This window comes from Loxodonta africana, chromosome 8, assembly GCF_030014295.1.
Source record: "Loxodonta africana isolate mLoxAfr1 chromosome 8, mLoxAfr1.hap2, whole genome shotgun sequence".
NCBI lineage: Eukaryota > Metazoa > Chordata > Mammalia > Proboscidea > Elephantidae > Loxodonta > Loxodonta africana.
This window is the reverse complement of record NC_087349.1, coordinates 83563726-83685621: the sequence shown is the minus strand read 5'-3', so window position 1 is coordinate 83685621 and position 121896 is coordinate 83563726. Positions and strand designations below refer to the sequence as shown.

General features: G+C 37.0%; 1 protein-coding gene across 3 annotated transcripts; it reads left to right on the top strand.

Annotated features, from left to right (window-relative positions):
* Window positions 1-5383: 5383 nt before the first annotated feature.
* HYCC1 (hyccin PI4KA lipid kinase complex subunit 1) lies at window positions 5384-81485 on the top strand. 3 transcript variants are annotated; one of them, XM_064290067.1, is made up of 12 exons: window positions 5384-5593; window positions 34973-35051; window positions 46231-46332; window positions 46951-47130; window positions 48843-48923; window positions 49569-49684; window positions 50068-50163; window positions 53482-53598; window positions 56717-56804; window positions 57329-57488; window positions 75567-75862; window positions 76646-76752. In XM_064290067.1, exons 2-11 carry the CDS (start codon window positions 35001-35003, stop codon window positions 75833-75835), a joined length of 1260 nt encoding a protein of 419 aa, XP_064146137.1. In that variant the 5' UTR covers window positions 5384-5593; window positions 34973-35000; the 3' UTR covers window positions 75836-75862; window positions 76646-76752. The 3 variants fall into 3 exon arrangements, with proteins under 3 accessions (XP_064146137.1, XP_064146136.1, XP_064146138.1); XM_064290066.1 differs by lacking the exon at window positions 75567-75862 and having other exon boundaries at window positions 5386-5593; window positions 76646-81485; XM_064290068.1 differs by lacking the exons at window positions 75567-75862; window positions 76646-76752 and adding an exon at window positions 60699-66455 and having other exon boundaries at window positions 5386-5593.
* The last annotated feature ends 40411 nt before the right edge of the window (window positions 81486-121896 follow it).

Sequence of the window (121896 nt, the reverse complement as noted above, 5' to 3'; positions counted from 1 at the left end):
TCTTTATCGATGTGTAGTATTCCATTGTGTGAATATACCACAATTTATTTAACCATTCATCCGTTGATGGACACCTTGGTTGCTTCCAGCTTTTTGCTATTGTAAACAGAGCTGCAATAAACATGGGTGTGCATATATCTGTTCGTGTAAAGGCTCCTATTTCTCTAGGGTATATTCCGAGGAGTGGGATTTCTGGGTTGTATGGTAGTTCTATTACTAACTTTTTAAGATAACGCCAGAAAGATTTACAAAGTGGTTGTACCATTTTACATTCCCACCAGCAGTGTATGAATTCCAATCTCTCTGCAGCCTCTCCAACATTTATTATTTTTTGTTTTTTGGATTAATGCCAGCCTTGTTGGAGTGAGATGGAATCTCATCATAGTTTTAATTTGCATTTCTCTAATGGCTAATGATCGAGAGCATTTTCTCATGTATCTGTTAGCTGCCTGAATATCTTCTTTAGTGACGTGCGTGTTCATATCCTTTGCCCACTTCTTGATTGGGTTGTTTGCTAAATTTTTTTTTAAGTTCCTGAAATTTAGTATCAAAGGGAAAATACTCATGTTTCATAATATTCAGTTAGCCTTTTTATAAATTTATTTACAAGAAGATTAATGAATTTCAATGGTTAATATAGAATTGTGCCTATCGGCGATCAGAGACTAGCAAAAATGAGTAGAAAGTTCTAAAATATGCTGACTTTAATAAAGTAGGTTAAAAGCATCTCCCTTTTGGACCAGAATGTTCTCTTAGACATTTTCCTGATGATTTGCTACTAAAATATAAATGGTTGTGCATAATAGTTAACTTCAGACTGTTACTGTTGGGAATTATTTATATATGCACAAAATGTGATGGAAAGGAAAGTGGATTGCAAACATGAATTTGTGCTTTGGTTTTACTCTTAAAGACTCAAGGAAGACTTAACTCAAATTGACTCTATATCATCTTACACTGTAAAACAGGAAGTGAAGTCAGGCGGTAAGCTACTTCCTGTGTTCTTCTAAGAAGAAAACAAATTATGGATAAATATACACAGGTGGCTTTTAGTTTCTCTCCACTCAATCCATCCTATGCATGGTCCTGATTTAGCATTAGTAAAATGTTATAATATCACTCCCCTGTTTTCAACCCTGGGTGCACATTAGCATCACTTAAGGAGCTTTAAAATAAATCCTGTGTCCAGGCTCCATCCAAGTTTTCTGATTTATTTGGTGTGGATTGTGGTTCAGGCACTGCTATCTTTGAAAGGTATCCTACTGAGCCCACAGGGCTGAGAGCCTCCAGGCAAAAGGAGATAACATGAACATTTGAGCCCTCTGTAATTTATCACCTATCTAGCTTGCCAGGCTCATCTTCTCATTTCCGCCTTGCCCAAATGGTCTCCCATGCCCTCTGAACATTGCTATGCTTCTGCTCTTCTGTTCTTTTTCCAGGCATTGCAGGAGTTTCCTTCTCACAAATTTTCTCTGATTCAAATTCCTTCCCATTTCTCAAGACGCAGCTCAGTTTTTACCTCCTTCATGAAGTCTTCCTTGACCACCCCTGACTGGAGGGCTTGCTCCCTCCTCTGAACTCACACAGCAGCTAAAAAAAAACACAGCAGCTAGTGCCTAGAAAATAATTTGGATGATGAATCCATTATACACTGCCTGGTGTCATTTCTTCTGTCGTTGCACTAAACGATTTCTTTCATCTTTGCTTAACCTTTCACCTGTTTGTTATCCAGCTGTAAGCTTGTAGCGTTTATTTGTTCTTTACAATCTGAGTGTCTTGCACAGTGTAGGGAGTCTATAAGTATTTGCCCCTCCCTTCCATAGGTGCGGTTCAGGCCTTCAGCTCTCCTGAAACCTTGCCCTGGTCCTTATAGGCCTTCATGCCACAGATTCCCTGCCCCTTTAAATCAGGCTAACACATTGGTAACCCATAGGGCCAATGACCAGTAAAACTGAGTGTGTATTTATTACCAGTAAAACTTGCTCATTCTTGCTTCTTTTTTCAATTGATGATCTAGCTGACCCCTTGGCTTTCTAGCCCTCTCTGGCCCCACTGTCCTCCCCCCCAGGACTTGATGGCAGAATTTAGCTTCTTGGGTTTTGAATGGTTGTGTTGTCTAAGATGTCCTGTCCCTATTCCTTTGAGTAAACATTCCTCTTGGCCAGGCTCTAAATTACCCTGCCAGTCCCTCACCCGTGTCCTGGTTTGATCTGTCAAGATTCCCTTGAAAGAGAACTGATACCTTCTGCAAAGCTTTTAGAATTCTCACCCTTTAAAAGAAAGCTCATCACGTTGTCCGCATGATTAGGAGCTTCTGTTGATCCCTTATTGCCTATGTCGTCGTTGTTGTTAGGTACTGTCAAGTCAGCTCTGACTTTGGGCCCCATGCACAACAGAAGGAAACACTGCCCCGTCCTGTGCCATTTTCACAATCATTGTTATGCTTGAGCCCATTGCTGCAGCCACTGTGTTAATCCATCTCATTGAGGGTCTTCCTCTCTTTTGCTGACCCTCTGCTTTACCATACATGATGTCCCTCTCCAGGGACTGGTCCCTCTTGATAACATGTTCAAAGTAAATGAGAGGATGTCTCACTATTCTCGATTCTAAGGAGTATTCTGGTTGTACTTCTTCCAAGACAGATTTCTTCATTTTTCTAACAGTCCACGGTATACTCAGTATTCTTTGCCAACACTATAATTCAAATGCATCACATCATCTTCAGTCTTCCTTAGTCATTGTCCAGCTTTTGCATGCATATGAAGCAACTGAAAACGCCATGGCTTGGGTCAGGTGAACCTTAGTCCTCAAGGTGACATCTTTGCTTTTTAACACGTTAAAGAGGTCTCTTGCCGCAGATTTGCCCAGTTCAATACGTCGCTTAATTTCTTGACTGCTGCATCCATGGGTGTTGATTGTGGATTCAAGTAATATGAAATCCTTGACAACTTCAATCTTTCCTCCAAATATCATGATGTTGCTTATTGGTCCAGTTGTGAGGAACTTTTGTTTTCTTTATGTTAAGGTGTAATCCATACTGAAGGCTGTAGTCTTCGATCTTGATCAGTAAGTGCTTCAAGTCCTCTTCACTTTCAGCAAGCAATGTTGTGTCAATTGCATACCGCAGGTTGTTAATGAGTCTTCCTCCAATCCTGATGCCATGTTCATTTTCATATAGTCAAGCTTCTCAGATTATTTGCTCAACATACGGATTGAATAAGTATGGTGAAAGGATACAACCCTGACTGATGTGCACCTTTCCTGATTTTAACCACGCAGTATCCCTTTCTTCTGTTCGAACAACTGCCTCTTCGTCTATGTGTAGGTTCCTCATGAGCACAACTAAGTGTTCTGGAATCCCCATTCTTTGCAATGTTATCTATAATTTGTTATGATCCACACAGTCAAATGCCTTTGCATAGTCAATAAAACACAGGTAAACATCTTTGTGGTATTCTCTGTTCTCAGCCAAGATCCATCTGACATCAGCAATGATATCCTTGGTTCCATATCCTCTCCTGAATCTGGCTTGGATTTCCCGCAGTTCTCTGTTGATATATTGCTGCAACTGTTTTTGAATTATCTTCAGCATAATTTTACTTGCATGTGGTATTAATAATATTGTTTGATAATTTCTGCCTTCTGTTAGATCACCTTTCTTTGGAATGGGCATGAATATGAATCTATTTCTGTTGGTTGGTGGGGTAGATATCTTCTAAACTTGTTTTCATAGACAAGAGAGCGCTTCCAGTGTTGTAACATTTCAGTTGGTATTCTGTCAATTCCTGGAGCCTTGTTTTTTGCCAATGTCTTCAGTGCAGCTTGGACTTCTTCCGTCAGTACCATCAGTTCTTGATTACGAGCTATCTCCTGAAATGGTTGCTGAAAAAAGGTATTTGCAATGAAGAAGTTGTTGGTCTTGCAAAATTCTATCATGCGATCTCCGACATTGCTTCTATCACCAGGGCTAAATTTTCCAACTACTGATCCTTTTTTGTTTCCAACTTTCACGTTCCAATCACCAGTAATTATCAATGCATCTTGATTGCATGCTTGATCAATTTCAGACTACAGAAATTGGTAAAGATCTTCAATTTCTTCATCTTTGGCCTTAGTGGTTGGCAGGTAAATTTGAATAATAGTCACATTAACTGGTTTTCCTTGTAGGCATATGGATATTATCCTATCACTGACTGAGTTGTACTTCAGGATAGATCTTGAAATGTTCTTTCTGATGATGACTATGACGCCATTCCTCTCCAATTTGTCATTCCCAACATAGAAGACCATATGATTATGTGATTACATATGGCCAATACCAGTCCATTTCAGCTCACTAATGCCTAGGATGTCAATGTTTATGCATTCCATTTCATTTAAGATGATTTCCAATTTTCCTAGATTCATACTTCATACATTCCACATTCCGATTATTGATGGATGTTTGCAGCTGTGTCTTCTCATTTTCAGTAGTGCTACATCAGCAAATAGAGGTCCTGAAAGCTTGACTCTATCCATACTATTAAGGTCAGCTCTTCTTTGAGGAGGCAGCTGTTCCCCAGTCCTACTTTGAATGCCTTCCAACCTGAGGGGACATTATATCCGACAATGTTCCACTGCTACCCACAATCACTGGCTAATTTTTTTTTCAGAAGTAAACAGCCAGGTACTTCTTCCTAGTGTGTCTTAGTATGGAAGCTCAGCTGAAATATGTCCACCATGGGTGACCTTGCTGGTATTTGAAAACCAGTGACATAGCTTCCAGCACCACAGCAAGCCCCTACAGTATGACACGCTGACAGACATGTGGGGCGAATGGAATTAGTGGGGAATAAATCTTCCTGTCTAAGAAATTGGAGCCCTGGTGGCTTAGTGGTTAAGTTCTAAGGCTGCAGGTCGGCAGTTTGAATCAACCAACGGCTCTTCGGAAACTCTATAGAGCAGTTCTACTCTGTTCTACAGGGTCGCTGTGAGTCGGAATCAACCCGATGGCAACGGGTTTGGAGTTTTTTTTTGGTCTAAAAAATTAAAACATTTGTTTCTCTTTTGTGATTATAGTTTACATCACTGCGTAAGGTTGTTAACTTCTGAGACAGCCACAAACCCTAACAGCTCAGACTAAAAGACCTTCACTGACCCCTGTCGCCAAGCGGCCACCACAACCCAACAATCAATCATCTCCCCATCGGCGCCCCGACAATACCCACTGCTCAGACCACGCCCCAATCGACCCCCTACCACTCATGGCTCCGCCCCGGCTCTGGCAGCTGAAGATTCTCATTGGTGGAGAAGTTGCTCTGGTCCCACCCTAGCGGGCTGCGATAGGCCGAACTGTCGTGGGGCGGTGGTGGTTGGCTGCCTGGGGATGGGTCCCTGCTAGTGCCTGTCAGAGTGGCTGGCGGCAGTGGCGGCGCTCGGGGCTGGGCTGTCAGTCAGTGAGCGGAGGGGGAAGATGGCTCGCCCGGACCCGTTCTGCTAGAAGGAAGGGGGGCAGGTGGTGCTGCTGCTCGGGAGAAAGCAGAGCAGCAGCGTCGCCGTTGCTGCGAGCCGGACAAGTCGAGGTTCTGTAGGTGGAAGTTGGGGAGCCGCTCTGGTGAGTCCAGCTGAGCAACCCACGCCGGGCAGCCCGGGCGGGGCGACCGATAACTTTTTTGTCAGGGAGGAGCTGGGGCGAGGCGGCGGCGGCGGCGGGGAGGGGACTGGGACTTTGTCCCCGGGGCGAAGGCTTCGTTGGGGGTAACGGCTCCGGCGCGAGGCGCCGCGAGGCGGCGCTGGGGCGGCCGGGCTGGGTGGGCGGGTGGGCTGCGGCCGGCGCTCCTCGGCCCGAAGTTGGGCGCCGCCGGCCCGCCGCCTGGGCGGAGGCAGCTTTGTCACCCGGGTGCGCGGACTTGGGTCTTTCTCCTTCCCAGCGAGGAGCGGTCCAGCCTCCGGGCGTGACCCGGGAGCCGCTGCCTTGGCCCCTCTGTGGCCGCCCCTCTGCGGGTTGGGTGTAGGTGTGGGAGCCCCCCACCTCGCCGCTGCCGATGCTCCGCCTCCTCCCAGCTAGGCTACCGCTATCCGTCCAATCTGGTGGCCAAAGTGGTCCCTGCCGACCCCCCTCCTTTTTGGAAGCAGCGTTCGCCTCTGTCGTTGGTCCCGTGCAGGGCAGAGAGATTCAGAAAGCAGCCACAGTTCCTTCCTAGGTTATTATACTGGAGATCTCCCTTGCACCCGTTGCCACCTTCTTTTCCTGAGTTATTCCTCTCCCGGGGCTGATTCTAGCATCCTCGCGAATCGTCGGGGTTTTATCGGAAAAGGGTTGCATTAAAAGACCTCAAGTTGAGAGTTTAAAGCACGCTTCAGCCAAACTGGATATCAGTCCTTGAGCGTGCACATGTCCGCTTCGTACCCTAAGAGTTGACACATTCCTGAATGATTTTTAATTTTGCCCTAGCGGATTCATACTGCACGGAATCTGTTCTCTGATAAATAGACTATCACACGCCTGGCAGCAGCTCCGCTCTTCAGGTAGGGGGAGTTTGTTCCGGTGACAGCCACTACTTATCTCAGAGACTACACAGGCAGTAGGGCCAAGCTGCCCTTCTGCAAATTATTTGTCCTTTGGGTCTTTTTTTTGGGGGGGTCGCACAGTGGCTTTTGGAGCAGGTATGCCGCCTCTTTGATTCGTGTAACATTTTAGAATTTAAAGTTTTCAGCTTTTAAATTCTTATCTGAATAAAGTCATAAGGATTGGTGGTAACCTTGAGTCAATGTGATAGTCCTGCGAGGCTTATTTTCCATAAGAACATTCTACCGTTAACATCCAAGTACCCTTACTCCATTTCTAAGCATTTTTTTTTCCCTTTAACGTAACACATTTTAAGGTATTCACATCAGTCCAAAGCACCATGTTTTTGAAGTGTAGGGAAAGGCAAGAAAGAAAGAAAACAAAAACAAAAACCTCTTTTAAGATCTGCTTGGAACCCCGGTGGCTCAGTGGGTAAGAGCTTGGCTGCTAACCAAAAGTCAGCAGCTCAAATCCACCAGCTGCTCCTTGGAAACCCGGTGAGGGAAATTCTACTCTGTCCTTTAGGGTCACTATGAGTTGAAATCGACTCAACCGCAATGGGTGTGGTTTTTGGTTTTTTGACCTATAATAGCTCCAAAAGTCGATTATTCAAGTATTCCTTTAAATAGAGTGGCAAGGGAGAAAACCATCACAAAAACAAATCCTGATTTTGGCTCATTTTATCCTTATTTGATTTACTAAAAATACTAGCATAGCTGGATTATGAACATTCTTGGTTTTAGCATTAACAGCACCTAGCTATAGACACATAGACACGGGATGAGGCATTGGTTAGGTCCATGTGTTATCCCTGCTGTGCTTCCTTTCTTTGTTGTATTTCTGTTTTCCTGAGATCTGCTTTTGGTTGCATTTTTTACAGTAGTATAGTTTTGACAACTAGAGTTTAAATGTATCTTATAGCCTACTGTTTCACGCAGGATCATGTTACCTATTAATTATTTCATAATGAATCTTAAGAAATCTTTAAAAATCTTTATATTCAAGACCTGCAAATAAAGTAACAATTACAGTACAGTGTGATAAGTGTGAATAGAGAGATAAACATTGTGTAGTAAGGGAGTGCAGATTAAGAGATGTCTAGGAGCCCTGGTGGTGCAGTGGTTAAGAGCTCAGGGTGCTAATCAAAAGGTCAGCAGTTCAAATCCACCAGCTGTTCCTTAGAAACCTTATGGGGTAGTTCTACCCTGTTCTGTAGGGTCAGTATGAGTCAAAATTGACTCAACAGCAATGGATAAACCAGCTTAGAAGTGGGTGGAGTCAGGAGTACACAGCAGAATTTTGAAGGATGATACAGTTTTGCGGCAGGAGGATATAATAGATGAGAAGGCAAGGAAGCATGGGAAACCAGGGAAGTTTAGAGAGCTACTGGCATTGACTATGAGTTGAATGCAGGTTTTAGATAGGCAAATGGTAGGAAATAAGGATGGAGGAGAGTGAGGGTGGTAGAGGGCCAGGGATTGAAATTGAAGGCGATGCGTGAGGAGCCATTTACTGGATTTATATTTTGTATCCTCACTCTGGCAGAATGAGGTAGAATTCAGTAGGTCCTGGTTATTCACGGAAAGAAAGGAGGAATCAGGACTCTGAGAATTCGACTTGGTTCCATTGATTGGAAATGAGGAAAATATAAATAAAGGAAAGATGACAAGTTCTATTTTGGATTTTTTGCATTTAAGAAATCTGTAGAACATTCAGGTGAAGCTGTAGACAAGTGTTTGAATCTATGGATGTGGAATTTATAAAGGAAACCAGGATTAGGGAGAAGACTGGTGGTCGAACTGCAGCTGTGTTGGTTTGGTTATTGCTGAAACGACTCAGGAAAACCCTTTAGAGTGATAAAAGCAACAGCCAGAGAATTGAGTCTGAGAAATAACAGAAATAGGTAGAATAGTCTGAAAGAGATAGAAGAGTAGTAGTTGGAAAGGTAGGAGGAACGTCAGGAGAGGTGCCAAGGGTGGAGAGACTTTGAAGATGGAGGGGAAGTGTTAACAGTTTTGATTGCTGAACATAGGTGTCAAGTAAGGGGAGGGCTTCAGTGACCAATAGATTTGTCAGGAGTCTATAGGTGAGTTTAACAAGTACAGTGTTACTGAGTAGTGGTTCAGAAACCAGGTTTAAGAAGATTGGAAAAAAACACTGGTAGTGATTAAGTAGAGATGTTTGAGTGAGGCTTTTCAAGAAAACTGAGGTGAAGAAGAAGGGAGAGAACGATAGCTATAGAGCAGTGGTTCTCAGCCTTGACTGCGCGTTTACAATCATCTGGAGAGCTTTTAAGAATCCTGAATCCCAGGAGCAACCAGTCTGGGAAGTGGGTTCCAGTCATCAGTATTTATTTCAACAGCTTTATTGAAGAATAATTGGCAGGTAACAAGGTATACATATTTAAAGTGTACAATTTAGTATGCTTTGACATGTGTTTACATTTATAAAGCTATCACCACTATAAAGATGATGAACGTATCCATCACTCCAAAAGTTTCCTTGTGCCCCTTGGTAATCCCTCTCTTCCATCCCCAGGCAACCACTGGTATACTTTCTGTTACTACAGGTTAATTACATCAGTATTTTTAAAAATTCCCTAGGTAATTCCAATGTGCAGGCATGATTAAAAACAACTACAGAGGAATATAGGTTTAAGGAATGTTATGTTTGTTTGTTTACATGCCTAAGGAAAGTAAGGGGGTAAGAGATTCAGGAAAGATAGGATAATTATTGGAACTGAATCCCTGAGGAGATATAAAGGGATGGAATTCAGAGCTTTAGACCAGTAAGGAAGGAAGACAATTTTGTAAACAACATCTCTAACGGAAAATTCTTGTTGGTTCCTATCAAGTTGTCCCTGACTCAAGGCGACCCCATGCATAACAGGACCAGACCACTGTGATCTATAGGTTTTCATTGGCGATTTTTCCAAAGTAGTTTGCCAAGCCTTTCTTCCTGGTCTACTTTAGTCTGCCAGCTCCACTGAAACCTGTTCAGTATCGTAGTAACATGAAAGCCTCCACTGACAAATGGATGGTGGCTGTGCTTGAGGTGCATTGGCTTGGAACCAAGCCCGGGTCTCCCACATGGAAGGTGAGAATTCTACCACTGAAATATCACTGCCCCTCTGTGACGAAAATGGATGCCCCTCAGTTGGAAATGGGAAACCCCATAAAAGGAGCCTGAGACTCTTGTACCACCTTGGAATGCTTTGTATTTTTGGAGCGGAGCAGATGGAATCAACAGTTTGACTATTTGCTTATTGTTGAAGCAAAGTATTGCCAGAATCTTCTTGGCCCTCTCAGAGTTAGGCTGCATATCTACACTGATGAAGAGCACAGTTGAAAAATCTCCTGTTTAGACCATCTTTGCGCACAAGAAATCCTGCTTGGTTGCCCTTTGGATATATGCCTTATAAATAAAGTGGAGCAGAAAATCATTCCTCCGGCTCCCAAATAAGGCAGGGAAGAGCTGTGATTAGAAGTTGTCTAAGGCTCACATTTTTTATCCCGAGAAGGGTAATGACTCTGCTCTCCCCACCCCTCTTTTTTTTTAAGTTTCTGCCTCAGGGTTTGAATATAGGTAAAACCTGGGCCATATTGGTTCTAAGGTCTAGTACTTGTTCCTCACCCTTGACTCTCACCTGGCAGGGGACTGAAAGCAGAATGGCTAGTATCTGAATATTATTTTGCATTTTACTGGATCATAAAGCAAGGTAGAGTGAAAGTTTAGTTTGACTGTCTCCTAGAGTTCTGAAAATGTTTTTCATTGTAACTGCAGAATTAAAGTATGATTTGACCCAGAGAAGGAAGCCATCTCTAATTTTGGTACAACCTAAAAGAGTGGAGGAATATCAATGTAGAATGATTTTGGACATTATTGTTAACATTCTGTATTTTCTTAATTACTAATGTAATATATAATCATTTGAGGAAATTTGGATAATTCAGGAAAACGAAAACAAATAACATTTATGATGACTCCACTAAGAGACAATCAGTATTCACACTTAGTTACGTATCATCAAGTCGATTCTGGCTCATAGTGACCCTATAGCACCCCATAGAATTTCCAAGGAGTGGCTGGTAGATTTGAACTGCTAACCTTTTGGTTAGCAGCTGAGCTTTTAACCACTGTGCCACCAGGGCTCCAAGATATCCTTATAAAAAAAATCATTATAGGTCCTTTTTAATGAGTATTTATGTCCTTTTTTAAAAAAAACAAAAACAAAAGAAAACCATATTGTATTCACTGTTTTGTCACTAGCTTTTTTTTCTCTAAATTTTATTTATTTTTGTTGTTGCTGAGAATATACATAGCAAAACATATACCAATTCAACAGTTTCTACATGTACCATTTAGTGACACTGAGTACATTCTTCAAGTTGTGTAACATTTCTTACTCTCCTTTTCTAAGTTGTTCTTCACTGATTAACATAAACTCATTGTCTCTTAAGGTTCCTATCTAATCTTTCAAGTTGCTGTTGTCACTTTGATCCCATATAGATAGTTCTTAAGAGAGCATAATGCTCAAGGCAGACCTTTTTTACTAGTTAAACTATTGTTTGGTTTTAAGATGACTTCAGGGGATATTTTTGTTTAAGGTTTAAAGATTATCTCAGGGTAATAGCTTCAGGGGTTCACCTACCCTCCATGGCTCTACAAAGTCTGGAGTCCTTGAGAATTTGAAATTCTCTTCTGCATTTTTCCGCTTTTGATCAGGATTCTTCTATGGAATCTATGATAAAAATGTCCAGTAATGGTGCCCAGACACCATCCAGTTCTTCTGGTCTTGCGGAAAAGGAAGCAGTTGTTCGTGGAGGCAATTAGCCACACATTCTATATTCTCCTCCTAATCCTAACTCTCCTTATTCTTCTGTTGCCCCCGGTGAAAAGAGATCAATTGTTGTGCCTTGGATGGCCACTTGCAAGCTTTTAAGACCGCAGGCACTACACAAAGGAACTAGGAGATAGAACAGGAGCACTAAACATGTTATTAGGCTAGTTAACTGAGGTGTTCCATGAAACCATGACCCTAAACCTCCAAACCAAGGAATCAAATCCTATGAGGTATTTGGTTATACATCAGCAGCCTCAGCAGCTACTCTTTGTGTGTGTGTGTGTGTGTGATTGTTGTAAATATCACACTTTTGCCAATTCAACTTTTTACAGGGGTACAACTTATTGACAACAATTACAATAATAGGCTGTGCAGCCCTACCCTTAATCAATTCTATTTTTCTATCATCATTAACACCCCTTTTCTCCTTTCCTCCTGCCCCTGGTAACCACTAATAAATTTTCGTCTCTATACTTTTACCTTTCTTGTCTTTTTATATAAGTGAGGTCATACAATATTTGTCCTTTTTTGATTGGCTTATTTCACTCAGCATAATGTCTTCAAGCTCCATCCATACTGTAGCATATATCAAGATTCTTCATTTCTCCTACTGGCTAAGTATATAGGTACCATGTTTTGTTTACCCATTCATCTGTTGATGGGCGTTTAGGTTGTTTCTACCTTTTGGCTATTGTGAATAGTACTGCAATGAACACTGGTGTACAAATCTCTTTTTGAGTCTCTGCTTTTAAGTTTTTTGGGTATATACCTAGAAATGGAATTGCTGAGTCATATGGTAGTTCTATTTTTTGAGTAAGTCACTAGCTTTTTTTCATTTAATATGTTATGAATGCTTTCCTGAGTCAATAAAGTATTACTCACAACATAGCTTGCCGTTTTAAATGCCTGCCTCATATTCCGGCATATAGATTTACCATAGTTTACCTATCCAGTACTTCAATTGTTGAAAATTTAGGCCTTTACAATAATTTTTAATGGATTCTATAGCAATGAGCTTTTTGATAGATGTGGGTTCTGTATATTTTAAAAGTTAATCTTTTTTTTTTAATCGTACTTTAGATGAAGGTTTACAGAGCAGACTAGTTTCTCATTAAACAGTTAATATGCATATTGTTTTGTGACATTGATTGCCAACCCCACGATGTGTCAATGCTCTCCCCTGCTTGACCTTGGGTTCCCCATTGTTAGCTTTCCTGTCCCCTCCTGCCTTCTCGTTCTTACCCCTGGGTTGGTGTGCCCATTTAGTCTCCTTTTGTTTCATGGGCCTGCCTAATCTTTGGCTGAAGGGTGAACCTCAGGTGTGACTTCAGTACTGAGTTAAAAGCATGTCGGGGGGCCATTCTCTTGAGGTTTCTCCAGTCTCTGTCAGACCAGCAAGTCTGGTCTTGTTTTGTGAGTTAGTATTTTGTTTTACGTTTATCTCCAGTTCTGTCTGGGACCCTCTATTGTGATCCCTGTCAGAACAATCGGTGATCGTAGCCAGGTGGCATCTAGTTGTGCTGGACTCATTCTGGTAGAGGGTATGGTAGTCGTGGTCCATTAGTCCTTTGGACTAACCTTTCCCTTGTGTCTTTGGTTTTCTTCATTTTTCCTTGCTTCAGATAGGGTGAGACCAGTGGAGTGTCTTAGATGGCTGCTCACAAGCTTTTAAGATCCCACATGCTACTCACCAAGTTAGAATGTAGAACATTTTCTTTATAAACTGTGTTATGCCAGTTGAGCTAGATGTTCCCCGAGACCATGGTCCCCAGCCCTCAGCCCAGTAATTTTGTCTCTCAGGTAGCTCGGATGTGTCTGTGAAGCTTCCGGAAACCCTGGTGGCTTAGTGGTTAAGAGTTTGGCTGTTAACCAAAAGGTTGGCAGTTCAGATCTACCAGGCGCTCCTTTGAAGCACTATGGGGCAGTTCTACTCTGTCCTATGGGGTCACTATGCGTCGGAATTGACTCGACGGCAACGGGTTTGATTTGTTTTTTGGTGAAGCTTCCATGACCTTGCCTTGGTCAAGTTGTGCTGGCTTCCTCAGCATTGTGTACTGTCTCACCCTTCAGCAAAGTTACCACTTGTCTATTGTATATTTTGTGTTTTTCCCTTCCCCCGTAACCATAAAAGATTGTTTCTTTTTGTGTGTAAACCTTTTCATGAGTTTTTATAACAGTGGCAGTCTCATATGGTATTTTTCCTTTCGTGATTGACTTATTTTACTCACGATAATGCCCTCCAGATTCATCCATGTTGTGAGATGTTTTGCAGAGTCATCATTGTTCTTTATTGTTGCATAGTATTCCATTGTGTATGTACCATAGTTTGTTTATCCACTCATCTGTTGATGGGCACTTTGGTCGTTTCCATCTTTTTGCTATTGTGAATAATGTTGCAGTAAGCATGGGTGTGCATATGTCTACTTGTGTGACAGCTCTTATTTCTCTAGGATATATTCCTAGGAGTGGGATTACTAAATCATATGGTATTTCAATTTCTAGCTTATTAAGGAAGCGCTGCATCATTTTTGAAAATGGCGGTACTATTTTGCATTCCCACTAGCAGTGAGTGCATAAGAGTTCCAGTCTCACTGAAGCCTCTCCAACATTTGTTTTCTGTTTTTTTGATTTGTGCCAGTAATATTGGGATAAGATGATATGTCATTATAGTTTTGATTTGCATTTCTCTAATGGCTAGTGATCGTGAGCGTTTCCTCACATGTCTGTTAGCTGCCTGAATGTCTTCTTTGGTGCAGTGTCTGTTCATATCCTTTGTCCATTTTTTAATTGAATTATTTGTCTTTTTGTTGTAAAGGTGTTGGATTTTCCTACAGATTTTAGAGATTAGACTTTTGTTGGATTTGTCATAGCCAATTTTTTTTTCCCAGTCTGTAGATTCTCTTTTTACTCTTTTGGAGAAGTTTTTTTGATGAGCATAAATGTTTAATTTTTAGGAGATCCCAGTTATCCAGCTTATCTTCTGGTGTTTGTGTGTTGTTTGTTATGGTTTGTTTCCTGTTCATGGTATTAGGGCCTCTAGTGTTGACCCTGTTTTTTCTTCTATGATCTTTACAGTATTTGGTTTTATGTTTAGGTCTTTGATCCATTTTGAATTGGTTTTTGTATATGGTGTGAGCAATGGGTCATGTTTCAATTTCTTACAGATGGACATCAGTTTTGCCAGCATCATTTTTTAAAAAGACTGTCTTTTCCCCATTTAATGGAGTTTGGGCCTTTGTGAAAGATCAGGTGACCATAGGTGGTTGGATTTACATCTGGGTTCTCAATTCTGTTTCATCGGTCAATGTGCCTGTTGTTATACCATTACCAGGCTGTTTTCACTACTGTAGCTGAGTAGTAGGTACTGAGGTCAGATAGTGCAAGTCCTCCTACTTTATTCTTTTTCTTCAGTAGCGCTTTACTTATCTGGGGCCTCTTCTCTTTCCATATAAAGTTAATGATTAATTTTTCCATCCTGTTAAAGAATGCTGTTGGTATTTGGATTGGGATTGTGTTGTATTCGTAGAGTGCTTTGGGTAGAATTGACATTTTCACAATGTTGAGTCTACCTATCCATGAGCATGGTATGTTTTCCCATTATGTAGGTCTCTTTTGGCTTCTTGCAGTAGTATTTTGTAGTTTTCTTTGTATAGGTCTTTTACATACCTGGTTAGATTTATTCCTAGGTATTTTATTTCTTTTAGGGGCTTAAAAGTTAATCTTTAGCACGCCATCTCCTCACTCTCGGCGTGGTTAGGTTCCAAAAGCCAGATTGTTATGCAGAATTGGTGTTATGTGAAATGGAGTATGATCATACAGATCACAAAATGAAGGATGAGTATATAATTACATAACTGTCAAATTACATCATGACGTAACTGCCAAACCACTGAGAATCATGGCCAAGCCTAGTTGTCACATAACCTTAACCATCACGGCCAGTGTTACTCTCACTTTGCAGCTCAGCGTTTGTTACTGCCAGATGTATATCACTAATATGCAGAATAGTTGAATAGCAGATTCTTTACTAATGTTGTAAATGCAAAAAGTCAGGTAATGAGACAGTCGATAAGTGAGGAGAAGGCGTATTTAAAAATTTCTTTTGTTATTGTGAATAAATTCTTTTTTATAATATTTTAAAGAGGTTTGTATCTTCCTGCTGGAATGGAAAAGTTGGTGATTTTTGTGTGCTTGTTTTCTAACAAATCTGTTCCATTGCCTTCAAGTCGATTCCGACTCATAGTGACTGTATAGGACAGAGTGGAACTGCCCCATAGGGTTTCCAAGGAGTGGCTGGTGGGTTCGAACTGCAGACCTTTTAGTTAGCAGACAAATGCTTAACCACCGTGCCACCAGGGCTCCAAGGCAGGTATAGCATTTGTAAATAGTGATAATTTTGTCTTCTCGTGAACATTTTTTTTTTTTCTTGTTACAATGACCACGGCTTCTAGAATAATGATAGTGTGACTAATGAGCATCCTTGGCTCATTTCTCATTTTAGTAAGAATGACTTTAGAGTCTTACAGTTGTGTACTTTTTTTTTTCCTTCATGTTAAGGAAATAATCTTTTTTTTTTTTTTTTAACTGAGATTAAATCAGAAATAGATAATAAATTTAAATTTGATCATATGTCCTCTTGTGTACATTGAGGTGATCATATATTTTTTCTTCTTTTACATATTGGTTTGCAAATTATATTAGACTTTCTAGTAGATTTCCTAAATCAGTTGCTCTCTTAGGTATAAAGGCAACTTGATAATGTCATATCTCTTTAAAATAGTGCTGGATTTGATTTACTCTGTGAGATTGATGTCTAATGTTCCTTTTGCATTAACTTTTTCAGACTTTGGTTTCTGAATATGCTAGCTTTGTAAATATAACAAGAGAGAACTTTTACATCTTTTTCTGTGTTCTGGCAATCTGCTCCTTGAAGGTTTGAAATAGTTGAGCTGTAAAAATGGCTAACCCTTTTTGGATTGGATATAATGTATTGAAATCTTAATATGTGCTACTTTCTAAGTATTGTGCATAATTAATTTTATTTTAATCCCTACACAACTTTATGAGATAAGTAATGCTATCCCTGTTATACAGATAAAGAAACTGAAACGTAAAGAGTTTTAAGATACTTTTTCAAGGTCAATAGCTAATTAGTGGTAGAGAGAGTTTACATTCAATTCCTATCTGATGCCATAGCCCATGGTTTTTTTTTTTTTTTTTTTTTTTTAATGTGCTTTAAGTGAAGGTTTACAAATCAAGTTGGTCTCACACAAAAACTTACACTCATCTTGCTATGTACTCCTAGCTGCTGTCCCCCTAATGAGACAACACCCTCCTCCTCACCACCCTGTATTCCCCTTGTCCATTCAACCAGCTCTGGTCCCCCTCTGCCTTCTCATCTCGCCTCCAGACAGGAGCTGCCCACATAGTCTCACATGTCTGCTTGAGCCAAGAGCTCACTGTTCACCAGTATCATTTTCTGACTTATAGTCCAGTCCAATCCCTGTCTGAAGAGTTGGCTTTGGGAATGGTTCCAGTCTTGGGCTAACAGAGGATCTGGGTCCATGACCTCCGGGGTCCCTCTAGTCTCAGTCAGACCATCAAATCTGGTCTTTTTATGAGAATTTGAGACCTGCATCCCACTATTCTCCTGCTCCATCAGGGAATCTCTGTTGTGTTCCCCTATCAGGGCAGTCATCTGTGGTAGCTGGGCACCATCTAACCATTTAGTTCTTCCAGTCTTAGGCTGATGTAGTCTCTGGTATGTGGCCCTTTCTGTCTTTTGGGCTCATCTTTACCTTGTGTCTTTGATGATCTTTATTTTCCTTTGCTTCAGTTGGCCTGAGACCAATCGATGCATCTTAGATGGCCACTTGCTAGTGCTGAAGACCCCAGATGCCACTCACCAAAGTGATAGCCCATGTTTTTTAATCAGTACCCTAAATTTTTCTAAATCAGAATTCTTCCCTCATTCCCCATTATTGAGAAGACTTATGGACTGCCTTATAGGCTTGGAAATTTAAGAAACTAATGTAAGCCTTAAAAAAAAAAAAAATTTTTTTTAAGCCTTAAAAAAAGAAGCACTTAAATTGAAGAATTATGAGTTTCTATTTTTATCTTTTTGAGGTCTTCCCCCCCGTTTAAAGATAAATGAACATTTTATTAATTCTGCTAGGATATTGGTCATTTTGAGTGTCTCATTTAGTGTTTTCCATCTTTGTACAATTAATTTGAATTTTGGGTAACCCTGTCATAATTCCTACTGGTCTGTTCCATGTTGATGCCCTATCTTCTGTTATTTTAATAAATACAGCCCAGTATCGTTTTGATAGAAGATCCAGGTTATGATGAGGTGGGAGATTGTAAATTGATATTTATATAATATACTCAATATAATTCACATTTTAATTTTTGGGTGTTCAAGATCTCTTTGCATTCTTGAATCCTGTTTGTACCTTGTAAAAAATGTTAGGTGCGGTACCTGTAAGAGATCAAAAAGTTTTGGAAATGGTACTCTTCTATTCTAGTTTAAATACTTGTCATTGTTGAGCCTTGCAACAGGGTAGCCTTTTAGTAATAAATGCTAAATGATATTTGTTTGGCGTGTGTTTTCTTTAACAAAGAGTCATTTGATTAGCTGACAACCATTAGTTGCTTTCTCATATAAATGCATAGGGATTCATCCAGTCATTTGCCCTTGACTTAATGAAAACATTGTGTATGAGTTCTTAAACTATACTGTGAAGATTATTTTAGGTTTCCTCTATTGAAGATTTGCATTTACTCTTTTATAGAGTGACTTATAAGGCTGGAAATTTAAGAGACTGGTGTAAGCCTTAGAAGTGCTTAAATTGGGCAAGCAATTTTGAGTTTCTATTTTCATCTTTTTGAGCCACTCCTTTTTTCCCCTTTAAATGTAAATGAACATTTTATTAATTCTGTTAGGATATTGATTCTAATCAACATACTCATACTGTGCTCCCTACCTTCCCCACTGGGGACATTAAAAGTTGCCATCATGATCTCTTTAAACTTGCCACTCACTTTTTGATCTAAAATTCAAGGTTCCTGCTGAGGCTAATCAATAGATACTACTATGGTGGATGGAATGACAACATAGACCCTAATGCAGTGAGTGCTTTAGTTGTTTAGCAGAGAGAGGAACTACTATGAGGAATCATGAACCTTAACATGGGTCCTGATAAGGGAATGGAGGGGAAGGTGGAAATATTTTAGAAATTGGTGGGGAGGGAAGCATCAACAAAGTGGGGAAGGTAGAAATGTGCAAACTGAATAGTGTTAGAGAAGTGTAGAAAATTGGAAGGATGGTTACATGAGCAAGGAAGGCACTTGTGGCAAGGTTAAAGAGAAAGATGAACTTTGGGAAAGAGGCAACAAATGTGTCCATTTATAACAAATTGGTCAAGGAGAATGTATGATGAGAACCAAATTCTTAATGTAAAGGGGGTTAAGGAATATATTGGTGGTGAGCAGTTGGAGGTGGTGGCAGGTGTAGGCTACTGAATCAGGAAGTTAATGATTGAAGAGTAACTGGAAGTAACTGGAGGGAAATGGAGTCTAATGAAGCCGTATGTCCCCCTTCCCCTTTGCAAGAGCTCTAAGATTCTGAAATGCATTCTCATTTGTCCAGTTCACAAACAGATATTTTGTTGATAATTAAAGCTAATGCTTACTGAGTGTTGTGTGCCAGTGCTTTATTTGTAGTATTTTTAATCCCTAAAATATTTCTGTACGGTAGATGTTATTACTCACCTTTCAGGACTGAGGAAACTAAGACTTAGAAAGTTTAAGTAATTTGCTGGAAAAGTGGCTGATACGAGTATTCAGACTCCAGAGTCCACACTTTTCATTATACCATGTTGCTTCCTCTATTTATCAAACTGCGTTAAATACTGTGTATGTGTGTGTTGGGGTTTGGGGGGTGGGGCTGAAGAGCAGCGTATATGATCCCTCTCATGGGAAGGAATGGAAGAGAAACATTAATCATGCTTGCTATAATTTGTTTGAGCTGTATTTCTATTTGAAATGTTTTATTAAAGAATTCCTTTTGATAAGCTTCTCTACCATACTTAAAATTATCTGTTTTTCAAAAAATTACTCTTATTTAGAGGTGAGATATTCTTTTTACCTATGATAATGATAATTTCAGGGGAAAGGAAGAGAAGGCCAAGAAAGAAGATGTAAAGAAAAATAAGAGTAAAACTTGTTCTTTTCACTATGAGAATTTCAAATATATCATGGAATTTTAGGTAGCACCTTAGAAAGGCCAGCCTCTTCATGGAAATCATATTGAGCTGGTCACAAACTAGTTGTCATTGCAGATACTCTTCATCTCACCAGACTGTAAAGCTCCAAAGAGTATATTCTAATGTGATTTATTGAATTTGGATTCCATCAATCAGGAATTGGTTATTGGTCAAATGGTCCAAACAGATGTTTAGTTTCCTGTAATAAACTATTTCTTCAGAAACAATGCATAATTGAACAAGAAATGCTTAAAGTACTTTAGGGATTAATCATCCTTAAATGATTTTTAAGTACTTTGAGAAACTAAGATAGAAATTTTTGCTGTGCTAATTTTAGTCTCATATTCCATTAAAGAGCAAGGTCTAGGTTACATTTTGTTATACCAATATAAGAGAATTTTTTTTAAGTATTATTATTTTATTTTATGTATTTAAAAAAATTTTTTATTGCACTTTAGATGAAGGTTTACAGAGGAAACTAGTTTCTCATTAAACAATTAATACACGTATTATTTTGTGACATTGGTTGCCAGTGCCACAACATGCCAACACGCTCCCCTTCTGGACCTTGGGTTCCCCATTATCAGCTTTCCTGTTCCCTCCTACCTTCATGATATGAGACAATATTATTGAAAACTTTATTTAAAAAATAATTTTATAATTCAGCCTTTCCTGAGTCAAATTGACTCGTACCCCGGTTATTATAATCAACGTGGTCATACTGAGCTAGTTATTTTTGCTTTGGTTACTATAATTTTTTTTTTTAAATAGTTTTTATTGTGCTTTAAGTGAAAGTTTACAAATCTAGTCAGTCTCTCACACAATAACCCATATACACCTTGCTACACACTCCCAATTACTCTCCCCCTAATGAGACAGCCCGCTCTCTCCCACCACTCTTTGCTTTCGTGTCCATTTCACCAGCTTCTAACCCCCTCCACCCTCTCATCTCCCCTCCAGGCGGGAAATGCCAACATTGGCTACTATAATTTTTAAACCAAGACAACAACTGTATTAATAACATCCACTGAGTTTCTGATTGAGAAGAGTCAAGTAGAATTTTGTAGTACTTTGATCTGTTGTTCTTATTTTCATGGCCCTGTTAGTACACGTTACTGCCGTTAACTGTGTTGACATGCATTTTCGCATTGTATCCCCCCTTCCTTTTGCCCGCCATTTTCTAACTGAGCCTCTGTTGGCAGCTTTCGTTAATGCTGAATCGTTTAATTCCCATTTACTAAAGGGCAATGATTCACCCGAAGACAGCCACCTACAAGTTAATTGGAACCTGGTTCTCTTAGCGTTTCTGTTCCTTTGTTCCCAACATTGTCACAGGGAAAACTGCCACTTAGAATGAAAAAAGCTTTAAGGAATTAACGTAGAGCTGTGCTTGTGGAAAGTGTATTTTAGTATGCTGTTATGTTAGGGAAAGAGCAAGGAAAGAGGTGATAGCAAAATGATTGAAAAATGATGGTGTTTACATTGGGCTTTCTTTTACATTACTCCACACTTCCCTCATGGCATTTGTTTTTATTATTTCATTTTATTTGCTTATACCTTGATTTGCCTTGATTTGTTTCAAAAGGGATCAAGGGACACTAACTTCAGCTGTATTCTAGGTTTACTTGACTCTCTCCCCAAATACACTGTGAATCCCCCAAGGCAGAGACTATGTCATATTCATCTTTGTAAACCTAGTGTTGAGGACATGGTAAACATTTAATTGTTTATGAATGAATGATATTTAAGCACCTCCAGTACAAGAAACTCAAAGGGTCGCTATGAGTCAGAATTGACTTTATGGCACTGGGTTTGTTTTTTTTTTTTTAGTACAAGAAAGAAAACCCTGGTGGCGTAGAAACTCAAAGGGTTGCTATGAGTCAGAATTGACTTTATGGCACTGGGTTTGGTTTTTTTTTTTTTTAGTACAAGAAAGAAAACCCTGGTGGCGTAGTGGTTAAGTGCTATGGCTGCTAACCTAAAGGTCGGCAGTTCAAATCCACCAGGCACTCCTTGGAAACTCTGTGGGGCAGTTCTGCTTGGTCCTGTAGGGTCACTATGAGTCAGAATTGACTGGATGGCAATGGGTTGGGTTATTAGTACAAGAAAAGAAGAGTCAGCTTAGTCGCTGCAATCCTAGTTTGTTGCAGCTTTGATGTCTCGTATGTTTAAACAAAACCAAACCCACTGCTGTCGAGTCAATTCCGACTCATAGAGACCCTGTAGGACAGAGTAGAACTGCTCCATAGAAACGTTCTTTTTTCTCCTTATCCTTCTTCCTGGAATGTGGGCCAATGGGCCACCTTAAACTGTGGAGAAACCTTAAGGATGGAAGCCATTGTGCCAGGATGTTGTCGTTAGCTGCTGCAGAGTTGACTCTGGCTCATGAGACCTTATGTACAACAGAACGTAACGTTGTCTGGACCTGCATCATCCTCACAGTCACCAGCACGTTTGAATCCATTATTGAGCTATCGTGTCAGTCCATCTTACCAAGGGTCTCCCATGCCCTCGTTGACCTTCTCCTTTACCAAACACGATGTCTTCTTCTAGTGATTAAATCCCTCCTGATGATGCGTCCAGAGCAAGCCAGTAAGAGGACAATGTTCTGTTGTGATCTATAAGGTTTATATTGTCTAATTTTTGGAAGTAGATGGCCAGGCCTTTCTTCTTAGTCTTTCTTAGTCTAGAAGCTCTGCCAACAAGCTAACACTTATAATTATTTCTCTAGAAAATGTGGGGTGCCGCCTTGATTCATTGTTCCCCTCATTTATCCCCCCTCCTTTCCTTGCCATTTAGATTACAGGCTCCTTAAGGACGCAGGCTGTATTTTACTGTTCTTTTGACAATAGTGCACAGTAATAGAAATCCTTTGCATTATGCTCGGTAGGCACCCAAATGCTTGTTGAGTTACTGAAGTTGCAGTTTGTATTTATAGTAATGTTGACCTTTTTTGCACATATAAAAATATTGGCCTTCCATTCTATGTCTGTTTTTACCTGGTTGCCTTTGTTTCCACTCTGGCCCTGACCCTAGCCTACAGTCTGGATTAATTGTATGAGCAGGACAGGGGATAAATAACAAATTTGTCAACATGAGGTCCTGGTTTAGTGAATATGTAAAAAGCATACTACTTACCATGTAATTGTACAATGATTATGTCAATGAAACCAGCTAAGGTGATTTCTGTAGTTTGAAACTTTTTATACTGATCTCTTAAAATCTGTCAACATAAACTTTACAAGTTGTGTCTTAGTTATCAGGGCTAATGTATTTTGATTTCTTGAGTGTTAATACTTGAGCCTTGGTGGTGCAATGGTTAAGTGCTCAGCTGCTAACTGAAAGGTTGCTGGAGAAAGACCTGATGATCTACTTCCGTAAAGATTACAGCCTAGAAAATCCTGTAGGTCAGTTCTCCTCTGTCATGTGGGTTCACTATGAGCCTAAAATCAACTCGATGGTACCTAACAACAACAACATAATTACATTTTGTAAAAGATGTATACAAACTATTTTGGGAAATCTTACTTCACCCAATAATTGCTCTTGGAGATTTATACCTAATACTAAATTTAAAATCATTCAATTTGTGTTATTTTTATATGTAATGAAATGGACTGTTTAGGATTCTTTAAAAATTCTAATAGATTTTCTAAGCCAAGGTTATCCACATCAATCAATCAGTCTTTAAATCAATCAGCCAAATGATGCTGTTGTGGTTCCCCACTGCGGTGCTGTAGTTCTTGCCTGACAGTTTGCCGTTACCAACCTGTATACTTCGTCAGCATCGGCCTCGAGATACTTCCTGGATAGTCAGCAGACTTTCCGGCGTAATCCTTGTATATTTTTATTACTTTAGATATTGATTATCCTTTCCTCCTTGATAGTTCTGCTATCTATTTTAGAAAATTTTATTTCATTGACCTGTCTGGACCCTTCTTCAGCAGAGACCCTCATTCCTTTCCCATACTAAACATGTTAAGAATGGATTTTTACCATGAATATTTACTAGCCTTGGGGCCCCTATTTAACCTATCTACTTTGGGGAAAGTCATTTATTCTTATTGCACTTATAAGTAATCTTATTGAATGATTACTTATACATGGATGGCTTTACAACATATTTTTAGCTCTGATTCCTTACTTTTCCCCTAGTTCAAAGTTCTTTGCCTTTAGGATGACTTTTATTGCATGCCATGATGTCACATACCATGGAGAACTAATTAATAAGATAAATGTTATGTTAGAAACTCAGAATGGAATTCATGGCCCCAACTAGCAAAGATTCATAGGCTTGTTCATTTATTCATTCATCAAACAAATATTTGTGTATCTGTTAAGTGTTAGCCAATTTAACAGGGCTAAATGTAACTTGTAACTTAGATTTTAAACACTGATTAAATATAAAATAGGAGTGACCTGGTTTGCAAGCAGTTTGTATGAGAAAGATTTTGGGGTTTATCTGACTCTGAGCCTAATATGAGCTCTTTCTGTGAGACTCGATTGTTAAAGAAAGTTATAAATTTGAAAAAAAAAAATTTTTTTTTTTTTTAGATTTTAGGATTCATTAATTACAATTTTGTGTTCTGATATTCAGCTTGTTAGATTTCTTGTGAGATATTATATTTATACTAAATACTAGATATGTTTACCATTTCTACCCATGCAAAGTATCTTTTGAATAAGCCTCTATCTGTATGAGTCTACACCCTTGGGTTTCAACTGTTGGGCCAAGGGGAGACATCTATCCCAAGGACAGGCAATCTTCAGGCTATTCAGTGAGTTGTGGTCAGCCTTAAAATAAAGAACTGGCACAATCAGAGGTTTATTTAGAGACTTTAAAGCTGAGAAATTGAAAAGTACAGGTTTGATGCAGAGAGGATATGTGCCTGGAGCGGAAAGGTCATGACCGTTAGGATTAAAATGGCCGTAATAGACCATCAGCTTGATGAGTAAGTTAGGAAACCATTTGTCAAAGAAAGAATTGAACAAATGTACTGAGAGAGGCAAAGAAGTCAGAAGAGTCTGACTGCCTTTAGAAGAGAAGGTTCTAAGTTCTAGTTTTTAATTTTTGCATCCAATTTCTTATATTTCTGTTGTGCTACAATTCTTTTGGTGTGTGTGTGTGCTTTGGGTGAAAGTCTACAGAGCAAATAAGTTTCTCATAAAACAATTGACACACAAATTATTTTGAAACATTGATTGCCAATCCCTCCCCCCCTTTTCATATGTCGGCACTATCCCCTTCTTGATCTCAGGTTCCCCATTTCTATTTGTCCAGTTTTCCTGTCCCTACCTTCTTGTCCTTACTTTTGGGCTGGTATGTCCATTTAGTCTCGTATACATGGTTGAACTATGTGTTATTGTTTGTTTTATAGGCCTGTCTAATCTTTGGCTGAAGGATGAATTCAGGAATGACTTCAGTACTGAGATAAAAAGGTGTACAGGGGGCCATATTTTTGCGGTTTTGGGCTACAGTTCTTGCCCTTGGATTTTTTCAAGATTCTTTGCAAATATTCCCCATTTTTCAAGCTAGCATTTGGGTAGCCCTAACTACAATAATGTCCAGTGTATTGACAAATTAGATTTCTTTTAGGTAAGAGCAACCAGGATGGTGACATGGAAAGGAACCGCATCACTGAGATAAGCACTTCTTGTTTAGATTAACATAGCACATGCCTTAGCAATTCAACATTATTTTAAGCATTCTATTTCATGCTGTGGTTTGTGATGGGTTTTGTGACCTGTGATTTCCTGATGGAGTGAAAATTTGTTTCTTGGTGGTTTTGTTATACATTTACCATTTTTATTGTGTCCATTTCCCCACCTCCCCACCTTTTTGTAGAAGGGAAGACTTTGTAAGCCTCAATATTCATATTAATTTAAAGGCATTTTACATAGACTTATGCCCTGGATTCTGCCATCAAATTAATAGAGATCATCCTTTTGGAAAAGTTATCAGCACTGTAAAAGCAACCTATATTCACCCTGTGCTTTGGGTTAGTGTGAGTTTCAAAATAAGGGTTTTGTTGTCTTTACTTACATTTCTTTCTATAATATTAAAGTGATACATTGTGAAAATGTATAACAATGTAATAACATTTTAAATAAACTTTCTTTTGAATAATTTATTTTCTATATATGGATGTAACATTAGGAATCTTCTAGTTTATCACCTAATTTTCAGGAGAGCTTTGCTTAAACAATCTTAGGTGAAAATCTATCACGGTCTTAAGGAACTTTGGAAATTGCATGTTTTCTCTCAGTAGCCTATTTTATTTTGAAGTTCCCAATAATAAGGGTTATTAATTATTCTATTAAATCTAAATCCCTTACTATATTAACTTCTTAAAATGTTTTTATTATCTTCGTTGCCTCAAAATTTGCAAAAATCTTGTACTATAAAGCAGAAAATCAAGATGAAACTTCATTTTTCTTAACTAAAAATTTTTTTAAAAAATCATGACACTTCAGGAAAATTCTGAGGATCAGGCATCAGGATACGTATGAAATAAGACTGTTTATACCTAACGTGTAAAAATAACATTTATACAGTATAATGGGAACTGTGGTGGTTATTGCAATATGTTGGCTCCACTGATTAACCTATTGCTGTCGAGTCTCTTCCGACTCATAGTGACCCTATAGGACAGAGTAGAACTGCTCCATAGGGTTTCTAAGGAGTGGCTGGTGGATTCGAACTGCTGACCTTCTGGTTAGCAGCCAAGTTCTTAACCATTGATTAAGCATAGCATTTATGATAAATCAAAATCAAACCAAACCCATTGCCATCAAGTTGATTCTAACTTATAGCGATCCTATAGGACAGAGTAGAACCACCCCATAGAGTTTCAGGAGCGGCTGGTGGATTCAGACTGTCAACCTTTTTGGTTAGCAGCCATAGCTCTTAACTACTGTGCCACCAGGGCTTAGTCGGTGAGCTTTATTTTGTTCTCCGGGCCACTGATTTCTCCAGACTTTGAATTCTAACCAACCATTTCAAAATGTCTGCCATTATTAACAATAGGGATCAGGCAAAAAAGTATACATCAGCAGAAAGTAATAACGTTTATGAGACAATTCAAAGATTATGTCCAATTTACTATAGGTTTTACAACAAGTTTGCAGAGAAAGATTTAATTCCTTGAAGGTAGGGACTATGTCTTAATCAAGCTAATATTCTCCGATAGCAGTTAGCACAGTGGTCTTGCACAAAAAAAGTGTAGCCTAAAATGTTTGGTGAAAACAGTATTTTGGTTGTCTATTTCTACTTAACAAACCATCCTCAAACTTAGTGGCTTTGAACAACAACACCTGTTTATTATTTCTGACAAATGTGAGGTTGACTGAATTTAGCTGGGCAGATCTTCTGTTCCAAGTTCTCAGCTGATGTTGCAGTCATTTGGAGGCTCACTTGGCTGGAAAGTCCAAATAGCTCAGTCACGTGGCTGGCACTTGGTGCTGGCTCTCAGTTGGCAGCTCAGCAGGTACCTCAGTCCTTTCCCAGCAGCCTTCCATGGTGGTTTGGGCTTCTTACAGTATGGTCGCTGGATTCCAAAAAAAAAAAAAGATTCCAAGAGGGAAAGAATTCCACATCACGCAAGTGGAAGCTTCAGGCTTCTTAAGGCCTGGGTCAGAAGTGTCACAATATTGTGCTCCCTGTATTGTTTTGGCCAAAGTGAGTCAGAGGGCCAATCCAAATATCAGAATGGATGATGACAAATAGTTCTTTCTAACTTCTGTTGTTAAAGTTCAAATCAGATGTCCTTTCCCTGGACAAAATATTCTTCTGAAGTCCTGGAAGATTTGCGAAAAATAAACCAAAAAACCAAACCCGTTGCCGACGAGTCGATTTTGACTCATAGCGACCCTATAGGACAGAGTAGAACTGCCTCACAGCGCTTCCAAGGAGTGCCTGGTAGATTTGAATTGCTGACCTTTTGGTTAGCAGCCGTAGCACTTAAACACTACGCCACCAGTGTTTCCTTGAGAAAAAATAGGAAGATGGAAATGGGAAATGAAAAGAGGGACTGCTAGCTTTCCTTCTAATTATCCTACCTTTTCCAACAAAAACACATTGGGCTGGTGGCTATACCGCATTGATATCCCAACATGATTTTATTTGTGCTTCTGGTAGGCAAAAGTTGCCTTAGTCCAAAAAAAAAAAAAAAAAAGAAAAGAAATTGCCTGAATATTCGTCTCTGCTCTGTTCTTGATCACCAGATGCTTGCTTGGTGATTTACAGGGAAAGTAGGCCTAAGTTATGAGTCCTTGGAAAGACTTTCCACACCTCTCTTACTGGCCCTAATAATTATATTTCTTCTCTCCTTGAGTGGGAGCTTATTCACTTCAGGACAGTGAGGCAATCAGCAGGGATGCCCAGCTCCTTCATGGGACTCTCCAGGTGATTGGTATCTTTCTAAGCAGCAAAATCTCTAAGATTACATTAATTTTATTCTGTAACGTTTCCTCCTGCTCTGTTTTCCTGAAATTTACCTCATAACCTTGGTAATCTTCAGGTGTCATTCAATTTAACTCCTGCAGTGACTCCATTGTATAGGACAAAAGTTTCAAACTTTTTAATGTATCATGATCCATTTATAGAATCTTGTTTGTTTTATAGATTTATAGAAATTTGATTTTCATAATGACATTGTCATGGATTGAATTGTGTCCCCATAAAATATGTGTATCAATTTGGCTAGGCCATAATTTCCAGAATTGTATGATTGTCTGCCATTTTGTCATCTGATGTGATTTTCCCATGTGTTGTAAGTCCTGCCTCTACAATGGTAATGAGGTGGGATAGGTGACAGTTATATTGATGAAGCAGGACTCAATTTACAAGATTGGACTGTGTTTTGAGCCAATCTTTTTTGAGAAAGAAAAGAGAGAAGCAAGCAGAGAGACAGGGGGACCTCATACCACCAAAAAAGCAGCGCCAAGAGTAGAGTATGTCCTTTGGACCCAGGGTTCTTGCTTGGAGAAGCTCCTAGTCCAGTGGAAGATTGATGACGAGAACCTTCCTCCAGAGCCGATAGAGAAAGCCTCCCCCGGGCGCTGATGCCCTGAATTTGGACTTGTAGCCTACTTGACTGTGAGAGAATAAACTTCGGTTCATTAAAGCCATCCACCTGTGGTATTTCTGTTACAGCAGCACTAGATGACTAAGACAACACATAAAGCAAATGGTTATAAAAATTTTGTAGTAGTTTCTAGCCAATACTTCCTGACGGAGGGGATGAAGTAAAATAGTAAAAATAAGTAAGTTATTAGAGTCCTACAATGAAAGTTATAAATACATTTTTCTCTTTATGCTTTTCCTTAACTGGATGATAATCAAACAATTACATTAATTTATGTGTCTCCGATTATAGCATTTTAATGGTATGCTTTCTAGCAACCTCCGTGATGAAATATGTAAATAATTATTAGGGTTTAAGATAATAATATAATGTGAGGATTGAAAAATAGGATGCTAGATTTAGAGAAGTTTTATTGTATACTGAAAATATAAAAATTTAATTTCATACACAGACTAATTCTGCTTTTGAAATACTACATGGAATAGTAGCTAGCTTTCTAATATAATTTGAAATATCCTGCTCCAGAACAGAAAAAATAGGAAGCTAGTTACACAGTAGGAATCCTATTTTAGTCTGTTACCTTTGTCTTTGAGAAGAATAAAGATCTTTTTTTTTTTAAACGTGAGGATACATTTTGAATATTACTTGAGCTATCTAATTAATATTATAAAACCTGCGGAGTTACATGATAATCACAACTTGATGTCAATGTTAATAGATCATGGATTAGATATAAAAAGTGGGGGTGGGTTGGCAACTACAGAGAGCTTCTTGCTGGTGCTGGTAGAAAGAGTTTTTAAATCACTGTTTCCATTTTGTGGTGGCTTTGCTCCTTGCCCTAACTAGTCTTTAGTGATACTTTTAGTCATAATTGCTACTCATCATAGAATTCAGCGCTCAGAAAACTTTTACGTTATAATATGTGGTAAGGACAAACAAGTTTCTTTCAATTGGCAAACTGTTGCTTTTCATCGTCTATGTCTTTAAATACTTATCCTACATTTTATGGAATCCCATTTCTCCTCTCTCCCATCTAATGTATCAGTATCTCAGGTCCCCTTTTAATGGTTATACATTTTCTATTCTTCTTAAGATACTTTTGCTTTTATGAAGTTGGAAACAAAGCAAAACAATTTGTCACCTGAAAGAATTTTGTAAACTTTACCATATGTAGATTTATTTTGAGGGGACGATGGTGGTTCAGTGGCAAAATGTCCACCTTCTCTGTGGAAGAACCGGGTTTGATTCTCTGCCAGTGCACCTCAAGTGTACCATCACTCACCTGTCAGTGAGGAGTTGTGTGTTGCTATAATGCTGAAAAGGATTCACTGGAGCCTTCGAGGAGAAGCCAGACTAGGAAGAAAAGTGGGGTGATCTACTCCCAGAAAATTAAAAAAAAAAGCCAATTAAAACCCTATGGATTACAACAACCTGGTCACCTTGTGCATGGTGTCACCATGAGCCAGAGCCGACTCCACAGTAGCTAAGGACAACAACAGATTTTTTAAAACTGGCTTGACTTGGTAAATTAAAACTACATGGATGACGTTTGAATTTTCCAATTCTAATGTTTTTACAGCATAGTTTAATATTTCCATGAGATTATAAACATAATTTAAAATATTTCTGCATTGTGCTGAAGATTTTTGGCTCACTGTAAAGACAACTAAAATGTTCAAGTATGTTGCTGTTTTTAAAGAAAAAGCAAGTAATGACAAGGACAACATGCTTTAAATTTTCATTCACATTTGTAAATCACTACTATCATTATTTTCCTTTTTCAAGTTATAGAAGAAATAGTATGTCTCTTTCATAATTTGGTTTCTTTGTCACCTTAGTGCAAAGAGTAAGGTATAATGGAAAATAACGTGCCCTGTAGGCCTCTGAGAAGACTTTATGTAACCAAATATTATAAAAGTATTCAAATAGCAGTTTCCTGTGCCCTTGTATATTTTCTTTAAACTAGAATGGTATAAATATCAGAAGATATGAGTACCTTTGAAGTGATCTCAATCCCATTGTTGGAAAGTGCTTTCAGATTATACTTGTGACAGATAATGTACTATATTATTCTGTATGTGATAAAATAACTTACTTTTAAAAATTAAAAATGCCTGTATTAATGAATTTTTACTGCATACTGGCTGCACACAATGACTGTTATCTTTTTACTGATTTGCAAATGAATCTCTAGTGTCTGACCTTAGAGTTAAAACATTACCCATATGTTCAGCTAGCTGTTACGAAAGTGCAAACAAGACCACAGTGAGATACAACTACACATTTATTAGAATGCCAAAAATAAAAAATAGTGACAATACCAAATGCGAGCAAAGATGCACGGGAACTGAATCTCCTATACGTTGTTGGTGGAAATGTGAAATGGCACAGACTGGAAGATAGGACAGCAGAAAATAATGTCTTAAAAAAAACTAAACATGTAACTATCATATGACCGAACAATCACAGTTGCTTTGTACTATTTTTTCAACTTCCTATAAATCTATTTCAGCTGTCATGAACTCACAGAAAAATACTTCATGGTTGTGTGTAGACTTTGGCTGTAGTAATTGTTTTTTTCATTCTTGAATAATTTGGTCTAGACTCTGGCAGACAACAGAAGAATTAAGGGAAAGAAGTAGATAATTATTATCCTGATTTGAAGATAATCTAAATTTCACTCTCATTCTTTCCCGATTCTCTAATTCTTATCATACTTACCTCCCATGTTGGCAAGATAAGTGAAGAAACCATAAAAATATTAGTTTTTCTTATTTCAATTCAGGTATCGCCTGGCTGAATATCCTTTTGGGGAGATTGGAAAGATATGATGGTGTGGTGAAGTGAAATCTGAAGACTATTTTAGAAATATCTGCTATGTTGGAAACAGGATAACCTGATACAGAATAGCAAATAAGAAAAAATACAATTAGGATTTAAGTAGAACTGAGCTCAATTAATTTTCATTAGTGATTATTGACTTTTCCTTTAATTTTTCTCATTTCCTTGAATTTTTGTAGAAGTCTTACCTCCCCACTTCTTTGTAGCTTGATGTAGCATGGTTCTATTTGTGTAACTTCCTATACTAATTTATTAGCTGAAGAGTGGATAAATAAAAAAGAAAACTTATGTGCGTTTATATTTACTTTGCTTCTCAAGTGTGTATAATATAACAAGATAAAAATAAGTAGATCTAGGCAGAAAGAAAGTCAGTGTAAGATTGTAAAATAGAGCAATGAATAAAATTAATCCAGGCCTGCTCTTTTGTATACAGAATTAGGGCAGAAACTTTGGCTGTTAGAAACAAAACAAAGGGAATCAGTTATGAGATTCACTGTATCTGTAATAATGAAAGCTAACCAGTTGCTGAATTAGGAGAGTTTTTCCTGGTACTGAAAACTGGCGATGTGAACTTTCTTCTTTGTTGAATTTTAAAGAGAATAAGATGAAACCCGGTTGGCGTAGTGGTTAAGTGCTACGGCTGCTAGCCAAAGGGTCGGCAGTTCGAATCCTCCAGGCGCTCTTTGGAAACTCTGTGGGGCAGTTCTACTCTGTCCTATAGGGTTGCTATGAGTCGGAATCGACTCGACGGCACTGGGTTTTTGGGTTTGGGAACATGTGACATAGCAGTGTTTTCAGTAACATTTTGGACATGATGCCAAAGCCCAGTTCATCCGAATGGACAGTTCTATAAAATCAAGAATCTGGTAAAAAACACATGGTTTTCTGAAAGTCTGACTTGCTCCAAGAGTAAAATTTAGAATAAAAAAAAAAGGGCTATTTTTTATTCTGTCGTAGGGTAAATATGTGACAAAGTTTAGTAAAGCAAAAAGAAAATTTTTTTCAGCATACATTCAAAAAATATTCAAAAAGGCAAAAGTGGGAAGTAGGCAACCATGCTGCCAGGGTCATGTCTGCCCAAATCCAAGGAAATACCACAGAACAGACTAAAGTGGGAAAACGGACGAACATGCTGCTAGCGTCATGTCTGTCCAAGTCCAAAGAATATTACAGAATAGGCAAACATGGGAAAATGGACAAGCATGCTGCCACAGCCACGTCTGCCTGAGCCCAAGGAACATTACAGAATCATCAGTATATAGTAACATAAACAGGCAAAACCACTGAAACCTTCACCTTTTCACAGATTGGCTAGAAACTGTGATCCTACGTTTTGAATTGTCTTTCTTAACAATCATTGGTGCAGGTTTCAGTAATGACAGTCAAGGGGGTCTTCATTGGTCCAATGAATTTTCTATTCACTACATGTTAACAGAAAAAGGTAAGAGTGGAAAGTGTTTTGTGTTCTGTTTGATTGGTTTATGTGAGAGGTTCCTTAAAGATATTTTCCAAGATTATATTAGCTATTGTCTTTACACCTCAGGGCCCAGTTGATGTGTCCTTGTGAGTCCAGCTTCAGCTGGGTCATGTGCTCTATGCTCAAGGACAGGGAATAATGATTCCAATATCATTTCCTAAATCAACTCTAAAACATAAGATGCTTATCTCTGAAGTGATTCATCCTGAATGAATTTGTGAATATATATACGAATGAATATATCTATATATGTGCATGTCTATATTTATCTGTCTAGTTTTTTTCTTAACCATGTTTTTCATGAGAATTAAACTGCAGAATGTTTAGAATGTATTCTGTGGTAAGAACCTCTGTTGCTCATTAAGGCATATCTGTGTACCTTGATAGACTGCTGAACAGAGATTATAGAGTTGGTATCCCTTATAATAATATTGTGTTGTAATAATACTTTATAGTCAGGTGCTGTAATAAGTGCTTTTATTTTTATTTTTTTATTTAATCCTCACAATAGCCTTTGGAAGGTAGGTACTGTAGTTATTCCTATTTCAGAGAAGAAAGTAAGGCAAATAACTTACCCAAGGTTATACTACAAGTAAGTAGTAGAATCAGGATTCAGTTTCTGGCTATTCTGCCTCAGTTTTTACTACATTACAACACTAATGATAATTAAGAAGCCTAATGCAAGATTTGCACCTGAATTAGGAGGCAAAGAAATTCAGACCAAGGTAAGGCTCCTCACTCAGGAAACAATTTCTAAGTCCACTCACATACAGATGATGGATGAAGAAAACTTTGTTGTACTTTGCTAAAAATTCTGCTTGAGATAAACCTATTTTGCGTTTATTTTAGGTTGCTTATTTTCTTATTTTCACTTAAGTAAATCCCAATCTTCTGTATAACTGCTGTTGAATGTGGTTATTATCTTGGTTAGTGTCATGGATTGAATTGTGTCCCCCAGAAATATGTACCAACTTGGTTTGGCCATGATTCCCAGTATTGTGTGGTTGTCCTCCATTTTGCGATTGTAATTTTACATTAAAGAGGATTAGGGTGGGATTGTAACACCCTTACCCAGGTCATAGCCCCGATCCAATGTAAAGGGAGTTTCCCTGGGGTGTGGCCTGCACTACTTTTTATCTCTCAAGAGAGGGGGTACCTCATACCACCAAGAAAGCAGTAATGGGAGCAAAGCACATCCTTTGGATCCCGGGTCCCTGCGTGGAGAAGCTCCTAGTCCAGGGGAAGATTGATGAAAAGGCCAACAGAAAGAAAAAGCCTTCCCCTGGAGCTGACGCCCCCAATTTGGACTTTTAGCCTACTTTACTGTGAGGAAATAAACTTCTCTTTGTTAAAGCTGTCCAGTTGTGGGTTTTTCTATTATAGCAGCACTAGATGACTAAGACAGATAATGTTACTTTTACTTTGTTTTATGAGAATATTAAGCTCTTATGGAACTAAGTGGCTTGATTGTTACTGTCATAAAGAACTAAAATATAAGCAAATTAAATTACCTTAATGCCTTGCACAAAGTCAACTTTGCATGCGTGTCTTTTTATATTTTCACAGTTTCGAAGTATTGTCTATAATTTTCTTCAGCTTCATGATCTTTTGGGAATGACTTAACTGAAACTAGGGGGAAAAGTCCCATAGGTTTTGCAGCTGGCATTCCGGAAAACTGAATGAAAACTGTAGAGCCAATTTCATCATGTTGTTATGTTTATACTTTTGTTAGAATTCTTGCGTTTTAAGGCTTGTTTATGCACGTTTGGTTTTGAAATAAACCTAGTAATTTATGTTTGAAACTGCTTTAATTTCACAAATAAGAAGTAGCTTGATATAATTACCTTTATTCATAGTAATCTGACAGCAAAGAAAACATGCAAACTTTTGACTTTTTATGTTAATTTTCAGGTTGAAGGTTTAGAACAGATGTGGAAAGATGTTCACTTCAGAAAAAGGAGTTGTGGAGGAATGGTTGTCAGAGTTTAAGGTAATATTTACCATTCTAATACAGTATTTATAGTCCAGGGAAGTTTCATCTGGGGTTTAAATTCCAGTGGCTTTTTAAAAAATAAACAGTTTTATTGAGATGTAATTCATATACCGTTCAGTGCATTCATTTTTAGTGTACATTTCAAGGCCTTTTAGTGTACATTTCAAGGCCTTTTAGTGTACATTTCAAGGCCTTTTAGTGTGTTCACAGAATTGTGCAACCATTACCACAATCCAGTTTAGAATATTTCCACCACTCCTAAAAGAAACCCTGCACCCATTAGCAGTCACCCCCATTTTAGCCCAACCACCCCAGGCCTAAAAAAAAACCCCAAATCAAACCCGTTGCCATCAAGTTGATTCTGACTCACAGTGACCCTATAGGACAGAGTAGAACTGCCGGTAGGGTTTCCAAGGAACGGTTGATGGATTCAAACTGCCAACCTTTTGGCTAGCAGGCAAGCTCTTAACCACTGCCCCACCAGGCCTAGGCAGCTACTAATAATACTTTCTAACTCTATAGATTTTTCATGTTCTGGGCAATTTATGTACATATGAATATGTGGTCTTTTGTGACTGGCTTTTTTTTCTTTCACTTAACATGATGTTTTCAAGGTTTTCCCATGTTGTAGCAAGTATCAACACTTCATTCCTTTTTATTGCCAAATAATATTCTATTGTATGCATATAGCACATTTTATTTATTCATCATCCATTCACTTTTTTGCTATTATGAATAACTGCGGTGAACATTTATGTACAAGTATTTATGTGGTCCTGTGTTTTAATTTCTCTTGGGTATATATTTAGGAGTGGAATTTCTGGGTGGTATGGGAACTCTGGGGCCCTGGCGGTGCAGCGGTTAAGAGCTCAGCTGCTGACCAAAAGGTCAGCAGTTGGAATCCACCAGCCGCTCCTCGGAAACTCTGTGGAGCAGTTTAACTCTGTCCTATGGGGTCACTATGAGTCAGAATCGGCTCGACGGCAACAACTTTTTTGAGTTTTGAATGGAAACTCTATGTTTAACATTTTAAATCATTTTCCAATGTGGCTGTACTATTTTACATTTCCATCAGCAGTGTATTAGAGTTCCAGTTTCTCACCAACGCTCGTTATTGTCAGTCTTTTTGATTATCGCCATCCTAGAGTGTGTGAGGAAACCCTGGTGGCGTAGTGGTTAAGTGCTATGGCTGCTAACCAAAGGGTCAGCAGTTCCAATCCACCAGGTGCTCCTTGGAAACTCTATAGGGCAGTTCTACTCTGTCCTATAGGGTCGCTGTGAGTCGGAATCGACTCGACGGCACTGGGTTTGGCTTTTTTTGGGAGTGTGTGTGAAGTGGTATTTTGTTGTAGTTTTGATTAGTGTTTTTCTAATGACTAATGAGTTGAACGTCTGTTCATGTGCTTATTGAAATTTATCTTCTTTGGAGTCTTATTTTTTTTCTTTAATAACATTTGATTGTGTTTTCAGTAAAGGTTTACACGGCAATTTAGGTTCCCATTCAATAATTTCTACACAAATCGTTCAGTGACATTGGTTACATTCTTCACAATGCGTGAACATTCTCATTATTTCTGTTCTGGTTGCTCTGTGTCCATTCATCTAGTTTCCCTGGCCCCTTAGATTCTCATCTTTGTTTTAAAGTAACTGTTGAAAATTTGATCTCATATAGGTGTTTTTTTTAAAGGAGCACAGTACTTATGGGTGATATTCATAATTTTTTAAACCAATTTATTATTTAGCTACAAGGTGACCTCGGGTTAGTCTTTGCTCAAGGTTTGAAGAATATCTCAGAGCAGTAGCCTTGGGAAGTCTTTCAGTTTCAACCAGTCCAGTATGTCTAGTGTTTTTTTTTTAGGAATTTGAGGTTCTGCACCACATTTTTCTTCCATTCTGTCAGAGTCTATCTGTGTGACCCTGATTAGAACAGTCAATAGTGGTAGCCAGGTACTGCCTAGTTCTGGTGTCAGGGTAAATAAGGCTGTGGTTCATGTAGACTATTTGTCTTGTAGACAAGTTTCTTCTTTGAGTCTTTTGTTTCCTTCTTTCTCTTTTGCTCTGGATGAGTAGAGACCGATAGTTGTCTTAGATGGCTGCTTGCAAGATTTTAAGACCTCAGACACTACTCAACATACTAGGATGTAAAATATAACTGTATTAACTATATTATGCCAATTGACTGAGATGTCGCACGAAACTGGTCCTAATCCTTCAAACCCAGAAATCCAATTTCACAAGATGTTTGGTTATGTCTAAGAAGTATCCGCTAAGTGTGCCCCCTATGTGCTTTATTATATATGAATGTAAGTACATACAATCACACAGATATGCATACACCTATGTATACACACATATATACATACCTATCCACATATATGCTTACCTATATTTTTATATACATATATAACATCAACAACGAAAACCCCAAACAACAACCAAAAAAACAGCCAAAATATATACCCGCATATATTTTTTGGTTGTTTTCTGCTGTTGTTTCAAAATTATATATGCCACAGCAATTAACAGGTCTTTTTTTCTTGTGTTCTTTTTAGTGACATCATTTACCTTCATCTAGCTGTGTACACTTTACCTTCATTTGGTGTTACCTTTCCTATCACCAAAAATAACAAGTGAATCCCTGTGTCCTCCCCCACCCCCAATACCTGGTAACCACTAATGAAGGTTAAAAAAAAAATTTTTTTTTAGCTTCTGTATATTCACTTGTTCAGGTCATTTCATGTAAGTGTGAATGTACAATATTTGTTTTTTTGTCATTGACTTATTTTGCTCAATAATAATGTTCTCCAGTTTTGTCATGTTCAAGATGTTTTGGGCACTAATTTTTCTTTATTGTTCATGAGGATTCCGTTGTATAGATGTACCACATTTTACTTATCCGTTCATTAGCTGATAGGCACTTAGCTTATTTTCATCTTTTTGCTGTTGTAAGTAGTTCTGTGACAAACACAGGTGGAGCTGCTGGGTCATATGGCAGCTCTACCTCTAGTTTTTTAAGGAACCACCAGACTGTTTTCCACAATGGCTGTGCCATTTTATATTCTCACCAGCTATGGGTAAGGGTTCCAATTTCTCCAAATCACCTCCAAAACTTGTTATTTTCCTTTTTTTTAAATCTTGACCATCTTAGTAGGCATGAAATGGTATCTCATTGTGGTTTTGATTTGCATTTCTCTGATGGCTATTGACGTTAAGCATCTTTCATATGTCTGTTGGCCATTTGAATATTTTAGTTTCATTAGTTAAAAAAATTTTATTGTGATATACGTAACAAAATATTTGCCATTTTAACCTTTTTTCTATGTTCGATTTAGTGACTTTAATCACATTCACCACGTTGTACAACCATCACCACTATCTATTTCCAAAACTTTTTCAGCACCCTGAGCAGAATCTCAGTACCCTTTAAGCAGTAACTCCCCATTCCCCCTCCCAGCCCTGGTAACCACTAATAAACTTTTGTCTCTATACATTTACCTGTTCTAGATATTTTATCTAAACAGGATCAAATAATATTTATCCTCTTGTGTTTCACCTAGCATGAGGTTTTCAAGGTTTATCCATGTCATAGCACATATCATAACTTAATTTCTCTTTATGGATGAATAATATTTCATTGTATGGATATACCACATTTTGTTTATTTATCTGTTGATGGGAATTTGTGTTATTATTGTGAATGCAGCAGTGAACATTTATGTGAGTATCTGTTTGAGTCCCTGCTCTCAATTCTTTTAAGTATATACCTAGGAGATGATTGTTGGATTATATGATAATTTTATGTTTAACTTTTTGAGGAACCGCCCAACTGTTTTCCATAGCAGCTGTGCCATTTTACATTCCCACCAGCAATGTATGAGGGTTCCAATTTCTCTATATCATTGCCAACACTTGTTAGTTTCATTGTTAGTGTTTCATTGTGGTTTTGTTTTGCTCCTCCCTGTTGATGAATGACTGTGACTTTGAACATCTTTTCATGGAATTATTTGGCCATATGTCTATCTTTGGAGAAATGCCTATTTGTTTCCTTTGTCCATTTTTTAATTGGATTGTTTGTCTTTTGTTGTTATGGGATTGATTATATATATTAAAATTTTATCAAATTATATATATATAAAAAAAAAAACCCAAACCCTTTGCAGTTGAGTTGATTCTGACTCATAACCTCCCTATAGGACAGAGTAGAACTGCCCTATAGAGTTCCCCAGGAGCACCTGGTGGATTTGAATTGCTGACCTTTTGGTTAGCAGCTGTTGCACTTAAGTACTATACCACTAGGGTTTCCTATCAGATTGTATGGTTACCACATATTTTCTCCCATTCTGTAAGTTGACTCTTTATTTTTTAATAAAGTCTTTTGATGCATAAAAGTTTTAAATTTTGATAGAGTTCATTTTATCTATTTTTTCTTTTGTTGCTTGTGCTTTTGATGTCATATCTAAGAATCAGTTGTCAAAAACAGGATCTTGAAGGCTTACCCCTATGTTTTGTTCTAAGAGTTTTATGGTTTAATTTTTATATTTAGATCATTGATCCATTTTGAGTTAATTTTCATATATGGTGTGCGGTATGACTCCAGCTTCATTCTTTTGCATGTGGAGATCCAGTTGTGCCAGCAGCATTTATTGAAGAGACTAATGTATACATATATCTGAAAAGTTAAGTATCTGTGGAAGCAGAAGTATGTTTCCACAAATCTTTTTTTTTCTTATTCAAAAATTTATACACAAATTGTTTTGTGATTTTGGTTGCAATCCCTGCAGTGTGTCAGTACACTCCCGCTTTCCCTTTTTACCTCAGGTTCCCCATGTCTATTCGTCCAGTTTTTTTGTGACTTCCTCCCTTCTTGTCTTTGCTTTTGGGCAGGTGTTGCCCGTTTGGTCTTGTATACACGTTCCTCACGTGTGTTATTGTTTGTTTTATAGGCCTGTCTAATCTTTGGCTGAAAGGTGGAATTTGAGAGTGCCTTCAGTTCTGAGTTAGTAAGGTGTCTGGGGATAATACTCTTGTGGGTTCCTCCAGTCTCCATCAGGCCAGCAAGTCTGGTCTTTTTTTGTGAATTTGAATTTTGTTATACATTTTTATCCCAGTCTGTCTGGGACCCTCTATTGCGATCTCTGTCAGAGTGGTAAGTGGTGGTAGCCGGGCACCATCTAGTTCTGGGCTCAGGGTGATGGAGACTGTGGTTCATGTGGTCCATTAGTCCTTTGGACTAATATTTTCCTTGTGCCTCTGGTTTTCTTCATTCTCCTTTGCTCCAGATGGGATGAGAACAATAGATATATCTTAGATGGCTGTTCATAAGCTTTTAAGACCCTAGTTGCTACTTACCAAAATAGAATGTACAACATTTTCTTTATAAACTACGTTATGCCAGTTGACCTAGATATCCCCGCCGAGCCCTACAAATCTTAATAAGAAGTTATTTACAAATAGTAATCTTTTCCAGGAAATTTATTCCTTTTTTCTCCCAAGTGGTTCAAAGGATTTATTTGCTTTCTTTTCTTCCTTTTGCCACAGCACTACAAAGACTGGTTCAAATCTCCAAATGATGATGTTACTCTCCGATTACCATCAGATTCAGTGTTAAAAGGTTTCTTCCAGTTTGGGGGGCAGTGGGACTGCGCATGATTGACAATGAAGAGAGGATGGGAAAGTATTAGCCCAACTTCTACATGGGGATCTTTCTATAGTTGGCTATCCCAGTGGCTACATAAGGGGTGAATTACCTTCGGTTAGTTGCTAAAGAAAATAAAACTTCCATTTTCTTGTCTCATGAACTCTTTTCTGTGAGAGCTAAAATTGTGTCCCTTAAACCAGCTTATTACTTTTTTTTCCGTGTCACCTGGGTCTTATTTTTACACATAATTGTATGAACGTCATGATCATAAACCACAAGAATGAAGGGTTTGGACTGCAACTGTCATTTTGATTTTGTCTAGCCCAGTCAACTCAAGACCTTCAGGGACAGACCTGTAGTCTGACTGAGTCAGGTTTATTGACTATTTGTAGTGAGGGGAGACTGTACAATAGGTATTTTGGGGCATCTCACCAAAGAGAACAAAAGATAGAATTATTATATGGTTTGGAGAAAGGGTGAAATTCAGGTGAAATTTAAATGAAGCAGTTTTTTGATTGGCTCACAGCAAAGCAGGGCCATATGTAAAAGGGTGCACATCTGGTCTGGATGGATTCCCTAAGTCATTATGAAGTAGAATGTCATCAAAGCACACTATTTACAGTGCCATTTACATATAATAACAGTTCGATTAAATCTTGTACATGCATTTTTTGGAGCCTTATGTTATCTTTGTGAGTGAGTGTTAAGGGATTTTTAAACTTTTTCTTCTTCAAGACTGTTTAACATGGCTCCTAACATCATGGTTTTTTTTTTTGGCAGGGTTGATGGAAATTGTCAGGTTTAACAGTTGAGTACCACTTCAGTTAGGGCATTCTTATGTTTAATGGTAAAGTCAAATTTGCAAAAGCAAATATAGCAGTTATCTATGCTTTAAGATGGAAGTTGTGGGAAGAGGGCGTGTTAAAGTATGGCACATAGGGAGGGAATCAACCATTAAGCCAAATAATTGAAAATCATGACTGAGACCATTCCCCTCCCATCTGATCTTTCATTCCCGTCTCCTCCTACCATGGATAGGTTGACTCCTTAGAAAGTAGGGTGAGTAGCAGTGTGAAGGTATTGGCAGCAGTGTGCTCCTGTGGCTGAGCAAGTGGGTCGTGGGGGCAAAGGTTGCAGAACTGGCATGTAGAAGAGTCAGCCAGAGTGACTGGTAGACTGGGTACACTGAGCAAATAAGTTAATTGAGCAAATAACTAATCTCTTGAGGATAACGGGAGTTGGTTTCTCCCTGTCTGAGAAGGGAATTACAAACAAAATGGGAAAGGCAAGAAAGAACCTGAGGTATTAGATTAGAATGGGAAGAATCAGTATGAACTCATGGGTTTTTAATATATATATACATATATGATATGTTTATATTTATGCATGTGTGTCCATACATGTATGCATACACATCTTTCCTATCTTTATTCCCTGAGAGGGCCTAGAAGCAATAACACCCTAGTAGCAGTGAGTACACCAAGCACCCAGACCTTGTTTTCTGGAAAGCAAGGTATGACTAAAAGGAGAATATTATCTAAGTATACTCTTTTATCAATATAACATACATTATCTGGGTAATAATATTTTATTAACATTTTTATGAATTTAAGTGTAAGGAAACTTTTCCATTGGGAAGGAGGAGGGGAGTGAAATCATGAGGCCCATGAAAAGTAACTTAATTTAGTCCCCCTACCAGCTTAAACTCACCGAATTATCAATCAATTTGATATAACAAATGTTTTAAGTTATCTTTAGGTCTATACTATAGCCAGTTAAAGTGAAGGTATTTTCTATACCTTGGTTAACTTGGTAGATACTCCTGAAAATTATTTTGAGTGTTATTCTGAATTGTGTATTGTATTGTGTGTTGAATTCAGCTCCGTTTGTGTTTGATAAAGAGATTAAAGTTATCGGCAAAATTACCTGCATGCAGAAGTAATAGAAGGCAGAAAACTTTTCGAGAATAAATCTGTGAAGTAATTTTTAAATTAGAGTAATTTGTTTTTTGAAGTGCTCTGTGGTGTTAAATCACAATATGAAATAAGAAAGGAGGTTTTGGGATATATACGTATTTTTGGAAAAGCCTGTGCTTGGTTGTTTAATTTCATAACCATGGTGCTAATAGGGCCAAGGTTGTGGATTAAGTGGTGGAAAGTACACTTAGCTGGAAGTCAGAAACTCTTTGATCTAATTCTTCCCCTATGTTGTTTGATGACACTGGACAAATCAAATAATCCCTCTGGGTCTCATATCCTCATCAGAAAAAATTGAAGTAGGTGGTCTGAAGATTCTTTTAGCTTTACACTGTTACATGGTTACAGAACCCCTAACGTCACAGCCTCACTCAGCAGTCTCTTAAATGCACAGATGCAGCAGTTTGCTTTCTGCAAAAAATTTTTCCCCCTTTTGGAAATTCTATTCAGTATTTGCCTTAGCTGTGGGTTGTAATTTGTATTCTCTCTATATACCAACAAAGTAATTAGAAATGAACTTAATTATTTTAAGATTTCATGAATAATTCAATCGCTAGCTTTTCAAAGATTTATTTGTAAAATACTGTCTTTCAAACTATTTTGTGTTTTTCTTAATACCATGCATAGTTTTTTTCTAGCAGATTTCCAGATTCCTAATTTTTTTGATTTTCTAGTAGTTACTGAAACTCAATATGTGAATCAAAAATCCAGTCTTATGTGTAATATTATCAGACAGGGTTGTTTTGTTTATTGGTTCTCTGCCCATCTGTCCATCTTCATTAGTTCTCTCCTACCCAGCCCATATCACCCCCTTACATTTTTTTAAAAAACTGTCTGCCAAATGATACTTTAATATGAAGCATCTGTCTTTTTCTTCAAATTTTGCCAAGAGCAACTTCCCAACATGATTTTCCATTATTACCTTTTCATCTTCAGTTCTTTCTGCCTTCTGAAACATGAGAAAGCTTAATAGGTATTGAGGAAGGCCAGTATCTTTGAACTAGTACCGTGGCAAGAAAATTTAAATGTTTGCTGTAACAATATTTAAATTTGTTGGCCCTCTTAGATCTTAAATTTTTCAAAGCACTGTTCATAAACTCAGCAGTTATATCTTTTCCCTTTCTGCAGAGAAAAGTAACTTTTCCCACATTCATAAAATGAAATAATGACAGAATTGCAAATTAAATGTATTAGTTCACTGCACTAATTTTTAAGATGCCCTTCCTCTCATTTGGCAGTAGTAGCCTGAATTCAGGGTATTTTCCAGAGCTTGTCTTTTCAGCTAAGAGTTATCCTTTTGCCTTTGGCTGTTCCCAGGAAATTTTACTTACTAAGGGTTAATTGATATATAAACTGAAAATTTTAATTCGTGTTTTTATTGAATGTTTAAATTTTATGCTAGTTAGTGTTTACAATTTTATAATAATCTTACTATTCACTAATAATTTTTAAGATTTATATTCCAATTGACTTATCATTCTTAAATTTTATAGTTAGTCATCTATATACAGATATGAAATGTTTTATGTATATAATTTAGGTTCATTTCCATTCAGGGAATTAGAAATCTGTTGTTTATTTGACTATTACTTCCTTTTGTATAAATTTCCCCAGTATTAGGTTACCCTTGATCAAATGACGGAAATGGAACGTTGCCTAGTGATCTTTTGTTACGTGCTTTTGAAATATAGAAGACGGCCCTAATCTCTTCTTTATGTAAGCAGCCGCTGTGAACCTATCCTCCCACCCTGTTTCTGGAGATGGGTGGACTGCTCCCAAATAGTAGTTCATGTTTACTTTCCATTGTGGTAACAAAAGTCTCTTATGAAATATAAAAAAGAGTCTATTCACTTATATATCCTAAGGTGAAATATGACCTATTTTTAAAGAATCTACTGAACTGTAAACAGTGACAGTTTTCGTTTCTTATTCTGTCATTTATAATACGTTCCCTCAACAAAGGTTTGAGTGTGGGGCATTGGGCTAAGTGCTGTAGATGGAAAGATGATGATAAGACAGTTCTTACCCTCAAGGAGCCCACGGTAAAGTAAAAATGAACCAAATATGCTTATTATGAAAATTTAAGTTGTTTCATTTCCTATGTCTATTTATACATATATACAAATAAATAATACACTAACCATAGAAGAAAAAGATCATGAAATACTAGGATATGGAACATGTAAGAAATACTGTGTATCTTGAAATGACTGTTGGAAATACCTTCAGATATGGTATCTACTGCAGAATTAGTTTTATTTGTTTATTTTTTATTAAGAGAAGTAATTTGGGTGAGAAGGAATAATGACTTGGGAGATAAATGTTGTCAAGCAAGGGGTATGCTTCAGAAGGCTAGGCTATTATCATATTTATGATGAAATGTTTGTTTCAAATTTCTCTACTTACCCAAAACCACCTGACTTACTACTGGGGTTTTCTCTTCCCTTGCTCTCTGTTCCTGGTGTCCTTTCTGGACAGGCGGTGCTGGCAGCCTATGATTAACCAAAAAAGAAAACCCGTTGCTGTCAAGTCAATTCTGACTCGTGGTGACCCCATGTGTTACAGAATAGAACTGAGCTCTATAGGGTTTTCTTGGCTATAATCTTTAGAGAAGCAGATCGCCAGGCCATTCTTCTAAAGCACCACTGGGTGGGTTCGAACTGCCAACGTTTTAGTTAGTGGTCAAATGCAAACCTCACGTGCCACCTGTGGACCATGTCTTAAATGGCCTTCCTGAAAAGTTGGAGATTCAAACCCACCAGCAACTCTGTAGGAGAAAAGACCTGAAGATCTGCCCTTGTAAAGATTATAGCCTAGGAAGCTCTGTGGGGCAGTTCTGCTCTGTCCTATAGGGTCACTGTGAGTTGGAATCAACTCGACGGCACACAACAACAGGAACACTAGTTTATTGGTAGTGTGGATATCTTTTTCTCCAGTTCTGAGGAGTCTGTTTTCCTCCGATTCTGTAAAATTGAACAGCCTTACCAAGCTTAACAGTCAGAGTATGTAATTCAGGGGTTATTCTGACCGGATGATAAGGTTTGAAACATTATCAGATCCTGATATAACATGCTTATTAAGAAGAAGGATCAATATAGCTAATGAGATTTGTAACTTATATAACTACAAAAATTAGATCTCTGGCTTTAATTAAACATGGTTTAGTATATTTTATTTCTAACCCAAAATTTTGATCAAAGGTAAAACGTTGATGTTAATTTATGTTCCTCTTCATGATAAGAGAATAAAAAGTGTTTGTTTTGTTTTTGCAATTATTTTTATTGAGATAATTCACATAACATAAAACTTGCTATTTTAAAGTGTACAATTACAAATAAGTGGGTTTTGGTATATTCACAATGTTGTGCAACCATTACCATCATCTCGTTCTATCTAGGACATTTCCATCACCCCAAAAAGAAACCCCAGACTTGATAGCAGTCACTCCCAATTTCCCTCTCCCCCCAACCCCTGGCAACAACTTATCTGCCTTCTCTTGATATAGATGAGCCTATTCTGGAGATTTCATATAAATAAAAAGTTTCATTTTTAATTTGTTTAGACACTACCAGAAACATCTCTGTCAAATTATGCTACAAATTTGAAAGATAAGAGTGCTTTGGTTTCATCTCTATATAAAGTTATCCAGGAGCCACAAAGTGAGGTAAGTTCTCTTACAGTTTATTATGCTGGTAGAACTCACTTAGGAGTCCCTGGGGAGTGCCAATAGTGAAGTGCTCAACTGCTAGCCAAAAGGTTGGTGGTTTGAACCCACCCAGAGCTGCCTCGGAAGACAGGCCTGGTGATCTGCTTCCAAAAGGTCGCAACCTTGAAAACCCTATGGAGCAGTTCTACCCTGCCACCTCAGGTTGTCATGAGTCGGAATTGACTCGATAGCAAGTAACAACAACAAAGTATTCACTTGATTGATAAAAATAAATAAAATTTTTATTGTCATATATATACACACATATATAAGAGTAAGAAAATGTATATATTTAAAGAACAATAATAAATGAATTCCAGTGTACCATCACCCAGCCCAAGAAATAGAATAATGACCATATTTCAAAAGCCCTTTCTGAACATATTTATTTTACTGTTTGGCCCTCCACTAGAGTTCAGAAGGTTCACTAAATAGCAAAGAATCGTTTTGCTTCAAAAAATATAAACATTTATATATTTAAGTAATTATCAATTAGGGGAAACCTTTTATATTTCATATAACATTGTCAGTCAAATATAGTCCGGTCTTTGAATGAACATTTTGGGTTTCTTCCAGTTGCTAGAACCTGTCTGTCACCAACTCTTTGAATTCTACCGCAGTGGAGAGGAAGAGTTGCTTCGATTCACACTGCAGTTTCTCCCAGAACTGACTTGGTGCTACCTTGCAGTCTCAGCCAGCCGAAATCTGCATAGCAGTGGATGCGTTGAAGCCCTTCTTCTAGGGGTTTACAATTTGGTTTGTATTTAATGTAGTTAACAAAGTGTTTTTCATCAAAAGCAAATACATCATCTTGGGTAGGAAATAGTCACTCCTAAAACATTTTTTTTTTCCTTTCTTTTTCCTGCACCAGAAATAAACATCACTAACTGTTTTAAGATTAACAACTATTTTTCATTTTTGTGAAAGCTGATTGTTTTTATACATCAAATGAGTCATGGCTCTTCTCTCAAAAATAACTTTATTGAGGTTGGGGTTATATACTTCTACACTTTCTACAGGGTTGCTCTGAGTTAGAATCAACTCAACGGCAATGGGTCATTATATTATAAACATCTATCATTAACATTATTTCACAAAAGGGAGATTATTTAAATGCCAATAAGGGGGAAAGGTAGAAGGGAAGGACAATAATTTGTAAATTAAAAACAGGATCAATTTAGCTTTCCTTGTTTCTCATTTCACTATGGTCCAGTGAAAACTTTATTATGGGCTAAACAAGTATAAGGACCAACATTTCAGAAACACTGGTTTATGAAGTAACTTGATGCAGCAGTTTTCACCTGTAGAACTTAAACATACACTACAAAGCCCAGGTTCTACTCTGAAGAAGTGTCTTAGATGGTAGGACCCAGAAATGTATATGTCTGTTTTTTTTTTAAGCTCTGTAAATGTTCTAATACAACCACCCAAGTAAGAATCACTATCGATGTTTTCCTGAAACGACTGATGGAAAAGCTAGGAAAGTACATGTGCTGTTGGTTTCTGTCCTAACTGTGTAATTCCAATGGGTTGCCCTCTGATATAACAGTTTTTATATTCTTAGTGGAAAATTGCTAATATTTCAATTTTGCTTAACCTGTAGACTAGGTAATCTTTTAACAAAGATCTGAATTCAAGGCTGGTTTTAAAAACAAAGAGATACAGATGATTTACAAACTAGCTGTAGGATTTGGCCAAGGAAGGTTTTAGCAGAAGCATATTAGATTAATTCCATGCCACAAGAAAAACTAATCCTGTATGAATGTTCAGTGGTTTTAAGACAATGAGGAAAGAAAGAGAGATAAATAACTCAAAACATAACTTTTTAGATTGATTGAAGGCTGAGAGTGAGACCATTCACTTCTTTTACTGAGGTGTCTGAAAATATCCATGTCACATTTTAAGTTTTTAAAATTTAAAATCTATTGTCTGGGAATTAACTGTTTCTGATCTTCACAAAAAGTTTTGCAGAAAAGGTCTAATGTTGGTAATAGCTCCATAAAATCTGGGCTGCTTCTAGATTTTACAGCACTGATTTGCCATACACTTTGCAGTGTAAATAATGTTTGTGTATTAAGTAGCATGACATTCTAGATACTTAAGATTTGTATTTTTTTAGATGGAAAAGAAATTTAAGGTTGTCTTCTTGACATGTTTTATAACTATGTTAATTGACTTAGAAAATCTGACTTATCATATGAAGAAAATCAATAATTATTCAGGCACTATATCTGTATCTTAGCCATTCAGAAAGCCATATGTTACTAATACTGTATTTTAAAAGTGGAAGGGTGCACATTTCAAATACTGGTGTTCATGAATGCTTGATAATGGATTATCATGGTTTAAGATTTCAGTTGACTTTAAAGATCCTTTTTTTTTTTCATTTAGACTAGCAATTTAAATTTAACTTTTAAATTTGTGGGTAAAAAATGAATATTTTAAGATATTTTTTCTCACTTTTATAGGAAATAGTTGACAAAGAGGGACATAGCAGAGTATTAAGTTTTACGATTCCATCTTTATCCAAACCATCTGTATATCATGAAGTAAGTGACATTTTATCAAAGTAAATTTGGTGGTTCTAAGTTTTGAAGTTGCTGAAAGTTAGCCTCTAACTATTGAGGCAAAAAATTTTATTAGAAATTTAAAAAGTATAAAACATCACCCACAGTATTTACTGTTCTCAAAGTGAAATAAGAAGTCAAAATCATTAGACTTTAAAATCTGATAGTAAGAGATTATTTAAAGTATTATATTTAAAATATTTCTCCCTGTGATGCATAAAACTATATTTCTTTCTTTTTTGGGGGGAGGGTGGGCAATTACATATTGCTGTGGCAGAATTTTTTGAAGTTGAATTATTTTTTATTTCTCATTTGTGGTTTGACTTTTAGTTTATTTTAAAAATCTTTCTGTAGAAAATTTGGTAGGCAGTCTCAATATTTATTTTCAAGATATATGATGTTCATATATCTTACAGGAAATCCTGGTGGTGTAGTGGTTAAGTGCCACAGCTGCTAACCAAAGGGTCAGTAGTTTGAATCCTCCAGGCGCTCCTTGGAAACTCTATGGGGCAGTTCTACTCTGTCCTATAGGGTCGCTATGGTAACCATTCTTAGTAATGTGTATATTCCGAATATCACGTTTTCAACAGGATGGCTATTTTCTTTATTCAAATGTCTTTTCTTTAGCCTTCCACCATTGGTTCTATGGCTCTGACTGAAAGTGCACTATCCCAGCATGGTTTGTCAAGAGTCGTGTACAGTGGACCTCATCCTCAAAGGGAGATGCTAACAGCCCAGAACAGGTATACTGTGGAGACATTATTTATTATCCAACCATACTGATTTTTTAAAAAAATTATTTCAGCATGTTTATAAATAACATTTAGTGAGTTGTATATAATGATTTATTTGGATATTGACTCATTTTATACAAGAGAAAAACATTATTATCCAGACTTGTCACTTGTTACTTTGCTTCAGATGGCATCTGGAACATTGTATTTTTAAGATAATTTTTGTATGCCTGTTACTTGAGAACTCCTCATTTTTCTTTTAGTTTTGTATTGTTTTTGGTGTGATTATATTGTAGAGGCCTGTTCTGTAGTATATCTTTCTTCAGCAACTTCTCAATTATGGCTGACTTAGAATTCTAAAGATTTATGAATTTTTTTTGGTTTATCTTTAGGTTTGAAGTGTTGACATTCCTTTTGTTGTGTTACAATGCTGCTTTAACCTATATGCCCAGTGTGTCTCTTCAATCACTGTGTCAAATTTATTCAAGGTAAATTAAAATTCAAATGTTTCTAATATTAAAATATATGAATTTAGAATTGCTAATTTGTTACATACCTAAGTTATTTTTGTTTTGAGTCATTTGTTTAAAACATCAAATAGGTTAATGTAACACTCAGGCTACCCCAACACAAAGAAATCTATAAATGATACTCACAAAAACATGTTGAAGAGTTCAAAGGGGAATAATACTTAAAAGGAATATTTCTGTATCAGAAAAGCATCATGCTAGATATCTAAGGATGGATCTATTATGACCTTTCAATTTTGGGCATGTGGTTGGCTTCATTGTGTTTTTTGTTTTGTTTTAACTCTGCCCTGATTTTGTACCAAGAAATAGATACTGGTTTTTAAACTCTCCTTGTTATATAAAATTGAGCCAAGGAATTAGTTAAATAAATTGTGATAGTTGTTGGGTATGCTATGTCAATATTTTTTTAAAAATCCTGATTTAGAAGAATATTAAATGATAGTATGTATGGTATGATTCCAAAAACCAAAAAGAGGAAAACAAAAAACAAACCTGCTGCCATGAAGTCAATTCTGACTCATAGTGTCCATGTAGGAGAGAGTAGAACTGCCACGAAGGGTTTCCACGGAGTGGCTGGCGGATTCTAATTGCCAACCTTTTGGTTAGGAGCCGAACTTTTTACTGCTGTACCACCAGGGTGCCAGTGTAATTCCAGCACTAGTTAAATATGACCAGAATAGGCACAAAGATTACCTGTAACTGGTGGAATTATGGTTTATTTTAATTTTTCTTCTTTGTGACTTTGTGATTCTCTAAATATCTATGATGAAGATGTTACCTTTCTTAAAATAGAAAAAGAGAGAGAGAGAAAATGCTTTGGGTAATTCAAATAAATAAGAGAAAATAAAAAATTCAGGAACTTGTAGAATCATTTGAATTTGGGGGAGTGATTTAAATAATGCAACCTTGGGATTTTAAGGAGCCCTGGTTGCTCAGTGGTTAAGCACTTGGTTGCTAACCACCAGCAGCTCTGCAAGAGAAAGACGTATCGATCCACTTCTGTTAAGATTTAAGGCCTTGGAAACCCTACAGGGCAGTTCTACTCTTTCTACAGTTGCTCTGAGTTGGAATCAACTCAACGGCAATGGGTCATTATATTATAAACATCTACCATAAACATTATTTCACAAAAGGGAGATTATTTAAATGCCAATAAGGGGGAAAGGTAGAAGGGAAGGACAATAATTTGTAAATTAAAAACAGGATCAATTTAGCTTTCCTTGTTTCTCATTTCACTATGGTCCAGTGAAAACTTTATTATGGGCTAAACAAGTATAAAAAAAAAAAAAACAAGTATAAGGACCAACATTTCAGAAACACTGGTTTATGAAGTAACTTGATGCAGCGGTTTTCACCTATAGAACTTAAACATACACTACAAAGCCCAGGTTCTACTCTGAAGAAGTGTCTTCGATGGTAGGACCCAGAAATGTATATATCTGTTTTTTTTTAAAGCTCTGTAGATGCTCTAATACAACCACCCAAGTAAGAATGACTATTGATGTTTTCCTGAAACGACTGATGGAAAAGCTAGGAAAGTACATGTGCTGTTGGTTTCTGTCCTAACTGTGTAATTCCAGTGGGTTGCCCTCTGATATAACAGTTTTTATATTCTTGGTGGAAAATTGCTAATATTTCAATTTTGCTTAACCTGTAGACTAGGTAATCTTTTAACAAAGATCTGAATTCAAGGCTGGTTTTAAAAACAAAGAGATACAGATGATTTACAAACTAGCTGTAGGATTTGGCCAAGGAAGGTTTTAGCAGAAGCATGTTAGATTAATTCCATGCCACAAGAAAAACTAATCCTGTATGAATGCTCAGTGGTTGTAAGACAATGAGGAAGGAGTGATAAATAACTCAAAAGACTTAAACTATTTAAATAATGCTAGCTCTTTAGCCACAGAATATGATATAAAAGAGGAAATCCATCAAATTTGTCATTCCTGTCTTTTCCTCAGTTGTTTAGGTTTTTATTTTAAGGTTCTTGTTACTATATTCACAATGGTTTGAAATTTAGCTATTCATTTCTTTTAACTTCTGGCTCCCTTAATCGTTTAACAAATATTCTAACTAGGATGCTTTGTACATTTTTAAGATAAAAAGACGATAATTAGAAAACACTTTTGTCTAAGCCTAAACCTAAAGCCTAGTTCATACCTATGGAAAGAAAACTGGTTACAGAACTGTGATGATAAGTAACTTATAAATGGTTATGACAGTTAAAGTACAAGACCTTCTTGATTATCTTAATACTAGTACAGGTTTTTCTGAAGAATTAGGTATAAATTGATCACACTGTGTTATGACTAATTGAGTCCTTTTGGCCAAGTGACAGTTGTTTTAGATTGCTGCTCAGTTGAACTGTTGATGATGATTACAGCTGATTGTGAAGACTGCCAAAATGATAACTGGGTCATCTAGGAGGGAGAACACAGAAATGCAGTCAGAAAAAATACCATAGAATATCTGAGCTAAATTCAGTGACAAATGTGCCCCATTCTTTTTCTAACTTTCCGATTGTAATGAATTGTGGAAGTAATTAAGACAACCTTGAACACTCCCCACATCTCCAAAGAAAGGCTTGGGATCTACTAACAAAAAATCAGCTGCTAAAAATCCTATGGCGCACAGTTCTCCTTTGACACACCTGGAGTCACCATGAGTTAGAATCAACTCAGTAGCAACTGGACTGACTGGATAGTTATTAAAAGTAGAAACTTATTCTTTATTTTAAAAGCATATTGGTCATAGAAAATTTAGAAAATACATATGAATATAAAGAAGAAAATACGAGTTGTCTATATTCCCACAGCTCAGAGATAACTCCATGACTTTGTACATGTTCTTTTTTCAGTGGCACATACCGTACCCCTTTGTTCATCACAAAACAGAATTATGCTGCATGTGTTGTTTTGCACAGCTCTTTTGCTGTCATTTAAGTAGACTTTCAAAACATCATGTGTAATTGTTTTATAATATTGTATGAGTGATTTATGTAAGCAGTCTTCTGTTGGACTTTTAGGTGGCTACCTATTCACTATAGCATATACGCTTTAGCTTTGGTGCTCCTTAACTATAAATTCCTCACTATACTCAGTACTTCTTTGCATTTCATCTTATTTATACTTTCTTTGAATTAATTATATTCTTTGTTTCCTAGATGTTAGGTTTGTTATGAGAGCATACCTAGTACATTGTTGGCTTTAAATGTTAAAAAAAAAATTGCCCAAATTTTTACCAATTTTACAAATATATTTATTTTGGTCTTTCTAGAATCTGTGTTTGTGGATATCCTCGACAACAAGTAAGAAAATATAAAGGTTTAAGTAGCAGGATACCGGTTTCTTCAGAATTCATGGTGCAGATGTTAACAGGGGTTTATTTTGCCTTGTAAGTTTATCTTATATACAAAATAGGCCTTCGATCTCTTTGGACAATTACAGCCTGTTAATTTATTGTTACTATATTGTAATGTCAGTACATAAGCATAGTCAGCATATTTTCATGTGAAAGGGTATGAATCAAGATCTGGATGATAATTTTATTGTTTAAAAGATGTTTTAAACTTCTGAAGGATTTGTATCTAACTAAAACACTTCCTCATCTTTCTTTAATTCAAAGACAATAAAAATTAGTAAAACCTAAATGTAGCTACAGTCCCTTTTGTTCATTACTGTCTCTTTTGCTGTAATTTCCAAATAGCCTTTTTGCCCAGTGAATATCTTGACTCTTTCAAGGAATAGTTTCCATACATTTAGCTTTAAAAATATTTTAGAGCATCTTTGACCAGAAATAGTTTACTGTTAATTTCTAGTATTGGTGCTCAGTCATACCAAATGGCTTAAACCTGTCGCCGTCAAGTAGATTCCAACTCATAGCAACCCTACAGGACAGGGTAGAACTGCCTCATAGAGTTTCTAAGGAGAGCCTGGTGAATTCGAACTGCCAACCTTTTGGTTAGCAGCCATAGCTCTTAACCACTATGCCGCCAGGGTTTCTGACCAAATGGCTTAGGTAATACTATTTTTCTTTGAACTTTATCTTTCACTTTATAATTCCTTTATTGCACATAACTTACCATACTTTGCATTATATTTACCCGATACTTTAATTTTCACTAATAGACTATAAGCTTCTTGGCTAAAGGTAAAGTTTATGGGGTGCAGGCCAAATCAGCCTGCTGCTTTTTTTGGTAAATAAACAAAGTCATGCTCATTTATTTACGTATTGACTATGGCTGCTTTCATACTATGATGACAAAGTTCAGTAGTTGTGACAAAGCTTGAAATATTATCTAGCCCTATAAGAAACAGTTTGCTGACCCTTGGGGCAGACCTTTAATATTTCCCAATAGCTCGTGGATGCTCTGACCTGTTTTATTTTCTCTCCTTTTTTTTGTGTGTTTCAGTTTGAGTAGTTTCCATTAGTCTCTCTTCAAGTTCACTGATTCTTTTCTTGCCTATATCAAATCTACCAATGAGCTCATTGAAGGCATCCTTCATCTCTGTTACTGTGTTTTATTTCTAGCCTTTTCATTTGACTCTTTCTTGTAGTTCCCATCTCTCTGGGAAAATCTCCATCTGTTCATGCATGTTGTCCATCTTTTCTGCTAAAAAAAACCCAGTGCTGTTGAGTCGATTCTGACTCATAGCAACCCTATAGGACAGAGTAGAACTGCCCCATAGAATTTCCAAGGAGCGCCTGGCGGGTTTGAACTGCCGACCCTTTGGTTAGCAGCCGTAGCACTTAACCACTACGCCATCAGGGTTTCCTCTTTTCTACTAGAGCCTTTAATATATTAATCACAGTTATTTTAATTTCCCTGATAGGTCCAACATCTGAATCATCTCTGAATTTGGTTCTGTTAATTGCTTTGTCTCTTGGCAGTGGGTTAAAAGCAGTGTTTTATCCCCCCTGCTTTTTGTGTGTGTTATAATTTTTAATTGATCATGATTTTGTTAATAAGTAGGACAATAGAGACTGAGGGCAGATATTTATGCCTGGAAATGGGCATGCCATTTTTTTTTTCTAGGCTGCTCAGGGTTGAGTTTTGTTGTTGCTGTGGTTACCTTCAGGCCACTGCCTGCTTCAAATTCCTCTGGTGTTACCTGGTACTTAAGGTGGAAACTGAATTGCTGGAGGGTTTTTCCTCAATATTCCCGATCAGTCCTAAGTGTTCATCTGCCCTTGTCTGCCTGCATCTTAGAAAGGGCCTCTCCCTGTGTTTTTGCCCCTCCTCCAACAGTAGACTGCTGTTGCTTGTTTCTAGCTGTGTACTAGCCTGGTAGAGGGATGGGGATAGGAATTGTTCCCTGTTGTCCTAGTCCAGCCTCAGTCTCAGGCAGGCCCTATGTTCTTGCACCTCAGGGGTAGGAATTTCTCAGTGATTCTGATCCTCCCCCCAGTGGTAGGAGACATCTAGTGGTCACAGTACCAAATGATTTCCTGATCTTCCTTCCCAAAGGTTTAAAAGTGTTGTTATATATGGGAGAAGAGTCTGGCTGGGTCTTTGTGTCTTTTCTGCATGGGTGGCCACACTTCTCCTTCAGACCTACACCGCCAAGGGAAGCTTTCTCTGGCCTCCTATCCTGCTCCAGGTTTTTCTTGTGAGCGCCTAAGGTGATTAGGGAGACAAAGCTGTGAGTGGGTTCGAGTTCCCCATGTAAAGGGTCCCAGAGATTCTGTATTCTCATGCTAGCCCACACTTGGCTTTTAGTAATTTGTTAAAGGTTTTAGCTGAATTCTTGTTATTCATTTGCATTGCAGCTAGTCTGTCCTTGGAGGCATCTGTCTACCCTTGTGGTTGCAAGTTCTTTGGTTGCTCTGTGACCTCAGCTCTTTGACAGGTTAATAAAAAGTTATGACTTTGTAGATTATCTGCCTTTTTCTTGTTTTTAAGGGTGGTAGCAATTCTTTTTCCATCTTTCTAGACATCACTTGTACTTTGTAATTAGCATTTCTTAATTTTGTTGACAGATGTTCAAGCCAATATATCTCTGTTCATTTGTCCTTTAGCTAATTCTTATGAAGATATTGGCCCTTTCTTTGAAAATTATGTATGTAGGCAAAGTAACTACTTAGAATACTGCAAGCCACACTAGTTGTAGATTCTCCTTAAAAACTGTGGGAGTTACAGAGTAATTTGACCGTAAAGCATTCTGAATATTATTCTAAGGTATATAATTTGTTATGCTCTGACTTGCTTTGAAAGTATAAATGCTTTGACATTGTTTTAGCTTTTTTGATTTCAGTTCTATAAATAGATGTTCTTTAGAGAAGAAATGTACCTCTATAAAATTTTCTTTGGTATTAATGGGCCCTCAGGTACAATTGAAAGGAATTCAAAGATTTAAAAATACAATTGTAAGAGTGAAATGCTAAGCAATGTGCTAATATAATCTGTTATTTTCCTCAGTAAAGGTAGTTCCTCATAATATTTTGTTCAATTATATAGGATTAATTAAAAATAATTATTCTTTCTTTTTACTTAATTCATTTAATTTTACAGTTACAATGGCGAATGGGATCTAGCTCAAAAAGCATTGGATGATATTATATACAGGGCCCAGCTGGAGTTATATCCAGAGCCATTGCTGGTAAGTACCATACCTCATTTACATAAATTTTATAACTTAAAATTTCTCAATTTAGAACTATAAATTGAGAAATAGCCATTCATAATGCATTAATATATCATTAATTCTCAGTGATTCATGCTCCCATAATACCAGCAAAATTTTATACTTGAAAAAGTATATATAATAAAATTTGAAAATTTCATTAGACTAACTTCCTAGATATCTGATAATCTTTTTTAACTTATAGGAGTATTCTCCTTAACATAGTTTAGCTGCATTTATTAATTAGCATTAGGCATTTGGAAATCTAATTTAATATTTTGAACATTTTAACTTCATTACTCACATGCTATTTTTAGCCTAAGTTTCCTTCTGAAATCTTCCTCCTTGCTCTAGTGGATTTATGCATCATCTTAGGAAACATCTTGGAGAGAGTATTTTTACTTTTTGTAAACGTGTTAAAACTTTAGCACTGTGTTTTCTCTAAGGGTATAATAATACATTGGTTAATATCAATCTTCAACTGTTCTTTTTCTTCTTAGGTTGCTAATGCAATAAAGTCTTCCTTGCCCCATGGCGCCATGAAGTCTAGTAAGGAGGGCACAAGGTGTATTCAAGTTGAAATTACACCAACTTCCTCTAGAATATCGAGAAATGCAGTAACCAGCATGTCTATAAGAGGTCATAGATGGAAAAGACATGGTAAGAAATATAAAGCTCTTCAAGTTAGAGCATTGTTGATTCTATCGTATTTTTCTCTGTACTTATAGCTTTAGTAAATAGCACTGTGGTGGCCTGAAAGAGAGAGCCGTTGAGCCACCCTTAACTCCTAATTTACTGTCTAGGAGTAACAGGCAATAAGGAAAATGGAGCTTCCTATGTTACATATATAAATGAAAATTTATTTTAAAATTATGTTGACTTTTAAGTCTTATTTCAATAGAGTAGGAAAGATGCATTTTTAGATTATTCATACATTTTGGATTTTAATCGTAGGTATTTGGAAAATTTTTTCTTAATGTTTCTTATTTTTCAACTACCTCTTCAGCTGGTAAACGTGCATATTGAGATAGAAGAAACCAGTAGGGACTTACAGCATTTTGTTCTGATCTGAACTTACTGGAAAAGAATACCATACTACTGACGCAACTTTAAGCATTTCTATTTTCTTGAAGTTAATTTTGTTCCAAGATTGTTGTTTGTTTTAATTTTTTTCTTTTGACTGCTTCATTTTATTATTTTAAAATTTTACTGAACATTAATTTTGTTCACCAAAGCTTTCTCAATACTTTCCCATTTCCCGCCATTCTCTCTTTATTATTCTTTATTTCATTCCTTGTTCTTTTTGTAACTTCCACCCACCTGGAAGTTACTGTAGTGGCATGAATCAGTGCAAGAAAAGGATTACTATCACCTTCCTCAGAAGGTAACCATTGGATGAGAAACAAAAAGCTACTTTGTCCCAAGCAGACATGTATATCCTGAGTAAAAGAAAATCTGTTCCCTGTTTTCTTCTTTCGGTAAAACTGAAATGAAATGGTAGCTCCTTTTGGGATATTTGATTTCAGTAGCCTCTGTGATCTCTGTAGAGAAGATGGAAAAGTGAGAAGAATGAAGTTATTTATGGTGAAATAAGAAGTTGATGATGAGGATAGTTGCCATTGTCCTCACTCAGGGAATCTAGAATATAAAAAAATATAGTATGTTAAAAAAGAATGATAATGAAATTATCTAGCTTAACTAATGGTCATTTTCAATCTTTTTCTTTTTTAAAGTTAGTGCAACAATTCTTGAAAGTAGGGAAGCATGAAAGAGGTGGTAACATTCAGCATTAGCAAGGCAAATTATGCTACTATTTAAAACATACTTCAGTATCTTTAGTGAAAATTATGCTACTCAGTGGGACTAGTTTATAGATAGAAAGTCATTTAATTAGATATGGTAGTGCCCTAACGTTTGATTTTTCTGTCTTGGAATCAATTGATGAAAATAGGCAGTAAGCCAGATCATAAACTGATCATTATGGCAATAATTATTCCTACCGAGTTCCAAAAAAGTGGGGAGGTTATAGGAAATTTTACGGGAAAATGCAAGAATGAATTTTAATTCCTTTTCCACTTTCCCTTCTTGCTATTTATGTAGGCATATTGGGGATTAGGGAAATAAATGTAGGTCCTACAGTTAAAAATATGAATTTTTAAAACTTACTTGAATTCACGCATGTGGATGTGTATAAGAGACAGGGTGTGCATGCGTGTCCATGCATGCATTTAATAGAATGAAAGTATGTACCCTGCAATAAAATGGATGCCATTTCCCAGAAATATTTTATAGGAAAAAAATCTCCCCTAAAAGATAAAAGAACTCTCGAATATATTCTTACAGACCTTCAGGTTCCATTTTGGCCACCTCCTGAAGGGTTGGCACTCTGCCTTAGGGCTACAGCCTCATTAAAGTAACCTTCTTTAAAGACTGTCGAATAAGCAAGATAAGCACGTGCTTAGGGCATCAACAAAAAAAGGGCACCAGTTGTCCAAAGCAAAGATCCATTGATGCCAAGCAGACAGGACACAAGTAAAAGTGAGCACCGCAGCGGAAGGGAACTGGCAGGGCAATAAGTGAAACTGATACCAGCTCCAAAGTGTGAGAATGTGCCAGCTGAAAATAAAGTTCATGCAGGGTCATGAGGTTGCCCACACACAAGGTTGTTTAAGCTATGAGGCCCCTACCACTTCAACACCTTCATTGACATCTGTCTCCTATGGTCCCCTCTTGTGTAATTGAAACTCCTTATCTCGGCGAGTCTCATTTTCTTTCAAATAAACAAGAGGTGGGGATGGGCTGTGGAGTATAACTCTTGCTGTATTCATCCAATATGTGACTGGATCCAACATGAGCAGTTACAGGGCAAGGATGGATTATATGAATAGGTAACAGGTGTCTGATCCATTTTGAGAGAGCCATCTTGTACTTCCACGTCTGCTGATACAGCGGTTCCAGCCAGGAGGGCCAGCAGTGCTCATTGCCACAATATAAACACAAGGGAATGTGCTTGCACATGTCCTGGAAAACAACCAATGGGAACTCCAGTCCCAGATGACACACAAGAGTGAGGGAATTTGGATAAGTTGACCATTGCAATGAATTCAGTCAAGTTACTTTTTGATTGTATGGCATTTACATACAGAGTTATGTCCCAAGTTTTGTAAAGAATAGTATTTAAAACTTTAAAATATGTTTGGCATACACGCAAATGCAATCTAGCATACACTTAATATAATACTAACAGATGATAATATAATACTAACATAGCAAACATTAAAAAGTACCGGGATTATTAATATTTATGTGACATGACAAGTTTTAATTTATGCATCAAGTGAGTTTCATTTTTTATTGTCTGTTGCAGGAGACACAGTGTTTGATATTACTCTATATATGCTAATAAACGAGGTACTAGGCACATTAAGAGGATGCAAAATTAAATACTTATTGTGCAAAATATGCTTCCCTTTTGCATCAGTGTGTTTCTAAATTCATCTTCCAAGAAAGCAACAGAGGGCATTTATCAGAACATTACATTTATATTTTATCGGAATAGTTACGTATCTCTGTGTAAGGAAATTGAACAATTCCTAGAGGAAAGAAATGAATATTTAGTAAATAAAAATTATATAAATGTATTTTATTTTCCATTTCCTTTCAGACTGGCTTTCTTTTAAGAAATTGATTGATATCATTATGACTAGCAAAACAAACTCGCACATTGTGAAGTTGTGCAATTGTTATATCAATTATGTACTTATCTCCCAATATGGGAGTTGAACAATTCCACAAATATATAAAATGTATATTTTACAGATTTTGTATATGATAACAATTGTATTTTCCTTTTCATTTCGGACCAATCAGGTACAACCTCACATTCAGTTCTCTCTCGTCAACCACATATAAACATGCCAATGTTACTGTAATCATGTGACTCGTGACGTACCTGGTCCTGTTCTGTACAGAGCAAACCAAAACGTGTTTTCAGATTGAGCAAACTTTTGTATTTGTATCTTGCTCTTTGCTATTGCTCTTGCCCCCATTGGGTATCAGCAGTAGTCCAATGAACTATGAAGATTCAGCATCAAAAGATGGAAAGTGAGTGTGCAAGTTTTTAAGTATTATTTCAAGACGAAAACACTTGAGGAGATTTGTGAAGGGCCTGCCAACAAACATCATACGATAAATGAATGAAATTATTTCCGAGCACCTTGTAAGTACGATATCTTTTGACTATCTCAGACCTGAAGAACAAAATCACATGTTCCAAATCAATTTTTTTACTTGCTAATTTTCAAATATAAATTTTTGTTAATATCCAGATTCTAATGTAAACTTTATCTTATAAATTTTATGTGTTTTCAATTATTAAATGTATTTGCTATGGTAGAACCAAATTTAAAAAGTGACATAATTTTATATCCACATAAAATGAAACTGCAGCAACTAAGTGGAGTGCAAAAACACACCCTTGCAGAAGATAAAAAGAAAAGGATTTGTGAATCCCTAAAGGCGGTTTTAAAATTAACTTCCTTTTTAAAACGTAATGAATCAGAAGAGATTTCTTCCACTGAATGCTTGAGTTTAATGGGTGCAGGTGCTGTACTAGTACTGCTAGTGCTGAAAATACTAATAGTGATAGGAATATAACAGCGTTTGTCCCAAATTCTCCATCCACCCCTTGCTGTAGTAAAAAAAAATTAGTAGTGTAGAAAGTGAAAGTATTTTAGTATCCAAAATTGTTGCATCAGCAGACCCCATAAATAACAGAAATACAGATCCTGCTTGTGGAATAATTTCTAATGATGTAAATTATTGGATCAAAAGAGGGCCAACTGATTGTCAACCATAGTGGGCCACTTAAAAATTCATTTAGAAAATTCCTGGATGATAGACAACAAGGCTTAGTAGCCAGAATATATTTTATGGTGCAAAACTAATGGTAAAAATTATAAGAGGAAGTGGCTACTGACTTCCCCATTAGTTAGCTCTGTATATTGTCTTGTTTGCAAACTGTTCAGTCCTAAATCATTCAATTCTCGATTTGCTATGAATGGACTTAGTGATTGGTGCAACTTGAATATGATTGATAAACATGAAAATAGTTCAATTCACAGAGATTGTATGTTGTCATATTTAAACTGAAGACATGGTTTTGCCTTAACTCATGAACTGGGAACACAATTAATGAAGAATGTCAGTATTGGAAAGCCGTTTTGCAACGTGTTATTGCTGTCATTATAACAACCGCTGAACGTGGACTATCTTTTTGAGGAAGAAATGAAGTGTTTGGGACCCCACAAAATGGAAATTTTGGGGATTTACTTGAACTTATTGCTCAGTTTGATCCATTATTAGCAGGTCACATCTCAAAGTATGGTAACACAGGAAAGGGCAACCCATTGTTTATGTCTAAAACAACGTGTGAAGAATTAATAAACTTAATAAGTGATAAACTTTAATCAACTATTTTCAGTGAAATAAATATAGCTTGATATTTCAGTTTGTCTGTAATTCCACTCCTGGTCTTTCTCATACAGATCAGCTAATTATTGTTTTAATTTGCACGTCTCCAACAGATGGAAAACCCATCGAGAGATTTATCACATTTACTGGCTTAAAAAAATCAACCAGTGAAGAAATTGCAAATCAAGCACTTCCCTATTTATGTGAAGTTTGAAAAATTGATTTTCCTAAGTACAGAGCCCAGTCCTATGACAGTGCTGCCAATATGTCAGTAAAGTAATGCAATAGAAAATTTTAGAACGTAATGAATATGCTATTTTCATAATACATACTATGCATTCGCTTAATCTTGTAGAATGTAGTGCAGTCTATTGTCATGCAGAAGCAGTTGATTTTTTTTTTTTTCCTACGGTTCAGTTACTCTACACATTTTTTGCCTCCTGTGCTTACTGATGGACAGTTTTTAAAACATATTTAGGCAACAATGGAGTATTAAAATGTCTTTCCAATACACATTGGAAAATGCATGCTGTAGCAATGAGTGCAATCCTGGAATCGTACACTCAGATTCTAGATGCCTTAAAAAATATTGCTGAAGGCCAGACACAAAAAGGAGATACCAAAAGAGAAGCTGAAAACATGGCGAACAAAATGCACACACTACAGTGTGTATTTATATTGGTTATATATGGAATAATATATTGCTGCATTTCCATTGGACAAGTCAAGCTCTCCAATTAGAAGTAAATTTAAAGACATGCATAGATCTCTACCAGTCATCAACAGGGTATTTAGATAATTTAAGAGAATGTTTTGAAATTTTTGAAAACAGAGCAAAACAAATACTGCCAAATACTGATTATCAAGCAGTTCATCATCGCAGAAACATTAGAAAAAAAAAAGTAAATGACGGAAGTGCTCCAGAAGTATCACTGAGTGCCAGAGATTAATTTCATGTAATCACATAGAGCACCATCATTGACACACTTGACTCTTAAATGAAAAGGAGGGTGAAATTATATGAAGGTCTTTCATTCTCTTCTTATATAGATTTTCCTTCTTAAACAATGTGGATATATCTGACGAAGAATGCGTGAAGGCATCTAAGAAATTAGCGTAGTCTTATTCCAATGACTTAAACACAAACCTTTATGGAAAAGTGGGAAGTTTCATTTCTACATGAGAACTAAATTTACAGATTCAGGAAAGACAAATTTTACTCATATAGGCATGTATGATTCCATAATAGAAGATATAATACAATGTATATTTCCTAGTGTTGAAATTACTTTTCACGTATTCCTAACTTTAATAATCACAACTGCACACAGAAAGAAACCCTGGTGGCGTAGTGGTTAAGTGCTATAGCTGCTAACCAAAGGGTCAGCAGTTCAAATCCGCCAGGCACTCTTTGGAAACTCTATAGGGCAGTTCTACTCTGTCCTATAGGGTCGCTATGAGTTGGAATCGACTCGACGGCGCTGGGTGTGGTTTTTTTGGTTTTGCACCACAGACAGCTCATTTTTGTCCCTAAAGAGATTCAGAAACCCTCAGTGTAGATCAATGATTCAAGAAAGACTAGATTCATTATCCTTATTATGTATGGAAGTACATATTGTTCAGCAGTTTAGTTGGAATGAAATCATTGAAGAACTTGTAAGAGCAAGGAATAGAAAGAAATGTTTTTAATTATTACATGTTAGAGATGAAATACCTAAAAATGAACTAATTTGTTGTAGTATTTATTTTCTGAAAAGTTAAACTGTCTTTTATGACATCTTTTCATTTGTTCCTTCATAAATATAGCATTTATTATGAAAGAAGCATCAAAATTGAAGTATGAACTGTTTGAGGTAAAATTAGTGAAAGTCAATTTTTCGTTGTGGGTGAGCGACAGAGTTTTACATTGATTGTTGCAACGATTAAATTCAATGACTCATTTTCTTTGTTGTAAAATATGTAGAATATTTCCTTTGTAGAAAATGTGGTATATAGTAAAAATCTTAGTACCCTACATCCACTAAAAATTTTATAATCCAGTTAATTTCATTCCATTAAAATGGTGTACACTAATTTTGTCTTCAATCGCTAATATTATAGTTGCATTTAAAAAGAAGTTACATCATGGTTAGCTAAGACACACACATACATATATATGTATGTGTGTATATATGTATATACACACACATATAACTCACGTATCCCATTCAAATGCATGAGAAAGCAGAGGAGGGGACACTACAGATTATCAGTGTTTAGGGCCTTCACATGCCTTAATCTAGTCCTGCCTACCCCTTTACTTATTCATCCTTCACAACTCAACACTAGGAAACTCCTGTTTATGGTAACAAAAAAGTCACAGATGAGGATATTCAGGAGAACAAACTATAAAAAGCAAGCCAGGTACATGGAGCAGATACAGAATTCAGCTTAGTCTTGTATACCACTTTTCCATAGTGTGAATTCCTTTAATCCAAAGGGACTCCAAAATATCCCTAGTCTAAGGCCCTTCTTATTTGCTTCTACAAGTAGACTGCATTCTCCCTTTTTAGGGTAGCCTTGGTTTTCCTTCCTAGGGCAGCATTTTTCATTAAGTTACCATGCTCTGATGAGTTAAACACTTTTCTATTTTCCGTCTTCATAGTTTTGCTTCCTACTTGGACACCTTATTGTTCTGGGCTCTCTAGCTGACACTGGCTCCTTGTGGAAAAGATAGGTATTTTTGCTGTAGTTCTTAAATATATAGACCTCAACCTACACATGTATTATATTCCAGAAATTGATTTATGCATTTTTGCAGAAACAAGGTTAAGAGATTATAGATTTCCAGGATAGCCCACAAAAGCCTTTTTATCCCATGTTTCTGAAGCATAGTGCTGTTGACTGTGTGAGAACATATTTAGAGTTTCTAAATCTGATGGAAATCTAAATGTGATTCCCATCCTACCCTGTCACCACACTAACCCTCACCAGAGGAATTCCTTCACAAACCCCTAAATGTATCCTGTAGCGGGAACAAGGAATATGCAACTCTAAGCCAGTAAAGGTGGTATTGTGTGGTTTAAAGTCAAGAAAGGTGTGTGTCAGGGTCATATCTTTTCACCATACCTGTTCAATCTGTATACTGAGCAAATAATCTGAGAAGCTGGAGTATATGAAGAAGAACGGGGGATTAGGGATGGAGGGAGACTCATTAATAACCTGTGTTGTGCAGATGATATAACCTTGCTAAAAGTGAAGAGGGCTTGAGACACTGATGAAGATCAAAGACCACAGCATTCAGAATGGATTACACCTCAACATAAAGGAAACAAAAATCCTCACAACTGGACCAATAAGCAATATCATAATAAATGGAGAAAAGAATGAAGTTGTCAAGGATTTCATTTTACTTGGATCCACAATCAACACCCATGGAAGCAGCAGTCAAGAAATCAAAAGATGCATCGCAGTGGGCAAATTGGCTGCAAGAGATCTCTTTAAAGGGTTAAAAAGCAAAGCTGTCACCTTGAGGACTAAGGTACGCCTGACCCAAGCTGTGGTGTTTTCAGTTGCCTCCTATGCACGCAAAAGCTGGACAATGAATAAGAAAGACCGAAGAAGAATCAATGCCTTTGAATTCTGGTGTTAGCGAAGAATATTGCATATACCATGGACTGCCAAAAGAAAGAACAAATCTGTCTTAGAAGAAGTGCAACCAGAGTGCTCCTTAGAAGCAAGGACGGCAAGACTACGTCTCACATACTTTGGAGATGTTATCAGGAGGGATCAATCTCTGGAGAAGGACATAATGCTTGGTAAAGTAGAGGGTCAGCGAAAAAGAGGAAGACCCTCAATGAGATGGATTGACACAGTGGCTGCAACGGAGGGCTCAAGCATAGCAATGATTGTGAGGATGGCATAGAACTGGGCAGTGTTTTGTTTTGTTGTACATAGGATCACTATGAGTCAGAACTGAGTTGATGGCATCCAATAATGACGAGAACAACAAAGCCAGTAACAAAGCCAGTAATGATGAGGTTTGAGATGGAGGGACAAGGAATATAAACTTTAAGGAATATATATATAAATATATTTAATATATATTTATTTAATACATGCTCTTTTCTTTCTTACTACCAGTACTGAGAAAGAAGAAAGCAATCTCCCCTCCCACCCCACCCCGCTTTTTTTTTTTTTCCCTATCCTGGAATCTCTTCCCTCTTCTTCTCTTATTTTGTTTGCCTTTATTTATCTCCTTTTTCCATTCCATCTGGGGAGAAGAAGGAAAGGAATAAACAAGATTCTCCCATGGAAGCAGCCAAGCACAACTTTTTTTTTTCTCCTTTATATCCCTTTATTGTTAGGGAATATAATTAAATCATGTAAATGTATTGGTATGTTTTCATGTCTGAGTCACCAAAAAATGATTATACATGCAAGAAAATAAATTAGATTGGAGCAATTAATCACATTTATTCTTTTCTATTATTAAAGACAGAAAAATCTCCTTAGAGCCAAAATGAATTCACAATTTAGTCTTTTTTTTTTTAAATTAATTTTGGACAGTTTTAATTACTTATATTTTAGAATATTTTTTTCTGAGCTTTATACTAGAATGTATTTCAGGATTCCCTGAAGCTTTGGGGACCCGTCATTCTTTTCTTAAAGTTAAGAGTTATCTATAGCTTGTATTTTCATGAAAAGTGTTTTTATAGAAGGTAAAAAGTTTCTTTAGCCTTAATATTCCTGCATGTTTCAGAGGACATATTCTTTGCCATGGTCTTATTGTTGTTGAATAACAACCCAAATTTCTAGAATTGTATTTTGACCGGTTCCATTGTCTGCTTGTCCCTGTAATTTTAGTTTTGACCAGACAGTACATTCTTATATTAACTAAATAGAGTGGTTTTTAAATTTAAAGAAAGGTTGGTTTCAGCTGAAGGAGCACTGGTGGCACAGTGTTTAAAGCAATTGACTGAAGTAGAAAGGTTGGCAGTTCAAAACCACCAGCAGCTACACGGGAGAAAGATGTGGCAGTCTCCTTGCGTAGAGATTTACAGTCTTGGGAACCTGATGGGGTCGCTATGGCTTGGAATCAGTGTGACGGGCAGTGGGTTTTGGTTGGTTTCAACTGAGGTGTTATTTTAGAGGAATCTGTTTGGCTAACAGTGTGTTTTCTTGTTTTTCTCCCACTTTTCAGTTGAGTATACTGATGTGACTTTACTTAGTGTGTTTTCAAACTTTTTAACCTTTGGATTTAATTCTCTGAGAAAAATGTAATGACTTTATAATTCCATGTCAATATATATCTGGAAGTAAAATTATAATGAAGAATTGCTGCTTTGGCTTTTAAGAGTCATAGTTACAAAATTAATAGCTCTATTGATATATTACTAATTATTTTAAGTGTATTGTGTTTCTTTTAGTCTGTTAATAGTGAATAACTCAAGGCAAAGGGATAGTCTCCAAATCTAAATTTTCAAGCCAGCTACAGATCGAGGATTATCTAGAAGCTATAATTTGAAAGGAAAATGTATAGTGGAATAAACTTCAAAAAGCATTAAATAAATTAACAGAAGAATGAATGGATTAGGGCCATAACAAGAGTTGAAATGAAAATTCCAGTAAGAAAAAAAATAAGATAAAATTTAGTGAAGTAACCTGTAGTAATTATTTTTAAAATTGATAACAAAAAATGAAATTTTATTTTATTACATATTTACCTCCTTTAAAATATAAACATAATAGCTAAAGGGAAAACAGAAAGTATTTCTTTACAATTATGCCTTAAGTGTATACTTGTTCCTAAATGCTGCTTCCAAAGCCATCTTTATTGGCTACCATTTCAACTCAAATAGCTCTTGTTTTTAAATCCCCAAAACGATTCTTCACCACTTCAAGGTTCCATTATACAACTTATACTTTTTTTTTATTTCTTCTTTCTTTTCCATTCCCTTCTTTCTTCCAGAGCAAATTTAATTGCTTTTTTTTTTGTCTGTTCTACACCACCACCATTATGATTCACCTTTCTACCATTAGAAAAAAATTATCCCTACTTGGAACAATGTAAGCAACTTTCCTCTTTTTAAAACAGCTTTTGAAATACCACTGCTTCATTCTATAAAAGTCTCCTGATTCAGCTATGGTTGCAAATAATGAGTGCTTATAATTTTTGCCAACTAGTTATCTAATAAAAAAGCCTACCTAGTGAAATCCCAATTCTTCATCACTACCCACCATTCTGCCCACATATGCATTTGTGAAATAATGAGACAAGTAAGTGAAAAGCATTTGGTACACTTTAAAGCACTACGTAAGGGTGATTGTAGATTAATTAAGAACTGCTTAATTTGTTTTATTAGCTGCACAATAATTATATTCTTGATAAGTTTTTATTAGCTAGCTTGTTATTTTAAATAGTCCTGTGATTAGTCATTCCATAAAACTATAAATTTTTTAAATTTATAGCTGGGGTTTTGAAATTTGTAGTTGGGATTTTCTCATTGTGAGATAAACTTGTTTAATTGAGTATAGTATCAAATGCAAAAGTATACATATGTTTTATAATAGTAGCAGTCAGTATAATGATTTCTTTGTAATTTTGTAGCCCCGAAGTACAGTACTCTAACTTTATTATCTGGCATTTATATCACTATTATAGTCAAGAATTAAAAAAAAAAAATGCCTATTATCTCATTTTATCCTGCTTACATGAAAATAGAAATTAGATTGAACTTGTTTTTCTCACTATGAACAGCTACAACTGTTTGTAATAGGCAGATATTAATAATAAAAGTAATATTTATAAACTAGATACTTTTAATTTTGCCCTACCTTTGGTGCTGATACATGTTAAATGGTTTATTTTGATAACATTGTGCTTCATTATTTCGGTTTAGTAGATCTAAAAGGATAAAGCTTTAAGTTGTGAAAAGAGGTCTCTCTTTTTTTCCACACATATTGTTTTGTGACATTGGTTACCAACCGTATAACATGTCAACACTCTCCCTTCTTGACCTTGAGTTCCCAATCACCAGCTTTTCTATCCTCTCCTGTCTTCTGGTCCTTGCCCCAGGGCTGGTGTTTTAGTTCTATATATTTTTCAGCCTTTGAACTTGGTGATACAAAATAAGCACCCTGTGGGTTTTAGAATATCTAATTATATGGAATATTTAAGTGAAAAATCAAACTAAATACAACATATATAAAAATTGAATTCAAAGAAAGTGCAATTTCATATTGTTTCGGCAGTTTTATTACATTCTCACCATGTAAAACAACTAAGTTTCTATTTTGTGAATGGCACAGGTAGTTATACAAATTCAGATTATTATAACAAAAGTCAAGGAGACCTGTGATTATTAAAAAATGAAACAAAACAGAACAGTGTTTCGGTACTGATTTGCTAGATGAGAAAAGAAATAATAAAAAATACAATTCATGTTTGAAAATAAGTTATTTAAAAATCGCAATTGGTTTAGAAAATATTTCTACCATGTGATAACATATTGATGAAACAGAATAGTACTAACTTTTTAACCCTATTGAGCAAATCAGAATACTTTTAGTAGGTATATTACAGTTAAATATATTTAAAATAATTGTGTTTATAAATATTTTAAAACACTTAAGGTTACCTTTTTACATGCTGCAAAGGTAAACTATCCAAAGTCTTGAAATGGAACATTTATTTTGTGAATCTGATTTTATGGCTTTATGAACAGAGGCTTTAGCTGAGGAGAAAGTTGCTAATTGTTACAGAAAATTTTTTAAAAATACAGAAATGGTCATTTATATTCAAAAGTAGCAAACTTTAAAGAATTGGCTACTAGAATCATTTTTATATCCGTGATTAGAAGTTCATAATGCTTAAGTTTTTAAGAGTACTCTACGCTTATTAAGAAAATTTGGAAAATAAAAAAAATTATCTGGCAGTTTTTTAAAAAGGCTTAAATGTTTTTAGTATCATTTTAAGAAGCTGTATTATTTTCAGATCTAAAATGCTATTTGAGGAACAAATTTTCCTTTCCCAATATAGATGATAAAGCATTTCTACAAAAATAAGCATATCCCTCTGACCAAAATTAGCTTTGCATGAATTTTAAATGGCATTCTTGATATGGAAAATATATTCATGGAGGACAAAATAAAATTTAGGAAATATTAGTTGACTCAAAGGACATATTAACCAAAAAGCTAAAATACGCTGCTCTGTGTTTGACACATGTGAACATTAGATTTAAGAGAGGAAAGATTTGAGTATTTGCACTGGGTTTTTTTGGGGGGTTTGGCTTAGTCAGTAGCTGAGGAAAAAGAAACCTTGTTCTATTTCTAGGTAAAATAAAAGTCAAAACATTTTCTACTCAGAGAAGCAATATATTTCAGTATTGGTTTTATGAAACAAAATTGTTTGTAAATTTTTGTATTTTTCATTTTTATTAAGGAGGTCTTACACAACTCCTGCTTGTAGTTATAAGGACGTTATTCCGTATGCATTATTTATGATTGAGCACTCTCCCTTTTTATGATCATTTGTTGCATGTCGCACACCCAAGAAGAATTAGGTTTCTATAGATAGCTTTGTAATAGGTGTTACTTCCCTGTTGTTGGTCTGTCTGTCTGGTCATGAAGATCTTTAATATAATCATGAAGGATTCAACTGGTCCAGCAGCATCTATATGTTGCAGTTCTCAAAGGCATTCTTGTAACTTGGAACTTAATAAAGATAGCAAAAGAGATTATTGACTGTGACTGAATCTACCTTGACAGGGAAATTATATAATGATTCACACACACACAACAAAAGCTGATGACTAGACTGCTGATCTTTTTTACTTAAGGAAAGTGGTAATAATTTCTAACCGGTGTGTCTGTATAAATCTTTCTGAATCAGACTGTGTCGTTCTTCCGTGTACTCTTTTCTTACCTGGTCTATTCTGCCTCTGGCTTCAGTATGCTGATTTCTAAGTCTTCATTTATGTCCTTGCTCAGCGTGAAGCCCTTTCACTACCTCGTCCTTATTCTGGTTCTAGGGCACCTGCCTAGTAAATTGCTGACCAAGGCTATGGGTTGCTACAGTTTTAGTCACTCAAACCCAGGATGCAGCTCATGCTCAATATTTTGTTACACAAGTGTGACTTCTGTTGATTAAAAATGCTAATAAACTACATAAATAGTTTAGCTGCATATCCATCTGTGGCTGCCCAGTGTAATAAGAACGAATTCCGAACTACATACTATGACATATGTGACTCTAGTGATTACCCTCTGCCCGCTGCTTTGACTTCACTTTAGATCACTCTCACCCTGGTCCACTAGAGACTCCGTTCTAACCATTCAACATACTGAGCTCGTTTTTGCCTTAGGGACTTGGTACTAGTTATTTGGGGTATTTGAAGTGAGATTTGAATGACGAAAAAGTGCGAGTTTAAACACTCTTCCTGCAGATGGTTGTGTTGCTAGCACTTTTTCATCATTCACATGTCGGCTCAAATGTCCCTTTCTCAAAGAAGTCTTCCCAGACCACTCACAGAAAGTAGCCTTTCTCCTCTACTGCCCAGCTTATGCTCTCCCATTACTCTTATTTTCTTTATTGCATTTTCCACTAAAATTCTCTTATGTTTTACTTGTTTAATTCCCATATTATAGCATAAACTCTGTGAGAGCAGTCTTTGTCTGATTGGCTGTTGCATCACCAGCACCTAAAACAATGCTTGACACGTAGTAGGTGCTCAATAAATAGAAATTGAATGAATGAACAAATGATAAAGAAATTTATAATATAGGGTGAGCAATTTGTTCGTTCCTTGTTTGTTTTGTTGAAAAACTGTGTAACAAGATGGTAGTAAATTGAATAGGGGGGTATTCACTTAGAATCCTGCTGTTTAAACAGTTTTCATTTTGTAGGGTTTCCATATGTGTATGTACTGGTGGTACAGTTGTTAGGAGCTCAACTGCTAACCAAGAGTTCAGCAGTTGTAATCTACCAGCTGCTCCTTGGAAACCCTATGGGGCAGTTCTACTCTGTCCTATAGGGTTGCTATGAGTTGCAATCAACTCGAAGGCAATGGTTTTTTTTTTTTTTTTTTTTGGTTTGGGTATGCCAGTGACTTTTCCAGGTACTAGGTATACAGCAGTGACCAGACAAAAATCCATGCCCTCATGGATCTTAGATTTTTAGTAAACAAGATAAGTAAATAATTGTATGTTAGAGAGTGATAAGTGTTAGGAAACGAAGTAGGGAAGAGGGATACGAAATATGGGAGATACTGAAATTTTTGATAGAACGGGCAGGAAAGGGCTCATTGGGAAGGAGATTTTGGAAAAAGACCTGAAGGAAGTAAAGAGGTGAGACATGCAGCTACCTGGAAAAAGAGCATTCCAGACCTAGGGAACAGCAAGGAGACCAGAAAGATAGTGGGGCAGGGAGACTGGGTCACAGAGTTAGACAGGGGATGAAGTGAGAGAGACAATGGGGAGTAACATTATGTAACAAATATTTGGGTTATAAAATTATCTTTATTCTGTAGTTTTTCCTGAGACTTATGTTTCTGTTCTTTTTAGCTCAGTATAGAATTTCATGCTTTTCCTTTTAGAAATTTAATTTAATTAACTTTTTTTAAAGACATTACCATTTTTGAGTGATAACATAAAAAATTTTTTTTTTTTTTTACATACATCAGTTAATTAGTCAAAGCCTGTGGGAAAACACATCATCTTATTTTTCTACTTGTCATGTAATTTCATGGTTTAAAAAAAAATGTAATATCATTCCTTTTTGGGAGGCAGATTTTTACCACTATCTTAATAAATGTGATTAGCAATCCACTTGCCCAGTGGTGCCTTATACATCATTATTCTTGTCCTTTTCTTGCGAAGTTTTTTAAAGACAAAAAAAGTTGGAAATTTTTTTGCAAAAAAAAAATATATATTTTTGCAAAATTCTTAATCTTTACCATTGAAGCACCGGTTTTAAATTTTAAAATTTCATTTGCATCAAAAAAATAAAATAAAAAACCAAAATCTTGAAGAGTTATGGCTTACTTAGGGTTTCTTAGAGACTTTTATTTGATCTAGCTCTCTGTTCAGTGAGAATAAATTACTTGCTTTCTATGAAATGACCAGGAATCTAAACAAATAAATTTAATTAGGGATGTTAGAGGATGTTTAAATGAATTACAGAGTTAGAATTTCTAGTATGACAATGGAAATTTAAAGTCAAAAGACTCTGGTTTGACACCCCCTCCCCGAATAGTTGTGTAGCTCTTTCTGAACTTCAGTTTCCTTGTCTGTAAATGGGAATCACATTGCCTACTTCAGAGGCTCACCAACACATTGTTTGGAGAATGTAATTGAATAATATATGTAAATGTTCTCAAAAACACTGTTTAGTGCCATTCAATGTAAGTAGTATTGTTCTTTTTCTCATTAGGCCACTTAAGCTTATCTTTTTTGGTTTGCTAAATTTTAATACTCATTGGCTTTGTTATATCTGGATAATTTACATAGTTTTATAACTTTTTTTGACTGAAGATTCCTTTAATAGAGCTTTTGTGAAACTGCTTCTGCAATGACCAATCTTGGCTGTCACCCAACAATGCCATGGTGATTTACTCTCAGTTGCAATGTCCTCTGGCATGTACCTCTGAGATTTTATTTGCCCTCAGTTTGAAGACAGCTGTTAGCAATTGGGAATAGGCTTGGCTGGAACTTTTTACCTCATTAAAACATTATTAGGGAGCATACAGAAGTAACAGTGTACTGCTTGCTTGCTACCTCACTAACATGCTTTGGCATGTCTAGGAATTAGAAATTTCATTTAGAGAACCTTTAGTCAAAAGTTTTTGAAGCGCTAAGTTAAGGGAAAATAATTATAAGAGCACATTGGCCTGCCAGCCCAGGGCAACATGGAGCTCTGAGGAGAGGACCCCCCCCCCAGAAGCACATATTGCTGGTGGGTATGGAGTATCCACGGCACCCATAAGAACTTTTAAGTTTTTCAATTTTTAAAGAGTCAGAATATAGCGGTGGTTCCCAAACTTTGGTGCACATTAGTCACCTGGTAGCTTTTAAAAACCCTGGTGCCCCCAGTCATGCCTCACACTAATTAAATCAGAATGGAGTTGGGGGCATTGGTAGTTTTTAAAGACCCCCAGGTGTTACAGATATGCAGCAAAGTTCGGGATCCACAGGAATAGGGTATGCATGGCTCAGGCTTCCATTCTTGTACCACCTGGTATTGTTTCACAGGTTTTAGCACCATTAGTGAGAGCTTGGTAATGCCATCACTAAAAACATTTGAAAATAGTAGGTTGTGTCCCTCCAGCAGATTTGTGGCTTACATATTTTTTTTAAAGAGTACGTGCTGCTTTACAGTCTTGTGTTGTTTTGAACATTAAGTTTCATTACTGGCCCATTCTAGAAATATTCATGTTTTTTTCTCCCTTTACCACAGGTATTTTCTTGGTGGCCTTAAATAAAATCATGCCTTTGTCTGTGACTTAAGATACTGAATAACATGTCTAAGGCAATTAACTCGTTGTGGAGTTTCATTCCTTTGTTTCAGTTACAGTGGCCGTTTTCAGAAAAGATTGACAGTCAGTTTGTTTTTTCCAAATTTGCTTTGTAAGAGTGTTTTTAAAAATCCATTTTAGTTTTTCTCCAGTGTTGTAATGAACTGCGGGCTTATACCTATGCAATTATAAGAGTCTGAAGGGACAGACTGCTTAATTATGTGACAGCCACATTAGTACTTACTAATACATGAGCTGACTGGTGTGTGAGACAAAAACTATACTAGTGGCATTGCTAACCATGATATCACAAATGAATAAGCATTTTTCAAAATATCGTGGTTTATTGAGTCAGCCTCAATGTAATCTAATAAAAAACAGAAATGTAAGTGTACAAAGGGGAATTCCTAAATGGAGGGGTTCCTAATGTTGACAAGAGCTAGAGTTTTTTGGCTGTACATCCTTGAGCATTCCCCTAAGGCTTGTTTCCATTTCATACTCCATGTCAAATATGTGTGTGAAAAAATGCAGAACATGAAGTGATGCTCTGTGAATTTTTTCTTTGTCATTTAAAGTTGAAGAACATAACCCTGTTGTCTCCAGTGCTGTCAGAGTATTGTAAATTATGGACATTTTTACAGTGCAAATATTTGGTTTAATTCATAACGTTCAGTTGTCCAATTTTATTTTGAGTCTTTTGTCTTTCTCGTTTTTGCATTTTTATTTTGTTTTGTTTTCAGCCATCATTTTGTCTTATCATCTTCAATTCTAGAGCAACCTGACAACAATAATGATACTACTGAATTGGGCAACCTTGTCATTCCTGAGATTAGTGTCACAAGTGTGGCCGGAGAGAGAACCGGGAATGGGGAAAAAGGCAGAACACTAGGAGAGATTGATGCTCAGCATATGCAGGGTGTGCAGGAAACAGCCACAGACCCTAGAACTGAGAGCAGAGGCTTGCCAGAGATCAGGAGGCAAAAGTCTGTAAGAAAAATCATGGAGGACGGAATAAACTCACCTGGCAGAGTGCAGTTTTAGCAGAGCACTTTATAGCTGCACTCCAAGGTATCTCACGGCAAAGGGCCACTGCTGCATGTTTAAGCAACAGTTACACAGTCACAAAAAGTTTGCATGTCACCTAATAATCAAAATGCATGAATTATGCACCACAATTTCTCAATGGCTCTTAATGCTCTTTGGAATCGTCATACCTATATTGTCTCTGAATAAATTCCAGAATTTTTCTGCTTATGTTTTGAGATCTAAAATGATTTTTTTCATCTTTATATTTTTTATCTTTGATATGAAGGATAATATATGTATAGAATTTTAACAGGTTAGCGCCTGAGATATTTATAGTCTAGATTTTTTTTTTAAACTTAGTAAAAGAATCTAGAGTGTAGAATTTTTTTAAGTCTTTAAAATATCCTAATAACTCTTTTAAAAAAAAAAAGTCCTTTGGTAAGAGCTTTGATTTTATATTGCTTTGCTACTGAGGGGGAGACTATACCCCTAGCTGACTGTGTGATATTTTTTCTAATTGTTTCTGATCTTTTGCATGAATAATAGGAGAATTCTTTCTAAAAGCACAGTGCAGTGTGATTTATGGCATGCTTTTTGTTTAATGCATTCTGAATTACTGTCATTTAATTACAATGGACTATTTTAAGATTTTTTAGAGTAGATGTTTTGATTTATCCTTTGATTTTGTTCTACCATAATCTGTTTCCTTATGAAATTATGCTTAAGTTTAATTTATTTAAAGTACAATTGATTTGATGTTAGTCATTAAAAAAAGAATTGTTTAAATACTTAATGTTAACTAATCTTTGTTATTTCTTTGTTTAGGAAATACAGATTTAACAGGTCAAGAAGAACTGATGGACATATCTGAAGTTGACGAGGGATTTTATTCCAGGGCTGCGTCTAGTACCAGCCAGTCGGGTTTATCAAACAGTAGTCAAAATTCTAGTAACAAGACAAGTGTAGGGAAGAACCAGAGACGGTCAGGAGGAAGCAAAACTGGAGGAAAAGAAAAAGAAACTACAGGGGAATCTTGCAAAGATCACTTTGCTCGAAAACAAACTCAGAGAGCCCAAAGTGAGAATCTTGAGCTTCTCTCTTTGAAGAGACTTACTTTAACAACCAGCCAATCCCTGCCTAAGCCTAGTAGCCATGGTTTGGCCAAGACTGCCACTACTGTGTTTAGTAAATCCTTTGAACAAGTCAGTGGTGTCACAGTCCCACATAACCCATCACATGCTGTTGGTTGTGGGACTGGGACAGATGCCAATAGATTCTCTGCCTGTAGTCTCCAAGAAGATAAGCTTATTTACATTTCTGAAAGAACTGAACTTCCTATGAAGCATCCATCAGGTCAGCAGAGACCTCCTAGTATTAGCATTACTCTGTCAACAGATTAATTTCTAATGTGTTTTTCTCACTAACTGGTGAATCTGGAAATACCACTTTGCTTCTGTATGAAAGTGCCCTAGGTCTTTCATCCCTGTTCCTGAGAGGAGCCCTGATGTCTTAAATTTTGAAGGCTACCTTGAGTTTTGAAGGGAATAATATCTAGGTTGCAGTTTGTTGAAAAATGATTTTGTTATTTCATAGTTATGTTTTTTTCCCCTTGGTCTGAGTCTTTCTTTGTTTCCTATTTTTTATTGTTGTCCTGAGATTGCCAATGTGACCATAAATTTTGGCAGGTTATCTGATCAGGTTGGCTATATCGTATGTGAGGCTATGAGGTTTTTTGTTGTTGTTGTTTTTAATAACTCCTGTTTTGGTTGCTGTATGTTTGGCCTTCAGAGTGAAACGGAACCTCCAAATTTGGAACTGTTTCATAAAGGATGAGGCAGATGTGGAACTCCAGGTATTCCACAGCTGGCTATTTAGAAAGCCAGTCTGAAAAACAGGCATATGAAAAACAAAAATGATGTGTATGGAAAGTACCTGATAAAAATGTTTGCAACAAGATCATCTTTAAGATTATAACAGCTTGTTCAAAGAGCTGAAAAATGTCTGGAATATTATATAATTTGAGGAAATGAATATTATATGATTCCAGAAGACAGATGTGGGGATTCTGTTGTTATCTTTGGGACATTTTTGTACCAAAAGTCAGACTGTGGTTGGGGGTATTGTTTTGAAGTATTTCACCTGGATTTATCAGATGAAAATCCCTTATAATTCCTAAACTATAATAGGCTATAAAGCTGATTTACCCTGCTCCTTGACTTTGGGAATCCTGGTTACTTTGGATTCCTGTAATTCAGAGCACAGGTAATTGAAGACTTCCTTGAAGTCATTGTAAATATTGCAACACAGCTCTCAAGACACCGATACCAACCATATAAGATTGAATCATTTGCCTGCAAATGAAAGATATTAGATAATTTTTTCATCTATGAAATATCATGAAAGAAAATTAAGAATAGTGAAATAGGGACAGAGGCCATTTATATATTAACTAACTTAAGGTTGTTTTATGTTTGTGTTCTTAAATTTAAAATTTCAAAGTATGAAAAAAAGAATCAGGTATGTTTCTTGTTTTGTGACAGGCCTATTTTAAATGTTCTTATTATGATATAGAAGGAATAATAAATGTAGTTACCTTCCCACAACTGAAAAGTAAAAATAGGCTTGTATGAAGCTATAGAGAGCATGTGACCTCTAGACTGATGTAAAAGTTTGGTGTTTGCTAGTGGTGGTCATTTCAGCTATGGTTGAGGTTCCCCGTAAATCAAGGCTGCTGAAGTAATAATTCAGAGTCAAAGAGAGAAATAAGTGCTGAGGACGAGGGTAAGTTGGCTGGGCAGGAAGGCGTAGGGAGCTGTTCACTTCTTCCTTAGACTTTTAGTACACAGTGGTGTCCTTATCCACAGACTCTAGCTGTGGGCACACAAAGGAAAATGCTAGTGTTTTCCTCTTCTACCTACTTATGATGAGCTCAGATACATGAAAAGTGTGTGTGTCTTGAAGAATGCCGAAGCGTTTACGCTGTGGATGCAGTTTTGACCATGACTGTTTTGGCTACAAGTTTAAATCTAATTCTTCAAAAAGCATGAACTAGTTTTCATTCATTAGTCCTAAATGCAATATGGTCTTTGACTTAAGTAAATTTGATATTTTTAGTTCCAGTAATAGAATAGAATAAGATCTATTGGCCTAAATTGTAGCCAAAAGAATGTAAGGCAAGCAGAAAGTGAAAGTTGATACTGTATTCACTTAATAAGAACTCTGTGTACAATTTTAAGTGTTTGTAAAATGTCACTGTGAATTTCCTGTTGTCTTTTTGTAATTCTTTGACAAAAGATTTTCTCTAGGCATAGTTACTAACAGTATTGATAGTATTAAGAACTAATTTAAAAGATTGGCATTTTAAGCAGGTCGAGTTGCTTAGGAAATGTTTTTGAATAAGTTTGACTAACTTATTCTCAGATGGCACACATGAGAGTTCAGATTTTAATGTTTGACCACAGTAATGGAACCTCATTTTACTATTATTCTAGATCCTTGCTACTCAGGGTGGTCTGAGGACCAGTAAGTAGCATTGGCATCACTTGGCAGCTTGTTACAACTGTACCACCCAGACCTATGGAATCAGAATCTGCAGTTTAACAAGATCTCCAGGTGATTGTTTTGCACAGTAGAGTTTGAGAAGCACTGGTCAAGAGACTTTCAGAGTACAAACAGATCACTTGTCTAATATTTTGGATTCTTGGTGGTCTCACTTCCTTAGATCATGGAAATATGTTGGTTAGGTACTAGATCATTATAATCTTTGTTGTTTTTGACAGCTAATTAACTTTTAATAACATTGACACGTGACTTCTAATTCTGAATTTTTAATAATTCTCATTTAATTTTTGCAATAAAAATATAACATCTTATATTTTTCTTGTTATCCATAAATGGAATCAGATCTGTAGATGCTTGCAATTTTAAGCATGAAAGGGCTACCGCCTGTTTATGCAATGCGCAACCAATTTGCATGTGTATTCTTTTTTTTTAATCTCTGAAGGCTTACTCAGTGGGATGGTTTTGAATTTTTGCTCCAAGTAACTTGCACCAATTGATTTTCTGGAGTGTTAAGTTATGTTAACAATGAAATAATTTATAGAAACTTTGATAATATTTCAAATAAGGATTATAAATTTGAAAATTTTATAGTAATTGTAAATATTGAATAATATTAACTATGGTAACAAATTGTTATTACTCCTACTGCCCTTTCCTGACTCACCTTCCCAAATTTGAAAATTTTGGAAGGCTTTCGTAGGTCAATTTCCTGTGAAGATGCTTGTATGACAGTTTGGTCACAGACCTCATATATATCCAGTATAGCTTTTTTCAGGAGAAAAATTCCACATAAAATTGTGGTCTTAAATCCTGTAGCTCAGAGGATCTGAGTAGAAGTTGTAGCTCCATTCCCCATTTTAAACCTCTAGGGATTCTGGAAATTACCTATCCTCTCACTCTGGAAACAGTAAACTGCTTGGGGTGTGTTGTAGTGAAGCTAGGTCCTAGCACTAGTGTTTTAGAATCCAAGTGGGGAGAGACACAGCTATGTAGACTTTTCAAGGGACTGTCTCAGAGTATGCAGGGCAAGGGTGTCTTCCCTTCTTTCCCCAAAGCCACAGGAAAGCACCCTGGAGTTCCTTGCTCACCTCCCTGGAACTTTTTAAGGCAGCTCAATAGACTCGAAGAGTAGACATTCTCAGTCTTTAAATGGTGACTGAAGTTTGCTTTGGAGACGCAATATTTTATTGCTGTTTTCATTTATGAAGCAACTGCTCAGCAAACATAACTCATTAAAAAAAAAAAATTTGAATTAAAGGGAAATATGTTGTTTAAGCCAAAATAGATAAAAATGATCCCAGTTTTAAGGGATTTTGCCTATTTTGGAAGAATAAAATTAAAGTGTTAAAACTCTTCAATTTTAACACTTTAATTGTACTCAGACATAATTTTGAACATCTATTTTAAATGAAACCGTTTAACATTTGAACCTATAGGTCTGATAAATGTATGCTTTATTAAGGTTAGCACATCAAAGGAAATATATATGTTAAATAATGTAACTAAAAAAAGATTTAAAAAAACATTTAATGAGAAAAATAATTTGGTGGTTACTTAAGTATTATAGATAGAAATTAATGTATAGTAAGGTCTTACCAGTCTTTAGATGAAAAACAAAAACTAGTCCTTTGCTTAGAATGAATTGTACTTTTAGATTTGTTGTTTAGTAAAATTATACTCAATATTTAGAGTTAATCACATTTGTGTTTAATATTGGTAAATTCTTCAATAGAGAGCATAAATATGTTGTCATCTATACTTTGTAACTTGTGCATATCTAAAGAGGCTAACAGTGAACATTTTGGAAGATGTTTTTGTGTTTTTTACAGTAGAGTTCTAGGGAACCTGTGTCTTGGTATGAAGTTTTTACTAGTAAACTCAAGATCCTGTTGACATACTGTTGCTTTCTCTTATATGGAATTTGTTGTGTACCTCTCATCTTTACTTCTAATCATGTAGTGATGCTAATCTTTTCATAGTAAATATACTTGTTTATAATTGTACTCCTAGAGTTTACATTCCTGAACTATGACTTTGGATATTTTTTATGTGCTCCCTACCTTTTTAAGGCTATGAAAATAAACTGGAGTTTTGTTTTTTTGAAGTTTTGTGTATTTGTGTAAGTGTTCTCCACATGAAGTACTTTATACAGCTAAGTGTTGCCTCTTGTTTTATTGAAATAAAAGCTGATAAAATATTTTCCAGATTGCTTTACTCATTAAAAAGTGTTATAAAAAATTTTAAAAGTCATAATGTGAAGGAAAAAAAGGAAACAAGGAAGCCTTAGGTGAGTTTCAACATTGACAGCTTTAGGGGGTAAACCATATGGCAGTGGCATCTCATTCCTGGCTTTTATGCTTTACAGGTTCATTGGTGTCCATCCAAAAGATGAGCTCTATGGGCCATGGACCATTGGCTGATTATTCATCATACCCGAAGCACAGGCAAATTTAGATAACAGTGCTTTACACTATTAACTCCAATCTGAGTCTTTATCTCTTGAATGCAGAGATTATATACCCCCTAGTACCTGCCATAGGACTTTGTACATGGTAGGTATTTAGACATTTAACGAATGATTGAGTCAGGTCGATGTTAGCTGTGGAAAGGAATCAAAGATAAGATCTCTGATATATTTTAGAATTTCATTTCTTGTCTCTATGAAATCTCAACAGCATTACTTGAATTGCATTACTGTATGTGCTTAGAATCAAGACCCTTTCAGAAAATTGGAAAAAACAATCCTCTTGTGTAGGTGATCATATATTTGTATAACTCCATTTCACCTAAGGAACTAAGTATTTTAGGAAATATTTTCTGAGCTAGTATTAGAAAAGTACTTGTAGAGAACCAGAGCTGTGATTTTGTAAGCAGCATGTTAGTCCTGTAAAATATGCACTCTTCCAGTGGCTTCAGCAATCTATATGAATAGTTGACTCACCGGACTTTGAGAATACCAACATAATTACACTGAGAAAGATTTTTACAAACCATTCTAATCATTTGGTAATTTTCCTTGCATTATGTTATTGTGGTAGCAGTAGTAGCTAAGATTTGTAATTAAAATTATAATCACATTTAATCCTCAAAACAATCTTGTAAAATGAGTAGAGGCCCCATTTTACAAAAGAGGAAACTGAAGCTCTTATGAGGGTAGATGATTTGTCTTAGGTCACCTCACTGCTGGGTGGCAGAGCCAGGCTTTGAACCTAGGTTTGTGACTCTCATTTTACTTTTATAGCTTTTGGTAAAAGAAGATACTAAGTAAATACTACCTAATAGCCATATATTTGGAATTCATTCATCCCATCTGTTTTATAGGTGATAGAGTTGAGTTTTAAGGTAAAATAAGACCAAAGTTCTCCAAAAATAAATAATGGTATATTTTGTAGAATTTTAGATAAGATGCTTGTGTTTCAGTGGTAAACCGAATGCTAGTTATTGTGATATTTAAAATATGGTAAAATGCAAATTAAAATATGATACAGCTGAATTGGCTGGATCTATCCAACTTTGAAGTGCACATACCCTCTACCTGGCAATCCTATTCTTTTATTTTTATCCCACTATTTTTTTTTTTTTTATGTTCTGGAGCCCTGATGGGGCAGTGGTTAAGAGCTGTGGCTGCTAACCAAAAGGTCAGCAGTTCAAATCCACCAGCTGCTTCTTAGAAACCCTATGGGGCAGTTCTACTCTGTCCTATAGGGGTGCTATAAGTCAGAATCGACTCCATGGCAATGGGTTTTCTTAATCTGTGTTCTACAGAAATTTTAGCACAAATGTGTAAGAGAAATATACAAGATATTCATTGCAGCATTGCTTGTAATAGCAAAAAACAAAACAAAAAAACAAAATCAGCAATCTAAATGTCCCATTAATAAAGGAATGGATAAATAAATTATAGTACATATAAAAAAAATTTTTTTTACATATAGTGAAATATGATGTAGCCATTAAAAAGAATGCAGATCTATATGTGATGATTTAGAAAGATTATATAATATAATGTTCCCTGAGAAACATAGATTCCAGAAGAATATATATAATATGATCCTATTTTCATAAGAAATGAATTTTTTTTTTAAATATGTATATGGAAACCCTGGCGGAGTAGTGGTTAAGTGCTATGGCTGCTAACCAAAAGGTTGGCAGTTCGAATCTACCAGGTGCTCATTGGAAACTCCATGGGGTAGTTCTACTCTGCCCTATAGGGTCGCTATGAGTCAGAATCGACTCAACTGCAGTGGGTTTGTTTTTTTTGTTTTTTTATATGTATATACACATGTATATATAAGGACATACACGTTATGTTTGCTAGTATGGAGGAAGGGAAGCATTGTTTCTCTAAGTATGGTCTAAGGGCAGCCTGCATTAGGAAATAACTGTAGTGCTTTTTAAAATGCAGGTGCCAGGTCTTGTGCCAATCCCCCTGAATCAGAATCACTGTGAATGAAGTATGGTAATCTACATTGCTAACAAGTTCCTCAACTGATTCTTATGCAAACTTAATGTTTGCTCTACTAGCTGACAGCAACAAATTGGTTCTTTGTGTCTCTTGTAGTGATTCGTGGTTAGAAAGGACAAGCTTCTTGAAGAGGTCTTGTATTTTAAATGGAGTCTCCCTAAGACAGAGCCATTTGTGTAGATCTGCTAGTGAAAGGTGAATTGGTCTGAGACAGAAAAATGACTGTCTCTGCTATACTCGAGTAAACCTGTCAATTAAATGAGCAATCCTTAACATAAAAATTCTTTCTATTGTTGAACTCCTCAAAAATAGTAGCAGATGAGATATTAATAAAGCAAAATTAAGTATTAGAACTTAACCTCAGTAAGGGGGAGCACTACCTTGATAGTCTTAGATGTATCTCAGAATGGGGAACTCTGAAGTGGGGTATTTGTAGGTCTTTGGAATCTACGCTCAAATGGTTTAAGATAGGTCTGTCAGGGCAGGGAACTGACTGACATTGGCAAAATTAATGCTATAGTTTAGGACTGGTAGACACAGGAAGCAAAGGTCTTGAAGAATAAACTGTTGTTTGATAAACAAGCTGTTTGCCCAGGTAAGCAAATGCTTGTCTCCAGTCTATTAGAACTTCCTGAAGCAGAGTTTGAGATTTTTTTTTTTTGGATTTGTTTTTTGTTTTGTTTACAGTCATATCTTTCCTAGGCAAAAGCTTCTTGGAATGAACAACTAAGTCATGATGACATAGGTGGGTAGAGTTTTATCTAAGTCATATTGACCCATGGTTTCAGTTCTCTCTCTTAATCTCTTTCTTATACCAAGATTGTAATTCAATTTTATAAATATAGCATATCGATACATCTTTAGTGGCTCCTTAGGGTTCCACTGAACATCTCAAAGATTTCTTCTGAAGCTTCTTGACCCTTGTAGCACTTGGTTTACACTTGTAAATGTTCTAATATAGTCTTCATTGCATTATATTGTGGATTACTTTTTCACATGTCTGTTTCCCTCATTGCATATGGCCTGTGGGAGTTTAGTACAATGTCTGATACTTGATAGTGAATAAATATTTGTTTAACTACATAGAATGTGTATCCAATCCAAGAAATTGGTGGTAGCATAGAAGATATTGTGTTGCTTCTCTAACACTCAAGAAAAGTCTGTAAGACTTCTTTGCCTCTCTGATGTACATCTGCATGGAGGCAAAGATGAAAGAAGGTTGGAAAACTTGACTACTTTGATCCTTTAAAGTGTATTTGCATAAAAGTTTTTTGAGAAGTAAATTATATGTTTCTTTGTACTTAGGGTAATGGCATGAAGGTTTTTCAGGTTAGTGTTTGACATTTCTTTCTTTCTTTCTTCTTTTTTTTTTTTTAACTATATTATTCTTTTCAGTACCTCTGCAGTACATGAGTGATATCTAGACTCATCAGAAAATAAAGTAGGAAATACCTAACCTCAACACTACAAATTCTCACTAATCACTTCACTTCCTTTTGTAGAAACTATGAGTATATTTAACATTTATATCCTAGGTCCGCTTCTACCTAATGAAGGCCTGTAGTGTGTTTATGTTAACATGTCAATTAAATGAGCAATCCTTAAAATAAAAATTCTTTCTGTTGTTGAACTCCTCAAAATAGTAAAAAAAGAGATATTAATAAAGCTGAAATCTGTCTTTTGTCATAGCTGATGCCCTACTTATACTTCTGTCTTGCCTCTTGTGCTGTATAATTTTCTACTACCATGTTCTTCAAATCTCTTGAATTGTAACCCTTTGGAATCACATCCTACTACTTTCTGTTCTATTCTAATTCTACCCTAGTTTAGACTCTTGTTTCAATATTCATTCCTTCTTTAGGTCCTTAATTCATTTACATCCACAAAGTTGAATTTAATGAAGCAGGGTATGTTTGAAAGAGGAAGATAACAAACAAGCAAGGAAACAAACAAACCCGTGAACTACACCTGTAATAAGAAAGAATGTTGTATTTCTCAATTCACTGAGGATGAAAAATTGAGCCTGGTTATACACGTAGTATTGCACGATATGTGAATACTAGCCAGAGTAGACTGTGGTGTTGTAACCCCATCCAAGGATGGTTCTGGAGGACAGTGAGGAAAGAAAATCTTTCCAGTGGGATTAAGTCAGAGCAGTATTTCTTGTCTGCTTTACTTGGAAAGTGAGCTATCTTGAGGTACAGATCTATGCTATTTTATGACTCATGTTTGGCCAGAAGGTTGGGGACATAGAAGTAACAAGATTGGAGGATGAGTGATAAAACTTGGGAACTAAATGTGTGGATGGACTTCTTAAAATAGGCTCCAATTGTAAGAATAATTGTTTCCCATATTAATACTTAACAAATGCCCCATTGTGAAGGAATAATCAGATAGTCAAGGTGACTGATTCTAAGGTTGTCAGTTGATCTCTTTCTTCAGATATCACAGTTCTTGTTCAACTGGCTCATGGACAAAGTGGCTGTATTGGAAGTTCATTGTTATACATGGACTTTAAAAACACGAACCTCCTGTTATCAAGGCTACTTTGATTACTGCTACTGCTAGGATCCCAATCTGTCAGCAGCAGTGACCAACCTTAAGATATCATGCCCTAGCGGGGAACTAGATAGTTACTTCATGGCAGGTTGATTATATTGAATCTGTTTTCTCATGGAAAAAAAGTTATTTGTCCTTATGGAACAGACATTCTGAATCTGAATTTAGAGTTGCCTTTTCTGCTTGCCAGGCTTCCATGTGCAATACTAAATGCTCTATTCACCATCATGATTTCCCTCACAATATTGCTTCTAAGGAACCTATTTTTTAGTGTAAGACTGTAGAAATGGACTTCGACTTCCCATAATGGAAGACTAGGTGAAATTCAAAATTTTCATGGACAACTAGGTATTATGGACAAAATCTTTTTTGAAAACCCCAAGAGTAAATCCAGCATTGAGGTTACTTCTTACTTGGAGGTATTGGCTTATTCTAGAAGAAGCATTTAATGAGCTGAACAATGATTTTTTACTGTCTCAGGGGACTAGTAGGATAAAAATTGGATACCAAGACCTGCCAAGGCATGGGAGAGGGCTCAGAAGATTCCCATGCTTTGGGTTGGGACCCCAAAAGCTTCGACCATAGGAGTAAGAGCAAGTTGAAAGTACATAAACCTCCCCCCTCACACTCACACGCACACACATACACATGGAATTCAGAACAGCCTCAAATCATAATTCCTGAAATTAGATTAAAGTAGCCCCTTAATGTCTGGTAATAAGCAAACAAAAACTACTCCATGGAGGGGGTAAAAGCAAACAAACAAATGAATTTCATTTTAGGCCTCAAGTTAATTCTACAGTACTTCAAATGCAATGTCTAGCAGAGAAGAAAAAATAACCGGACAGTTCCACAGCAGACTGAGACTCTCATTGAGAACAACTAGCAATACTGGTTAAAATTGTTTAAAACCTCTGTTTAAAGGCATCAGAGAACTTTCTGGCAAACAAGACTTCAAGGGCCAAAATTCCAGAGAAAAGACATGCAGAAGAGTTAACATAGCAGCCCTGAGATTCTATTCTTAGAAAGTTGACCCTTGACTGGCATCTGGAAACTTGGATTACAGGAATTTTCCCACCATTCTTTAGCTGGCAATGGTGGTTTACTGTGCATAAAATGTGTAAACAATTTGGTTTACTGAACATCTCCTTTGCTTCTTATAGTCTAGAATTTTGGTGTGTGCTAGACAGAGGGTGCCTACATACAAGGCCCAATAAAAATCCTTGGCACTGAGTCTGCAATGAGATTTCCTGGCAGACAACATTTCACACATGTTGTCACAATTTGATACTAGTGGCATTAAGCGCATTCTGTGATTCCATGGGGAGAGGATTCTTGGAAGCTTGTCCTTGGTTTCCTCCAGACTTATCCCCATGTACCTTTTTCCTTTGACGATTTTACTTTGTATTCTCTTGCTGTAATAAATCACAGCCATGAATATGTCTGTATGCTGAATCCTATAAGTCCTACTGAATCATCAAATCTGGGAGTGGTCTTTGGGACTCTGAAACAGAAGATAATCAGAGAAGGAGCAAACATCCAGCAGCCACTTCTTCCTTTAGGAAATTTGTCTTTTAAAATAAAATAAAATAAAAAAAAAATCTGGGTAGAGGGCCCAGGCAGAGGACTAATGCTGAGAATCAGAGAAACAAATTAGGGCAATCACACAGGACAAAATTTAAAAGTTTAGTGCCAGCAAGCCTATCAACACTTGGGAGACCTCAGATCCTAATGAGCTGGGAGATTCAGAGAAGCAAGCCTGATACTCTGTTGGTTTTCCTCTTAAGTATTTGCTGAGTTCTTGGACTACACAGAGCTGAAAGGTAGAAACTCGATGAAAGCCAGAGCAGAAGCTTTTTAAAATTGTGTTATGGTATTGAGGAGGTGAAAATTGGATTTCAGGAACAAGACAAGAATCTCCAATTCATCACTTCTATTCAACATTGTACTAAAGGGTCTACTCAGGGCAATTAGGTAAGAATATAATTAGTAAGAAGGAAGTAAAACTACCTCTAGTTGCAGATGATGTGAACTTATAAATAGAAGATAAAAAGAAAAAAGCTATTAAAAAGAATAAATGAGTTCAACAAACTCACAAAGTAGATGTACAAGATCGATATACAAAAATCAATTGTATTTTTGTATACTTGCAATGATCAAAAAATGAAATTAAGAAAACAATTCTGTGTACAATAGCATTAAAGAGAATAAAATACTTAGGAATAAATTTAACAAAATAAGTGCAAAACTTATACTCTGAAAACTGTAAAACATTGTTTAAAGAAATTAATGACCTAAATAAATGGGATAATATTCCATCTTCATGGATTAGAAGACAGTATTATTAAGATGGCAATACCCTCAAAATTTATCTATAAATTCAATACAATCCCTATCAAAATTTCAGCTGACTTCTGTGCAGAAATTGACAAAATAATAATAAAATTCATATGGAATTGCAAGGGACTCAGAATAGCAAAACAATCTTGAAAAAGGAAAACAAAGTAGGAGGACTTAAACTTTTCAAATTCAAATCTTACTACAAGTCTGCAGTAATCAGGACAGTCTGGTACTGGCATAAGGATAGATGTATAGATAAATGAAATAGAATTAAGAATCCAGAGATAAACCCACCATTCAGGGCCAACTGATTTTCATCAAGGGGCCTAAGATCATTCAATGATGAAAGAAAAGTCTTTTCAACAAATGGTGCTGGAAAAACTGTATAGCCACATGCAAAAGAATGAAGTTTAACCCTTACTTCAACACCGTATACAAAAACTGAAACAGATTCAAGAACTAAATTTAAGAGCTAAAACGATAAAACTCTTAGAAGAGAACATAACCATATATCTTCATAACCTTTCATTAAGCCATGATTTCTTAGATATGCCACCAAAATCACAAGGAACAAAAGAAGAATAAATTCGACTTCATCAAAATTAAAAACTTTTGTGCATCAAAGAATAACATTAAGAAAGTAAAAAACCAACCCACAGAATTAAAAAATTTTTGAAATATCTGATAAGAAACTTGTATCTAGAATATATAATGAACTACTACAGCTCCATAATAAAAAGAAATTACCCAATTAAAAAATGGGCAAAGGATCTGAATAGATAGTTACCTAAAGAAGACATAGAAATGGCCAAAAAGTACACGAAAAGTTGCTCAACATCATTAGCCATCAGGAAAATGCAAATCAAAACCACCCACTAAGATAGCTGGAATCTAAAAGACAGAAAATAACAAGTGTTGATGAGGATGCAGAGAAATTGGACTCCTCATGCATTGCTGGTGGTAATATAAAATAGTATAGCTGCTTTGGAAAACAGCCTGTCAGTCCCTCAAACGTTAAACCTGGAGTTACCATACGATCCAGCAATTCCATTCCTAGGTATATACCCAAGAGAAATGAAAGCGTAAGTCCACACAAAAACTTGTACACAGATGTTCATTCATAATAGCCAAAATTTGGAAACAATCCAAATGTTCAATGCCTGATGAATGGTAAATGTAATATACCCATACAATGAAATATTTTTTGACAAAAAAGAAGTACTGATACATGCTATATGCAGATGGACATTGAAAACATCAGGCTAAGTGAAAGAAGCCAGTGACAAAGAATTGCATTCTATGATTTCATTTATATGGAACATCCAGAATAGGTAAATCCATCGAGACAAAAAGTGATTGCCTAGGACTGGGGGTGAAGGAAGGGCCAGGGGAGGGGGTGACAGATAATAGGTAATGGGCTTCTTTTGGGGGTTGTGAGAATATTCTTAAATGGATTGTGGTGATGGTTGCACAACTCTCTGAATATCTGAAAGACATTGAATTGTACATTTTAAATAGGTAAATTGTATGGTATGTAAATTTTATCTTAATAAAGCTGTTTAAAAAAGAAACTTAATGAAGTAAAATATACATCTGCTACACCCCAGAAAAATTACATCATGGTGGCGTAATAAAAAATAAAATATTTAGCTGTCTAAAACAGGTTAAATATGATCAGTTTTCATCTATCAGCAAGTATTTTTTGAACACCTGTTGTTAGCTGCCATTGAGTAGACTCCAACTCATGGTGACCTTATGTACGATGAAACAAAATGTTACATGGTCCTGGTCCCGTGCCAGTCTCACAGTTGTCAGCATGTTTGAGTCTGTCATTGTGGCTATTGTGCCAGTCCATCTCACCAAGGATTGCTATCATCTCCCCCAAACTCATTGGCCCTCTACTTCACCAAACATGTTGTCCTCCTCCAGTGAATGATCCCTTCTGATGACGTGTCCCAAAGCAAGCTAGTAGGACAGTGTTATGTTGTGATCTAGCATATTGTCATTTAATGTGCTGTCTTGGGGATAAAAACATAAACCCCTTAAAGAATGACAGATTAATCCATCCTTGGAGTCAAGGAAATAGAGCAGAAGACATCTCAAGTTCCCTTACAATTTCGTGATTCTGAGAAAATGCAAAAATAGAGTAATTTTAGAAAATTGAGGAAAGCCTGGCTTTCAAGTCAGTAAACCTGAAATTGGCCCCAGGCAGTGAGAATAACTAACAAATATTAACATTGAAAGGACACAAGCTTGTTCAGTGGTTTTTGTGGGTTTTTTTCTTCCTTTCAATTGTTACTGTTGTCGTTGGGATCAAATAAAAAGCAAACACTTAAAAGCATCTTAAATTTTTAACCCAGCTTCTTTTTTGCCTAGGAATAATTCAATCACAAGATTTTTAGGTGGATCTGAGCCAAGTAAACATCCACATGGAGGAAATGGGGTGGGAGGGGGCAGCAGCTGCTCAGAGGTATTGGCAGTTGAGCAAGTAGAGGGGAACCCACGTGGTGGTGTGACAGTGGTGGCAATCCAGTGAAGAGTGGGCAGTGTGTCTACATGGGACAAGGGAAGGGGTTCAGGCTTCAGTAGTGGCTGGGTAGTGGAATCTCTTAGCCCAAATGGGGTGTGGAAGGTGTCCACATGGATTGGACAGTGGCAGTATCTTGATCTTGGGCAAAGTGTGAGCCAATTAACTTCAGGCAGAGTAGTTTTTGAGGCCAGTCTTTGAGGTTTGTTCAAACCCCAGGAGGGCACTTCTTAGCTCTTTCCCTGGTTCCATCTGGTGAACTATGGTTTAGCTTTAATTTTAGAGGCGCTGCTGTTTCGAGAGCATCCTTGGCATGAACTTTCGTGTACTCTATTTCAAATAAAGGAGTCTCTGGCTGGCAGAAATGGTTAAATACTTGACTATTAGCAGAAAAGTTGACAGTTCGAACCCTCCCAGAGGCCTCTTGGAAGACAGGCCTAGTGATTTGCTTTTGAAAGGTCACAGCCTTGGGAATCCTATAGAGCAGTTCTACTTTGCACCCGTGGGGTCGCCATGAGTGGGAATCAACTCGATGGCAACTAACAACATTTCAAATACAATCAGTTCCTTTGCAGGGAGCTTCTGAACTGTCTTTGGACTGTCTTGCCCTCTGGACAAAATCTCTGAGCCACTACTCTGGGTGCTGTGTGGGGTAGTAGCCTCTGATTTTTTTGGCTTGCTCCTCCTGGCATGGGACCTTTATCCTTGGAGCAAGGGTAGTTTGGGCCCCAGTATTCATGATCTGCTGACCTGGGATAGAGCCTCCATCCTGTGGGTGAGGGCTGGGTGGAAGAAGGGGGCCTGCCTCCAATTTCTGGGCTGCACTCTTCAGCCTCTTTGACTTGGAGTTGGAGGGGATGAGAAATGCTGCTGTCTGCCCCTGCTGGTGAGATACAGCAGCCCTTGATTGAGAAAAAAACTGAGGAGAGAAGAAACCCCATCTTGGCCACACTCACCTGGAGTGGAGTCTCTGTCAAATTGAGCTGAGGAGCATAAGGGAAGGAGAAGGTCATGGCTCAAATCCCACTCTCACTTTTCTCTCTCAGTTTCAGTAGATTTTCTTGAAAAATGTTTCTTCATTTGCTGTATGCCCTTAGGACAAGTTCCAGAGACTTTAAATGATTGTTTTTATTAATAGCTTTTGCCATCTGTGCTTGTATGCAAAGAAGTGGGTGCTCAGAGCTCCTCACACTGCCACCCTAAAAGTGGAACCTCCGTTTAAGTTTAGAAAACAAACTGCCATCAGCAGTGGCCTTATAAAAATGCCCTCTGGTCTCCTCCTATGAAGCCAGTCACTATACTTTAATGGTAACATCTTCAGCCAATCTTCAAAAGCATTTATCTCTGCTAATCTCACTGATTACCTTTTGAAAAAAAAAAGGATGGTGATCTTGTTTGCAAAGTTGAGGCTACATGATCAGAAACTTTTAGTTAGAATATACTTCAAAGACATAATGTTGGGATTCAAAACATTTCATAGAAGTTGGCCTTTAATTTAGATATGAAAATAAGAAATGATTGCTTTTTAGGGGCTATTTTACTGGTAAATTATATTGCGGCTAAAGATGTTGCTAAATTTTTCTTTTAAAACATCAAAACTGATAACTAAGTGTGACTGGCATCAAAGAAACTCTAGTACCAGGGCAACTGGATATGATTAAAAGCAAACAAACAAGCCAAAACAAAACAAAAAAACCAACCTATGCAGTGCTGCTCTCACAAAGTCCCTGTTTCCTTAATACCTTCTAGGGTAAGGGCCTCTCCAAAAAACCAAACCCAGGGCCGTCGAGTCGATTCCAACTCATAGCGACCCTATAGGACAGAGTATAATTGTCCCATAGAGTTTCCAAGGAGCGCCTGGTGGGTTCAAACTGCCCACCCTTTGGTTAGCAGCCATAGCATTTAACCACTACACCAAGCCCCCAAATGACCCAGTTCTGGTCATTTTCCACAAACGCTGTCATACAAAGCTAAAGGTCGTGGAATTCTTTCCCTCTGTACCTCAAGTCAAAGCTCTTGTAAGTTAGCATTTTGGGTAGTTTTTTCTTTAGCCTCGCTGTGAAATATTACAGCTGTAGGCTTCTTTTAAACTAAAATACAAGTACTCAACATGTAGAAGTCCAAAACGAGAAGGGCTAATTGTGGAGGTCCTTCAACATAGTAAAACAAAGATTAACATAAAATAATCAGAACAGCATATTTTCTGTGGATTTTTAAAGTTTTTTTTTTCATTTGAGTGCACATACTTCTGAAAGAATAAGCAGATTATCAAAATACATTCTTATAGTAACTCACTAGAAGTTAACTAAAATTAGATGATCAGGAAAATGTAACAGTATTTTTTATTGCCAAAAGTATTTGGATTGCTAAAACAAATCTGCTTAGGAATTTAAAATATGAACATTTACCCATTTTAGTAACGTTTTACACATCATATTTTAGAGCTCCAAATCTTGCAATTATACTTGTGCTGCTTTGGTAAATAGTTTTTCTTGTAGGAGTCCTACCCTGATCTGTCATAGTGAAAGAAAACTGGCCTTTTCAGGTTAAAAAAGATAAATTAGTATTACATGTTAAATAGACATTACTTTGCATTCCTTGCTGATGATTGTTAATAGCCTCACATATTTGTTGCCGAGTTGTAATTCATTTGTATGTATTATCTAGTCTTTTTTTTTCCAAATATTTGTGTCCATACATAGTTCATTCTATTCATACACATGTACTAAAGACTTCTCTGTACCAGTGACTCTGTTGGGCGCTGGGCTTGAAAAGGAGAGAGGGATGTGATTTTTTGTGCTAAGCGTCCTGATAGAGAAGCACAATGGGGGACAATGACTCATTTTGTCTAGAAGAAGACTATGATATGGTCTGATTGTCCTAAATACAAGAGCAGGAGTTTGACAGGGGAGTAGGGGAGAGGAGGCTTATGGAGAAAGGTTACTAGACAAAGGGAACTCAGGAGAAGACCTGGATGAACAAAAGACCATGACATGTTCAGAGCATTACAGGCATGCAGAGTTCAAGAGTCCTCATTTCTGACACCAATTGCAAGTTTGGGCATTCTGAAGAGCACCTTCAGTTTTGATAATTTGCTGGAAAGATTCACAGAACTCACTGAAAGCTGCAGTGGAAGGATGCAGGTTAAAATCAGCCAATGGAAGAGGCATGTGGGGCAGAGCACTGACTTTGGGTAATGGTGTGTGACAATATGCGTGGGTTACTGGCAACCAGGAAAGCTCCCCCAAGCCTTGGTGTCCAGAGTTTTCACTGGGTCTTGGGTGTCGTATAGACATAACTGGACTGCCCATGTGGCTGACCTTATCCTTTAGCCCTTCTGGAGCTTGAGTTGATACCTGTTGTAGAGTAAAAACATCACGTAGTAAGCAAAATAGAAAGTTTTATTCAGCATATATTCAAAAAGACAAAAGCGAAAGCAGACAATAATGCTGCCACAGCCACGCCTGCCCGAGTCCAAAGGATATCACAGAGCAGACAAGAGTGGGAAAACCAACAAGTATGCTGCCACAGCCAAGTCTGCCCTAGTCGGAGGAACATTGCAAGGTCATCAGTATATATTGACATTACAAATGATCAAAACCGTTGAAAGCTTTACCTTTTCACACATTGGCTAGAAACTGTGACACTACATTTTGAATTGTCTTTGTTAACAATCACTGGTACAGGTTTCAGTAACTATTAGTCAGGAGTGTCCTCACTGGTCCAACAAATCTTACTATTCACTAAATGCTAATAAAAAAGATAAGAGTAGAAAGCGTGTGGGTCTTTTGTGCTGTGTTTTATGATTTAATTATGTGAAATATTCCCTAAAAGATGTTTTCCAAGATTGTCCTAGATTTTGTCTTTATGCCTCAGAGCCCAGTTGATGTGTACTTGTGAGTCCTTTTGGGTCCTTGTGAGTCCAGTTCCAGCTGGGTCACATTCTAGGACAGGGAATAATGGCTTCAATATTATCTCCTAAATCACACCACGTGGCCTAAAGGCCTCACCATAAATCACATTGTTAGACTATTTGATGTGGCCCAAGGCCCCTAGGTAAACAAAGTCACTCTTTTCAGGCAAGACACTCCAAAGGCTTAGAGATTGCTTTCCAAGAGCTGAGGATAAAGGCCAGACCTCTCTTTGTTGTTGATAGCTATTAAAGTCGGCCCCTGAATTATGGCAACCCCATGCACAACAGAACAAAACACTGCCTGCTCCTGGGCCATCCCCATGATCAATTTCAGATTGAACCTTTGTGATCCATAGGGTTTTCATTGGCTGATTTTCAGGAGCAGATTGCCAAGCCTTTCTAGCCAGCCCATCTTAGTCTGGAAGCTCTGCTGAAACCTGCTCAGCATCGTAGCAACACACAAGCCTCCTCTGACAGATGGGTGGTGGCTGGACATGAAGTACCTTGGCTGGAAATCGAACTCAGGTCTCCCTCACGGAAGGTGAGAATTCTACCACCGAACGACCAATGCCTCAAAAACCTCTTTTGAGGTGAAGTTAATTCTTTATTACACAAGACATAAGACATCCAATCTGGCTGGAGAGCAGAGTGTATTAGAGGCTGGAAAGGTGGTCAGCAGCCAGATGGTGAATCATTGGTGGAGTAACAAATGAAGGAGTAATAAATGCCATTAACAGATGACATAGATCAGAAACATGCATGGAATCAACAGACATATTTCGCGAACTTGGTTTTCATTATTACTGCCTTCCACATCGTTCTGGGAGGACCAAAGTAGACCTATAATAAAACCAATAGCATAGGCAAAAGAAGGGTGAAGTCATGTCTGTCTGCTGGAGCAGCCGAGTGGGTGTTTCACAACAGTCCAAACCAGAAAATCTAATTGAGGAAAGCTACTTCGATTGAGTGGAAATTGGAGCAAAAAGGAAACCGTGGGCATCAGGGTTCTTGCTATCTAATAAAATGTAGAGCACCAAAGCCCTCCAAAAAAAATGGATATTTTTACCACTCCATTACGTGGTAATATGCCATAGCTGGCTTATCCTTTGCCTTAATTTTCATTACTTGCTTATAAGTTTTAGATTATTAAAAAAAAAAAATTACAGACTCAGAAAACTTGGGGACAAGAAAGATCTTAAATTTCCTTTAAACCAAAAACCAAACGCATTGCTGTCGAGTCGGTTCTGACTCTTGGTGACCCCTTGTGTTGCAGAGTAGAACTGCTCCGTAGAGTTTACTTGACAGTAATCTTTATGGAAGCAGATCATCAGGTCTTTCTCCCACAGCACTGCTGGGTGGGTTTGAATCACATTTTTAAGGGTAGCCCTCCGACTGCCTGCATGAGAAGCATTCTGGGCCCCCTCAGCAGAAATTTTGGTTCAGCAGATCTGAGGGGAGGGGTGGAGGAGCACAGGAGCCTGTATGTTAACAACTGTGTCAGTCTGGATCTACCTATGTGTCCCTTCAAGATATTGCACACTTGCAATTACTTACTTACCGTGATTGGTGTTTGTAAGCCGCAGGAGAACAAGAACTGGGAACTTGTGATTCACCGTGGTACCTGCAGTTGGTGAAGTATCTAACACCTAGGAGGCCCTCAATAAATATTAACTCTCCTGTTCTAACAGATTTCCTACATTCAAGGGCCTAGAGGGAGGGGCTGAGGGGTTTTGTGCTGTCATCTGGAGAGCCAGCCTTGGCCAGTTTGGCTAGAAGTTACCAGCTGCTGATAATCTTTTGCTTTATTTTTACCTTTGTTTTGTAATAAAAGTTCATTTCAAGAAATCCAGGCATGTCTTACTCAAGCTAAGGAGGAAAGGAAAATTTCCACACCTGCTGCTGTGCTTTGGTGGGAGCCTGGATCAGCCTTGGCCAGGTGACTCACTTGACACATTAAATGTGAGAACCAGTTCTTTAGCCCAAGCCAACACATATAGTTGGAGCAACAAAATAAATAGCAGTTAAATTACTTTCCTAGGGTTATATCAATACTCTGAACACACTGGCTCAAAATATTATCAAACTAACAGATGTGAGTTCTTTTATGGCTGGATCGATTTCCTGAACGATAAAATCAATTTGCATTGCTATAAACATCTATAGGTTACTACCCTCACCCTCCAACCCACCTTCTGCTAACCAGTGCTTCCAACCCTGGGCTTTAATGCATTTTCCACTTTTAACAGTTGAGTGATTGTACCCTAGATTGTCCATCTTCTTGTTAAAGAAACCCCAGAATGTTGTGCTTATTTTCATTTTGGTAGTTTGATATTTGTAAGTTGTCATGGATGGAATTGTGTCCCCCCAAAATATCTGTCAACTTGGCTAGATCATGATTCCCGTGTATGATTGTCTACCATTTTATCTTCTGATGTGATTTCCCTATGTGTTGTAAATCATCGCTATGTTGTAATAAGATGGATTAGTGGCAGTTATATTGATGAGGTCTACAAGATAAGATAGCGCCTTAAGCCAATCTCTTTTGAGACATAAAAGAGAGAAGCGAGCAGAGAGTCAGGGGAATCTCATAGCACCAAGAAAGCAGCGCCAGGAGCAGAGCACGTCCTTTGGACCTGAGGTTCCAGTACTGAGATGCTCTCAGACCAAGGAAAGACTGAGGACAAGGGCCTTCCTCCAGAGCTGGCAGAGAAAGAAAGCCTTCCCCTGGAGCTGGCACCCTGAATTTGGACTTTTGGCCTACTGGACTGTGCGAGAATAAACTTCTCTTTTTCAAAGCCATCCACTTGTGGTATTTCTGTTATAGCAGCATTAGATGACTAACACAGAATTTGGTACCAAGGGTGGGGTGCTGCTCTAACAGATACCTAAAATGTGGAAGCAGTTTTGAAATTGTGAACGGACAGAGGACCAGCAGCAGCAAAGGACAAGCAGCAGCAGCAAAGAAGCGGTAGTAGCAGAAGATCAGTAGCAGTAGAGAAGCTGCAGCAGCAGAACCAGGAGGCCAGTGCCAGACAACGCTGGAGCTGACCCATGGAGTGAGAGAGCTGAATGTCTGTGCACAAGAGACTTCCTGACGGAGTGGGATGCCTCTGAGCACTCATTGGTGGAGCTAGGCTTGCTGACCCACAGAGAGAGAGAGCTGAGTATCTTCCAGCCAAAGTTCACTGGCAGAGTGGGGTGCCTCCAGGCACTTATCAGTGGAGCTACAGAGCTTTGGAACACTTTCCCCAGCAGGACAGATGCGATTGTGAGGCCCAAAGAGCCTAGAGACAAGGAACACAGGAAGCCGAGCTGCCTCAGTCTCAAAAGGTATGGCCAGGACCTCTGGGGCTTCAAAGTGTGGAGTCAGGCCCTCTGGTGTTTCTAAGGGTGGAATAGCCACTCAGATGGACTAGGAGAACGGTGCCTAAAGTCGAGGGAGCAGAGTTACCATCCCAGTGGTCCTGGAAGGTGGAGCTGAAGCCCAGAGCAGAGGGGCCTCCACTCAGAATGCAGAGAGTGTGGCTAATACCTAGAGTCCGGAGGGCAAGGCCATTGTGTAAATGGTCTCAGAGGACACAGGATTATTTGCAAAGCCTTGAGCGCTAATGTAATGTGTTCTGCTGACTTGCTTGGTGCCTGTTATGCCCCCTTTCCCTCCAATTTCTCCTATTTGAATGGAAATGTCTAGGTTGTGCCTGTTCTGCCATTGTACCTTTGAAAGCAGATATGTCGTACTCTAGACTTCACAGATGAAGAGGAATTTTTGTGTTTTGGACTTGGAGATGATTTAAGACTTTTGCTATGATATTATTTGGTGAATATGTTTTACATGTGGCAAGGACATGAATTTTTGGAGGCCAAAGAGTGGAATGTCATGGATTGAATTGTGTCCCCCCAAAATATCTGTCAACTTGGCTAGATCATGATTCCCTTGTATGACTGTCTACCATTTTATCTTCTGATGTGATTTCCTTATGTGTTGTAAATCTATCACTATGATGTAATAAGATGGATTAGAGGCAGTTATATTGATGAGGTCTGCAAGATAAGATAGTGCCTTAAGCCAATCTCTTTTGAGATATAAAAGATAGAAGCAAGCAGAGAACCAGGGGAAGCTCATAGCACCAAGAAGGCAGCACTGGGAGCAGAGTGAGTCCTTTGGACCTGAGGTTCCTGTGATGAGATGCTCCCAGACCAAGGGAAGACTGATGACAAGGACCTTCCTCTGGAGCCGTCAGAGAGAGAAAGCCTTCTCCTAGAGCTGGAGCCCTGAATTCAGACTTTTAGCCTCCTGGACTGTGAGAGAATAAACTTCTTTGTTAAAGCCATCTGCTTGTGGTATTTCTGTTACAGTAGCACTAGATAACTAACACATAAGTCTACGTGTGTAAATGGTTTGTCCTCTTTGACTATAAATCAAGTCGAATCAGGTACTAACCTTACATATTGGAAACTGTTCTTTAGGTAATTTGGATACGAAACTTTTATCAGTAGTTCACTATGTATTTTTAATTTCTTTGATTGCTTTCTTTTAATGTTTTATTCTTGTACAAAAGCTTTATAATGTGTATATTTCTGATAATGGCCTCCATTTCATCATGTATCACTCTTTCATTGCTGGGATAAATAAAACATTCCATTTTTTTCTAGCTTTAAAAATAGATTTTCCCAAACGATAGTTAAGTCTAACTAGTAAAAAAGGTCTGCCTTGAGCATTATGCTCTTCTAAGAACTGTCTGTGTAGGATCAAATTGACAACAGCAACTTGAAAGATTAGATAGGAACCTTAGGGGGCAGTGAGTTTATGATAATGAGGGAAGAATAACTCACAAAAGGAGGGTGAGAATGGTTGCACAATTCGAAGATTGTAATCAATGTCACTAAATTGTACATGTAGAAACTGTTGAATTGGTATGTGTTTTCCTATGTATATTCTCAACAACAATAACTAAATAAATAAAAATTTAGAAAAAAGTTTTTAATGTTTAATGATAACCTGTTTGGAACTACTTATAGATATATATGAAGTATACACATTGGTATCCAGTTATTTAAAGTTTGTTAGATAATGACTTGTTATTTCACTATTATTTTATCTCTGGTCTTCTTAATTTTAAATTAAATGTTTGAACCTATTTATAAATTCTCGATTCATTCAGACTGAACCAACTTTATCTTTTTAAAAAGTGAATATTAACGATTTTTATCATTGTTTTGAATGCCTTTAAAATTCTAATAGGGTGTCTTCTGCTATTCCCTTTTTTATTATCATCACACACAAAGTACTCATTTTTTTAATTTAACAAATAATTTTTAAAAATTGAAAATTAGGCTCGAGATTTTATGTATCAAAAAATTTCCCACCCCTCTTCTTGAATTATTCCTGTCCCACACTGCTTCTTTGTTTATATCAGTATGTGAATTTTCTTTTCTTGTCTAATGAGTCAGTGGAGGTGGAAATAATAATTGATTAGTGAGTATCAGAGTCATTCTAGAAAAAAAGGTGCTGATATTAAGATGTTGATGATGATGATGGCAGTATTGTATGATAGTCTTATTCACTTCTTTTTCTGGAAAAATCTCATTATTAATTTGTCAAGAGATTGGGCTGGAGACTTTAACTGGTATTTAATTTAATCTAATTTAGTGAACATGTTAACATTTAGTCTTCTCACACAGGAACAAGGCATATGTCTTCATAAATTTCTTTTTTCTCTTTCTATTAGGGTTTTGTTTTTCTCTCTAAGTAAATCTCTTCCGTTACGACATGAAATCATTAATCATGTTAAAAAATCATTCGTAACTAATATATTTCATTTTTATTAAACAACTTAATGTGTAAATGAAACATTTGATATCCAATATGAAAAACAAGAATATACAATACCATGTAAACATAGATCTGTATTTGTGGGAAAAATTGGAAAGAAATACATGAAAATAATTATTTTCTTTTTCTTTTTCCCTTTTGGTAAAAGCTTCTTTAATGATATTATTTAATTCTTATTAAAAGAAATTAAGCCAACATGGTGAATTTTATAAAATCTCTTCTAAGATACGATTTTTACTCTTTTCCTCTTGAAAGCATGATGACTTGCTCTGTTTTACTTTGCATTCCAGGAATAAGCACTGTGAGGTCCCAAAGGCTAACTCTTTTAAGGTTTTCTTAGGATTTGATTATTTTTTACATTTTTCATTCACCGGGATTACTATGTTTTCTATTTTCTTGCTTTGTTTCATCAGCTTTAATATTGTATTTATAATATTATGTGTGTTATGTATTATACACGTGCCTGTCAGTTTGTTGTACTGTGGGGACTTGCATGTTGCTGTGGCGCTGGAAGCTATGCCAACAGTATTCAAATACCAGCAGGGTCACCCATGGTGGACAAGTTTTAGCTGAGATTCCAGACTAAGACAGACTAGGAAGAAGGACCCAGCAGTCTACTTCTGAAAAGCATTAGCCAGTGAAAACCACATGAATAGCAGCGGAACATTGTCTGATATAGTGCTGGAAGATGAGCCCCCAGGTTGGAAGGCACTCAAAAAATGACTAGGGAAGAGCTGCCTCCTCAGAGTAGAGTCGGCCTTAACAACATGGGTGGAGTCAAGCTTTCAGGACCTTCATTTGCTGAAGGAGAACAATGATTGTGAGGATGGCACAGTACCAGGCAGTGTTTCATTCTGTTGTACATGGGGTTGCTATGAGTCAGAACCGACTCCATGGCACCTAACAACAACAAATAGTCATCTTCTTCTAGATAGTAATAAAATTTGTTAGAATATAAGAAAATGACATTTCCCTGATTTTTCTTCCAACTTTTGGTAATAAATTTCAAACATTACTGAAAAGTTAAAAGAGCACAATGAACGCTTTTAATTCCCTTCCTAGAATCAATAATTATGAATATTTTGCCATGTTTAATTTATATACATGTTTTATATATACAAATTATATCCCCTGTATTTTAACTTTCTTTTACATTCGTTTCCTCTTCATTTATTAATTTACTCTTCAACAAATATTTATTATGCAGCAGATAATTCTACTAATTGGTATTTTCTTTTCCTCTTTATTTTGAGCTAATAGGCATTCTGTTTTTAAATTTCTTACAGAATCAACTATTGATGTTATTTATTAATTGTATTTTTTCTTCTCCTTAGTCTCTATGTCTGCTCTTAATTTTGTTACTTCTCCTTTCCTACTTTCTCTGCGCTTGAAGTTTTTTTTTTTCCCCCCTCTAAGTACTTCAGGTAGGAACCAAGTTGATATTTCTTCTTCTTTCTTACTAATAGAAATCTGTGGAGCAATAGAGTTTTCCTTAAAGTTCTGCTTTTGCAATATCCCATATAAAAATATACATCTCGTCGGACATTTTGAAAATTCTTCTTTTATCATATACAATTTTATTGTGATCTGAGAATGCGGTTGTTTAATTTCTGCCTTTGTGCATTTCCCACTTAAATCTTTGCACCCTAAAATAAGTTACTTTTTGTGAAAATTTTATGATAACTTGTAAGTTTTTTTCTGAGTTGATTATTACAACATTATTTATTACACTATTCGACTCTTTGTTTTTAAGGAGACATTTATCTATATGCATATTTTGTCAATATTCTGATAATGGAATATTGAGGGGTTTAACTATTTTTTTATTTCTATTTCTTTGTGCATTTCTGGCAGTTTCTATTTTTATGTATTTCGTTACTCTCTTGTTTGAACACATCATTTCAGTATTGTTAGGTTTTCTCTTTTAAATAGATCCTATACAATCATATAGGGAGCTTGTTTACTTCAAAATGCTTTTGCTAAGAAATCTTGTCTTCACTTTGCATTATCATGGTAGTAATCTCTACTTTTCTTATATCAATTCAGGCCTAATAAAATTTATATCATCCAAATACGTAGCTTCTCTAAGTATATTGGTTTAAAGGTGGCTCTTGAAATCATCGGGCTTGTTGGATTTCTTTTTAATCCAGATACTTAGCTCCTTTTTTTTGGTAGGGAAGTTGTCCAAATCACATTTCTTATTTTAATCAGTTCCTCTGCATTTGTACTATTCCATGTCCACATAAGCTTCATTATTGTTGCTACCTTTCATTTTTTCCCCTGCCCTCAGAGAAAAACTATAATGGACTTTAAATGTTAATTCCTATTTAGCCAAAGTGGTAAATATTATAATTGCTTGGTTTTTGTTTTTTTCCCCACATAACCAGAAGCCTGGCATCTGCTAAACTGATGATACTCTCTTGGACCCAGATTCTTCCTATCTTCCTGTTATATCATTCTTAGCAAGTAGGTCTTTATCCCAATGCTTGAGCCTCGTGGTTACAAAATGGCTACTTTACCTCCAGGGATCTAATCATCTCCAGCCAGAAAGGATGGGAAAGGCAAAGAGGACCTGCCTTTTTTTTTTTCTCCACACATGAGTAACTGTAAGATTTGACATAACAGTATAGATTTTAAGAAATTGTAGGTATTATTTTTACAACTTCCAGGTGTAATTACACAAATAAAATTCACGTATTTAAAGTGTTCAGTTTAATGAGTTTTATATAAGTATACAATGATGAAACCATCAAGATACTGAGCCATCAACCCCAAAAGTTTTCTTGTGGCCCTTTGGGATCTGTCTCTCCCTCCAACCCCATCCTTAGGCAATCACTGATCTATTTTTGGTCATTGAAGATTAGTTTCCATTTTCTAGAATTTGATATAAGTGGAATCACAGAGTACATTCTCTTCTTTAATTCAGCACATTTATCTTGAGATTCATCCATGTTGTGGCACGAATCAATAGTCCATTTTTTATGGCTGAGATAGCTAAATAGGAGTACATTGTATGTATATACCACAATTTGTCCATTCATCTGTTGATGGACATTTGGGTTGTTTCCAGTTTTAAATTATTATAAATAAACCTGCTATGAACATTTGTGTGAAAGTCTTTGTAGGAACATATGCTTCTCTTTTTCTTGGGTAAATAACAAGAAGTGGAATGAATGGGTCGTAAGATAGCCGAATGTTTATATGAAATTGGCAAACTGTCATTTTACACTTCCGCCAGCAGTATGGGAGACTTCCAGTTGTTTCACTTGGTATTGTTAGTCTTTATTTTTGTAATTTTTTTTAATAGATATGTCATGGCTTCTTACTGTGATTTTAATTATAATTTCCCTGATTACAAATGACATTGACTTTTTATGTGCTTGTTGGTTGTTGTATATCTTCTTTTGTGAGATATCTGCCTAAATCTTTTGCGCCTTTGTAAAAATTGCATGTGTATCTCCTTATTCTTGAGTTGTAAAAGTTCTTTATATATTCTGGGTAGAAGTCCTTTCTGGTATATGTATTGGGAACACTTTCTCCCGCTCTGTGGCTTGCATTTTATTTTTCTTAAAGGTGTTTTCTGAAGAGTAAAAGTTTTCAAGTTCAGTGAAATTCACCTTTTTTTACAGCTTTATTGATATACATGATTCACATACTACAAAATTCATCTCTTTAATGTGTACAATTCAGTGATTTTTAGTATATTCACAAAGTTGTGCAGCCATCATCATAATCAATTTTAGAACATTTTCATCACCCCAAAAAGAAACATGGCCACTAGCAATCACTTCCTATATCTCCCTAATCCCCCCTAGCCCTGGACAACCTACTAATCTTCTTTGTTTCTATAGATTTGCCTATTCTGGGCATTTCATATAAACGGAATTATACAATATGTGGTCCTTTGTGACTTTCATACATTTAGCATGATATTTTCAAGGGCTATCCATGTGGTACCATATATTATTACTTCCTCCCTTCTATTGTCCAACAATATTTCATTGTATTGATATTCCACATTTTATTTATCCATTTATCAGCTGATGGACATTTGAGTTATTTCTACTTTTAGGCTATTATGCATGATGCTGCTATGAACATTTGTGTACAAGTTTTTGCATGGACACGTGTTTTTGTTTCTCCTGGGTGTGTGTCTAAGAGTGAAATTGCTGAGACATATGGTAACTCTATCCCTAACTTTTTGAGGAACTGCCAAACTGTTTTCCAAAGCATCTGTGTCATTTTACATTCCCTCCAGCAATGTATGACAGTTCCATTATCTTTACATCCTTGCCAGCTCTTGTTATTGTCTGTCTTTTTGATTATAGCCATCCTAGCATGTGTGTGGAAACCTGGTGGCTTAGTGGTTAAGTGCTACGGCTGCTAACCCAAGGGTGGGCCGTTCGAATCCGCAAGGCGCTCCTTGGAAACTCTACGGGGCAGCTATACTCTGTCGTATAGGGTCGCTATGAGTTGGAATCAACTTGATGGCAACGGGTTGTTTTTTGGTTTAGCATGTCTGTGGAGCCCTGGTGGTTCAGTGGTTAAGAGCTTGGGTGCTAACCAAGAGGCTGGCAGTTGGAATTCCTCAGCTACTTCTTTGGAACTCTATGCGGGCAGTTCTACTCTGTCCTATAGGGTTGCTATGAGTCGGAGTAAACTCAACAGCAACAGGTTGGTTTGTTGGTTTTAGCATGTGTGTAGTGTAACCATACTGTAGTTTTGATTTTAATTTCCCTAATGACTAATAGTTGGAAACCCTGGCGGCATAGTGGTTAAGAGCTACAGCTACTAACCAAAAGGTCAGTAGTTTGACTCTACCAGGTGCTCCTTGGAAACCCTATGGGGCAGATATACTCCGTCGTATGGGTAACTATGAGTCAGAATCGACTTCACAGCAGCAGGTTTGGTTTTTTTTTTTTTTTTTAGTGACTAATAATGTTGAGCATCTTTTCATGTGCTGATTGGTCATTTGTATGTTTTCTTTGGTTTATGAAGTCCAATTTACCATTTTTTCCTTTTACGGCCCATGTTTTAGAGTTCCTATCTAAGAAACTTTGTTTACCGCAAAGTCACCAAGATTCCCACCTATGTTTTCTTCTAGAAGTTTTACAGTTTTACATTTATATCAGTGATACAGTTTGAATTAATTTTTACATATAATTTGAGGTAAGGGTCAATGCTGATTTTTTTACCATTGGAAAGAATTTCCTTTTCACATTGAATTGCCTTGATACCTTTAACCAGGACTTACCATTGTATTATATAAAAGCTGTTCTGGATGTCTAGACAACAAATGTCTACTTATATATCAGTGGCCAAAACTGGATTTCATCATTACCACTAGACCAATCGTTGTCCAAGGGTAATGATTGGGTAAGCAAAATGAAGATTCATGTTATAGAATTGGTGTAGGAATCTCTCAGCTGAAATAAAGGTGCCTTTGCCTGCTATCTAAAGAAATTTTGTTTTGTTAGCAGGACTGAAGGGGAGTAGATATCCGGTAAGCAGTAGTCAGTGCCTGCTACAGTGTTAATCTTATCTAATATATAGTTTTTTTAATCTTTAAATTTTTAAATCTCAATACAACTTAACACAATTTTTCTTCCTTCCTTTTTTAGTTTCCTCTATTTTATTAACTATAGAAAACCATCTTTTTCCAAAAATTTGATAGAGTATCGCTTTTAGTATTTGTTGCTCCTCTTCGTCATATTCCCACTTTGTTGTTTATTTGGGCTACAGTGTCTTTTAGAATAAAATTTAAAGATTTCTACACAACTGATCTATTATAATTAGATAATAAGTATTATCTGTAAATGAGTGAGTGAATAAGTGAATGTATAGAAGTAGCTATTTTCTGACTACAAAATGAAATTTAGTAAAGGTTCAATTTTATTCTGGCAGATCAGAATTTCCCCTAATGAGATTATTTTGCCATAAATGTGATAATCGTAATTGTTCGAAAAGCAAAAACAAAGTAAAACAGAAAAAAGCATAATTTGTGCTATTGGGTTGTTTCCTTTCCCATTCTTTAAAAAAGGTAGGTGTCACAAGCGATGGTACTTGTAATTTTATTTTTAAACACCTAAGTAGTATTTTGAGTATCTTTGGCTTAATATATTTTGCTACAACATGAATATACTCCAGAAAAAATGCTTAACTAGGTGGAAAATGAATTGGTATTTACAAAGTTTAATTACATACAAAACGTTTGAGTTGTTAAAACCCAGCCTGTGATTTTGAAAGCACATTTTCTACTTTGTTGCTAGTGGGAGCTTGCAACTCCCCTTAACGATGATTGAATTATAAATCCTTTATAGTAGGGACTGTATATTCTATCTTGTTAGCAATTTATGTGTGCAGAGGACAGGTTATTAAGCCTCATGTTGAGTTACAGCTTAACAATGCTTATAGAGGCATTATCTTCCTAAATTCCCTTAACTTTCCATTTTACGGATAAGGAAACTGAGGCTCAGAAACAATAAATGAAGTATCTAGAGTCACATGAATTGTACTTGTTGGAGTTGAGACTGGGACCTGACCCTCACTCCAGTGCCCTTTCCTCTATGTCAGCATTCCCAGGTCTTCCACTCTGTACATCGTTCCTAGAGTTGAGCTGTGTACAATCTATATGATTTCTCCTGCCACCTAAGTGTTTCCCCAAAGGTCAGCATTGGTAGTTTGAGTGAGAAATTTATTTACTGTGCAAGGCTGTCCCATTTAGCATCCCCAAATCTCACCTAGTAAGTGCTAACACTGGCCCCAGTCATTATGACAATCAGAAATAGTCATCCACATTACCAGACATCTACTGGGATATGGTGGTGTCCCAGTTCTCTCTACCAAACTGCCTCTCCAATGTCATAAAAGGCAGGACTTATAACTACAATGAATAAAAAAAAAATTTGACAAAGCATTTGAACATCTTTGACCAAACACATAAACCCTCTGTATGCACAATTGCTCTAGAAATCGTGAAAAAATGCTTAGAGGGGTTAAAGGAGTTCTTGGAACCCCTCAAACAATGGGAGCACCAAAGCTTAGAAAAGGAGCTACCAGTTGGGATAGAAGAATCATCTCAAAATAATAAGCATGTGGATAACAATAATAATGCTAACATTGAGTTATTACTATGAATTAAGCATTATGTTGAGTCACTTACATATAGTATCTTACTTAATTCTCACAGCAGCACCATGCAATTGTTACTACTTATCCTCATTTTACAGATTAGTGACTTACTGTAATCTCTTACCAGAGCCATTACTATAACCTCCTTTCTGGTCTTTCTGCTTCAATGTTAGTGCCCCTATAGTCTGTTCAACGTGAGCCATCTTTATAAATGAAATTAGATCACATCACTCTTCTGCTAAAAACTCTCCAATTGCTTCTTGTCACTGAATAAAACCTAGAGTCCCACAGTGGCCCACAGTGCACATATGCCCTGACCCTGTGTGCCTCCCTGCCCTTATCTCCTTTACTCTGCCCCGCACTGACCTCATTCCAGCCACCTGGCACCCGGCCATTCTCAGAACAGGCCAAGTGCATTCCCGTCTTGCAGTCTGCAGTCCCTGTTCTCTTCCCTCAGAGATGACTCACTCCCTCACCCCTTTCCTGATGGCTCTATCTAAAATGGTCCCCTTTTTTCACTCTCTTCCCTTTACCCTGCTTTATTTTTTTTCACAGCACTTAGTGCTACCTGACATTAAATTAAATGCCTCTTCATCCATCTATTCATTGTCTCTCTTTTCGTACAAATGTCAGCTTGTTCACCTCTGAAGGCCCATCACTTGGAAAACTGCTTGGCACGTAGTAGCTCAATAAATATTTGCTGAGTACGTGAGGCTTAGAGAAGTTAAGTCCCTTGCCCAATGCCCAGAGAGAATATGGGGTGGATTTGCACTCTGGATGCCCAGCTTGTCAGCAAAGCCTTTCCTTGGGGAAGAAAAAAAATCCAGGTGGCTGAGAGACTTACGATAGTAGACGAGAATTGGAACAAGGCCTTTTTCTCCTTTTCTGCTCTGTGAGACTTTTTTTTTTTCTTTTAATTCATGCAAGAACCAAAGAAAATTCTATAAAAGGCAAAACCAAGGTGCAGACACTTTCAGAGACTTCACTGAGTCAGGAGTCTGGAGGTGAACTGGTATCAAAGGGCACTTCTCTTCCTGGACTATGTGGTTTGCTGGACAGCTTTATGCTGTAGCCTCATTGCTGAATACACAGAACAGTGTCCTGGTCTCTTGAAACAGCTCTGTATTGGCCATTTTGAGCAGATTAATTCAAGGTTAGTTCAGAAATAACTAAAGCTTCCCAAGTAACCAGAATTGCAGTGTCTGCCCATTAAAATTTACTCTGTTCCCTTGCTTTGGAGTCATATTCAATGTATGAATTTTCCTCTTTAAGTTTGTGGCAATGTATCCTTTTGCCCTTTCTCCTCCTGTTGCCTAACTCACCGGGAGCCTAGATATCTATATGGTGAATAGTTAAAATATGAGGAAAAAAGTAATTATACTCTTTTTAAACTTGGCTTATCTTTTTGGCTAGGGGGAAGCAAGGGAAGTCGACAGAATAAATCCTCAAGTGATGACTCAGTTTTTTGCTGGAATTTACAAAGCCGATTTGATCTTAGTTGTCAGAAGATTGTTTTTAAAATATAGAAATTCAAGAAGACAGCCTTTCAGAATGCAAATTTGAAGAACTCGGAACATTTTTCATTTCAAATATAGTATTAACCACAGGGCTTGTCTAGCTGGATATCACAGTCTGTACAACATAAGGAAATTATAATAATAAAAACAGCTTTCCTGCCTTATTGGTGTTTGGTGCTATCTTTGCCCTCACCATTTTTTTGTATGGTATTGTTTAGAAAAATAGCAGTGTATGCAAGAGATTTGTTCTAGGGTAAAAACATTACAAAGTTTAGTAAAGCAAAAAGAAAGGTTTTATTCAGCATAAATTCAAAGAGGCAAAAGTGGGAAATGGACAAGCATGCTGCCACAGCCATGTCTGTCCAAGTCCAAGGAATGTTACAAATTCATCAGTATACAGTAACGCTACAAATGGGCAAAACCATTGAAAGCTTCACCTTTTCACAGATTGGCTAGAAACTCCTAATCTCCGTGATTCTACCTTTTGAATCATCTTTTTTAATAATCATTGGTACAGGTTTCAGTAACAACAGGCAGGAGAGTTTTCATTGGTCCAACAAACCTTGCTATTCACTAAGTGCTAGTAGAAAAAGATGAGTAGAAAGTATGTGGGTCTTTAGTGCTGTGTGTTAGTGAGTTGTTTATGTGAAATTTTCCCTAAAAGATGTCTTCCAAGATTGTCCTAGATGTTGTCTTTATACCTCAGGGCTTGGTTGATGTGTCCTTGTGAGTCCCTGTAGGTCCAGCTCCAGCTCCAGCTGGGTCACATTCTAGAACAGGGAACAGTGGCTCCAATATTATCTCCTAAATCAGATATAAAGGGTGGAAAATCAAATAATGATGACTAGCTAAGGAGCAATAAATGAATTTCAGTAGATGAAATATGGTGACTTAAAATATGGAAATGATACTTCCAATATATTCAGGGTTGTTTGCTTTACTGTTGGGGCAAAATAAAGTTTAACTGAAGGAAACAAGATTATAAGAATGCCTGAAAGTCACATAGCAATTAAGGGCAAAAAAGCAAAGCAGTTCACAGGAGGGGACAAAAGTGAAAGGAAAAGTGTTTAACTTGAAGTGGCTGCACACCTGTCTGTGGAATTCAAGAATCTGGGCTGACTCAGTGGTTCTAAGTGCACAAAGGACCTTTCCCCATGGCTATTTGCATAGTGTTCACATTTATGTAATTTCACCAATACCTCTGGAAATGTTTTCCTAAGACAGCATTTACATATGAATGCCTAAAGTAGTACTAAATTTTAACAGAGACTGGTACAGGGCAGGAGCCCTAGTGACACTGTGGCTGCTAACCAAAAGATCAGCGGTTCGAATCCACCAGCTGCAATTTGGAAACCCTATGGAGCAGCTCTACTCTGTCCTATAGGGTCACTATGAGTGAAATCTACTCCATGACAATGGTTTTGGTTTTTGGTTTTATTTTGGTACATGGGAAGAGTTACAAATGAAAGAAAACAAAGAAGAAAGACGGCTACACCTTTTATTCAATTTCACTTATTCCTATTTCCGCTATTCTTAGAATGATCTTAGTCGCTGTCGGAAAAAACTAGAATTCTAAAGAAATTACTTTGTTAAAAGCACAAACATGTAAATAATATACACACTCATTTTAACTATGTCTATGAAATTTGTTTTCAATAATTCAAATCTGTTAAGACAAATTTCAAGATTAGGCCAGTCATAGCTATTTCTGATATCAAATTAATACAAATGGAATGATTTATCAGAAAAGGAGTGCCTGTGAGCATGAGCAATCTGTGTGGAATATTTTTGAGAATTTCATTCTGACACTGATATAGTAGTTTCAATGACTGCTTTTTTTAGGTCCAGAGTATTTTTACCAAACTGTCCATATAGTCAAGTTTAATTTATTGATAATTAAAATTGTTTTCAGCTTACATAAAAGGTTATTTACAGCCTATAGGCTGTTCTGTCTTGCCAAAACTTAGGCATATAGAAATTTCATTCCCCGATTTCAGCCCTCAGGGTTTGAGCAGGAATGGATTACCCAGTAAGCAAGGTAAACACGTGCTTAGAGCATCAACAAAACAGGGGCACCAGTTGTCCAAAGCAAAGACCCATAGATGCCGAGCAGACAGCATACAAAGAAAAGCAAGCACAGCAGTGGAAGGAAACTGTCAGGGCACTAAATGAAATTGATACCATTTTATAAATTTTGTATGCGATAACAATTATATTTTCATTTCGGAAGAATTGGGCAGAACCTCACATTCAGTTCTTTCTTGTCGACCACCAAGAATGCACCAGTGGCACTATAATCACGTGACTCACGATGTATCTGGTCCCGTCCTTCGAAAAGCAGACCAAATTGTGTTTTCAGATTGAGCATACCATTGTATTTATAACATGCTCGTTGCGATTACTCTTGCCCCCGTCAGTATCAGCAGTAGTCCAATGAACCGTGAAGATGCAGCATCAAAGGACAGAAAATGAGTGCCCAAGTTTTTAAGTATTATTTCAAGACGAAGAAGACTCCTGGGGATCTGCAAAGGGCCCGCGAACAAACATCATAGGGCAAACAAATGAAATTATTTCTGAGAGCCTTGTAAGTACTGTATCTTTTGACTATCTCAAACCTGAAAAGCAAAATTACGTGTTCTAAATCAATTTTTTTTTACTAGTTTTCAAATGTAAATTTTATGTTATAAATTTACTTGTTTTATAGATTCTATTTGTTTTTAATTATCCAAATTTATTTGCTGTGGTAGAACCAAATTTAAAAAGTGACATATAATTTTACATCCAGGTAAAATGAAACAGCAACAACTAAGTGGAGCACAAAAACAAAAGCTTGCAGAAGATAAAAAGAAAAGGGTTTGTGAATCCCTAAAGACAATTCCAAAATTAACTTCCTTTTTAAACGTAATAAATCAGAAAAGACTTCTTCCATTGAATGCTCAAGTTTAACGGGTACAAACTGTTCTACTAGTACTACTAGTGCTGAAAATACTAATAGCAATACATATATAACAGAATGTGTCCAAATTCTGCATCAGTTCCTTGCTGTAGCAAAAAAATTAATAATGGTGTAGAATCTGAAATTGTTGCATCTACAGACACCATGAGTAACAGAAATACAAATCCTGCTTTGTGGAATAATTTCTCTTCTAATGATGTAAATTACTGGATTGAAAGAGTGCCAACTGATTGTCAGCATCACAATGGACCATTTGAAAATTCGTGTAGAAAATTTCTGGATGGTAAACAAACAAGGTTCTGTAGCCAGAATATATTTCAGGGTATGAAACTCATGGTGAAAATTATAAGAGTGGCTACTGTATTCTCCATCAGTTGGCTCTGTATATTGTTTTGTTTGTAAATTATTCAGTCCAAAATCATTTAATTCTTGATTTGCTACGGATGGGTTTAACTATTGGCACAACTCAAAAATGATTGCTAACCATGAAAACAGTTCAATTCACAGAGGTTGTATGTTGTCATATTTAAACTGAAGACATGGTTTTGGCTTAACTCATGAACTCAAAGCACAAATGAATGAAGAACGTCAGTGTTGGAAAGCTGTTTTGCAACGTTTGCAACGTTGCTGTCATTATAACAATCGTTGAATGTGAACTATCTTTTCAAGGAAAAAATGAAGTGTTTAAGTCCCCACAAAATAGACAGGTTTTGAGTTTATGTGAACTTGCTGCTCAGTTTGATTCATTATTAGCAAGTCTTATCTCAAAATATGGTAACACAGGAGAGGCAAATCTATTGTATATGTCTAAACAAATGTGAAGAATTAATAAACTCAATAAGTGATAAAGTTTAATGAACTGTAGTCAGTGAAATAAGTATAACTCAGTATTTCAGTTTGTCTGTGATTCCACTCCTGACCTTTCTCTTACAGATTGGTTTTAAGATACACATCTCCAACAGATGGAAAACCTGTCGAGAGATTTATCACATTTACTAGCTTAAAAAGTCATACTGGTAAAGTATTTCACTATTTAGGTGAAGTTTGAAAAATTGATTTTTCTATGTGCTGAGACCAGTCATATGACAATGCTGCCAATATGTCAGTGTATTATAAACTTATGCTATTGAAAATTTTAGGACTTAACCAATATGCCATTTTCATACCATGTTCTGCACATTCACCTAATCTTGTGGAATATAGCATGCTAAATTGTTGTCCAGAAGCAATTGGTTTTTTTTCCTACTACTCAGTTACTCTACACATTTTTTGCTGCCTGTACTCACTGATGGGCTGTTCTTAAAATATATTTAGGCAATGATCAAGTATTATGTTGGGAAGTGAATGCTATGTAGCAACGTCTGCAATCCGGAATTCATACACTCCGATTCTAGATACCTTAAAAACACTGCTGAAGATCAGACACAAAAAGGAGATACCAAAAGAGAAGCTGGAAACATCACCAACAAAATGCAAACACTAGAGTATTTATGTTGATTGTGTGGAATGTTATATTGCTGCATTTTCATTGGACCAGTAATTTAAAGCTGTGCACATATCTCTACCAGTCATTAACAGTGTTTACGTAATTTAAGGGAAGATTTTGAAAACACAACAGAATGAATACTGCCAAATACTGATTATCAAGCAGTTCACCATCACAGAAGCATTAGAAAGAAGTAAATGACATAAGTACTCCAGAAGTACCATCGAGTGCCGGAGATCAATTTTGTATAATCACATACGACACCGTCATTGACGCACTCAAATCTTACATGAAAACAAGGACAAAATTGTAAGAAGTTCTTTCAAATAGATTTTCCTTCTTAAACAATGTGGATATACCTGATGAGGAATGCATGAAGGCATCCAAGAAATTAGTGCAGGCTTATCCTGATGACTTAAATTCAAACCTTTATGGAGAAGTGCGACAGTTTCATTCTTACATGAAAACTAAGTTTACAAATTTTACTCATGTGGCATGCATGATTCTGTAATAGAAGATAAAATACAATGCACATTTCCCAATGTTGAAATTGCTGTATGCATGTTCCTAACTTTAATAATTATAAGCTGCACAACAGAACACTCATTTTTATCCTTAAAGAGACTCAAAAACCCTCATCTTACAACAATGATTCAAGAAAGACTTTATTCATTACCCCTATTATGTGTGGAAATTGATATTGTGTGGCAGTTTAATTTTGGTGAAATCCTTGAAGAATTTGTAAGAGCAAAGAATAGAAATGTTTTTATTTATAACATGTTACAGATGAAAGATCTGTCTAAAAATAAAATACAGTAATTTGTTGTAATGTTTGTTTTCCTGTCATTAAACTTTCTTTTATGACATATTTTCATTTGTTCATTTATAATTATGGCACTTATTACAAAACAAGCATCACAGCTGAACTGTGAGCCATTTAAACACAATCGGTGAAAGTCAATTTTTTGTTGTGGGATATCAAGAGAATTTTACATCGACTGTTGAAAGAATTAAGTTCACTGATCATTCCCTTTGTTGTAGAATATGTGGAACATCCTTTTTGTGGAAAATGTAGTATATAGTAAAAATTTTAGTACCCCTCATCCACTAAAAATTTTATGATCCAGCTCATCTCATTCTGCTAAAATGGCATATGCCAATTTTGTGTTTAATCGCTAATATTATAGCCATATCTAAAAAGAAATAACATCATGGATAGCTAAGACACACATATACATATACATGTACATGTACATATACATATACATACATATGTATATTTACCCCTCACATACCCTGTTAGAATGCATGAATAAGCAGAGGAGAGGGTGCCAACCACAGATTATCAGTTTTTAGGGACCTCACATGCCTTAATCCAGCCCTGGATTTGAGGATGAAAAAAATGTTAGGGAAACACGTAGAATAATGAATTTCTATTATTAGTAGAGCAATGTGGGGCGATGTGAGAAACTCCAGAAAAACGTATCGCCTTAGAAACTCTCAACCCCTTTTCACCTGATAGTGTCTGACTAACCAAAAATCAAACCAGTTACCATCGAGTTGATTCCAGAGTAGAACTGCTTCACTGGGTTTTCAAGGCTGTGACCTTTCAGAAGCAGATTTCCAGACTTGTCTTCCTAGGTCCCTCTGGGTGGGTTCAAGCCTCCAACCTTTTGGTTATAGTCAAGCACTCAACCATTTGTGCCACCCAGGGACTCCCAGGAAATGTGTAGAGAGGGTGTGCTGGTTAAGATTGTGTATCACCTTGGCTGGGCCATGATTCTCAGTGTTTTGGCAGTTATGATGTAGTTTGGCAGTCGTATGATGTTGTGATCACTTCCACGATGAGATTTGATATAATGTGATCACCTCCAGGATGGGATCTGCTGTGAGCAGCCAATCAGCGTTGAAAGGGAGTTTACCTGGGTGTGTGGCCTGCATCAAATATAAGTAGACATTCTGGCAAGGCTTGTGGGCTTTTGCTTGCTCTGGATCCTGCAGCTGGCTCCTGTTCTTCTGACCTCCAGTTCTTGGGACTTATGCTAGCAGCGTACCTGCAGTCTTGTCTGCTGATATTGGGATGCATCGATCTTTGCAGCCTGTGAGCAAGAGCCCTGCTCTCTGACCTACTGATCTTGGGTTCGCCAATCCCTATGGCTACGTAAGCCAGGAGAAACCTCCATCCTGACCTATGGACTTGGGATGTTCCAGCCTCTACAACCGTGTGAGCCTTTTCCTTGGTATAAACCTCTCTCTGTATATGTTTATATGCTTTACTGGTTTTGCATCTCTAGAGAACCCAGCCTAAGACAGAGAGGGAAAGTAAAATCCCACTATCATCTACAAGCCTAACAACAATTTCCCAATTACCAAGTTATATTATTTAAAACAAGCACAATAAATAAAAACAAGCACGATCAAAAGAGAGAAGGGGAAGGGAAGAGCCAAGAGGGTGATATAGTCAGACACAACCACCTTGTCATCCCTTTACAGCAAAGACCCAAGAAACCAAGTGAAACAGATACAGATAATAATCCTGGAACCCTTAACATCAAATGAAAGGATAAAGAATTAGATAAAAAACAAATTGGAAAAATAAACTGATAACAGTGAACAAGAAGAGATACAGAATAGCACAGAGTGGCCGTTCTGAGACAAAGCCAACAGCGATCCTGAGTGAGGAGTACAGAAAGGCAAATTGGACCTAGGGAATAAGGGTGCAGGAGGGAGGGATGAGAGATCCCAGCATCCACAGAACAAGGAGAGAGCCAAAAAAGGCCCAGGGACAGAGTGGCTCACTAGCAGCAGTCCCTGACCATTGGGGTGAGTGGTGCACATGGAGTGATAGATCTGCAGAGTGTTAGTGGGAGGTCCCGCACCGAACTGGACCATGAGCAGCGCCCCCCTTACATTTGATCAGGGCAGGTCTCAATTGCTGACTGCAGCCAACGGGAAGCACACAGGCACACTTGCCCTGTGACCTGAGGAGTATGCTCCTTCTCCCTCTCCCCTCGTGGTAATTAGAGGCATGAATGCCCCCCCCATCCCTGCAGCCTTCCAACTGCTGGGGACACAGTGCGAGCTTCCCCTCCCCACCACACAGCCCCATTTGCCATCCCCTCTCACCCACCTGGTGAGTGGTATGAGACTACTGCAGAGACTCTGCCTACCTGACCATGCCCCCTGCCCACTATTCCACCCCTCTGAGCAGCATGGGACCACTCCAGTGGCCCAGCTCACCTGATCACATGCCCCGCCTGCCGACCTGCCCCTCTGAGAAGCACAGGACAGCTCTAGCGGTACCACCTACCCCAAACAAGTGAAGGAGAGCTAGCTCCTGCACCCCTGCTCTCCTGTCACACCCATTGCACTTGTCTTCCCACCCACTCAGCAAGTACCATTGCCCACTCCCACACCACTGGGCCAGCGACAGGAAGCAGCCAACCCCTGCTCAGCCTGCCCTCAGATGCCCTGCATGACCCATGAACAGGGACCCATGCCCACAGTGCCAGCTGCTGCCCTGCCCACCTGAAGCCAGGTGGTGAGTGCTCCAGTACTGCCAGATTAGCGACCAGTGTAGCATGCCCACCCCACCTGCCCAGATATACCAAAACGAAACAAAAAATCAGAATGCAGCAAACAAACATATAATAAATAAATATAACAACGTAATGCCTTTGAGACACAGATAATATCAAATCACATAAAGAAGTAGGACAAGATGCATCAAGCAAGTGCCCAAAATAGAGGCAAGAAAATCTTCCTGAGAAAGAAGTTATAACAGAACTACCTACAAGAAATTCAAAAGACATATGTAGGATCCTCCAAGAGATCATGGAAAACACAGACAAAAATCAAGGAAAACACAGACAAAACTCTACAAGAATTCAGGAAAACAAGACAAGAACAAAATAAATAGACGATTAGAAACCATACAATATATCAACTAGAAATCCAGAAGATTAACTAGAAAATTTCAAAAATAGATAAATCAATGGAAGGACTTAGGAGTAGAATTGATCAATGGAAGAAAGTATCAGCAAAACAGAGGACAGATCCCTTGACACTAAAGTGAAGAACAATCAGGGAAAATGAAGAAAGCATAAGAGTTATATGGGACACTATCAAGAGGAATAATTTATGTATGATCAGAATTACAGGAGGAGACCAAAAAAAGCACAGGGAGAACTTTTGAAGACTGGCTGTCAGAACACTTCCCTAATATCATGAAAGATGAGAAGATATCTGTCCAAGAAGCCCAACAAATCCCATATAAGATAGACCCCAAAAGAAAGTCACCAAGACATATCATATTCAAGCTTTCCAAAATTAATGACAAAGGATCCTGATAGCAGCTTGGGAAAAATGAACTCTCACCTACAAAGGGGAAATAATAAGACTAAGCTCTGATTTCTCAGCAGGAACCACACTGGCAGGAAAGCAATGGGATGATACATATAAAGACCTGAAAGAAAACAATTAGCCAATCAAGAGTTAAATATCCAGCAAAATTGCCTCTCAAATATGATGGCAAAACTAGGACATTCCCAGATAAACAGCAACTAAGGGAATTTGTAAAAATCAGACCAGTCTTACAATAAATATTAAAGGGACTCCTTTGAACAGAAAACCAACAACATCAGATGACAACTGGAGATTAAAATACAAGACAGCAGAACCCAGATACCAAACCGGACAAAGAATTCTCAAAGACAAAATAAAGCTACAAGCTGAAAACAGAACCAGAGACGTCAACCTTTAAACAATGACTATTTCAAAATAAAGAGAGGGAATCTATGGTATAGTTACAGAACTTCCATATGGAGAGGAAGTCAAGGCGGTATCAAGATATGACAGACTGTTTTAAAGTTAGAAAGATAGAGGTAAATATCAGGGTAACCACAAAGAAAACTAACTAAGCTACTCACCAAAATAAAAAAGAAGAAAATCATAAAGACTCAGTAAACACAAAATCAACAACGAAGAAAATTCATAAACAGAAAACGCACTACAGAAAAGTGGAACAAAGAAACCATCAACACCACACACACAAAAAAAACCCACAACAAAGTGAGAGCAGTAAATTCATACCTATCAATAATCACACTGCATATAAATGGTTTAAATGCACCAGTCAAGAGAAAGGGAGTGGCAAAATGGGTTAAAAAATGACCCATCAATATGTTGCCTACGAGGGACACACATCAGACACAAAGATAAAAATAAGCAAAAAATCAAAGCTGGAAAAAACGTATCAAGCAAACAGTAACTAAAAAAAAATAGTAGGAATGGCAATATTAATCTCTGATAAAATAGACTTTAAGGCTATTTTCAATCACCTCACATGCATGCAAAAGCTGGACAAGGAATAAAGAAGATCAAAGAAGAATTGATGCCTTTGAATTATGGTGTTGGCAAAGAATGTTGAATATACCGTGGACTACCAAAAGAATGAACAAATCCGTCTTGGAAGGAGTATAGCCAGAACACTCCTTAGAAGGGAGGATGGCGAGACTTTGTCCCACACACTTTGGACATGTTATCAGGAGGGACCAGTCGCTAGAGAAGGCCATCATGCTTGGTAAAGCAGAGGGTCTGCAAAAAAGAGGAAGACCTTCAACAAGATGGATTGACACAGTGGCTGCAACAAATAGGCTCTAACATAGCAATGACTGTGAGAATGGTGCAGGATTGGGCAGTGTTTTGTTCTGTTGTACATGGGGTCACTAGGAGTTGGAACTGACTTGACAGCACCTAACAACAGCAGCAGAATTCAACAGCATATCAAAAAATAATACATCATGACCCAGTGGGATTCATACCACATATGCGAGGATGGTTCAACATTAGACAATCAATCAACTTAATCCAACACATAAATAAAACAAATGAAGAGAATAACATGATCATTTCAACTGATGCAGAAAAGGCATTTGATAAAGCCCAACACGCATTCCTGACAAAAAAACTCTCACCAAAATGGAACTAGAAGGAAATTCCTCAACATAATTACAGACATTTATACAAAACCAACAGCCAACGTTATTCTCAAAGGAGACAGAGTGAAAACATTCCGTTTGAAAACGAAAACCTGACAAGGATGCCCTTTATCACCACTCATATGTAATATTGCATTGGTGTCCTACCTATAGCAAGAAAGAAAAATAACGGGCATACGAATCGGTAAGGAAGACGTACAACTATCTCTAACAGACAATATGATTCTATACATAGAAAATCCTGAGAGTCCACAAGAAAACAACTGGAAATAACAGAAGAATCCAGCAAAGTGGCAGCATACAAGATGAACATACAAAAAGTCACTTGGATTCCTCTACATTAACAAACAGAACTCTGAGATGGAAATCAGGAAAAAATGTCATTTACAATAGCCTCCCCAAAAGATAAAATACTTAGGAGTAAATCTAACTAGGAACATAAAAGACTTACACAAAGAAAACTACGAAACACTGCTGCAAGAAAACAAAAGAAACCTGAGTAAATGGAAAAACATACAATACAAATGAATAAGGAGACTTAACATTGTGAAAATGTCAATACTACCCAATGTGATCTACAAATACAAAACAATTCTGATTCACATTTGTGATAGTTAAGATTGGGCTGTGATTCTCAGTGTTTTGGCAGTCATATAATGTGATGGCTTCCCTGTTGAGATTTGATAAGTGATCATCCCCATGAATGGGATCCGCTGTGAGTAGCCCATCAGTTGAAACGGAGTTTTCTTGGGTGCGTGGTCTGCATCCAAACATAAGTGGACATTCTTGCTTTTGCCTGCTCTGAATCCTGCAGCTAGCTCCTGTTCATCTGACCTCCAATTCTTGGAACTTGAGCTAGCAGTTTGCCTGCAGTCTTGCCTGCCAATTTTGGGATTCATCAATCTTCACAATCTGTGAGCAAGAGCTACGCTCTCTGACCTGCCGATCTTGGGTTTGCCAGCCCCTGCAGCTACGTGAATGAGGAGAAGCCTCTATCCTGATTCATGAACTTGGGATGTTCCAGTCTCTACAAACTTGTGAACCATTTCCTTGATATAAATCACTCTCTCTATATATTTACACACTTCGTTGATTTTGTTTCTCTAGAGAACCCAGTCTGAGACAACATTCCAACTACATTCTTTTTTTTTTAATAATTTTTATTGAGCTTTAAGTGAACGTTTACAAATAAAGTCAGTCTGTCACATATAAGCTTATATACACCTTACTCCATACTCCCACTTACTCTCCCCCTAATGAGTCAGCCCTTCCAGTCTCTCCTTTCGTGACAATTTTGCCAGTTTCTAACCCTCTCTACCCTCCTATCTCCCCTCCAGACAGGAAATGCCAACACAGTCTCAAGAGTCCACCTGATACAAGTAGCTCACTCTTCGTCAGCATCTCTCTCCAACCCATTGTCCAGTCCCTTCCATGTCTGATGAGTTGTCTTTGGAATGATTCCTGTCCTGGGCCAACACAAGGTTTGGGGACCATGACCGCTGGGATTCCTCTAGTCTCAGTCAGACCATTAAGTCTGGTCTTTTATGAGAATTTGGGGTCTGCATCCCACTGATCTCCTGCTCCCTCAGGGGTTCTCTGTTGCACTCCCTGTCAGGGCAGTCATTGGTTGTGGCCGGTCACCATCTAGTTCTTCTGGTCTCAGGATGATGTAAGTCTCTGGTTCCTGTGGCCCTTTCTGTCTCTTGGGCTCATAGTTATCATGTGACCTTGGTGTTCTTCATTCTCCTTTGATCCTGGTGGGTTGAGACCAATTGATGCATCTTAGATG

Excerpts from the sequence above, each read along its gene's own strand:
- HYCC1 (XM_064290066.1), top strand. The coding sequence starts at position 35,001 with ATGTTCACTTCAGAAAAAGGAGTTGTGGAGGAATGGTTGTCAGAGTTT. Across the intron at positions 46,333-46,950 it reads TCCAGGAGCCACAAAGTGAG|TTGCTAGAACCTGTCTGTCA; the intron begins GTAAGTTCTCTT and ends GGTTTCTTCCAG. Across the intron at positions 49,685-50,067 it reads ATGCTAACAGCCCAGAACAG|GTTTGAAGTGTTGACATTCC; the intron begins GTATACTGTGGA and ends GTTTATCTTTAG.